This window comes from Python bivittatus, unplaced genomic scaffold (assembly GCF_059951505.1).
Source record: "Python bivittatus isolate LINGU-HERP-01145 unplaced genomic scaffold, Pbiv_v1 ctg000310_np1212, whole genome shotgun sequence".
Taxonomy (NCBI): domain Eukaryota; kingdom Metazoa; phylum Chordata; class Lepidosauria; order Squamata; family Pythonidae; genus Python; species Python bivittatus.
Window position 1 is genome coordinate 13,047,959 of NW_028277054.1, and position 114,884 is coordinate 13,162,842.

The 114,884-nt window shown below is 42.0% G+C and overlaps 3 protein-coding genes and 1 long non-coding RNA gene across 10 annotated transcripts in view; 2 read left to right on the plus strand and 2 right to left on the minus strand.

The window, feature by feature from the left end:
* Positions 1-8,930: 8,930 nt before the first annotated feature.
* On the minus strand, positions 8,931-12,967 carry LOC148216138 (uncharacterized). Of its 2 annotated transcripts, none has more exons than XR_015796021.1 (2): positions 12,443-12,967; positions 8,931-9,908 (listed from the first exon to the last, which is right to left on the minus strand). It is a non-coding gene; the product is annotated as an uncharacterized LOC148216138 (long non-coding RNA). The 2 variants fall into 2 exon arrangements; XR_015796020.1 differs by having other exon boundaries at positions 8,931-9,947.
* Positions 11,164-63,544, plus strand: WASF2 (WASP family member 2). 5 transcript variants are annotated; one of them, XM_025173996.2, is made up of 9 exons: positions 11,164-11,237; positions 36,294-36,447; positions 42,915-43,049; positions 44,383-44,536; positions 47,663-47,780; positions 49,248-49,378; positions 54,464-54,619; positions 55,862-56,367; positions 57,124-63,544. In XM_025173996.2, exons 2-9 carry the CDS (start codon positions 36,318-36,320, stop codon positions 57,279-57,281), a joined length of 1,488 nt encoding a protein of 495 aa, XP_025029764.1. In that variant the 5' UTR covers positions 11,164-11,237; positions 36,294-36,317; the 3' UTR covers positions 57,282-63,544. The 5 variants fall into 5 exon arrangements, with proteins under 5 accessions (XP_025029764.1, XP_087996275.1, XP_025029762.1 ...); XM_088140149.1 differs by lacking the exon at positions 11,164-11,237 and adding an exon at positions 20,414-20,549; XM_025173994.2 differs by lacking the exon at positions 11,164-11,237 and adding an exon at positions 20,734-20,863.
* Positions 63,545-74,609: 11,065 nt separating this feature from the next.
* GPR3 (G protein-coupled receptor 3) lies at positions 74,610-77,102 on the minus strand. Its single transcript, XM_007435519.2, has 2 exons — positions 76,967-77,102; positions 74,610-75,615 (listed from the first exon to the last, which is right to left on the minus strand). The coding sequence occupies exon 2, from the start codon at positions 75,597-75,599 to the stop codon at positions 74,610-74,612; it is 990 nt and encodes a 329-aa protein (XP_007435581.1). The 5' UTR covers positions 75,600-75,615; positions 76,967-77,102.
* Positions 77,103-100,455: 23,353 nt separating this feature from the next.
* CD164L2 (CD164 molecule like 2) overlaps positions 100,456-114,884 on the plus strand; it is a 25,985-nt gene continuing 11,556 nt past the window's right edge. Inside the window, exons 1-4 of one of the 2 annotated variants that reach the window (XM_088140150.1) lie at positions 100,456-100,729; positions 107,339-107,446; positions 109,152-109,229; positions 110,843-110,932. In XM_088140150.1, coding sequence (XP_087996276.1) covers positions 100,642-100,729; positions 107,339-107,446; positions 109,152-109,229; positions 110,843-110,932 — 364 coding nt within the window. In that variant the 5' untranslated portion in view covers positions 100,456-100,641. Of the gene's footprint in view, positions 100,730-103,377; positions 103,604-107,338; positions 107,447-109,151; positions 109,230-110,842; positions 110,933-114,884 lie in introns of those variants that run through there. The other variant, XM_025171359.2, reaches the window with a different exon arrangement.

Genomic DNA, 114,884 nt, shown 5'->3' on the forward strand with positions numbered 1-114,884 from the left:
TTCCTAAGGGGTCAAATAACATGTCAGAATTTTTCTCAGGAAGAATATATATTGGGAGAAATGTTGGATCAGCTCAGTCTGAAGGCTCCTTTGGGGTACAGCTTCTTCTGGACATTGAATGTGGAATTACAATTATGCCACCTGCTTTGAATGGCTTTGCACTCTCTCTTCACTTGTACCATATTTGTAAAAAAATAAAATACTGCAGAACTATTACCATAAGCTGCCCTCGAACTCCAAAATGCAGCCAAATCCAGGTGATCATCATCTACTTTTTGCCACTCAAGGAAGTCAAGGAGAATCCTAACCCTAACCCTAACCCTGTAATAAGTATTTGGCTGCAGCCAGTGTTTTCCAGCCAATGTGGCACGGCGCTCTCTCTCTCTGTCTCTCATCCATTCAATCATGTCTGATTCTTGGAAACTGCCTGGACAAGTCCCTGAAGTTTGCTTGAAGTGGTTTGCCATTGCCTCCTTCCTAGGGCTGAGAGAAAGTGACTGGCCCAACGTCACCCAGCTGGCTTCATGCCTAAGGCGGTACTAGAACTTGCGGTCTCCTGGTTTCTAACCTGGTGCCTTAACCACAACACCAAACTGGTTCTCTCTTTCGTCTTTCTCTTTTTTCTTCTTTCCCTTACCTTCACTGTTTTCCAAATTCTACCCCATACATCACCTTGCAGAGTCCAGATGTTGGGGAGGTACATCTACTATTTTTACTGGCATCCTTTGATGCCTGATACATAGCATCAATTTTTTAAAAATCCTGACCTTAGAAAACCATGGCGAGATGTGGTACTCAAGCCCTGTGCCAACCTTGTTCTCAAAACACTTATATGTACAATTGTACCCTGTAGGTAAGACCCAACAAATGCCTATTCAGAGTGCTAAAATGTAAGCAGCACAAGATGGAGGAATGAGAAAACCTTCTTGAAGAGAATGGCTCAAAAGGAAGCACAAAGATGGCTGCAGAGGTCTTTCAAACTAGCTTTTTCCCTCTCTCTCTCTCTCTTTTAAATCCTTGATTCCCCTGATTTCTCACTTGACGTTTCCTTCCACTTCTGTGGTCAGGAGAGGAAGTTGAATGTCTATCAACCAAGCAGCCTCTTGCTACGCACTCAGTGCACCCTGCCCCTTTCCTGACATGAACCAGGGCAAAGAAAGGAGAACTCTTAGCAATGGGAGAGAAGGTTGTCTGAATAAGAATGGGCTTTTTTTTTTAATCTTAAAAAGCTCCATACAGGTAATGTTGCAGGTCAGGTACAAGTGGAAGAGGCGTAGGTTTTGAAAACAAGCGTGGAGCAGAAATACTGTCAATGGGGGGATGCTTCAAAATGGGACTTATCTGCACTATTATCCTGCCTCATTTGCAGAATTGTATAGGGCAGGGTTTCTCAACCTTGGCACTTTCAGCTGGGGGACTTCAATTCCCAGAATTCCCCAGCCAACAAGGCTGGCTGGGGAATTCTGGGAGTTGAAGTCCACCCAGCTGAAAGTGCCACGGCTGAGTAACCCTGGTATAGGGTTTCCCCATCTTAACGTGGACATTTTCTTAAGGACGGAAAGATGCTACATATAGGGTTTTTTGTTTTAATCTGTCTCGTTGAGAACCTACTACTCGAAAGCACCTTTTCTGAGCCTTTCCTTCTCCAGACCTCCCAAATCCATTTAATTTATCCCCAAATCAAACGTGCCAGGCCAGCGTCAGCCCGGCTGGAGCGAACTCCACCTCCGTCCTGCCGTGAAGAGGGTGACCCCGTTTAAAACATGCCAGAGTGGCCCCATTTGAGAGCGTCCCCTCTTCTTCCTCCCCCTCCTTCCACAGGCGTGGCAAGCCTCTCGGTTTCTGCTCTAATTTAATCAAAGGTAGCCACGGTTGCAAAGCGCAGAATGGCAGGGGGGCAGGTTGGCGAGAAGAGAAAGCTGTGCTTTGGAACTGAAGTCAGGCATGTGGCCATTGAAAGCCAGGGAGGGGTGCATAAGGCCATTAAGGCTGAGGTCTAAAATGATCTGGCTGTGCTGTTCCTGCCGCTGCTGACGTGACTTTGCACTAATTCCCGTCCCCCTTCCCCTCCCTGGAGGAGGTGACTTGACCGCAGCCTCATGGTTCATTTCCAACCAGGACACAAGAGCAGGGGAAGAAGGTTCAGCTCGAGATACATATCATTAAAGTAAACATGTTTTTTCTAACCTGGCTTATAGCTAGAGAGAAAAGTTTTCCTGTGGTTTTTTTTCCCCCTACCAGTTCTCATTCAGTTTCTGAGTGGTGCTCTTAGACATCTTCAGCGGCCAGAGGGGTGTGATGTTCTGTCCGTTGCACCGTCGTCTCTCTGCAACTTCCTCACTTCTCACGTTTCCCTTCAGTCCTTAGGGAAGAAGGCAGCAGAAGGGAAATGCTCCTACAAAGCTTTTTTGGTTTTTTTTTTTTCTTTTGAAGTGTCAGCTGCCAGAGCAGCTTCCAAATGTTAAGGGAAAGATGTGGAAGGGAGAGCACCACGGGTAGGAACCCTCCCCTCTGCCTCCAACAGTAAAATTCAAAAAAATACTTCCGAGAGAAATTTGGAAGAAATTTTCCAGCACCCTGAATATAAGGCGGAAAAACAGAAGCCTCCTGCAGAGAGAGAAAGAGAGAGAGAGAGCGAGGAAGAGGGAATGCACCTTTGAAACTTTGGAATGAGCAGCATCTGGGGGGCGAGGAGGGGCAGAATGACACAAGCAGGGCTGCAGTGTTGTAATGCAAGCCCTGCCCCTTTTTGTCAGGATGCTGTGACATCGCACACACAGGCAAAAGGGTCAGAGCTGACAGCGAGGCTCCACAATGCCGCATTGGTCATTCTGATCCAAGCGGCAAGGTCCTGCAAACACCCATAACGGAAAGCCAATTTCCCACAAATTCAATCTGATGCATTTATCTGTAAGACAGCCAGTTTAGTGTAGTGGTTAATGGGCTGCAAGCCAGGGGACCGTGAGTTCCAGTCCTGCCTGAGGCACGAAGCCAGCTGGATGACCTCGGGCCAGTCCCTCCCTCTCAGCCCTGGGAAGAAGCAGCAGGCAACTGCACGGACTTGTGCAGGCAGTTGCCAGGAGTCAAGACTGGCTTGAACGCTCAGAAACAAACAAACATTTATCTGTAAAACACAGAGCAGGCTAGGGCTGGAGTTTCAGGCAGAAATTGCTTTCTTGGCAAGGCAGAATATGGCAAACGCTCAGCCCTACTGTGAAGGTCAGCCCTTCTGAACTTGGGTTCCCTTCTGAGATATTTATTTATTTATTTATTTTAAATTTATATATGCCGCCCATCTCACTATACAAGTGACCCTAGGCGGGGTACGGGCGGCAAACTGCGGCCCTCAGCCTCTTCCTAGCAGAAAAATGGGTGAATTAAACCGCTGGGCGGTTGATGCTCCCGTTTTAATTTTTCTTTGTTTTTTTAAACTCCAACCCTGCACTATTAAAAAAATCCACATCCCTCAGGTGATGTCTTAGGCACCAGAATATTGGGAAGGGAAAGTACAGTCCACAAATGTTTTGAAAGATAAGCAGAGGAATGGGGTGCTGGGCCTTTCCCTTGCATGTCCATAATGAGTTCTTAGCCTATCTTCAGCTTATTGATTTGGAAATGTAATTTTACTTGTCAAGAGTTTAACAATATGTTAAGCCTGAGCAACATCAATTCTTCTGTGAACTGGGGATAACTCACAGCCCATTTGAATTCCAGAATGTTTATCTTTTTTTTGCAAAAAATCAAGTATTCAACCCTGGGTTTGAGGGGAAAAATAGCTCCTGGATTAGAGAAAGGGGATTTCTGGTGCTAAATTGGCCCTTGATCTGGGCTGCAAAACTCTGAATGGTCCATAGGTGGCAGGAAAGTAGGCGTCTGGGAGATTCTGGTAGGTTCTAAACCACTGTTTACAAGCCCCAATGGATAGGGTCATCCAGTGGCCTAATCCAAAATTAATCACCTTGTTAGCATGATCTGTAAACCTGCCGTGTCTTGTCCCATCTGCCTCTCCTTTTCAAGAGTCAATCGGAAGAATCGGTTTCTAAAAAAGACACCAGGCTAGCAGGGTTTATACGTTACAGCAAAATTAAATAACTCCCAGATTCCTTTAAGAATTCTGAACCAAGATGCCTGGAAAATGGCATTTCATATCGTTATCACCCCACGAACAGGCTCCTGCCGTCCACTATAGCTGGGGCGGCCTTTGAAGATGACTCAGAAATTGCCCTGGTCCAGTTTGCCTGCTAAGGAAGAGCGTAGGCTTAGCGATGCTTCAGTCTTTCCGTTGGCTACTGCTCGGTTTCTGGGCCCAACTCAAAAGGCTGGTCTTAACCTACAAAGCCCTGGATGGCTCAGCTCCTGCGTACCTCCAAGACCATTTCTCCTGACCAGGTTCTACCTATCTGCAGAGCTTACGGAAGATGACCTCGCTGGAGGTATGCAGAAGCAGTTGCCTAGGCAAAAGGGGCTGAAATATTTTTGAAGCCCAGAATGTCCAGATAACCTCTGTAAGTAGATCAGACAGACACCTCCCTAATTTACTGGAGTATAAGAAAAAAGAGGGGGCCACTGCACCATTCCAAGTTGCAAGATTCTGTTATTGTAGCCAGTCTCAATAAAAGTAGTTTTAGCTTTCCTGTGGAGTTGACTTCCTAGTCTGGTCTGCTTAGTGGGGCTCACGCTATCCCCCGTGTTCTTGGTGAGAGGGGATGCGAAGGGTCTCGGCCTTGACGTGACGTTTGCATTTGGTTAGGGTGGAGAACTGCAGTTGCAATGGTTGCAGGGAATGAAATGTATGAAGTACGCTGATAACGGCGGTTAATAATATAATTACCACAATCTGGGCTTTCTGCATTTCGTTTCCCACCGGGGGCTACGCTGTTCATATTTTGCAGAAAAAGACTCCCTGCATTTGATAGGATGGACAGTTTGTTGCTTTCTATAATCAAACCAAAGGATTCGGTGTCTGTGTCTTTACTGTTACATGATGCTCTATGATTTCTCAATCTTGGCAGTGTAACGATGTTTTCAGGGCTGCTTCCTGATGGACTGAAGACACTGGCTGCATATGAATGCCAAAGGCGAGAGAGAGAGAGAGAGATTTTTTGGCAGGTCAGCCGTCTCAGAGCATGAATCTAAAGTATTGAACCTCAGGTTCACGGGATCATGATCCAGAATGAGACTTCACCCTTTTACAAAGACAACCTAAGATTGCAGTCCTGAACAGAATCCCAGGATTGGTCTCTAAGGCATCATCATAACGTTACTGATTTTGGTTACATGAAGCCCGTTTCTTGGGCATAGTCGCTTGGTGTCCTGTGAACGTGGTGCCTTGGCTAATTGCATGGATCCCCAACCCCTTTAGATTCGTTGCTACGTTTATTGGAGACCATGTCGTGGGCACTTTTGCAAAATTGCAGCTTGGGGGGGCATGCCCATTTGCAAAATGGCTGCCACGGGAGACATAACCAGCTGCCAAGCGTCAATTTACCAAAAGGCTGTCGGCCTTCTCTCTTACAACTCGTCCACAGGATGCCCTCTGCTCCCTCTGCTTAACTTTGTCCTCTTTCTGGGGGAGGAGGAGGTGGGGGGGGGACTCTTCCAAACAAAGTAATCTCATGTTTTTATTTTTATTTTATATTTTATTTTATGTTTTTATTTGCTTACAAAGCTTGGGAGGCCCATTGGAGGCCTAAAGACTTTCTTGGAAATAAATACAGCGCTAGAGTTTGCTGCTGCTTCACTTTGTAATGCTGTGTGCTTGCTATCTTTTGTTGTTGTTGTTGTTGTTGTTGTTTTGTTTTAAATTAACACATGTAAAGTCAGGTGGGGCAGGGAGCCTGTGAACACTAAAGGAGGTGTCCAAGGACATACTGGAACCTCTGAAGGGTGCCTCCAGATTTGCTAGCATGCTGAATAAAAGGGCTGGTACATTTTCAGTGGCTTAGAGTAGTGTTTCTCAACCTTGGCAGCTTTAAGACGTGTGGACTTCAACCCCCAGAATTCCCCAGCCAGCAATGCTGGCTGGGGAATTCTGGGAGTTGAAGTCCACACGTCTTAAAGCTGCCAAGGTTGAGAAACACTGGCTTAGAGCCTCATTTCGGCAAATGTGGTAATGAGGGATTTCTGAGGCGGCACAGAAAGAAGCTGTGTGCATGGTCAGTAGGTCACAGGTTCCGCATGCCTGCTGTGCAAAATATTAGATCTCTCTTATGAACTTAAAGAATGAGAATTACCTTCTGCGGTTGCTGTGCCAGTTGATGCCTTTGTTGTCAGTATGCAACAGAGTGTATGACAAGAACACGAACATAACAGCCACTATGTAGGACAGACAGGCAGAAGACCAGCAGAGTGCATCCATGAACACCCACTAGCGGTCAGGAGACATGATGGAAACTCCTTAATGTCACAACGCATGGACAGACTCAACCATAGTTTCAACTGGGAAACTGGGAGCACCCTAGACCAAGTTAAATCCAAAAAACGCTACGGAGTTCCTGGAAGCTTGGCATTCAGACAAGTCAGCCACCAATAGACATGTAGAGATAAACCACATTTACACACCATTCAAAAGAGACAATAAAAAAAGCTAAGAAGGAAACCAAAAGACCAGAACACATCCTCTCCAGCAGCCGACACCCAGATAAGCAGGGATTCACACCAGACAAACAATCAAGCAGAAAACAATACCCTAATTAAGGAAATACCAAGGAGAAAACCACACTTCCACCAACACTGGCAGAGCAAGCTACTGTATATAAACAGGGAGCAAACCCCACACTCACTAGCACTGATGATGTTACCTAGTTGGGTGATGAAATGTCTGCAAGCAAACAACTGAGCTCAGAGAACACCGAGGACTCCTCAATATGCACAATGTCAGTCAATTGTAGAACGGCACATTCTTGTTAAACAATCTCTCTCTCTCACACACACACACACACACAAAACCCAATAGTATTTGCAACCTAGTCTCTAGTTATCATCTTGAGAAACCCCTGAAAAATCATGATGTCCAGGATTTAAAATGACTGAACTGCCCCACTGGGCCCTGAGACTGCCTCTGATCCAACAGACTTTGCACGTGCAAAAACCTGTGCAAACGGTTTACAACGGTAGGAGGAATACAACAGGCATCAATCTACATTTCAAACTGCTTTGATTCTCTGGATAAAAAGGCGGGGAAGGGAAAACAGCAAGCTGTGACTGAATCCTACCAATTTTCAAGACAATATTCATTGCCTTTCTGATTAAATTCATTCTCATTTTCAGAACAAGCAACTTAATGTCATCATGACTGTAGGTCGTCTTGAAGATGCCACTAATCTGTTTGTCTCCCACTCACCAACCCATCATCAAGAGAAAAACACTGAAATCCCAACACTTGTGACTTCATAGGGTTTTTTTCTGCAGCCATTGTTCCAAGTCCTCTTTTCTTCTGTTGTTCTAAATCCAAGGTCTTAGTCCTCCATTTTTCACTTCTGGAATGAAGTGCACATTGTTCTTCCTCAGAATTCTGCCTTGTGTAGGTGAAGATGTTGAGAGGAACACCACCGAGCCATACCTTGGCAGAAACTGAATTTCTCTGTCAGCAAGATAATCACACTTTTCCTATTCTTTTTCCTGAGGGGTGGGCATGCATGATAATATTTTATAAAACAAAATCAGGTACACTGGATATCAAGATAAATCACAGTGGCTATTTTTGCACAACATGCTAAACCACAAACTAGCCAGCTACATTAGAGCTTAGTGTTTTCTGGAAGTGAAATCCTTGCGGTTAGTTGATAATTTAGTGGCTGGGTTCACACGGCATGCTAAAACTGGTTACTGAGTTAATCCGTTTTCTGGGTTTGCGCAATACATTGAACCATTAAACACACTAAGTCATATTCATACACACACATGCTCACGTAACCCCCAAACAAGATTAAAACTAAAATTAACTAAAGTTAATCTTTTGGGTGAATGCAGCTATTAGGTTTATAACTGACCTATATAAAAATGATAGGAGAACGCAGCCCATGTATCATGCAAACCCAGAAAAAATGGACTGATTCAATAAATTATGGTTCAATTAAACATGGGCGTGTGAGGTTGTATCCAACCATACAGGCCAGTTGTTTAATGATGGTTTGGAGCAAACCATCATTGGCTGGGTTCCCACAGCATTCTAAACCATAAATCAGAGTTTATAACCACAGTGGTTGGCTTTACAGAGCATGTTCAAACACAGCCATACCAGATATAAAAGGGCTGAGTACAAGGGCTGAATCCTATCTCTGATTAACCCTCACAAGCTTCACAGGCAGATGCCTACAAGGGAACGCCCGGCCTCATCTGCCAAAGGAGAGCAATTCATACGCCCTTCCAGTTTCTCGTGGGTAGCCCATCCACCCACCAGCATGTCTGAATAGCTTACAAGACAATTTTGATGCGTCCCTTCTCTGCCCTTTGTATGATACTGGTGAAAAGGCAGGGTTTCAGTGAACCAAAAGTAGGTGTAAAGGTCTTGGACAGTGAAATGTTTATAAAAGAGAGCAGGACAGCTGTATGAGCGGGGCTCTATTCCCCCAGCGTGCTTGGCGCAGGCACTCTTTTTAAAAAGAAAAACCGTTCTGGACCAGGAGGAGATATTCTTCATACACCCACTCTTGTCATCCCATGCCAGTTGTTTTCTCCTGCAAGGAACGTTTGGGATACCATCTGGGGCCTGGCAGAAGATATGGAAGGAAGGCAAACCGAGGCCAGGACAAAACTAAAGTTGGTTTTATTGCTGTTTCCTTCGAAACAGAATTAAAATTAAACATAATTAATAAAAAACCCTTCTTCTCCCATCATCTGTATAATAACTCCCTCTTTTGTTCCATTAGGAATTATTCTTTGAGAATGAGATGGGGAGATCGGGGGGGGGGGTGGCCACAGGTCACACATCTTTGTTCTAAGCCACCATGTGTTTGTTTCTTTGGTTTTGCTTTGCCATGTTGCACAAACCTAGTCTCATCCTGGTTTGCTCAACAAACCAGGGTTAGAACAAGTCTTGGCTTAACTTTCAGTGTAAACATATTAGCCTTTGTCTGTGAGAAGCTGCAGGTGACCGAGTGATGGCAGCTGTTGGAAAGCTGTTCCTGTGATTGGCTGTAATGATAAAGCAGTGTCCAGGGGCAACACACATTCACAACGGCAAACCTTGTTTTGTTTTGTTGTGTTGTGCTTCAGATGGAATATGACCCAGTCATCCAAAACATGCTTGAATATCACCTTTCTGGAAAGATTCATTCACAGAACCTTAATTGTGTTGAGGCTGAGCGTTGCTTCAGCCAGATTTGCACATCCCTTTTTTTTTTCAATTCATTTGCACTGAAGAAAGCCACGCTCGGCTGGATTTGCATGCTCATCCACAAGCCGGGATTTACAAGCCACCATGGCTGCATTCACACAACTTGCTGAGCCTCAAGCTTGCATTGTATTTTAGGGGGACGTGTGAAGCTCGTCTTTATGTCCCTTGTATTTTGATGTATGAAGCACAATCGATAATCCCCGGGCACAGCCTGAAGTTCTTCCGCCTGAACAGCACTTCTCTCTGCTCCAGCCGCTCCCTCCCTTAATAGACTTGGTTCACATTTGGGGTGAGAAGCACGGTTGCTTTGTGTCTGTCTTTCCATCCAGATGCTCAAACGCAGAGACCCACTGCAGAAGATAATCAGAGCGCTTTCGGCTTGTGCCCTTTCCAAGCGGCTGGCCGGTGTTGTTTTCCAAAGTCTTTTCTTGACACCTTTATCGCTCATGTGTTCTGCAGTGGCAGGCTCGGCTGGAGTGCGGCACGGCTCTTCAGATCTTGGCTGGTGGCAGAGATCCACCTAATTATAATCATTATCCAGTGGCAGGTAATAACGGGCATCTTTCCCGTGCTAATTTGGAGATGGGAAGGGAATGAGAGAAAGACACTTCTGAAAAACAGAAAGGAAGGAAGAATGCAGAAAGGGAGGGGCATGCTTCTAGCCCTCCCCGGGACTGGAATGTTTCACCTTCGGTATTATATTCCCCCTCCTCCAAGGAAGTTATAAAGAGAGTGGGTTTCTGTTTAATAATCTCGGGATCATCCTGGAACGTAAGATCTGGGTTACGTCCCTTACATCCTTGACAGTATATTGGATTTAATGCAGTGTCTCTCGCTGAGATTTAACTTGCGGGTCTCACCAAACCTTGTTTGCTTCACCATGCTTTTTGGCTAAGCCAAAACCACCCGAGTTCCCATGCCACACTAAGACATACCACCATGGTTGGGTTCACCCAAAAGAGCAAGCCGTGTATGGTGGGTTTAGTTTTACCTTAATGTGTTTATGTAACTCTCCCCTTCTCTTTCCAAAGCTTTATCCCCCCTGCTATAAGCAGATTGGCCTCTTGAACCACACAGTTTACATATACCTGTTTAAAAGCTCCTTTCTCCAACCACTGGGAATTCTTGAATTTCTCTCCCTATACACCTAGAAGGGCCAGATCAGGGAAAACAGAATTGTGTGCCTGAGTTCACAAACCACATCAAGCCATGATTCCTTAACATTTCTTATTTAACGAATTACTGTGGGCTGGGTTTGCAAAACAGCTGGGTGACCTTGGGCCAGTCCCTCCCTCTCAGCCCTGGGAAGAAGAAGACGAAGAAGGCAAGGGCCAACCCCTTCTGAAATTGTTGCCTAAGCCCAAATTTATGGTTTGCAGCTCACAATGGCTGAATTCACAAAACAGGCTAAGCCCAAACCAAATATTTGGGCTTAACAAGGTGTGAAACCAGCCTGGGTGTTTGTCCGAACCAGTGTTTCTCAACCTTGGCGACATGGAGATGTGTGGACTTCAACTCCCAGAATTCTCCAGCCAGCCATGCTGGTCCTAGCAACAGCTGGCAAAAAGCTATCAAGGTGATAGACCTAAAAAACAGACGGGGCTTCCACTGCACCGTGGTGGGGGGATGTTGACTTTTTTTTTAACCACACTTTGCAGACACCCCTGAGCCTAGGGGTCCCCCAAAGCAGCTAGCCTGCAAAAAAAACAAGTTTCAAATCAAAGAATGGGGGCTGTCATCTCTAGCAGAAGAGAAATAAAGAGTTGGGCCAAGGTAGGAGGCTGCCATAATTAGAAACAGCCCATAATTTCCCTGCTGGGCATCGAGAGCATTCCATCTCCCTTATCCAGCTGGCTCACTCGTCTGCACAGCCTTCCTTTTTCGCTTCATGGACTGTCCAGTAAGTACTTTAATAGTAATAATAATAATAAAAAAGTCTGCATTATGTTCTCTGGCATGGATAATGTTGCTCCGAAATCTGTATTTCGGTTTCCGGAATGGTGTTCTTTGGTGTGAATGAGGCATCTGTTTGTTATGTTCCAGGGGCTTGAGAAGGTCTTTCCATTTTTCTCTCAGGGATGTGGGGTGAGCTAGGCTGCTGAAGAGCTAGTTTGCTGTAGCAGTTGTGGGACTGTTGTAGTAGGCACTGGGCTAGGAAGTGGGAGACGGGGAGTTCGAGTCCTGCTTGAGGCGCAAAGCCAGCTGGGTGACCTCAGGCCAGTCCCTCCCTCTCAGCCCTGGGAAGAAGAAGTCAAACACAAGGGCCAACCCCTTCTGAAAATATTGCCTAGAAAACCACAGGGACTTGTCACTGGGAGTCAAGACTGCCTTGAAGGCCCCAAAAAACAAAAAAGAAAACCCATTGAAGGCACCAGAGCAGTGTTTCTCAACCGCGACGACTTGAAGACGTGTGGGCTTCAGCTCCCAGAATTCCCATTGGGGAATCCCCATGGCTGGCTGGGGAATTCTGGGAGTTGTAGTCCACACGTCTTCAAGTCATCGAGGTTGAGAAACACTGCGCCAGAGGGTGCTGCTGTTCTCTGTGACGGGTCTTCCCGTGGCTCTGCAGCCTCCCTGGCCCCTCTTCCTTCCCCATCTGAAAAGCCCTGGGGGAGGAGGCCCTTCTGAAGCTCCCTTGTGCACCCATGGAAGGGGGAGAAGCCAGGGAGGAAACTGTACAAATCGAAAAGCAGGGCACACGCACACACGCACCCAGACCCCCCTCAGCCGTCTTGCCAGGGCGCTTTCGAACCAGCCGTCATCAATGCAGGACCCTGGATTTGCAATAAACGGGAAAAGAAAAAGGGGGGGGGAAACCCACAGCTGTTTATTTTCAAGCCCCCAAGCGCTGCGCATACTGCTGGTGGGGAGGCTTGCTTGTTATTTTTATGTTCCAGCTGCCGTGGCTATGAGATATCTCTCTAGCTGTTCCCTTGCTTGCCGCCAAGGCTGGCCTTAGAACAAATAAATAGCACCCTGGGTGAGCGCCTCTCCTCCCCCTCCGCCAGTGCTGCGGTGTTGCCAACTTGCGTGACTTGTGCAGAATCGCAAACTCAGTCAAAGGAAAGCCGTGTCGGGCTAAGCTTAAGCTAGAAGAAACAATACCCGATTGGTGACCGAGAGCGGAACATCCTTGGCGTCTCCGGATGGCTTGAGCGGTTCGCTGGCAGAACGCTTTGGAACATCAGGCCTGCTGGTGGCCTGCATGCTGCTGGTTGCCCACTCTGGCGGGCACATCAGCAGCCGAGGCGGTGGCATGACAGTTTTCTGGAAGGGAGAGCAGAGGTCTAAAGAGGCCCACGGGCTCCCTTCCTCTCCCTCTCCCCAGGCGTGCTCCTGCAGGGCCAGGTTTTCTGCCCACCTGACTCCGGTGGGGAAGAAGAAGGGAACCAGCTTTGCCTTCAGAGGTACCAGTAGCTTGTGAGCAAAGGTTGCCGTATGTCTCCATGGAGACAAGACAGCAAGGCAGACACTGCGTGTGTAGATCTAAGGTTAAAGCTGATTAGCAAATGTCAGTGGGATCATGTCAGCAGTGTTTCTAGGACTGCCCTCCATCCGCCTTGGCATGGGTCCCTGTCAGAAAGGAAAACTCAGCAGGCTGGAGCTGGCTGAAAGGAAAGAAACTGGAGGCGGGGGGGGGGAGGGAGGGAAAATAGTATCTGTGAAAACGGCTCTTTCTCCTTGCAAAGCTAGCCAGTGAAGACTTGTGTAAGAGGGGCCTCTTCTGCAGAGGTGGTGTCATTGTAGCGTCGTCGTGGTTGGACCAGGACTTTTTGCAAGCCCTGTGATTTGGGCCGAAGGACCGGTTAAAATACCGATGGGCACATTGGCTGATGCCCCGTTTCAGTTTACAATTCAAACGGGTAATTCTGCAAAACGTTGGCACACCGCCTTTTCCCCCCTCCCAAGGGGTTGCGGGTATGTGTGTGTGTGTGAGAGAGAGAGGGAGCAGTGTGCAACGTGCAACCCCACCACCAGAGTACGGGGAACTCGCAATAGAACAAAAGCTGAAATCCAACTTGGGTAAAGAGCCAGAAGGATGGGAATGTCAGTTTCCAAAAGCTTGCCCCGAGAGGGCAGTTGGAGTGCCTATGTAAAACCAGGGGCTTTAGAAGACAGCAGCCCCTTCTTTGCTGATCTCAGCAGCCCCTTCTTTGCTGATCTGAAAGAACATCTCATGAGGAAGATAATTCAGGGAGGAAGCCCCAAATCTCCTGGCCTGTCACCATTTTCATAAATCATACCTTTAGCTGGGGGCCTTTGAAACATCAAAGAGGCGTGAGAGCCCCTGTGGTGTAGTGGTGAAGGTGTGTCACTGCAGGTGGGGAAATCTGGGTTCTAGTCCCCTCCTAACCACAGAAGCTTCCTAGGGGTCTCTGGGCTAGTCCATTTCTCCCAACCCAAGAGTCACGGTTGAGTGGTGGTGAAGATGTTGGGCTGGAAGCAGGGAGACCAAAGTTCTAGCTCTCCCTTAGCTGCAAAAATTCCCTGAGTGACTTTGAGCTGGTCCCTCTCTCTCAGCCCAACCTACCTCATGGGGTTGAGGAAAATAGGGAGTACTATGTAGGCTATCTCGAGCTCCTGAATGAAAGGTGGTGTAATGGTATGTGGGAAAGACCTCAGGAGATGGAGCAAAGAGATGCTGCCTAGGGAACAGTCAGATAAGAGGCGGCATAGCCCACAACTGGATAGTGGGCGGGGCAAGAGGCTCAGAAGGGACCCTCCCTAGTTTCTCAGGCTGTAAAGGAGACCGGGGGGAGGGGAAGAGATGTACTTTCATACTTGCAAGATTCTGTTAATGTAGCCTTACAATAAAGTAGAATTAGCTCATCGGGTCGTGTTTCCTGTCTGGTCTATCTGGGAAGGCTGACAGGCGGGCTATAACTCTAATAAATAAAAGCTTGTTTACATGTTATGTATTAGATCCAGCCCTCTTCCAAAAAGATAGAGTGATTAACATATTTTATCATTTGCAATGTTATCTTATCAATTCTTCTAGGGAGGTGAAGCCAAGAGAAAAAAGGCCAGTCCAAAGTTATCAAAGGAGTTGCATGGACTGAGTGCAGATTTGAATCCTTTCTCTTAGTCTGAGACTAACCCATCCTTCCCTAGTGGCTGTGTTGGCTCGGGATGATGGGCACTGCAGTCTAACACATCTGGAGGGGACCAGGTTGGTTTTACTGCTATATCACAACATCCATTGAAAAACAAAAAAGAGTCAAATCCGACACCATCCGTTATGGAAGTTGGGTGATATTATCTTTTGTGTATCTACTTAGAAAATCAGTGGAACTTGCTCACAGGTAAATGCATGGCTGTATTCTGAGCTGACCTAATTGATTTAATCCAGTGCAACCAAAGTAGATTACTTTTAGCTCCGCAGAGCCCTGCAATTTCACTGCCAAAGTTTGCTTTCAAAAATGGCTGCATTTTTAGCTGATTTCAGCCTGGTTTTGGGGTGCGCTTGGGTGCTTTGAGGCAGGGGAATGGGATCACTTTTCCCCGGGGGGATTCCCATCCCCGTCTCCACTCTTAACACCTGCTCTGCAAAAGCCAAAAACTGAATTATCCCACCTGGAGGTCAGGAGGCTGTACTGCAAGTCAAGCCCTCAAATGTTGTCGTTCCTGCAACGTTCAGTTTGCAAACCTGCTAATTTATTTAGATGTGTGACTTGGCTAAGAATTAGGAGAAGCTCAGGTTGTAGTTGTTATGTCAAGTCACCTATGTCTGTCAAAACAAATTATAATTGGTGACCTTTTGACTCTTGGGGTGGGAAAGCAGGTAATATGCTTTCAAAAAATAGTCACTCCCCTTGTCATAATGCTCAAGCTGTATGAGACAACAAAGGTGTACCCGAGAGGCAATGTGTTGTAGCAATTTGTGTGTTGGGCTTGGGTTGTGCAGACCCACCCAGGTTTAAGTCTCCATTCAATCGTGAAGCTCACTGGGTGGTTTTGGGTTGTCTGTCCCTCAGCTAAATCTACTTCCCAGAGTTGTTGCTGCAGAGAGAGAACCAGAGGAAGGAATTCTTTGTACGCTACCTTAAATTCTTGGAGGAATTATGGCATCATAGAACTATAGACTTGGAAGGGACCATTAAGGTGATCTTATCCAACCCTCTGCAACATGCAGGCAAAGCAAGTAAACCATCCATGAGAGGTGGCTGTCCAGCCTCTTTCTAAAAACCTCCAAAGATGGAGAATCCACACCCCCATAGGTAGCCTGTTCTACTGTTGTACAGAGCTTAGTATCTGGCACAGCTTAGTATCTGGAGGTTGTCCTTATATTTAAAGAAAATCTAGGCAGCTACAAGTTGTACCCAATCTTCCTGATCCTAGTTTCTATGGCTGTGGAAAATAGTTGTGGACTCTCTCCTGCAGCTTTCCTTTATCTACTTGCACATGGCTTTTGTGTCTCCCCTAAGTCTTCTTTTCTTCCGACTGAACATCCAAGTGTCTTCAGCCTGTCCTCATGGGGCATGTCCACAAGTCCCTGGACCATCTTCATTGCCTCCTCTGAATTCTTGCTCCGGTGGCGGATTAAGCTGCCTAATAAATAACACTTGACGTGGAATGCCTAATGTGAGTTTAATGCTTAGGCCCAGTTCCTGCATCTTGCTGCAGCATCACGGCGTGGTCTTTTTCTCTGCTCTTATTCCTCCTCGCTGGCTCTCCCAGGGAGGGCAGCGGGAAAAGTCTGGGGCATCCTGCTCTGCGTTTTGAAGGTTAAGCAGGATCCTCTACCTGGCACCATGGAGGCTATTAGTCAGCAGTTCCCATCTTCTCCACCCAGACAGTGAAAAAATGGGCAAGATCGATGAATTACAATTGAATTAAAATCGTATTAAGCAGCTTAAATAGGATGCATGTGATCCTTCCCCCCCCCGCCCCAAGTCGTTAATAGTTTCAATAGGACAAAAGGGGAAAACGATCAGTTTAGTAGCAGTCTTTAGACAGGGCAGCCTTTAACACGGTCTGTGAACCTAGGACATTTTGGGTTTTGTCCAGTGGCTCAGCACATCTTAGCAGCTTATTTGTATAAATAAATAAAAATTATTATAGAATACTATATAGTACTAATACAAATACTATATAGTACTAATGCACAACTGCAAATATTTGTTTGAGTGTAGTTATGCTACAAGTGCTAACATAACAGTTGTTTCAGGGATATAATGAATTTTTCCATTGTTAAATATCCACGCTGGGGGGAAAAAACCCCAATCTTCTAGTTCAGTGTTTCTCAACCTCGGCAACTTTAAGAGGCGTGGATTTCAATGCCCAGAATTCCCCAGCCAGCATGGCTGGCTGGGGAATTCTGAGCATTGAAGTCCACGCCTCTTAAAGTTGCTGAGGTTGAGAAACACTGTTCTAGTTCAAAGAAAAAAAAGATATTGACTTGGGCCCTGAAAGGACCTAAGGAAAATGACAGAAGGCAAGTTTCATCTACTTGGCAATCTGTAGATGGTCACACTGGGTGGCATCACCTAGCCCACTTTGGCGTGTTTCCAAAAACAAATTGGCCCTGATGAACACTTGGATAGGAGACCACCAGAATATCCGAGAGCTCTAACCTACACTGAGAACCTGGAAAAGCATCTCAGATGAAGGGAATGGTAAAGTGTTTCCACACTGCGGCCAAGAAAGCCCGCCCCACTGTATCCATGAAGCCCACCAGGGTCAAGCTCAACCTGAGAAAGACTTCATCTTTTTTACCCCTGGTCCAAAATTTAGGGAGAGGGTATTCTAGGCAATGTGAAAAGGGAAGGGGTAATGTTGGAAAAGCAAGAGATGTAGGAAACTTTCTTCCTGCAAATATTCTACTGTTTATTTCACTTCGGGGAGACTTCTTTCAGATAACTCTTCACTCCATCTCCAGTACCCAGTTCTCCAGTTAATCAGATTTATTCATTTATTTTATTTATTTTGTAGGCTTGTCCCCGCCCATCTCCCCACAATGGGGGACTCTGGGCGGTTTACATCAAATTAAAACCATAAATACATAATTAAAAGTTATAAAAAAGAACCACACTTGCACAGATAGAAAAAAGATAAAAAATCCAAGAGGCGATGGAGGCCACACCAGGCCACTAAGGGGCTAGCCAGCCCCATTGCTGACAACCTTCCTCCCCGTCCCAGGCCAGATGCTCCTGCTGGAAACCCAACCCTCCGGAAAGGCTTTTCAAAATCTGTTTCAGGTGGCTGCAAACCTGAGAAGGGAAGGACGAACCAATTCAAGCAAAGGGGAGATACTGGGAAATGGAGCTTTGCTAACCTCATGCCTGAACGCTGGACGTACACAATTGCAAGTCTTTGAATGGACATTCATAGCATTTGATGGTGAAATCTGTCAAATACAAAAACAATGTTCCTGAAGCACAAGTGTGTGTAAGGGGTGGATGCAGGGAGGCTTGCTAAGGTGCGGAATACATCACGTGGCTTTTTAATCTCGGCTGAAGTTGATTCAAGCATCTACACCTGCAGTTTGTCTCTCGCAAACACCTGGATTCCAGCTCTTCATCTCCACATGTCTCCTAATTTGGAAGAGAATTGAGAAGTTGGCATGATAAATACTGCCTAAAGAATTCAACCTTCAACTCAAAATTCATGCCAAGGCAACTTGGCAGAGCAGTTATGGGGTTGGACTAAGATCTGGGAGACCCAAATCCAGATCCCCCTGGTTAACTGGACTGGTTCTTCTCTCTCAGTTCAGCCTTCCTCACAGGATTGTTGTGGGTGAGATGAGAACCTCCATTAGGCTTCTTGGAGCTCTCAAGAGAAAAGAGTGCAAGAGAAAGGCAATAATGCAATACAAATAAATCTGCTTATAGATGGAACTGACCATAAGACCAACCCTGCTTCTGTAGATGTTTGTCAATTTCCTCGGTTTTACAAATGGGGGATGCTGTATGGAACCTGCTGCTTGGGATCACGCGCTCTTGAGAAGTCCTATTTGCATTTAGTTAAGGGACCTGCAAGTTTCTGGTCCTTGTGAAGCTGAAAGTATTTTACACAGGTGGGTATTTTAGCAACACTCCTAGGCACAGTGGCTTCTGCATTAAAACCTGAGTCTTTCTGATGAACTCCAGTGCCACCTTGCTATTTACTGCAAGAAACCTGAAATCAGCTGAAAAAGAAAATTCCTAAAACAGATTTAAAAGCTGCAAATTGAACTAGTTATATTTGGTGAATGTCACCGGCTGCCCTACGACCAATTTTTAATCATATCTAAAAAATGGAAGAAAGAGGAAGGTTAGTCTAAAATCTGTTGGGTTAGGAACAAGGCCATAGGCCTAGAAAATCTTTATTCAGTGCTGCATAATTCTGAAGAAAGCCAGAAAGGTATTGTTGGAGGAAGTAAACAAGCAAGGAAATGAAGTTGCCATGAGTGAAAATAAAGCATTGTCAACTGTTCTGAAAGTGTGTCGGTGAGGATACAACCTGTGTCCCCTGGACCATAAATGTAATGTCTCCTCTGAGTTAAGCTTCACTCTTCGTGACTACGTATAATTTTCTCAGCATGATGTGGAAGGGGATGTGCAGCGCTTTGATTTAAGGGCAATACGGTGCTTCAGAGCTTGTGGGGAGGCGCAAATACCACCCGCCTGCAGCTTCTTAAACCAAGCACTTCTTTTCCTGGGATCCCAATGCAACTGCAGAAGGAGGCTGTGCGATCCCAGGGAAAAACACAGCCGCGGAAGGCTCTTGGTGTCCCCGCACGCTCTGAAGCGCCTTTTCACCCAGCCTTGTCGTTTGCCCTTACGATCTTCCAGTCCATTTCCAGGCCTTGCGTGTTCCCTGGTGTCTTCCTTCCAAATAATCACCAGGCCCAGCTCTGCCTAGGTTTCAGATCCAGACTAGGTACCGTACAGCAGTACCACATCCGATTTCTCATTCCAGATCAGAGACCAGGGAGAAAAAAAACCTCGGAGGAGTCCCATTCCCTGTCTTGCTTACCTGCCAGGCTTGGAAGCCGTTCCTTCTCATAAAGGAAAGGCATACCTGAGAAGGGAGTGGGGAGGAAGGGGTTTGGCTCTCAAGAATCCAAGGCCGCCCAGCCCTGCTGGGGCCATGAAGATCGAGATGGCCCTGGGGCGCTCCAAATACTTTACGTTCCCTCCCAGGACGTTGAAATTGCATTTGGCAAGTCTGTGGGGCTTGCTTTGCCTAAACAGGTTTTTGATTAGCCAAGCCAGCCACCAACCTAGCAGCTGCGCTAAGCCTGATTACTTTTAAAACTAGGATAGTGTGTGTGTGTCTTTGTGTGCGCTGGTAGCTTAGTGTGAAGCCAGCCCATTTGGTTAGTTTTTTCAATGGAAGAGAATATGCATAGCTCAGAGTTGGACCGTGGGGTCCTTGGGGCTCTCTGAGCTTGGCTGTTTTCTTGCAAACGTTACCTAGCCGGGTCACGAAACGTTTGCAAGAAAACAGCCAAGCCCAGAGAGCCCCAAGGGCTCCACGGTTAGTTTTTTTCCTAACCAAACCGAGAAAATGAATGAACGTTCATGAACACATGCAAAAAGGGGGAAAGGAAAAAAGGAACCAAGTTTGTCATTCTGTCTTAAAGCAGAACCTCCCCACCCGAGTTAAGACTACAACTCCCAGAACTCCCAGGCGATGCCCCGCGCGTTCGCCCGCCTCACTGGGAATTCTGGGAGTTGTAGTTTGAGCACTAACTTGAGGACGGCTGCTTCTTCGCAACCAGTTATCTCAGCCAGAAATTGTACCGAGAAAGGGAGGTTCGGAAAACCGGAAGAAAAGGACTTGACGCACGTATTACCGCAACAGTCTGTTATTCAGGGAGCCCTCCGTGATCATGCTACTGGGTAACGTGTGAAAAAGCCCAGCCCCTGAACCACCCCGCGCCTCCCTCCCGTCGCCTCGTTTTCCCTCTCCGCTTTTTCTATCTCGAACTCCCCAAACTTTCTCGCTGTGCAGTGACACCCCCCAAACGCCAGGGGACCCACCCTTTCTTTCAACCGCAGGATCATAGAGCAGACCGGTCCAGCGAAGCGGACTAACGGAAGGGAGCGCGAACCAAATGGGGGATATTGAGAACCTGATAAATTTCTGACGAGAAAGGGCGCCTCTAAATGCCTTCTTTTTCTCTTTCAATAACCACGTCCAACGATATCTTCTTTTCGAAGCCTACTGTCACCCCCTCCTGAAGGCGTTCTCCCCACATGAATCCCCCTGCTAGCCTCAGAATATGGTACGACCTATATTGTTTACGTTTTTTCTTTTTTTAAAGAAAGGTTTCGTTGGGTGTGGTCGTTTAAAGAAAAAAGGAAGTTGGCTGGGTACGCAAATCGCGTAAGGTAATATTTGACAGGCAGGGCAGCTCAGCCAATTCAGAGAGAGCGGGAAGGTGCCTGAGAACCAATGAGAAAACGGACCGGCGGAGTAGGTGGGTCTACGATCGGTGAGGGCAAGCTGAGGGGAAAGCTGTGGAATGGCGGACGGCTGGGACGGTTCGCTTCGGTGGTGACGAGCGGAGTGGAAACGGGTCGGAGAAGGCGGCCGTAGGCGAGTAAGCCTCGCTCCGTGGCAGGGAGGGGATGGTGAGAGGGAGAGGACGAGGAGTCACCCTAAATGCTTGTGGGGAGAGGTAGACTGGAAAGGTGATCTATATCGTGGTGGGAGTGGCGGCATTGGGGGGTGACGTGGAGGAGGCGACGGCCGCGGAGGTGAGGGGCGGGGCCTATGCGGGTGGTGCCCTAGACAGGTAAGGGGCGTGGCTTGTCTTACGAATGGCGCCTGGTAGTGGGACAGTACACACTTCGGGCCCGCGGCTTCCGTTTTCTGCTGGCCCACCGAGATCCGCCAAGTGCACAGTAATGGCTGAAGTAAGTCAACGGGCACACAGGAAAAATTCAGGAGCCCAGTGCCCGAGAATTTGTGGTCAAGGCGAGAACCAAAATCAGGAGTCCTTTCGCACTAGAGCTTTCTCCGGGATATTTGTCCCTCTTCTTCCTCCCTGAGTTCTTTTATAAAGGGGGGAGGGGGAGAAGTTTTTAAAATGTTTTAAACTTGTTTTATTTGAATGTTTTGTTACTTTTTAAAATTATAACTTTAAGTCAAAGATGGGTTCGGGTAGTATTAAAGTTGAAGGTTGATACGGGGTCATTTTTGTGGATTATGAAACTTGCAAGTTTGTCCTGTAATATATTTGTTAGCGGTCTGCTGTTCTCAGGGCACCATACAAAGACAACTAATTATCTGATCTTTTTCCTTGTTCATGTTGGATAGGAAATCTGAGAACTACCAGTGAATTCTGGTCTAACTTCTGCTATCTATTTAGAGTTAGTGTTACCCAGTTTTCTGGTTTGGTCCATATGTGTACTGCTCCTATTCTTTATTCTTAATCAGTTTGCTGTTCATACAGGCATGATGCAGATATTGGGTAAAGAATCTAAGTAGATGCATAGGTTTTACTGTTCAAAAGAATCTTTCTTACTAAAGACAGTGGTGTGGCTCTTCAAAAGAACAAAATATTGTTTTGGTCTAAAATGGCTTTTGGATAACTAGATTGTGTGGTCATTGGGAATATTGCTAAGATCATCTTGCAATAAGTTTTTTGTAAATTGTTCTGCTTTATTTTTATTTATTTATTTATTGAATTTGTATGCTGCCCAGCTCCCAACAATTCTTGTCACACTATTTTTCAATCTGGATAAAGAAGTGAAGTTAGTAGTGTAAACCAGGAAGTAAAATACTTAACAGTTGGTGTAGGCAATTGTAGCTTCACAGGGCAGTCCAGTCAAGCTATGTATATATAATGTATGTGGTATCTGGAAACCAATAGGTTCTTCATCCCAGATTACTCAGAAGTTTTACTGTGAATCATTTTGGTATACAGTGGTTGTAGAGTGTTGGAAAAGGATTGGGGATATGAGGGTTCTGTAAGTCTACATGGAAATTTGGGCCAGTGCTATTTCTAGGTTTAATCTTCATCACAAGGTTGATGATACTGTGAGGGAGGGAAACTTTACTCAGAACTCCTTGGGGGAGGATAGGATATTAAAATAATATAAACAACCTATCTAAGGAATGTATCCATTGTAAATATATTTAGGATTGTAGTTTGCAAATATTAAGTAAAAATTTCCCAGTGTAAATTTGTAGAGCCTTTCATTTCTGTTTGATATATGGCATCAACAGTATAAACAGTTATGAGCTGTTTTTTTAAGCATCACTTGGATAAATAGTACAAAACAATAGTGTGTTTCTAAAGTAAATTGCTGTTGTCTGAAAATATATGTCTGAATGTATGCATTGTACTTTCCGTAATAATATTATTTTGATTAGTAAAGTTAGTTCAGATTGGGATGCTTTTAAGTAAGTACATAATCAGTTACAAGGAATAGGGAAAGCCCTTTTTATATGACATTTATTAGTTTTGTGGATAAGATAATAGGGAAGGATATGGGAACATTAACACCAGAAGAAAATCAGGGCATTCCGGCATTTATCTTGGTGAAAAGAAAGGCACTGGAGTGATGTACTCAATGAAACTGAATAAAGTAATAGGAAACAGGAACAGGAGAGGCAATTCTGTGGCTTTAATGGGGTCTTGGAACATACTTCTTGCTGTGAATCATAGGAGATGAAAATGTTGATGCAGGAAAGACAGAATGAAGCAAGAAGGTGGAGTCTCTCTAATCATATATGATGTCCTAATGTACTAGTTGATTAGGGAACCTATGTGATTTAAGAACTAGGAGGCCTTAGGATATTAAAGAAATAACTCTTTCAGTCTTGAGATAGGTGCATCTAATATAAAGAAAAAAATGGCTGAAGATGAAATATATTTCTAAGAGTGTTCTATCACAAATAGAAAAGACTAGTCATAGGATAATTTTCCATTGAGAAAAGGAAATTGGTGTGATAAGCAACAAAGAGAAAGGAGGCCTGTTCTGCTATAAAATAGGTAAACTCCCATTTTGGGACTAAATGGGAAAGTAATAGCTAATCTCAAAATATTGTTTCTTTTAATAATTTGTTGAGTGTAGTAGTTTTTGAACAAGACAGTGGTCTGTAAGCCCACCAAGGCCGCAAATTATATGTTAGTGATAGTATTTTGGATGGGAGTGGGAGGCAAACTGCTCCCACATCCACTCTTAATCCTCCCAACTTTTAAAATGGCATAGAATCATATTAGGAAATGTATTTTGATCCAAATTATGGGGGATAAAGGTGGGAATGGAGGAAATTTATCTTCCAGAGACCTTCTGTTTTCTATTTTCACCTCAACTCTTGCCCCTAAAAAACAAAATAAAAACAGCACACTTTTAGCCCTATTGTTGAACAGCCTCTTAAGGCACTTTAAAATGTCAGGAGCCATCGGCTTTAGTCATGTTAGAATCCATCCAGTGGGTACCCTGGAAAAACTCTGAAGATTTGGGGTCTATTGCTGTAGATTCAGTGGAAAGTAAAGACATGACATGAAGTTGCTTTCATTGATACTGTACATGGAAATGAGTGTCCTTTAATAAGGAAAGGTATCCGTGTTACCTAGATATGCAGATTAGTTTTATACCATGGCTTATCCTAGAGGCACTGGTTAGGAAGATGTTCAGGTGGTAGTTTGGAGAGTTACTTGCGGTGGGAATGCTCAGGATATTTGGAGATGTGCATGTTACAGTGTATCTGGCAACCCCTATGTAGGAATGGAAGTTGGCAGCAAAGTTCCTGTGCCCAGTAGCAAGATGTGGCCCTGTTTGTATGTGCATGTGTATGCATATGCATGTATACTTTTGGGACTTTGGAGAGTGATGTGCATGATCTCTAGATACCTCATGCTTTTATGCTTTTTTCATAGAAAATGCAGTACATATTTTAATATAATTCCTTATATTAGCTAGTTCTCTTGGTGGGCCTATGCAGAAAGCAGGTTGCTGGATCAATAAGAATAAAGGTTAGAAATTATTTTGTAAGTATAAAGATCAGTTGGATAAAAGATGGACCATTACCTTTTTTTTGTGTTTAGACAGTTTTCACTTTTATGGTAGCTGCAAGAGGCATAGAAAAAAGTCAACTCATACAAAAGTAACAGAAAAAGTATTAGGATTTCATTAATATTGGTTGTAAACTAGTAAAAAAAAAAAAAACTAGTCAGTTTTTGTTCATTAGCTGTGGGAATGACTGTCCTATAGTTTGAATTACTAATTTTACTAGTACTTTATGTACCAAATACAAAGTATTGTTAGATGTAAGGTTAATACTTTTTTCTGTATATCCATCTGTCAACATTTTGATGCAAGTAGATTATCTACTTGGATTTGTGGTATACCTGTGTAGTTTTTTTTAATTACAATTTATATGTAGTATTTGATGCTGTGAAATGGCGCTCGTCAATCTGAAAAGTGGACCCTGCAGGAAAAATGCTAGGATGATGATATTTTATTTATTTTATTAAATTTATATGCTGCCCATCTCCTCCAAAGGGTGACTCTTTGTACTGTTATGTACTGTTGTACTCTGAATTCAGGTGGATTTACTTTGGAACGGTTATATATAGAATAGCACTATCAGTCACTGACTTATTTGTTAGACTTGTTTATCTTCAGTCTTCTGCAGTGTCATCTTGTTTATATTTGAATTCCTGTAGGAAAGATGTGAGAAAAAAAGAACATTGCTAAAATTGCTATAGATGTTGAATTATAGTATTATGTATAATTATGTATAATGGGGTGGAGAATTTTCCAAATCTGTGTTGATTCTCTTGGCTTTTATGATATCATTCTACTTTATCCTTTCACATGACATTTCAGATTTGGTTTGGAATCAAATACCTTTGAAATCTTTTTTTCTGAAGGGTTAGTCATTGTAAAGTTCAGGGGTGATCTTTTCCTGTGAAAGGCCACTAATTCATGAGGAAAGTCAGTGAGGAGTTGTAATTTGTGATGGGCAGAGGATACTTGCCAGCTCTGGGAATCTGTAGTTCTGCTCACCACAGCAAGTGCCTCATTGCCTTCTCTTGAATGTAATAGGAGGGCCAGCCTCTCACCAGCCTCAAGCTACATTTGTGGTTCTAAGAATAGCCTGGCTTCCAACTGTGCCAAACCCTTTTCCTCCATCTTTGGAGGAGAAGGCTGTGGCGTTCTGCTTAGATGGCAGTCTGAATGCTTCGATGACCTGACAGCAAAAAAATCCCTTGCTTTCTACCCTAGCTCCAAGTGTGAAGATGGAAAGAAGGATAGGCATCTTCCCTTCAGTTGTCCTGGTCATCTGAAGCCCTCCAAGTGCCTCCAGAGTATAGCAGAATTGCAGAAATAAACCTGTCCCATTTTCTAGCTTCAAACAGAGGGACAGTGTGTACTGTAATAAAGTACAGAGCTTCTTATTGATCAGAAATGTTGGCATGGCTACCAAAAGCAGCCCTATTAAGAGAAAAATCCAGTCTTGAAAAATATTTTTTCTCAAAATCAGCTATAAATCCTGGTTTGTTTTGCTGCTTGCTTGAAAGGCAAGTTTGGAGGTAGAACCTATGAATGCAGGCTGGCATATCCAGCTTTTCTGTATCACAGTGATTGTCTTGCTAATAGCCCATTTAAGCTGGCTATTTTGTGAAATTTATAAAGTCCTGTTCTGATTCCAACATATATATTCTTGTAATAATCATGATTAAGAGTTTGGAAACCATACCCTTGTCCATTCAAGGTGCCATTCTTAATTCAAATGTTTAAGATATTTCTACTGAGAAAAACACCTAAAATAATGAAATCTAAAAGCTATCTGTAAAATATCTTAAAAAGAAATTGGCTGTTGTAGATTTTGTAATGTCAGAGGTTGACTTAATAAGAATGCAGCAATGATTAATTTAAGATACTAAAACTATTCAGGCAAAAATGCACATATATATTATAATGACTTTTCTTAAAGTAATTGGATTATATTTAGTGAGCTATTTACATTTAATAATTAAGAAAAGACTTATCTTCCCAGTATTCCCCAAGTTCAACAAATGGTAAGGTGAGGAAACTGGGTATTAGAATATAATTAATTGTATAAAGCATAAGTTGAAACAGAATGAGCTGTACGTGTTGTCGAAAGGCTGCTTTATTTCAGTAATTTAGAACTGCCATTGAAAGTATAGTGCATAATTTAAAAACTGACTTAAGGAAAAGGGAACTGCTTAAATGGCACAATTTTGGATACATGTCCTGAAGGATGCCAGCAGATAAATCATTCCTAGCTAGATACATTATGAGTGGAGAGGAAAAAAACTCTAAAGAGAAATTATATGTGCAGATCTTTGTGTAAGGAAGTAACTCATGCCTGCATAATCTAGCTCAAAGAAATTATAGAAATTTCCCAGGTAGAGAAAGCAATATGGCAGCCATACACAAATGAAGACAGACAAACCATTTTTAGATATATTTACATACTGGTATCAATTCAGCTTTCAAATATGTATAGCATTAATTGTGAAATGTTGTTGAGCAGGGCAAAAGAATGTATAGTAGCCAGTTTTCAATTTACAAATAGTTTTCAGTCTTGTCATCTGAAAATGTATGTGTTTGCCACAGGCAATTTACAGATGGTCTAATATCCTTGCAATTGTTGTGTTTCTGGAGAGCGTAGGATGGATTTAAAGAAAAGCCAATCTGTGTAGTAGCCCCTAGCTATGGTATAGTTATAATTTATACTTGGCTTGTTTTGGGATTTCTGTCCTCTGTTCATTGTCTTATTTTAAGGCTGAATTAAAGTACAATCCTCAATGATGCTATTTGGAAGTAAGTCTTATTGAGTTCGATGGAGATCACTTCTTGGTAACTGTTTTAGTATAAAGCCATCTACTACTGGTTTCAGCCACACAGTTTGCATTCCTTGGTTGTACCATTGCTTACACATCAGATGAGCAACTGAATCACAGATCTGTTCTGCCAATTAAATTAATCTGTAGTAAGTGGCTTCTATCTCTCTAGTGGAGTAGAATTGGATCAGCTAACAACTCAGACGCTCTTTTTCTATAACACAGACTGAACGTCCAGCCATAATCACTGTATAATCAGAGGTGGTTTCAGTGGAATTATAAAAAATGAAAAATTATACATTGACAGAACATTTTGCCTCTTTATCTGTGTGTTGTAAGATATGGCCTTGCTACTGGTTGTTGTAACTAGTTCTGGGTGCAAAACTGCTAAGATATGGAATAGGTAAGAACAATACTGTTATTCCAAAATCTTTTCCCCAGTTTTCCCCTTTTTCTGGCTATGATCAGCTGGGTGGGTAATAGCATGCTTTAAGTGTAATGATAAACCATGATTTTGTATCATGACTATAAATAGAAAGGTATCTGCACAGGTGTCAGGCTAAAGCATTCCTACTTCTCTTCCATCTGTGTAGATGACAGGAGAAATCAGAATTTCAGTTCAGTTTAACAGATTGGTTTATATAATATGCTTACTCTAACAAAACAGAATTGCTATGTTTACATAACATGCTATCCCTGGATAAATAACTGACATTATGACTTTAAGTAAGGCCTGCTTCACACTGTGTTCCCACAACATGCTGAACCACAAGTTATTCAACTTTATTTTAGCCTAGTCTAACTGATATACTAAGGATTATTTTAAAATAATCATCTAGACAATTGAAAAATAACCCATTAAGACAATCTGGGATATGAAGATGGTCATCTAGCAATTGAACTGAGCCTTAAATTACAATTCCTTGTTTATACCTAATGACAAACAAGTCACCTGTGTCTTCCTGGTTTCAAGGGAGGGACATCTGAAACTTGTACACATTATGGTTAAGCATTATTTACAACTGAGCTCAATGTGTTGGTCATCAAATTGTTGTAGTTTCACTTTGACACTAGTAAGACAGTTTGAGCTATTAATGTAGTTTATAAGTTTTATCATACAGTACTGGTGGAACATAATGCTTCTTGCAAAATGAATAGGCAAATAGTTAGCTTAAAGAGTTCCAAAACCATTCTGTAATGCAAAGGCTGCTGAAAGTGTATCCTCATCAGTAGGTGCCGAAAAATAAGAAATGTAGTACTCGTGTATCTTCATTATTTGATGCCATGTTCTAATAATAATATACTAAAATATAAAATGTTTTTGTAAGCTTGCATTGTAGCTTTGTAGTATGTATAGTTAATGAAAAATACTCACCTGCCATTATCTGCTTTTTGACATGTTGATGTCTAGAAATAAGAAATAGTGGCTATTATGTATTGTGTATTGATCAGGGTTTTATGGAAGGCACCATTAACGTAATAGGACTGGTTCCAATGGAAATACTGTAAGTTAAATGGTTAATGAGAAATAGATTAATATTAGCATATATTCTAAAAGTGGAGGTCTAAACTGGAAAGCTTTGCTGCATTACCTTATCCAGCATCCATTATTTCTTGCATGTAAGAACCAGAGTGCTTTTGGCTACCTGAAAACAGTCCCAATTATTATACCTCTGTTGTGGGGACTGCATTATTTGTATCTGTTTCACATAGGTATAAGAAATCTTCAGGTGCCAGTAACCTTACATGGCAACAAGCCTTCGTTATTACATTTACTATTCTCAATTGATAGCTTTGAGTTCTCACCTTCCTAATGAGTGTATTTATGTGTGCACTTAATTTACTATGATTTTTGCTTGCATATAAACTGACTGTTTTTTATATATATAATTTTTTTTCCTTGCATATAAACAGCTGTCATTGAATGGTTGATCTATAAGTAATGTTAAGTACTATACAGGGTGGAAGAGTTTGTGAACCCATCTTTGATTCCACAGCTTCTGCTGATGTGTCTCAGAAACTTCATATTGTTTACAGTTGTACTTATCTACATTAAAGTATAAATGTTGTGTTTTTATTGTTGAGTTGAATTAGTGAGAGCAATAGAATAAGACATTCTTATATTTTGAAAAATATTAACAAATGTAATCCATAGTTGTATGTAAAATTGCAAGTCTTTATTAGAAATAAATTGATTATGCTGGATAATTGGAAATAGCTTCAAAGAGCCAAACCTGCAGTAACATTTGTCTAAATTTCATGTGTGTATACAAACATTTCCCTAGTGCATTCAGTAATGAGAATATTATTCTATCCTTGGTTCTTTAAAGAGAAGTGCACCCTGTAAAGAGGATATGACAGAGGCTACATATGAGTCAGTTATTATGAACAGGAAATAAGGATTTAAGGCTGACTTATTTATGGAGGATATCTCTAATCAAAGTCTTTCTGGACAATTGTCAGTATATTTTGTTTTTAATATCTATCCATCTGTCTGTCTTGTAGTGGACATTTTAAGTGTTTTACAGTTATCACTTCTACCGTTTTGTAACTCACTTTAGGCTCTTTAAAACAATATATAAAGAAAGAGATCATAATGTGGGGGGGAGGGAGGGAAGAATCAGTTAAAGCCATAGCTTCTCTTTTCCAATTATTGTTTGTCTGCTAGCTACAGCTGGCCTATGAATGACAGAAATCTGTGTTTGAGATAATGGCAAAGAATAAGTGCTTATTACAGGTGGATATGATGTGTCATATAACAATGGTATCTTGGATAATTACTTGTACTATACAGTGCTGTTTGCTGAAGCTCCTCTCTTACGTAGGTTTATAACTCTGGTGCTTTGAGTTTACAGCATCCTTTTTTGGAGGGGGGATGCAGAATTTTCTGCTGAACATTCTTTTTAAAGTTTTCTAATAGCTATCTTTTTTCTCCCTTTTCCTGGCTATTCAGAATTACATGAAACTGTTCTTTCTGGCAGTTTTGCGGAGGAACTATTAAACTGCTGAGAGAACTCACTGTCTTAAGACACCGGAAATAACAGTTTGTCTTGCCTTGGTAAAAGGAAATAAGATTTCTAATTTGGGGGCCTGATAGGAATTTTAAATTTTGACCCATTTGTTCTTTTCTTCCTTTGTTTCTAAATCTTCTAGTGTCTTTGATCCATCACTGGCCGCTCTGAAAAGCCATCCCTAAGAAGCTTGTTCTGTTTGGCTTTGTTATGTGGATCTGTAGATATTTTAACAGGGTCCCTACTCAGGTATTTGCTTGAATGCATGAGGGACTGAAAGTACAGAAGAAGGGATTGTACATTCTGCCCCCACCATTGTTGTCCTCGCATCCTGTTCAAACCACCCCTCCCACCCCTTTCTATTCCCATAATTGCACTCTCCGGCTGTGAGTATATTTTTCAGCATAATCCTGGATCCTGTTTTGGATCTTAAATGTCAGCTCTTTAAAGTAGACCAGGTTGGGAAACAGATACTACAAGAAATACTAGAACTCAGTTTATAACTTATAATAGCAGAATCTTGAAAATCTGACAGTGTTTCTTCTTCCCTTCCTCTTATACCAAAGAGAGTCAAGGCAGGACAGTCTTGAGTTTTTCTCATCCCTTCCTGTTTTCCTAGGCTAAGTTCATGTTTTACCAGTGATTGCCATGTATCTTCTTCAAAGCCATCTTCTTGCTCCTCTGCATCAGATTATTCAGAGCTATAAGTGTGTTTAAATGGCCGCAGAGTCAATTCTCTAGACTTCTTTGCTCAACTTTAGGAGATTTTGGGAAATGGAATATGGCCATCTTGTTTGGTCCCATCCTCTATTCAGTTTTACAGTTTTGTGAAAAAGTATTTCTCCCTTTTGGATTTTCTGAATCTTTACATATCTTTGCCATAGAATATTATTAGACTTTCATGGGAGTCCTGTTTTTTTTAGATTTATTTCATAAGCAAAGTCATCTAATGTCTGGGGTCACACTCCCCCAGTTCAATCAGTTGAATTAAAGGCATATCTAGGACCAGTTGCATAAGCACTTCATTAGCAACCAAAGCTAATTTGGGGTTGCCCTATAAAAAAAATTAACAATAAAAATTCATCACAGAGATTCTAGTGTGCGGCATACCCCACCCAGAAATTTCTGATGACTTCTATAAAGTCATCAGTGCCTTTATGGATGAAGAAGAACAGGTTCACTGTTTTGAAATGGCTACAGTGATGCTTAAAAGTTTGTGAACCCCTTTTGAATTTCCAGTATTTCTCCATAAATATGACCTAGCTTTGGATCATTTTCCTCAATAAATAAATGAACAAATATAATGTTTTTGACTCATTTGTTTAATTGGATTCTGTTTTTCTAGTTTTAGGACTTGTGCGGAGAACAGATAATGTTTTAGGTCATATTTATGTAGAAATATTGAAAATTCTAAAGGATTCACAAACTTTTAAGCACCACTGTAAGTCAAATTCCAACTTAAACCCAACAAACGTGATAGGACCTGAACCAGCGGTGCATCTAGAAAACCCTCAAACATTACCAAGTTGAAGAAACCATGAAGGAACAGACCAACATTTCTACATAGCAATGCAAGAGACTAGTAACAGGAAGCATTTGGTTGCAGTTTTTGTAGCTAAAGATGGTGCACCCAGATAATGACTCTAAGGAGCCAGTTTGCTTTTTGCACATGGCATCTTACATGTTGAATGACTTTAGGAAATCAGTGAAACAAGCACCCAACTTTGGAGTTATTGGCTCAGTAGACTCCATTTATATACCAGTGGAATCTGCATAACCTCTGATAACATTCAGCAGCAAAGATATGCAAATATTTGGAAAGTCCAAAAGGGAACTATATTTTTTAAAACAGAGCTATAATTGCTGACATATTCAAGGAAACATCTAAATAGGGCTCAGAACTTTTTCTTTAACACGTCGGGTAGGCAGAGTAGATTGCTTTCAGAATCATCATAGCGGTGTTTCGGATGTATATCCCAAAAGATACTTGATGTTAAAGTGTGGTGTGTCATTAGTGAAGAACTATTGTGGCAATGCTGATTTGGAGTTTTTTCCACATATTGTCCAAGAGATAGTTTCTCTTGTTTAAAAAATAAGGGAAAAAATCATAGCCTCCATGAGTTTCTACTTCAGTTATGAGATTTGTGTGTCAACTTCTTCAGAAACTTTTTATTTGAAGCTTTTCTTGCTGTTATTTTAGGGGAGGGTGAGGCCCTTGTTGGTTTCCTTCCTTTCAGTGTTCACTGAGGGTTTTCAAGCAGGGGAAAAAGCAACATCCCTGAGTAGTTTAATACCAAAGAATTGTTTACATGAAGTAGTTCTATAAGCATTTTTGTGATCTGTGACAGTGAAAATCATGGTTTGTTCAGGGGTACATGAGTCATTTACTCAACCTCCAGGGTACTTTTATTTGTATTATGCTTTGGGTGCCCCAGAGTCCACTTTTTGATGTTTGGGCCTTTTACAAGCTAGTGTTTGTTTGTACAAGCTGAAATGTAGTATCTGCATACAAATGCTAGCATGTTTTCCAGCCAGATATGCATTGTATGCAAGTGGTGGATCTCTTCAAATGACTGATAAGCAATGTATAAGAACTCTTGGATAGTTCAGACGTTTTTGCTTTAGCTGCTGTTAAGGATTATATCCATATATAACCTGAAGGGTAGCCTGCTGTCACACAGTCTTTTACTGTAGGGTTTGAGGTTAAAATGCATAATCATATAATTGTAGGCGGATAGTCTATATAAGACTTCCCCCAAGCTGGTGTTTTCCAGATGTGTTTGAATTTCACTTCTCATAATCCCCAGCTGACATTACTTTCCAAACTTTGACGATTCTGATTGGGGATTGTGGGAGCTTAAGTGCATTGCATTCAGAGGGTACTAGATTGAGAAAGTACTAGATTGAGAAAGATACTCAAGATACCTCTGATGCTACTTTCCTTACTAATGCCATGGAAAGCAGGTACTGTAATGTTAGAATTCATTAATTCTAACACTTTAAACAGAAAAAAAAATCCCCTCATTTTTCACAGTGTAAAATTGGAGCAGTCTTCCTTCATTTATGAAGGAGTGTGGTTTTCTTCGGTGTTATTTCTATATAACTAGTGGGCTTGTGATACTCTTTGCCCCCACCTGTCCTCTTTGCTACATGCTTATGTTTGCATTTCCATTTCCACTTTTGTATTGCTACCTCTTTTACGTTAGTCTTCCTCTCCATAGACATTTTAACTGTTCTTTCTTGCTTTGTTAAACCAAACTTTTAATGTAAAAATGTGGGGATTGTTTATATCCTAAATAAAGAGAATACAGGGTCAAGTTGGTTTATGAGTATATTCATCTCTCCTGATGAGTGAATTAATTTTTATGTCCAGAAGCAATGTATGGATCTCATGATGCACATCAGTCATATCTACTAAAATGAGTTCATCAGGGGAGCTTTAAGTCGAGCTGGATTACTAATGCTAGGGAGGTGTTGTTTACCTTACCCATTCAAGAAACAACCTTTTAGAACAGCCCTCCTCAGAAGGTACTAGTACATTAGTGATTATGGATCTGTGATTTGAATTTCCTTTGACATGTATAGTGTTTCATAGGGTTCTCATAACCGTTGAAAGTTCGTGCAGATTTGTATTCTTACATAATCTTTTTTAATTAGCTTTGAATTCTAATCTTTGAATGAAGAATGCTATTAGACAATACTTGGGTTTTAAAAATACGTGATTTTTCAATTTTCATTGATCCTTCAATAAGTATAACTAAGAATAATCTCTCTAAGAAAGAACTTAAGTTAGTGTTCAAAATCAAAAGAAAGTAGTAAATCATAAAGCATATTTGGCAATGGATTCTAAATCATGATAAAAGTATATTACAAAAAAAATCCCTAAAAGTGAAACAGGAAGATTTTCTGAATTCAGTTTTTTAACTGATTCAAGAGCACTGAAGATGTTACCTAACTCAGTAATGTAATGTCTGCAAGAATACAATCAAGCTCAGAGAACCCAAGGACTCCACAGTTCAACCCTGAGCTACTTATATTCTCTCCTGTTGGTACTGATTCAAGAATTTTGAATGGGCATATGCCACTTTTGTGAATAGTTCTGGGACTTAATAATTTTTTATATTTTTCAAATGGTGACGTAGGTTTCTTTTGCTGATTCTAAGAATCAGAATTAACAGACTGCCTTTGTGCATCTCTTCAGCATGATATTCCTATTTGCAGCATATTGTGTAACAGTAGTTGACATTTAGCAAACCAGATGTGTGTCATCTGAAGGATGCTAATCCTCCTCTGAAGCTAATCATTGCAGGGAAACCCATGCATTTGAAGCTAACCTTAGGGTTCAGAGCCAGACTTGCGAAGAACATAGTGGATGGCTTTAAATAAATCTTACTTAACCTGTTTCCCAGCTAAAAAGTTTAGTAAAGAACTACACTGCAGAATTAACATGAAGATTGAGTAAAAGATCACTTTGTGTGCTAAAATAAAGAACTAAATCCATCTATTACAAAATCAGAACTAGAAGTTGTCCCTAACAGTTGTGATTATGAGCTTAACATGCAAATTGACCTCTAAAATACCAAGCAAGATGACCTGGTAAGAGGTAGATTAATTTCTTTTAAGATTTCCTGACTGATCTTTGCTCTGGCTGTTAATTTCTTTAGGTTTTTTTCCCCACTGTAACTTCGTGTTACACATTAAACCTTGGATGTTGTTCAGTACCCTCTAGATCTTGAACTCCTCTGCAGTGGTAGGTCAAATTTGGAAATTCAGATTTTTGGCTTGGGAGGTAATTAGCAAAAGCTAAATCAGCTTCGGTCCCTTAACACCCCGATAGAAAAGCATTCAGGAATGACTCCTGGACCTCAGAGATAAGCTGCCAGCTGCCACAGAGACTATAAAAGGGTGGTTCAAAGTCAAGCATAAACAGCTGACTTTAAAAAAAGAAAAAGAGTCTTGGATTGGTGCTGTTGGTGACAGGAAGCCATGTTCCCCAATCTGTCAGCTTCCTGCTTTTTTTCCCCATTCCATCCCACAGCAGATCAGAGCATTTGTCATAAGACAGCTGTCTCCTTTAGCAGAGCTGTTTGCTGTTTAACCTAGGGGTGGGTTCCCTTTTCCTCCTTGAAAATTAGCTAATTAAATGCAGTATATTTTATTTTCACTAGTTGGACAGCTCATAAACACATGGCTGTGTTCTCCAACAGAGTGCAAATTCTTGAAGAGAAATATCAGTGTCTTTTGAAGATGAATGGCTTGAGCATACAGGCATTTTAATACTTTATGATTGCTGAAAATTGGATGGTTAGTTTTATAGTAGGTGGAAAGGTGATGAACATCAAAAGCATATCATGCTTTCTGTATTTTGAAATTTTTATCCCTAGTGGCTGTAAAATATTTATTTAATTCGATTTAGGTGTCTCCCAACTACAAACTGATTTGTTTAATAACATTTATTAATAAATGCTTTCTTTAAATATTAACTGAATTACAGAAGCCTTGATAAAAAAAACTTTGGGGAGGGCAAACAAACATGATTGTTCTTCAGATCCTTTCAGAGTTTGTGTAATAATTTCAAAAGGCATGGTATTTATCTGATAGCGATAGGCCATTGCCTGCTGTACAGTAAAATTACTTTTTTTTTAAATGCAGATGTCTTAGTAGAAAAACCTTCCTTCATGAGGTAATTTATGAAAAATGGTGCCCTCTGGCTAAAAAGCGGTTGTTAGTAAGCTTCCTGGTCAGCTAACAGCACTTCCTGTTTTTTTACGAGAATCCAGCTTGTCTAGCATGACAAATTTTTAATCCTTCCCCCAGCTGAAATGTTTGTGTCAATGTGCATATTTTATGTTGGTCTTTCATAGTTTTTGAAAATATCTAGCAGTAATTGGAAAAAATTCAGATATATAGTTCTGAATAAATGGATGAGGGGCAGGTTACAGCAGCTTTATGACTTTTTGGTTGGTGGGAGTTGGAACTATCAGGCTTTGTTTTCTTTATGGCAACCTTAAAAGTCAGGTTTATTTTCAAAGTTTGTCTCATATAGATTATGACAGAATGCAAACATAAATGTGTTCACTATAGTAATGTTGGTTTGTGAGCAGGAAAATTAATGTATCTCTAATGTTGCTAAGGTCTGTGGCTAAATAATTTTTTTCCTGTTTGGGGATTATTCTTTATCTTTCAGAGTCCTGTTTGAAGCTGGTCCACCATGCCCTTAGTAACAAGAAATATTGAGCCAAGGCACCTGTGCCGCCAGACATTGCCCAGTGCTCGGAATGAGCTGGAATGTGTGACCAACATCACCCTGGCAAATATCATTCGACAGCTGGGCAGCTTGAGTAAGTACCATAACAAACTGCCCTCAAGAGCTATTGGGCTCCCAGTTTTTTCTCAGTGCCTGTTTTTCTTGTGACTTATTTTTTATCCATCTTTCTCAGTATCAAAAGATCTTCCAGGTAATGTTTTTTGAGAAGGATGCACAGGATAGCTGGAGTAAAAAACAGAGATAAAACATGCCCAAGTTATGTTTTTAAAATTATCTGTATCCAGAGCATACTATTAAGCCTTGTTCAGATTCCAGTGTTCAAAATTTTGTCAGAACATAAATGGAACAACTTAATGATTAGAACTGAAACTTACTTCATTGCATACTTGAAATTCCCCAATTGAGTTTACTCTTCATTTTTTAATTTATTTTCTTGCTGAATATGTCTGTAGATGACAAATAATGAGTTGGAAACAGGTAATCCCCAGTTTAAGAACAGGTTCCGTTGCCAAGGTCTGTCCTTAAGTCAAATTTGTATGTAAGCCGGAACAGTATTATTGTATAATACTGTATAAGTAGTATTGTGTAATGAACTTGAACCACTGTGTATTTAACTCGAATCATTGTGTATTTAACTCAAATTTTGCTTCAGTAGGCTCCATTCTTAACTATGAGTCATCCTTAAACCGAGTGTTCTTAACCCGGGGACTACCTGTGGCTGGATAATATCTTTATATAAAAGCTGAGTAAAACATGGGCTGAAGTAATAAAGAAATCAGTCACAGCAATTTTTTGCAACTTAAAGTTACCTTATTCCAGCAGACTTCATTTTTCAAAATGATTTACTGAACATACTTCATTTACTCTTTGAAATAAACAACTAAAGAGTGATTCTGTCCAAGCTGTCAAAAATGTGGTGGAGATTATTAATATTTCTAATTTGCCCAATAACCAGAATTCTCTGAGCCAGTTATACAGTTGCTTAAAACGTGGCGAACAATCAAATAGTAAAATGAATTAATAAATAGAACAGGAATGATTTAATGAAAATCATACAGAACCAAAATCTCAGCATAATATGAGCACTTAAAATCAAATGTTAACTATAAAAATATTTATAGTTTTTATAACTGTATTCCTGTAGAAGAAGAGGAATGTCTTAACCTGATGCTGATAACACTTTGGTGCAGGTGCCTGGTGTGCTATCCTCAACAAAGCTTTTCACAAGCAGGGGTTTCCCTGCCTTATTTCATGGCATGACACCTAGAGGAGAGCCTCTAAAGATGGCTGAGCATCCTAAGGAAACATCAGTTACAGGTAGTCCTCGGGTTGCGACCACTCATTTGATGACTGTTCAAAGATACAGTAGTGTTAAACAAGTGGTACTTATGACTGATCCTCGAAATTCCGGCCGTTGCAGCACCCCCATGGTTACGTGATCACAATTTGGGCACTTGACAACCAACTTGCACTTACGACAGTTGCAGTGTCCTGCAGTCACATGATCATCATTTGCAACCTTCTCTGCTGGCTTCCAACAAGCATAGTCAATGGGGAAGCCAGCAGGGAAGGTCACAACTCACTTCTGTAAGTTGCTTCCACTGCTTTTTTTCCTGAGGAGACCCACTACAGAGTATGAGATCCCAGGAATCTTGTACTCCATAGCACCCGCCCACAGCACCCACCCATGGCCTCCGGGAGCCTACCTGCACTTCGTAGCTCTTGCCTGTGGCACCTGTGCACCTCCCTCATGCTCCTTGTCTGAGACTCCCGCCTTTTCCCACTTAATGACCCCTGTGGTCCTGGGGTTACAATGATAACCAGGACTGTGGTTGTAAAGTGTGATGTCACGCGACCGCATTGCTTGCCAACAGAAATTCTGGTCCTAATTGCCGTCGTAACCTGAGGACTACCTGTATTCTAGCCCAAGGGATTCAGCAGCTGATAAATCACTGGCTCATGATTGCATATTAAAATTAAATAGCTGGTTGGAATTGCTTTAAGTTACATACCTATAGAAGTTTATATATTTCCTGAGTAAGCATGTATGTAACCTGATTGCAATAGCATTTTGGACATACTACTTTATAACAAAGTCAAGCTGCTATACCATCCTTCCCTAACGTGGGTGGGAAGTTAGTTGAAGTCCAGATATCAGAAGATGGATGGATGGGGGAAGGTTGCTTTCTACAAACTAGGAGCATAACTCAAAGCCTTTATTCCTGTAGGTTGTACAGCTTGCTCACAGACTTCTATGCTGGTTTTCTCTATATGCATGCAAGGATATTATGTAAATTCACATATTTGAAGGCTAAGACTGTAATCCTGTGAACATGCATATGAATTTCCTGTTGAATAAAGCAAAACACTTCTGAGTAAACATGCATAAGATTGGGTTGTAAATGCCCCAGTCTTTGTAGAAGAGCTGAAAATTCCAGGCAAATTGCATGTCCATAATGTGAGATGAAAAGAAAATGTCTGTGCTGTTTGTTTGCTATTTATTTATTTGCCATTTCAGTCCAAGCAAGGAAAAGAAATCTAATAATTAGGATTAGGAAATTCATAGAATTAAATTTACAAATTTCATAGGATCAGATGTGCAAAGGAAACCATCCTTGCTTTTTCATACAACTGGGTTAATGCCTTGCATTTTACTGATGTAAAGAAGCAGTGCCAGTTTTGGGAAATGTAGCCTGATCTCATGCAGTGAGCAACATAAGACACCGAGATTCAGCAGCAGTAAAGTATTATTGATTTCAAAGTTTGTGAAAGAAGAATGTCAACGCACATTCACACTCATACCAACATACACACCTGCCTGCAGTTGAGATGGCTGAGCTCAGCCTTGGTTGGAGAAGACAGCTATGTAGCACAAGTGGAGGGTCCAGACAATGGAGTCTTCTAGCAGAGGCCTATACAGCTTATTTTTTAATCTTTTGCCAGCATTGTCCATTGCACGTTCTTTGCACATCACCTCAGCCTTTTGTGGACCTTAAGTTGCAGAGTCAGATGTGACTTACTGCACGGCAGTTAAAGGTTAATGTTCTTATCACTGGTTGCTGTCCTCCAGACCCCTCTCTGGTCTGACCTTGATAAATTGCTTCCGAGGTTCCATGCATAAGTGTGGGAGCTTAGTTTGTACCCAGATACAGATGCCATTCTCCTGTTTCCAAGTGGTGATAAACTTGTTTTCTTTTCACATTCCACTTGCCTATTAGCTTAACTATCACTGGTGCCAGGTTGCTTGCTGTCTCCCAAAGTTCAGGAGAAGGTGAACCAAAGTTGCCTCAGCCATGCTTACAACATATGGATAAACCTGGCATATGGATAAACCTGGCATCATCTAAAAGAGGTGGAGCATATAATCTTGCCATTTAAGGTTATGATTCAAATGCGGAGGTCTACCTACCCCTTTCTGTGTTACTCTGGCTTGTTGTAAACATGCAGGCATGCTGGTACATGCTGCTTAGTCACTCCTGCTGCACCTCTTTTGTCAGCAGGAGCAGCTGAACAAACAAACTGTGAAAGTCCCTTGTTTAACTTCACGTGTGTATCAGGAGCTCACCTTGTTCCTTACAAGCTAGAATGAGAAACCAAATGTCTGGCTGCACAGAAAATTGTACTCAGAAACCAAAATATAAATCAAAACCTGTTTGAAAATTCAGGATTAAACAGAGCAAATAATTCTTTTACATAAAATCTACTTCTGGTTGCTCCAGGCTTTCTTTATTGAGGGTAGGGGCTGCGTTGGTGGGAAATCTTTTGTCTTACTGTTTAAACAACTGGGAGTCAGAAATCCTTGCAGAGCCATTACAGATCACTCAATACATGTGCTCATGCAGACACTAGTTAGGTTCAGCTTGAAAGAGAAATAGGTTTACCATACCTGTTCTACTGTGCAGTCCCAAATAATGACTACGATGAGTCAATGGGCTAATGTAGTATAGGAACTTGCTGCTTATTCCCCTGCTGAAAATCTGTTGTCTTTTCTTGTTTCTCTTCTTTTCCCCACCCTTTTTCGGAGGAACAGCAGTATTTCTGCCTGCAAAGCAAATGTGTACACAAGACAGCTTGACATGTACATAAAATGCTGCTTAAACTCTTGAGGTTTGAAAAGGTTGAAATATATCAGCAGAACAGTCTGGATATTGCTGTAGGATGAAAATTGTGGAAGGAGCCTTTTCTTGAAATCAATGTGCATTTCTGAGGAAACGGGTGGGGAATGAGGCAGATCTGCTGCTTCTCTGGATTATGGTATTTTTATTATTAAAACTTGGGCATGGTTGAAGACAGTCCAAACCTTTAAGACTTGCTCTTCTTGGATTGTTTTGGAAATAGTGCATACTGTATATCCTTGCTGCTGTTAATCCAAAAAAATTATATAGATGTAACACATTTCATCTGAGTTTCTTTTTCTCTTTCCCTGCCCCACACATAGTACAATGTGCAAGCTTTGTGGATTGTGGAACCACTTCATTTGATGTGTGACACTTCATGCAGTTACAGAGTTTAGGACAGTATGGTCAAAGAGCAATGGTTTCCAACATAAAAGGGTTTATCCAAGAAGTTGACAGTTATTCCACCTGTGGATCCCCAGAGACCAGCTAATTCTCTTGGGTGTAGAGACTCTGTAGTAGTGTTTCTCAACCTTGGCAACTTGAAGACGTGTGGACTTCAGCTCCCAGAATTCCACAGCCAGCATGCTGGCTGGGGAATTCTGGGAGCTGAAGTCCACACGTCTTCAAGTTGCCAAGGTTGAGAAACACTGCCAAGGTTGAGAAATACTGGTCTATAGGAATACAAACTGTGGGTCAAATAAAATAGCATATGTTGCATTTAATCAAAGGAGAATTACATTTGTAGAAACAGTAAAGTGCAAATGTGGTATTATGAAGTGTGAAAGAAAATCCTTTTAAGTACTGTATGACAGTGCTTCACATTGCAGCCTACATTTAGGTATTCTTTCTAGATAGGATCATACTCAAAATTTCACAGCAATATATACAATATGCATAAACATAATATGCAAATGTGTTACTATAAATTAACTCACTGCCTTTTTTGTATGGTGAAGTAGTTAAGGCAGGGGTGGGTGGGTGGAGGAAACATGGCTAAAAGAGCTCACACTAATGCTGTTCACTATATCTCACCATATCTTTCTGTCTTTGCAAACCATCTTTGTTTCCCCTAATGCCGCACACTTAGGATCTATACTATTGTCTTTGGGAAAACAAGGAATCGATTGATATAACTGAATAGATACTGAATGATTTCCTTCATTTTCTTGGCATTTCAAAATTGTTGAACACTGCTGTGGGCTTCTTAGGAGTCCATAGGAACTTCAGGTGTTCCATAGGTTTGCCTGTAGACTTTAATTTGTTTTAATTATTTATTTAAAATATTTTTAATATCTTGCTCACCATGAAGTTTCTTTTTCAGACCTTTTGTTTGATTTAGTAGAAACATTAAATCTCCAATTCAACATTGGAAACATTATTTTCAACCTTGAAAGTACCTTGCTTTGTTTTCTGGTGCTGCCACCTCAAGTAATAAATGACTTTGTGTCCAGTGTGAAGGAAAGCAGAGAGATAGGACCTCCTCTGGGTATCATGTAATGAAGTAAGTCTTTTAGAGCTTCCAGAAGACAGTGGGATAGAGCTATATTTTCTTTATCCAGCAGACCATACTAGAAGCTAAAAAAAAGCCACAATATGTGTAATGACCTTCTTAGAGCTTAGGAAGAGAATGGTGGGTTTCAAAATATTACAAGTTTGTAGTATCTGCACATTTCTTCTTTACCAGGAAAACAGGAAGCCACCTCCCCACTGCATCAAGGGGCAATTAGGAGGAGAATCAAGGAATCCCCACTCTAATAAATAAATAGGTGGAAAATAAACATATCCAGCTGCCAAGATTATTGTAACCTAACTTCCTTTTACCCTTTCAGTAAATCTGATTATTAAGATTGTGAGAATCTTGCTTTTTGGTTGTAAGTGACTGCTAGGCTGTGATGCTGCCTCCTGATTGTCTTTCTTACTACTTAATAAGTCCTTACCAATTCTGTATCACTCCCTTTTATTTTTAAAGATGCTCTTGCTAAATTCATGGCAATAGCTATAGCTTGCAGAAGTCAATTGGTACCTCCCGCTCATTGCTATTTCTTTCGGATTTGGTTTTCTTGCCCTTTTAAGTATTGTGTTTTATGCTTTATTGGTCTGGGACTGTAAATAAGCTTAACTTAGGAAGTACCGTATGTATGTTAAATGTTTGTATGAATTTTTTTTTTTTACTAATGTTCTAGTTTTGAAAGAAAATGTACTGCTTTCTATAACTGCATCCTGTGAATAAGAGCAGTAAAAATATTTAACTATGCATATGCTTAAGGTGAAGACTAATTTGAGTTGAGTTCAACATGGTGACTTCTTGGCCACATCTATGTAGGGTTTTTTGGCAATAGTATGAAAGTGATTTTGTTGTTGCTTTTTTTCTGGGAAATTTTTCCAGCATTTCAATCTAACTTCCTCTTTTTTCTTTTTCCAGGTAAGTCTGCAGAGGACATATTCGGAGAGATATTTACACAAGCAAACACATTTGGCTTTCGAGTGAGCTCTTTAGCTGAGAGAGTTGATCGCCTTCAGGTGAAAGTTACTCAGTTGGATCCCAAGGAGGAAGAAGGTATATATAATGTTACATTTTTAGAACATTATGCTAAAGAGCTTCAGCAATAGTCAAAACTTTCTTGAGACTTTGGAGTGAATGTGAAAATCTCCTTGAGTCACCAGATGATTGCCCAGCAGTCTCAGCTGACCATCACGTTTTTCATTGTGCTTGCCCAAGAGATCCTTGTATAAAAGTGGCATCATGCCTTATTTTGTTATGGAGGGAGGAGTCACTTGATAATAATGAGAAGCATGAATGTCTTTTGCTTGCTACTCTGTGTAGAGGAAAGGGCAACCATGTGCAGACTTCATTCAAGAGAAGCACTCCTTGCCTTGAGGTTCTCTGCAGCCCTTTCTTCTGATTAAACCATAGAATTCAGCTTTTTGTGTTCACTATGCAGGTGAACTGCCAACATTTCTGAGAAGGAAAGGGAACACAGGTTTAGAAGAGATTAAGAAACAAACATGCAAGGTATTGTCAGAGTAGCTTTTTGTGAGTCCAGGTAGTCAACTGCATCCAATGGATTGCTGGTAAGAGTGGGAAGGGAAGCGCCTTATTGATCTGAACTTTATTAGACTCTAGATTTCTATAAAGGTATCTTCCTAGCCTTAATTTTCTGAACGGTTGTTTCTTTTTTAATTAAAATGTTTTAAATTTAAAAACAATAAATGTTTTATTGTTTGATTGGTTAAATAATCATACATGTTTTTTAAATTGTCAAATGCTAGTTCTCCATGATTTTTTTTAACCACCTCTGTTTAAAGAGGACTCATTCTCCATGCTTTGCTTTGTTTTTAAAGCATTCTTTTGTTGATAGACTTTAATTAGGGTCAGAGACCAGCGTGTACACATAAAATCCATCAAATTCATAAATACAACAATAGCAGAGGATCCAGGAGGCAACAAGAAATTATCTGTGGGAATATTAATTAAAAAAAAAAGGTTACAAGAACCCAGCCATGTTTGATAATATTTGTTGCCACATTCTCATTGCTGCTAGGCAAAATTTGGCAACACTGTGAGAATTGCCCATAATCTGTGAGAAGAAAAGAGAGATGCCATTCATTATCTTTATGTGGTATTTTGCTTTCAATATAATAACTGATTCCATAGCAGTTTGGCTCCTTTGGCCAGTATTCATTTTTGCTGGCTCTTGGACAGTTCCCTTTCTGACAGTCCTTTCTGACACAGCATCAGAGTTATGAAAAGAGTTTTATTTTGAAAAGCTTTCTTGGAGATGTGGCAAAAGGTTCAGCGCTCATAAGAACAGAGTGCAGTAAGAACAATAATTGGGCAAATATTAACCTGTGTTTGAAACAACTTTCTTTTTCTTTCTTTTTCTTCATAGTGTCCTTGCAAGGTATTAACACCAGGAAAGCCTTCAAGAGCTCCACAACTCAGGACCAAAAGCTGTTTGAAAGAGACTCTGCCCCTGTGCCTGTCCTTGAAACATACAGCACTTGTAACACGCCACCACCTCTTAACATTCTGTCCTCATACAGGTAACATATCCAGTAGAAACATCATGTACCTGCTCTAAACTTCCTTCTCTAAAAATTGTGGAATGGCACCAACTGGCCTGAAAGAGAGCCTGCTGTTTAAATTTGGTTTAAATATTTTGGGTTTTTTGAGGAAAAAAGGAAAAGATGATGGAGAAAAGTGGGTGTGGCAGTAGTTGTCACGATACACATTTATAAAAAGAGGATTTGGAGACAAATATTTGTCTATAAGACTAGAATTTTACAATTTGAAGTCACTTAATGTAATTGGAAAGTGGTTAAGACAAAGAAAAATATAGTATTTTATATACTGTGTAAAAAAACTTACGTATCACTTCAGTGGTGCCTGTATTTGTTTATCATGTAAAAGAACTGCCTTCTTTAACTCTGGTTTTTTGGACAACCCAAAGTCAGCCTTGTAGATTAGCAAAGACAAAATAGCCTGTTTGACTAATTTATAGCTTGTGTTCCCTCCTTTTTTAAGATGCTCTTGGCCTGGGCCTGTTTTCTATTGCCTTACAGCAAGCTATAGTTTCAAATGTTGGTATTCACTGACTCTACTTGCATATCATGCTAAACCAGAAATAAGCCAGCCACAGAATGCCTTAGTAAGGGATTCTCAAACTGGATTGAGGGGGCTTGCAAAATTTTGAAAAGCTAATTAGGCTTCCAAAGACAAAGGGAAATGCTATTGAAATGTGTTCCTGCTTTTCCTGGACAAGCCTGCAGCCAGCTTGCATGGGCAAAACCCTGAACAGTTTGATAGTACATACTCCATAGTGGGCTTATGCAGCCCAAACATAAAACAATCTGGAGCACATTGAGTAATGGCTAAACCCATGTGTCTACCTTCTGTCAAAATCAGTTGCCACTGACAGTCCTTTCATCAATTTATACTTATTCACAAGAAGTAGAATTCAGATTCATTTATCACTTTAAAGGGCTGTTGTCAGGCCTAGCCCAAGGAACTCCTAGAGACAGTGCAGATTCAGTTCAGCTATGTTTATTAGCTACAACCTCTAGCAAGAATCTTCCCAGACTGAAACCCCAGCTCCCAAGCCAGCCAGCCACAACGGTGTGAATTCCTCAGGGAGGTGCCAGTCTCATCCTCTTGTTGCTCCCACGCTCCGGCGAGCTAAGAAAATGTTTATCTCCCTGAGCCTGGCCTTCATAATTCCATTCCATCACAGCTGTTGTATTACAAAGTTTAAAATCCCTTGACCTAATCCCCTTGTACATGATCCTAGTCCTCATGTGGTAAAGTCACAGATTTAGTAAAATTTTAATAGTACATTTTAAAAGTTGTAAAAATTGATTGTTATTCATCCTGATAACTAGTGAAGCTTCTGACCTTAGAAACAGTGTACGCTGAGTATATTGGAGATAAATGAGAGAAGACCACCTCTACCATGTTCTGCTTGAAGAGTTCCAGAGGCAGCTGGGTGGATGTTGCTAGAAATAACATGCTAGATCAATTAGGTGTTTGCTCTAATTTGGCAACACGTTTTGACATTCTCCATCTTTTGATGCAGAGATGTCCAGCTCATAAACTTTCAGACTGAGATCCCCATGGCCCAGATTATGAAGGTTCAGTCCTCTTCCCTCACCATCAGTGACAACGTTGCATATTTCCTTCTCTTTCCCCCAAGTGAAGGACACATTAAAAATAAGGAGCTATCCTCCATTGGAAAGTGAGAAGCTTCTCCAATAACAGATGGCTTTTGATTTCCTGCTGGCATTTGATTCTCTACTTCTCATTGCACTGGCTCCCGTGAAGATCACACTCCTCCACTTTTCTCCTGGTAGCCTTCTCTGACATTACTGAGAAGGTGGTAAGAAACAGCAGTGAGCAATACTTCACCAGCATATAAGTCTTACTTTGAGTCCTTGACATCACCTGGTAGGTCTGAGAAAGGTTGCTGTATGAAGCCCTGCAGAGACATTGCAATGTAGTGAACCAGAACCGTTACTGAGTTAGTGGACGTTTGCTCTGTAAAGTGGCTTCAGTTCCTAAGAGAGACTAGTTTTTCTTTTTTTTTTTTTATTCCACCTTTCTTATTTTTATAAATAACTCAAGGTAGCCAACATACCTAATGCTGCTTCCTTCTCCTATTTTCCCCACAACAACAGCCCTGTGAGGTGGGTTGGGCTGAGAGAGAGGGACTGGCCCAAAGTCCCCCAGCTGGCTTTCTTGCCTAAGGCGGGACTAGAACTCACTGTTTCCTGCTTTCTAGCCGGGTGCCTTAACAACTAGACCAAACTATGGCAGGAGATGATATGACAGTAATCTGCAGACTTTCATTCAGCTCTCCTTGTTTTCATATGCAAGGTGAATGATTGGAAAGTGGTTGGAAAATGGTTCGTTTACTTTGTGGGGTAGCTTTGTGGTTATGGAATAAGAAAATGAAACTTTAATAGCACCGTATAAGCTTCCACTGTGGCAAGGCAAGCATATAATGCTTATATACATGCATATAATTTAATGCTGCTTTCCTACTTTTTGCCATTTATGATGCATAGATTTGCTGGTAGAATTGCTGGAACTAAATGCATAATAATCCTCTGGGAAGTGTGATTGTTGGACCCTCAAACCTGATACTGATAAAACTCTAGGGTAGAATGTGGTGGCAAAACCAGTTTCTCTGCTTACTGTTTGATTCTGGCATACACATTTTGGGATTATGATTATAATGAAAAGCAGGAAAACATTTTGTAAATAAATGTCCGCCTGCAAAGTAGCAAGCGTGTTATAACTGAAAATGAGGTGGAGGTAAGGAATATAAATATTTTCTCAACCCGTATCCATTGATAACCTTTTTGAGTAGGAAAAAGTAATTACAGATAGCTGGAGGCAGCTGTCTTTGGTGAGATGCCCCTACATTGCAGGAGAAGCATATATCTCCATGCTGTATCAAAATGTTGCCTTTTGCATGTTGAAGTCACAGCAGGTTCCCTCACTGGTGCAGAATGGGCTAGAAATTTTCACTTTTTTTTTTTTTTTGGCTTTATCCTAAAGGGAAAACTTTTTATTAGGGGACTGTGGTGTTTGCCTCTATTATCTCCATGTCATATTTGGTTGTCAGGTAAACAAGTAACCATCTCATTCTGTATGTATATCCTCTCTCCTAGGGATGATGGCAAGGAAGCACTTAAATTCTACACAGACCCATCATATTTCTTTGATCTTTGGAAGGAGAAAATGCTGCAGGACACCAAGGATATAATGAAAGAGAAGCGAAAGCATAGGGTGAGATGGGTAGCATCATTTTGCTTACGTTAGTTTGCTTGGTTTACCTTTAAACAAAGAGAGGGAAAATGTAGGAGATTTCCATTGCCTGATTGCAAGCAACCCTTGGTAATGATGGATATGGACAACTAATCACACCAGTGGATTGGTTCTTTTGGTTTAAATGGAAAAGACTTCACTCAATCTCTTTTATGCATTATTTGTGCTTGTGCCATAGTGCCATTGCTTCGGTTACAAGAATAATATGTAAAGCAGAGTGAAGCAATTTTTTTGATGGCCAAAGGCTAAACGTACCACTTTATGGGGAGCTGAAGGCACCTGAGTAGATGGAGCCACATCACTTAATTTAGGAAGAGTTTTGAGGCCTTTCTTTGCTTTTTATCTTTATAACCCTGTTCTAGACTTAGAGTTTTTTTCTGTTTCCTAACTCAGAACAATAGAAAATATGCCATTATTTTCAGCAATAATTATTAGAAGGGCTTAAAACATTGCCCATCCTGAACAATTTTTGTTAAGATACTTGTTATAAAAGCTGTTGAGTGTCCAATATTATCATTCTTTGCACACTTACCTGGCAACTGAACAAAGTTGGATTTCCTTCAGAGTAAACACGCAAGGCATCGGGCTGTAAACTAACTATTCTGAAGAAAATGTGAATTAGGTTACCTGTTACGTACCCCTGGCTATAGATGTTGCAAAAAGACATCTTGTATTTGGAACCTTTGTGCATCTTTCAACTGAAATTAATTGTGAAATCATACTCATAAAAAAGCTTTATCTAGATGGCTTTTTCCCTGTGTTCTGGACTGCATTTTATTTGGGGATGAATAAAAATGATAGAAATTTCATTCTAGCAACACTTGTAGTGAAAAGGCAAGTAGGGTATATGTGAAATTTGCAGTTTCTAAGTAGTTTCTTTCTTTTTTTAACCCCATGATCCCTTTAGCAGCAGTAAGGGTTTGGCTTCCCTTTAAGCTTCCTTACCCAAATATTTCCTTCTCACTTAGTGCCAGCAGCCTACTGTTCTGCAATCAGTTTGTGGAAATTCTGTATCATTAAATTAAGGTTTGATTTAGCAGGTTTGACATCAGGGACTATTATATAGCAATAGCTTGCTTACAGCAAAATTAGCCCTTTTTTTTGTTTGTTTTTTGCATTTGAGGATCTGTTTATAGTAGGCAAGATATCCTCTAATTGGACTTTTGAAGAATATCTTACTGCAACTCTTTTATAAAGATGTGCATCACCTTAGCTGTTCTGTGGGTGCCTATTTACAAAACATATACCCCAAATAAGATACTGATCCCTAAGATCTATTAAATACGTGTGCTATTGGATAGGTGTAGACAGACTTAGTGAGAGAAAGATTTCCTTACTATGTAAGTTTTTATTGCAGATAATCTTTCTTTGCAGATGTCCAGCTTAAAGGAAGAACCTACTATTGCTTCCTATTTATTTATTTTATAGAAAGAAAAGAAAGATAATCCTAATAGAGGAAATGTGAATCCTCGGAAGATAAAAAGCCGAAAAGAAGAATGGGAAAAAATGAAAATGGGTCAAGAGTTTGTCGATTCAAGGGAAAAACATGGACCAGGAGGGTAAGAGATAAACTCTAATACTGTACTGACCTTGGAATTAGTTCTGTGTGCCAACAAGGCTAAAGATTTCTGTTTCCTGAACAGCAGCACTCCTAGGAAGGGACATCATCATCATCATCATCATCATCATCATTTTGGATGATATAATATGTGGGTAGTCTCCTTGCCAAAGGAAGAACAAGTAACCTGATTGAGCTTGCTCTAGTTCATAATCAATAGTTGAAGTAGATTTTTGAATCCTAGCACATTTCTTTAAGGCTATGCTTGGAATTAAAAAAAAATTCTGACATATCAGACTAGTTTTGTGTCATCCTAAGAAAACTGCATGGGTCTGATATGTAAGTCGCCAGAAGTAGTGCTTGACTTGAAGGTGACTTTGCTTTTATAATATTTAATGCAGACGTGCAGGGGTTTGAGACGTGTGAAATAATCACCATGCTCTTTCATTTAGAGCTCACAGAACCCTTTACCTATTGTGTAGGGATCAAATTGAGCAAAGAGGACTTGATATTATATGCACAGTAGTACAAACTTACACATATCTTAACTATGCAACCTTGACAGTCTTGAATGAACAAGTGCTGAATTTGTACACTGGTAATTAGAACCAATATAGGTTGCTACAGTGAAGCTGATTTGGAAATTGTTACTCCTGCTAGTGGCTTTAGATCAGAACTGGACATGTTGTGCAAACTACAAGAAGAGAATTCTGCTTGTCAGCTTGACTTTGGGGTGTTTTCACCTATCAGAAATACAAATTGTATACCTTTACTTGGGCCCAGCAGTTTTGCTGTAAAGGTACCTTGGATGTGATATATTGATATTTAGAATAATTAGCTACATTAGCTGGAAGCACTATATGTAATAGTTTTTTACCCTAAGAAACAAGCATATGAGATAATTCTTATAGTCTCCTGCTACTTAGGAAAACTAGACATGGCCACCTTTTAATTGAAACTATAGATTAAAGGAAACTATCCATTTAAAAAAACAAATTCCACTGTACTTAGGGGGAAATGGCACTGAAATGCTTGTTCCACTTTTTAAAATTTTGGTTTTAAGTATTTGCTAGCCACTCTGGATTTTCTTTGCTTTGCTTTTCTTTGCTCTGCTGTGCTCTTTTTTCTGTTCTCTTCTTTTCTCTTCCCTTTTTTTCTTTTCTTTTTTGTAGTAAAGTGGGGTAACCGTACAGTAAAAACCTGCAGCTGGAGGAATGCCATTTCTGTCTTCACAGCTTAAGAAACCATTTTTGTCAAGGTCATACATACACAATCACATTCAGCTGTTCTTCCCTTTAAAAAAAGCGGGGGGGGGAACAACATGTCTAAAACTGTTTCTAGAATGGCAGCTCATTTGTGTTGCAAAAGAGAAGCCTTTGGCAATATCAGAATAAATGAATGGCTGAGCAGATCTAGGCCATGAACTTTTTCCCCGTGCGCATTCTGAGGTCGTTGGAAGAGAGCTGCCCAGTTACTTTTCCAAGGTCCTCTCTGCATGACAACGTGTGTTTATTTTCCACTCATATTTACTTTTGTAATGAACTGGAAATGTCAGTTAGGAATCTTGAAAGCCTTTTTAATTGTTTTGGCAAACGGATGAAATTTGGATAATTCTGCATATCAATTTTACATCCATCAGTTGCAGCCAGGATCAGCTGGCTTAGGGATGCATAGCAAATTGGTAAAACTGAATGAATGTTAATCTGAATCAGTCATATCACTGCCCATATTTTGGTACTGTTTCTCTAATAAGTATGTATGAGATTTTTCTGAACTGCTCTGATTTGAAGGAGGCCCAAATGACTGCTTTACCGCTTTACAGTATTTTACACTTATCCCTTTCTGTAAGTGCCATTTAGTATGAACGGATGAAAAATCGTCCTTGGATAGGAGAAGATCGCTGGTGTGATCCATCATTTTTCTTTTTAAAAAACCCTGTGCTTTATTTATGTTTTTGTTTGCTTTTCAGACTTATTCTCTACCTGGCAAAAGACAGTTGGCCTGCTGATCTTATCCCTACATAACTTTGTTCTGTTAATAGACTGAAGAGCTTGGTCTCTCATAATGATTGAACACAATAAGTACAATTATGGGATATGCAGAAGGTGTGGCAGAATAAGTCTCTCTTCTCCTCTGATAATCTTTGCTGTACTAATTCACCCTTGGTAGACTGAGCTGAGAAGTTTATTTGATTTCACATAGAACTAGAACATTTTAGAATATCTTCATGCTTAAAGATACTTAATTATATAAAATTTGCATAGAGTTTTAGAAATTGGCTTATATTCCAATACTGTAAGAAGCTTACAACATTAGAGATACATTTAATTTTTTTTTCTTGTATGATTTAAGAAAATCATTTGGAAAATGAGTGGTTTTAAAGCTATTTGGAATTTCCCTTTGTAGCAATGAGCCTTTGAGCTTCTATTCTCTTCTATCACTAGATAATTTTTGTCTGACTTATGTCTCTCTTCTGCTTCCCACTTGATAAAGGACCTATGTATAGGATAAAAAAAGATTTAAATTTACACCTGAATTTTATACTTATGAAAAGCGAAGATCACTTTTGTTTGTTTCATCCCTGCAACATTTGGAGAGTCCTCGGGTGCCATGTAACACTGCTCCTGCATCTTACGGAGCCTGGCTTACATATTTAGAGACTGCTCTCACATTCCATCTAAGACTGAAACCTAGTGAAAGGATAGTTTGGCAGCCATATTCCTTTCTCTATCTTTTTATTTCATTTTTTTAAACAAAAATGTTCCATGTACTTAATCAGCAACAGTGGTCTCTTATGCACTAACTCTTTTAGAACATCCTAGTCCCCAAGGCAAGGGTGGTTCCACTCTTGTGGCTTTCCAAAAACTAGAAAAAAGTTGGGGAGGTTTGGAAGATCATTGGCAATTGTGTGAAATTACTAGCAACATAATGGTTATTACTGTCTCATATTAATTTTATTATGTTTTAGACTTGTACACTGCATGGTGTCTCTTGGGATTGAGGTGGTCAATAAATTTAATAAATTCCTTATTCTTCAGATTTCTGTAGCTTCCAAGATCTTCACACAAGACAAGGCAGTATGGCTATTATTACTGGATTATTTTTAGTTTGTGAAGGAAAGATTTGAGTGAGGCCTGAGAGATATGTAGAATTATGCATAATGTAGAGAAGGTGGGTAGAGAAACATGTTCCTCTCTCTCTCATAAACTGGAACTCAGGGTCATCTAATAAAACTGAATTGGAGGAAATTCAGGGTAGATAATTTGCAAGGCCCGGTTACCCTTGGAAGTTAGTCTTGTAATCCGAAATGATACACTCCAGAAAAGATGGAAGTTATGTGATTCAGAAATTGAGCTGGCAAGATTCACCAGAGAGAACCAGGCAACACTGTTTTGAAAAGTCTTTTTTGGAGTGTATCATTTCACATTGCCAGAGAAGGGCTACATACATACATACATACATACATACATACATACATACATACATACGCACCTCCCAGGGTATGAAGGAAAGCAATGCATCTACATATAAAACTAGCACATTAAGTTGGTAAAACCATATGTCAGTATGTTCATTTTCCATTTAAAGAGATCTTTTAACATACGTTGTGGGGAGGGGAGAGCCTAAATGGTATAGTCTAGGAGGAGCTCTGATTCATATACAGTCTTGACAGTGTTGTGTTGAACATTGTTTCAGTAGTCCACCAACTACAGTAGTTGTTTTAGAATTCATTTATTTACCAAAATTGTATGCAACTGTAATTTCCAAGGACTTCTAGTGGTTGACTAGGATTAAGATTATAGGGCTGCAACAGAGTAGAAAATAGATCTTTCCCTTGTTTTTTAAAAATCTGTCCCTCTCCCAAAGATAGAAACTTTTGTGTGTTGCATTGCAGTGACCCTATTACTTAACAGACCCACCTGCATTAACTGTCTAAATAAATGCTGCTTGATACATTCTTCTGTTTATGATGTAGTAATACTACTACTACTAATAATAATAATTTATTAAATTTTTATGCTGCCTGACTTCCAGTGACTCTTTTTTATTTCATTATGATTTGACTTACCCAGAAATGCCAACCCAAGACTGTTTTTAGGAAATTAAATGAAGAATGTGGATTGGAAAGTAGTGGTAGAACTCTGGCTAACTTATAGTAGTTCTCTGTATTCCTCTCTAAAGAGAATAGAAACGGTATAGAGAAATAATTTCTGCCTTTGTTGGCCATGTACTAATTGCTTATTTATCATTTTTTGTTCCTCATGTGTAAAATAGGAGTACCCAGTATCCATTTCTGTATCCAGTTGTAGAGCAATGTATTAGTCTGTAGTTACATTTTATGTATATCTCAGCATTGTTTGGTGGTCCAATAGATAATCAATTACATGCTCTGAACCCCTGTGCTATGTTTGATAAATCTTAGCATTATAAGGAGAAAATCAAGTTTAGAGTTGCAAAAAGGCCTAATTGTGGGAGGAGAGCCATGTTAGTTTATGGTGGCCAAAAATCAGGAGTGTGGTAGCACCTTTTGTGACTAACAAATTTTATTCAAAGGCATAAGCTTCTGTGAGGTGCAGCTCGCTTCATCAGATGCAGAGAGCAGCTTGACTGATCTAGGATTTATATTAGGGTGAGAAGGGGGAGGGGAGGGGAGGAGGAAGACAGATTGATTAGGGGTAGGGTTAAGTGATAAGGTACTGGTAATCTGTCTGACATGTAACCTGCATAACCAACCTATCTCCCCCCCCCTTTAAATCCTACATCGGTCCAGCCATTCTATGCATCTGATGCCAAGTGAGCTGCAGCCTAAAAAAGGTCTAAGGAAGCAAAGTTACAACCAAGATTTTAGAAGGAGATAAATATATTGATTTCAGAGGCCTGGGTCTAAACATATGAGTAAAGCAACCCCTGTCCCCATAACTGTAATCCATGTTAATAGGTAAGATGCTACAGTATTGATACAAAAGTCTACCCAAGTTACTACTGTTTATGTTTTAAATATGCTATAAGTATTCTACATTTGAGGCCCCTTTGAACTTTTGGAGGGGAGGGATCTTGGCTAACAACTGTACTTTTGTGGTTTTAGGTACCCTCCTAATATGGTGTATCAGAATGGTAGCATTGGCTCCAATGAGAGTGTTGATGCCACCTACTACCCACCTCCTCCACAGCCAGATTCAATTTCATCATCACCTCCTTCATTTACAGATGATAATCTTCCACCGCCACCAGCAGAATTTAGGTAAGTACTGCTGAAGGCTCACTAACCCTCAGAAACAACTCAGACAAGACCATAAAATGCCTGTCCATAACTGAGGTCAGTAGGTGTAACTTGTCAGAGGAAGATTTTCAACCAGTTCTTAAAACACTATGCTAAAACAGGCTGTTGCCCTCCTGTGTTCTTCCTTTCCACTGCAACTCTTGTTATGACTGTTTTATATAGCATTTTTTCCTTTGTAGAAACATTGAATTATTTATAGCGGGGTGGTGGTGATGGTATATCTTACCATAATTACAAATTAAAGAAGAATGGGGAATTAATTAATTCCATACTGGGAAATATTTTAATTAAAAGGGAAAAAAGATTTCTTTTGTAAAAGATAGGTGTGAATGTATATATGTGTTTCATTTCATTACTGTGAGGGCTAAGAATTTTATTGAAATGAAAGTGGGTGTACCTGGGATACTCTTGTGCCTCAACCCTTTTGAAATATGAACACATTTGAAATATGGAGACCATGTTAAATATGGAGACCATGTCATAATGGATAGGGTCAATTACAAAACAGGCTTTTATTAGAAAGCAAGCAAAATACTGGGCTGTTGTTCTCCCCACCCCCACCCCCACCCCCAATTTTATTTTCTAAGAATATGGAGTCTAGAAGCATATTGGAAATACTTGGTGCTTTGCTTGCTGCATGTTAGCTCTTAATTAATTTTAAGAGCTTAGGTGCTGCAAATAAAGCACCAAAACTATCTTTTTTAGATTTTTCAGGATTATTCTTTATCTAAAAAAATAAAATTAGGTAGGGCAAGGAGTTTGACAAGAGCCAGAAAATGAGTAAGTGAGCACTTTGTTAACCAGGTAACAAGCTGGGGACTCAGACTGTAATTTGTTTAGCATTGCATAAGGCCAGAATTCTGAAAAGGTGGGATTACAAGGCACGTGCACTTGTTGACATTGATTTTTTTTTAATTACATGTCAAGGTTATTTGGGGGTAGGTTATGTTCAGATTCTTTTCACATGTGTGCATCAATTGGAATCTTTCCAAAAGCCAGCCCTTGAATTTTAGAAGGAAAATTGATTGTAAATTATAGAATTTAAGTCAATTCTTGCTGGGGGTGGGGTGTCAGAAAATTTGAGAAACAGTTTGCTTTGCCTTACAGTCAAGATACACATTTTCACTAACAGTATTTGATCCTGTTTGAAAAACTAATGAGACGTTCTTTTGCTCTCCATCCTTCCCACTCTCCACTCTACAGCTATCCGCCACATAGTCAGAGTGTTTCTGGAGGGCTGAAGAAATCCATCCTGGTCAGTCCCAGCCATCCTCCACCAGCTCCTCCTATTGGGTCACCACCAGGAACCAGACCTGGCTTTGCACCACCTCCTGCTCCACCACCTCCACCACCAATGGTGGGAGTTCCTCCACCACCTCCACTTGCAGGCTTTCCAGCTCTTGGCATGCCTCCTCCACCATCTCCCCCGTCCTTCCCACCTCATCCTGATTTTGCTGCCCCTCCACCCCCTCCACCTCCAGCAGTAGAATATGCAGTTGCACCATCTCCCCTGCTACCACAGCCAACAAGTGGAGTGCCACCCCCTCCCCCTCCTCCCCCTCCCCCTGGCCCACCTCCTTTATCTTTTGGTGGCATGGATATTCCAGAGGCTTCTATTCCACAACCAGATTTGGTGCCCTCCAAGTCAAAATCCTCATTGCCTGCTGTTAGTGAAGCTAGGAGTGACTTACTTTCTGCTATTCGTCAAGGTAAGCCTCTTCTCATTTTGGATCTCCATATCTGAACTACCTCAAAAGGCCAACCACCACCCCGTAAACACACCCCAATTAGGAGTCATTCTGTGATTGCTAGAATTCTGGACTTTAGCAAGATGTATTGGAAATCACTTAATCTCACACAGGGTATTTTCTTTGAATCTCTGCAGCTGCTATTGTTCATTGAATTGAATCTCTGCAACTGCCAGTGGTGGCTTAACTTTTCTGTTCCATCCAGCAAGTTTAAACAGCAACATTAGCTGAATCCTTTTTACTTGGACTAACTGAAAGATGCAAAATTGCCTGATTCCTGAATTTTGAAGAGAGAATACCCATTGCTGCTTTATATGCTTTACTGTAGTCTGAATTCTTCTGTGTTTGTTATAGTCTTTTTAGTAACCTTCCTGCATCACATTATTAAAGTTATCATTATGCAGCTCCTCTTCTCCTTATGTCTTATACAGTACAACCTTCATTTCTGGCATCTTTCCCACTATTTTTTTGCTTTTTCAAAACATGTAACTTGCTGAAGAATTCTGTGAGACTTGAAAGTTACCTTGCTTGTGATTTTTTCCCCTAATAGTCTTAGTTGCTGCTATTTCCCTTTTCTTAGAGAGGCAAGATAATGTGCTAGCACAGCTATTTAACATAATGCTGAACTAGGAAAATCTGAGTTTGTTACACAAACCCTGGTTAAAACCCAGCCATTCAGAAGGGCACCTGTAACTTCTTTATCTCTTTCCTTGCCAGGATTCCAGCTCCGTAAAGTTGAAGAACAGCGTGAACAAGAGAAGCGAGACGTTGTGGGCAATGATGTGGCAACTATACTCTCACGCCGCATTGCAGTAGAATACAGCGATTCAGAGGATGATTCATCAGAGTTTGATGAAGACGAGTGGTCTGATTAAGCCCTGCGCATCCCCAATATGGGGGGGATAAGATGGAGAGAAATACCCATCACTTCCCAGAATGCCAAACTTTTTTTGTTTTCCTCTTTCATCCAGTAACCAAAGATCAATTTTCCAGGCTTCCAAATAACTGCTTTCCCCCCCTCAATTGATGGGACTTATACATCCTTCTAAGAAAGAAGGGAAATGTACCCTAGATTTCCAGACTCTCAGGTTACTATGAAAAAATATATATTGTTAAAAATTTTCTTTGGTTTAGGACTAAATTTGCAACTCCTGGTGCAATCAAAAAGTGTTGCTTAAGATGACAGCCATATTGTAGAGCAACAAACTTGCAGGTAATACTAATTTCCTTTGCAACAGTATGTGAGGCATTGGAAACACTATAGTAAGCTGGTGATTCACCTTCTTATCCATCAAATAGGATATAATTTTAAATTTCTACTCTCACCAACCTTAACAATAGTTTCTTTATGCTAAATTTGGAATTTATTAATTTAGGTTGAAGTTTAAGAACACTGTACTATGTGCACAACAGTTAGGATCTTCTAAAAATTTATCTCTCCCCCATATGCCTGTTAAATGGTAAAATGAGCCAAGGAACAAGGATCCTTTCTGTTTGACCCATAGTACCAGCTAGTTTTCATCATGATGATGGAATTTGATATTTGCAAAATTAGGAAGAATTTCCTTCCATGTGTCTTGAACACAGAGCTTTAAGCACTGGGTGTGGCCTTGTTTTGCAATCAGAAGACTTGCAGATTCTCAGTTCAGTAGAAGGCCATATATGAATCAAATTTGCTGTAAGTGCTTTTTTGAAAACAATAAAACAAATTGTGCTAAAAGCTGAGATGTGATGAAACCAAGACAGTGGCCCTTCTCTAGACACCACATGGGAGTTTTGAGGTGTCTGTTTATGGACCAACTTGGCCATATGTAATATACGCCTAGACTGCCTTATTATTTTGCTTTAATCCTTCAAAAATTACCATGGAGACATTTTAACATCTTTAGAACCTACAGAGCCTCAACTTCAGTTGCAAAAGTGATTTATTGACAAATTAAGTTTTATTTTAGGTTCTGCACCACCAGCATTAGATATACATACCTCTTTCTAACAGGCATTTTTAAAAATAGATTTTTATGGATTTTCTTAGCCAAGAACTAGTATACAGAATGTCAAAAGGGCAGGCCCCTAAATTTATCCAGGCATCCCACTTACTGGAACAGTACTGTCACTTGAATAATCGGAGTGATGGTTTGAATAGGGAGCATGCCTACCTATTTATTGGTTTGAAAGTCTTTGCCTTGCCATATTTCCAGTTGTCCTTTTCTCACTAGGAAGTGCCTTGTAACAGCTCCTATACCCCAAAGAGTGGCTGTGAAAAGGTTGTTTTCTTTCTCTTATCCTTCCAAAGCTTTATTACATGTCCCTGTTTCATTTCAGAACTTCTGGTGCCATAGCAGAGCTTTTCTTTAGCCAGAGGAAGGACCAAACTTTCAAAAGTAGGCAGAAAGTCTAAACTCTCTTGAGGAAATTCTTTCAGTTTGGTGCTTTTTTTCTGTGGCACTGAACAGCCTTGAGCATCTGATTTGAGTGTGTAAAGCAGTGTTGTCCAAACCTGGCCACTTCAAGATGAGTGGACTTCAACTCCCAGAATTCCCCAGCCAGCCATGCTGGCTGGGGAATTCTGGGAGTTGAAGTCCACTCATCTTAAAGTGGCCAAGTTTGGACAACACTGGTGTAAAGGATAGGCCAATAGGTTGTTTGCTCATGAATTATAAAGCCTTTCAGAACACTCTAAATGGGAGAATACGGCTTTAAGAATGACTCTAAGGCTCCTTAGTAACCCAGAATTAATGCTCAAATATTAAGGGCACTGGCTAGCTTAGAATGAGGTGAACAGAACTTGGCCTGTTTTGTAATTTGCCTGGTAGCTCTTGGTGTCCCATGCGCAGCAAAACCTGTAACTTTGTCTGAGCATAATGCTATGTATCTGTGAAGGGCTTCTTCCTAAAGGAAGCCAAAAGAACATAAAAAGGCCTTCATGTATGCATTCAGAATGATGGTGATTGCCCACACACATTGGTGCCAAGAAAACTACATGGCTATGCCCATGAAATCAGGAGCCTTTTAACTCAAAGGACTTTTTTATTTGTATTTATTTATATTTTTTAAATATAAATATAAATAAAACAAACCAACCCATGAAGGCACTGTGCTTACTATTCTGTATTTAGTGTGGCTGTTTTCCTAGTTATCCCTATAAATGATTTTTCATAGTTTGGCTGTATCAGTTTATAATCAATGTGCTGCATAAGGATAGTGGGCATTCTTAATGCAAAATTTAAACAGGTTTGACCTGAGGTTAACTTCTAAAAGTTTGAAAGCGGTGCTAATTCTTTCTGTATTCCTTGAGAGGTGGGTATCCTGTACAGAGAGAGCAATTTATTTTGTCACCTTTTCACAACCTGATGGCTCTCAGTTATAGCTTTTAAATTTCTTGCCTATATTGGCTAACAGCTGGAGGGGTTGTAGTCGAACACACCCACACATTCTGAGGCTAGAGTTGAGTTCAGATACTAGTTGGTAAAAAGCTTGACGTTAATCCCCCTTAACTTAAATCTCTCTCACTGCTTTTTTGCACTTTTAAGAGGTGTGACAATCTGCTGGAATACAGTAAGCTGTTGCACTCAGCATCATGCTCAGTGGAACTGCTCTGAAAAAAGAGGCTGCTTAACAGAAACCGAGAAAACCAGTGTAACACCAGCTATCAGTCATGCAACAGAATTCTCAGGTGCTGGACAGCGACTGCCTCACTGACTGCTCTGGTTTTAACAGATCTCCCTGATTTAAAACAAATGGAACTGTCTCTTTGAGACATTCGTGTTTGCTGTGAAGCATCAAAGCAGGTTTGATTCCTCTCCAAAAGATGGTTTTAGTCCAATTGTTCTGTTTTTAGAATGGTTTATTAATTGCAGGTGATGTGCAGATTTCATTACCTAAGTTAGTTGGGATTCTTGAGGTTTTTCTTACAGCATCTAAACAGCAGGAACAGCTACTTGGTTAAATGGAAGAGTAGGGTGGGGAGAAAGCACTCCTACCTGAGTGTTCATTCCAGGTTTCACGTTCTTAAGAAATTCCACTAGAACAACAGTGCCACTGCTTGTATTCTGCAGAAAGCCCACCAGTCATTTAGTTTCCTTTTTTTTTTTTTCCTTTTTGTTTCACAGCTTCTCTCTGAGTAAGCTAGTTTTTCAAATTGCTTTGGTTTTTAAAGTTCTCTTTCCCTTTGTTTTAAATTCTGGATTGTACCACTTGGGATACAAGAATGCTGGGTCCAAAACTTTTTCTACAATCTTTGAACATTCACTGTTTTCCTTCTCCATCATAGTTGACCACATAAGGAAGGAGGACCCTTCAAAGTCACAAGGGTTTGTCAAGCAGGCTTTTGGGCGAACAGAGACTTAAAGTATGCCTGTCTCTCGAATCACAGATCTGGGGAGAAGGGTGCTGTGTCCTTCTACCAGGCTGCTCATTATACAGAGACTCTGAGGCCATGCTGTGCTTGATTTCCTTTCTATGTCCTTTTTTTTTTTTTTACCAAGTTCCGAAGTGGGGAGGGAGAGAGTGACTTTTTTTTCATATTGCACCTTTTAACATAATTCATTTTAATTGATTTCAAAAACTAACAATGTTTATTTAGAATAAGTTGATTTCTATAAGTGCCTTATTTCATAAGATATATTTATCTAAGAGTGATTATTTCAAATGTATCATAAGGTCATATCGAAACAAAATATGGAATGTTGAAGAAAGTGTTCTTTTAACAAAAGTTCTCTCAATGGTCGGATTATATAAAAAGAGATATCAATAGATATACCTTAATATCTGCAGGAGGAAATGGTTATGAATGCAGTTGTTAGTCTTGTAAATATAAACTGTAATCAGATCAAGGGCGTTACACATTACCGAATATCGGGCAACAGCCAGCAATGTGATTTTTCTAGGTTTTTGTCAGTGCACACTCACACACCTGCTGGAAATGGGCAACCATTCCATGGTGTGCTGAAAGTCTGCTTTACTGTAGACTCAGAAGTTATGTGAATTGGCTCTTGGAATGAATCCAAAAGACCTAAACTTAAAGCAAAAAGTGCTGTAGTGACCTCAATTATGTCCATGACTGAGGCCAGTGATAATCAGGTTCTTTCTGTACAACCTGATTATCAGGTGCCAAATTCTGTCTGGCATGTCTTGGGTGAAGAGGGAGAAGCATAATGGGCATTGGTACTGTTGCTTCCCTTCCACGCTCTCATGTAGAGTTTGGCTCTCCGTATTCATTTTACTGTCCCTAGTTGCTATTTTTAATCTAAATCTTTTAAAAACTGCTTTTATAATCTCTTTGGTCTTGTCTGTCTTTCCTTGAGGGACTTCTTGTAATGTATATGTGATTAAAACAAAACTTTTTACCATATAAACTTTAAAGAAATGAGAAATCCTTTCTAGCCAATTTGTTATGTTTAGGATTGGATGAATCTCTCACTTTCTGTAATCTTTGGTTATAATCTTGTTACTGCAAATGTCATTCAACAAAACCATCTTTTCATGCACATATCTCCTGGCATATGTACAACTTAAAATTTTGAATACACTTTTTCCCAAATGTGTGCCTTTTGTACACTCTTCCCCCCCCCCCCGTACATTGTTACACAGGTGAGAATTACATTGCAAAATTCAGTGCCATTTGAGGACTGCAGGATAACAAGTGTTCCAGTTTATTTATAAGAGTGGAAAATGTCCTTTTTCTTAGTATCGCCTTGCAATCCTTGGTCCTTGCTATTCCTAAATAAAACCTTCTCCTTTTAAAGTCACTTTTTACCTGCTGCCCCAAAGATCAGAAGTTAGAATAGTGGTGCAGAGGAATATTGTGTGATATTTGGCAGTAGTGTTGGTATCCTTATATTCCACTTTGGAATGGGCACTGGGCAGGTGTAACATCTGTCTGTGTTCTGCATACCTCGGCCAACAAACCTTGTGCTAAGGTTTGACAATCTTGATAAGCCTTCCAGATAGCTCATTTATATGCCAAAGATCCATGTTTTCAGAAAATAACAAAGGTAGATGGAACTGTGCAGGATAAATAGAGTTTAGGGCCTTCTTCTGGGCAGGATACAATGCTCAGTACTCATTTTGTCCCAGAGATACTGAAAGGAAATATCCAACAGCTGCCAGTTTTTCTCACCTGCCCCACAGTTCATCCAGTTTCACAACTTACTGCAAATTCTTTTGCGGACTCCACTGTTTGTGAATTTCGTAGGAAATAATTGCTCAAATATTCTTGCACATTTTCACAGGGATAAATATAAGATCTCATTGATTTTTTTTTCCTGCCAGAAGAAAAATCCAATTTTAGGTCAGTGAAGTTCATTAGGACTGGAGCTAAATGCAGCTTAATATGTAGAAGCCCTAGAAGGCTTGTTTGTGTCACAAAAGTAGGAGTTGAGCATATTCTGGAAATTAATCTACACCTTCAAGTGTAGAAGGTGTTTCCGCCTCAGGCCTATTAGAATTGTTTTCTGCATGTTGTTTCTATTTAGATTGAGTTTCTTCATGCTTCCTTTCCCAATTTTTTGTTCAAAATATCCATAACTGGTAGGCTTTCGATGGGATGTAAGTATGATGGGTATCCAACCCAAACCAGTCATTCGCTGTTTCTATTCTGTCTTTATATGAATGCTATAAGGACATAAAACTTGATTGAACCCATGGCACATCTAGTACAATATCCATTGCCTTGGCATGATCAGCCTTTACGTCTGGACAGGTCACTATCAAAAGCTTTTGTCACATCAAGTGGTAGTAAATAATGCAGTTCTAACACTGAAAGAATTACTAGATTTCCCCAAATTTGCCGTCATTAACATCATGGGGTAACTTATTCTAATGTAATTGGGGGTGGGGAGGAGAAGTGTCCATTTTTGTTTTACCATCATAGTCTTACAAGCGTTTTAATATTTTTTTCATTGCTTCATTTCATTTAAGAGGGTAAAATTTAAAAAACAGTCCTTTGCCCCTTCTCTCTGCTCTTCATGGAGAGAAATGGTTAAAAATATGTGTGTTACCAACTTTGTCAAAAGGAAATAGTGTTGCATTGCTCACAGTAGAAGCAATATCACTTGAAACAGTACCGGTGCCATTAAGCTGGGGCCAAATCTTTTTTTGGTATAATTTGCCAAAGTAGACCCTTGTGTGATTAAAAACACCACCACCACCACCACTCGTGAGTGTGTGGGAAGTTACCATGTGTTTGTTTGTTTTTTCTCTTAAATCTCCCATTGTTTGATGGGGAAGATACTGTGTTCTGCTAGGAGCTCTGCTGTTGACTAAACTAAAATTGATTAAGCCATTAAATGATTTCAGCCTGTTTAAAGAGTGTTTGCATTTCTAATGAGTGAAATAAGGGGGTGGATGCAACATTTAAATACGTTTCCTTAGTCAGTACAATACCATGCAGCATAAATGCATCAGCCCAGCTCTGTGTTAAAAGAATCTGCCTGTAATGTTAAAAGCCTGATTCTCTGTGTGTGTGTGTGTCTACATGTCTACATGCCTACACACACAGATGCTTTAAGGGGGGGAAAAAGCTCTTAATTGCCTGCCTAGGATTAAAGTATACAGCAGCTTGACAGGTCTCTCCTGAAGTGGTGGCTTTAGTAAGTGCAGCATCAATCCTTAAAAAGTCCCACCCCAAAAATTGCAGGTGTCACTTCCAGGAGCTCCAGCCAGCAGGCTCCACGGCTAGGATGTTTCCTACAGCACCACAGGAACCTTCTGAGCATAAAGTAATTATGTCAGTGGAGATTATTTTCGAGCCTCACAGCTGCCTTGTCTATGGCAGAATCGGTGCATGGTGGGGCCGTGCGTCTGCAAACTCGTGACTGGCCATCCCCACAGCAGACATGCGTGTCTTCAGCTTATTTGCCAGGTGTTAAGTTAACAATGAGCCAAAAAAATTCCACACCTACAGTGTATTATGGGTGTACATGCTACCCTTCATAAACAAGGTGGTTTACAAAAAAGCCTCAATATAAAATCAGGTGGCCATAGCCAAAGTGTCCAAGAGATTGTTATTTACGAAAGAGGCTAGAGAGTGATATTCCCTTCAGAAGGCTGCCATATGGTCACAGGCTTGGGTAGGAAGATGGCCAAGATACTTTCTTTGCCTAAAAAAAGTACAGTACAAGAGGCCAGAACGACCACCACCCCCTCAACAGAGGGCAAGGAGAATGGGAAAGTGCAATCAGCACTTGGACAGCTCCCCCGGCTGGCCACCCCAGGGTCGCCTGCCATCTCTGGCGGTCTGAAGAGCAGCAGGTATAGAAGAGACCACCTCCTGTAGCAGATGGAGGCTAGTCTTGAACAGAAACCGACATGGTCAAGGTAAGACCTCTCAAACGGCCATAAGGAAAAGAACTTTCTCCCTCCATCCATCCCTCTGCAGGCTGAAGAAGGAGCATTGGTAGGGATTTGGTCCAAGGGAATAAGAGTGCAGCAGAGGGAATGAGTGGCAGCAAGAAGAAGCTCCTCTCAATTTGGCAGCAGCTCCTCCCACCTCACCAATTGCGGCCATGAATTGTGTTAAATTGCATACGTCTGGTATAAGCCTCAGTTATATGTCTGTTATGTTAAGTCATGTGGTGTGTTTGGTTTTGGCACAATGGCCTATCCATTGTGGTTTCCAAAGTGTAATTTATAGGTTAGCATGTTGGGCAAATAATAGTTGAACAATTGTTCAATATGTCCTATTTAGTGGAATATGTGAATTGAACCTATGTTTTCCCCTACTTGGTGCCTTCAAGAAATACTGGACAGCATCATCCCCCAGCTAGCTGTACTAATGGGACATGAGGGGAGGGAGGCACCAGTTGGAAAACTGTTCTGCAAACTGGAAATTTTAAAATTTCAGATTTGTTGAACTTAGTGTGACATAGTAAGCAGACTGGCTTGCCATTTCTTCCATGTGTCTACTCACTTGAACCAAAAGCGCTGGAGATGAGCAGGGAGAAACGAAATGAACTCACTGGCTGGATGCCATTTTTAACTGGGTCATGATGAGGGTTGGGTCTGTTATGAGAGCATCTAAACCTGGGGTAGACAGCTGCTAAAAGCTTGAGGGCTGCAACTCAGCCTCCCTAGCCTCTGCTGGGCTGAAAGAGGCCACCCAGTGATGATGTCATGTTTGAAATGGTTTGGTTTGGAACGGGAAGCTGCAGAGATGCAAACTGCTAGCATTAACACCTAAACTCCTCCCCACCTAAAGACAGTCCCAAACCATGTTCCAAAAGCAAGCCATTTTGCTGATAGATTGCAGTGGAACAATCTTGGGGGACTTTGAGGCCTTGGACCACTGATTTTCCACCTCTGACCTAAAACCTGTTGAGGTTAGGAAGGGGCAGTTTTAGTCCTAAAGGTTTGTTTTGGGCTAAGGGCTCTCCCAAATCCAAGTGCAACTCTGTTGTGAGAGGAACAAAAGCCTCCACCGAGGAGACCTTTATTTTAATTACTTTAATTAATCATTTTTTAAAAAAAATATTTGTGTTAAGTATGGGGTGGGACATGGAATGGGAGTGTCAGCATCTTGCTGTCCTAGTATGAGAGGAGCCTTTGTGGGTGTGCATCTGCGTCCACAGATCTTTGCCCCTGGATGTGCTTTTACAGGAACACCAGCCTCCAACGAGCTGTTTAATTTCTCCTTGCGAGGTGATATTAACAATACCAAGGCCAAGCAGGAACTGCCTGTCCTCTCTAACACTGATGTCATGCTTTATCTCTCCCATTGCCTTAATTTCCCTTCTGGGATCTGAGGTGAGATGAAATATTGTCAGCTCCAGTCAGTGTTAAAGGAATGCTTTTCCACCTTGTGGTCTTCTGCTGTGTCATCCTGGTTGTTGGCCAGTTGTCTTATTCAGGCACCTTGAGAAAAAGGACCAAACATGCTGCAAGGAAAGATGTGTTTTTGTGGCAGGGAGGTGTTTGGGCCACACTTCCTTGTTTGCTCCCATTTCCAAAAGCAAACTCTCCCTGCTGTTCTAACCCTCCATAATCCTTGCTTCCTGCCACGTGAAGATCTTGTAGGCCTTTTAGGAAAAGCCTGGCTGAGCTTTTTAGAAATGGCTGACATTTTGACAAGGGACTCAGCAGCTGGCTCAGTGGAAACACAAACAGCCTTTGAGCCAAACTGGGCTTTGCTGCTAACCTTCCCTCTACGATCCCCAATCTGTTTGCAAATCAGTACGGGATGCCAGGAGAAGCTTTTGCTGTCTGGTCATTTTGGCTGGGTGGAAGGCTCAGATATTTAGCAAAGGCCAACACCTACATGCCAGAAGAGAGCAAAGAGTTTGTCGGATTAAGTTTTAGTCAGGCCAAGCTGATCCAGCAGTAGAATAATTCAGCAACCCCCAAACTCTTTCCTTTTCTGTTTCTGATCCAAGCATGCATTTTCTCTCTGTCTCTCTGTGTGACAAATTGGGGGCTGGAAGGAAGAACCTTTGGGCTAGCTGAAGTTCCCCTGGCCATCGCCAAACAGAGTTCAATTGGGGGACTATCCATACAGTCATGCTTTAACTGGATCCACCATTTGCTATGGTGTGTAGCATTTGACCACACCAGTGCTCATTTAAACAGATGTATTCTTTCCCTTTCCCTTTTTGCATTGGGGGGGGATGTTAGATTCCCCTCTGCTTTAACTGAAAGAGAAGGAATTAGCAATGCAAAAGGTTCCCGTTCACGAAATGATACATTTCTCTGTTCTTTTGTGTTGGAAAGGACTGTTTGGACCACAATGATGTCTAGTCTCCAATCCAGCCCTGAACACTTTGCTCAGATCTGCAGGACAGGAACTTCTTCCAGCTGGAACAGCTGCATTAAAAGAACAAAAAAAACCCAGGCTTCCAAAGCATAAATGTAGGATGAGGTCACCATTCTGTCTCCTTCCATTAAACGTGGAAAGTTTTGTGTGTGTGTGTGTGTTTTTAATAACTTCGTTAGCGAGATCCTTTCATCTTCTGAATTCACATTGTCTATTGTTTGCTTCTTAGAATGGATATCCATAATGCAATAGAAAGCAAGAATTGCCTATTTTGATTTGTTTCTTTTAATGTGTTTTTTTCCAATATATTGAGCCAGTAGTTTAAGTATAAGATCAGCCTACAAATGAAGACTGTGTATGACAGATTCATGGGAGGGACTCTGTCATTTGCTTAAGAGGACATAGTCAAATAAGGCCCCAAATCTCTTTGTAGTATCTTGGCTTCTTCTGCATCACTGACTTCAGTTTCCTACTGTTCTTCAGTGGGAAGTAAATGAAAGCAGTAGTGAATTTCCAAAACAAGAAAAATTCTACCCAGGAGGGAAGGAAGCAAGGAAGATCTGGCCCCATCCATGTATGTGATAGAGCTGTATCTATTATAACCCTGCCCTCTGCAGCTCTTGTAGTTCAGGAGCCCCTACTATTACATCATTTAGACCAGTGTTTCTCAACCTTGGCAACTTGAAGCCATGTGGACTTCAACTCCCAGAATTCCCCAGCCAGCCATGCTAGCTGGGGAATTCTGGGAGTTGAAGTCCACACGTCTTCAAGCTGCCATGGTTGAAAAACACTGATTTAGACACATACTGAAAGCCCAATTTTTCATTCTGGCTTTCCCTGCGTGAGTCAGGTTTTTATTTCTCTCCCATCCAACTTTATCGTACCTGACTTACAGTAACTATTTGAAGTTGCGGCTTTCTGGTTGTTTACCCGTGTAGTTGTAAACAGCTTTGAGTTAGTTTAAGGAAAGTCTACAGATTAAAAGAACCAGTTATCACTGAGCACTACATATCTCCTTTTGAAATATCACCCAGACTACATTTAGTTGAAGACTAAACAATTCTAAGAAGAGAGTACAGGATTTTGACTTTCCTGCCCACAGGTAGTAACTGGACAGCAGATTCAAGCATAACCCCTGTCCTAGTCTTCCACACTAAGGTGAGATGTATTTTTATTTAAATTACTGTCAGTACTTCTCAATGTGCATAGATTCACACATTAACATATGTCAATGTTATGCAGATCTGTGCTTGCTTTTGGCCTCTTCTGGTTAGTTTATTAGTGGCCAGTATAACAGCAAAATATAAAAATAGTTCCACTAGACATCGAGTAAACCTTATTTCCGCCACATTGCTAGGTTGGTTCCAGATGGTAGCACTGAGGGACTGTCACTCTACCCTCTTCCATTTGTGCTATGAGTCCCTCAGTTCTCTGTGTTTTTTGCACATCTTTCTGAAGCTGCTGAGAGAGGTCATGGAGGGTTTTGGAAGAAAGCACCATCGATATGACACTCAGCTCTCCTTCTTCTTGTCATCTGAATTAGAGGAGGCTGCAAAAACTGCTGCGTCCATGTTTGAATCGGCTGTGTGAGAGCTGGATCCTGATAAGAGAGGGCACAGTGGTATGATGGTGGTTGCATCTGGAAAATTAAGGAATACTGTATCTTGCTTGGGGATAGGATTGCATGGAAAAGTAGGCATACAGTTTAGAAGTACTGCTAGATCCAGCATTATTAGTAGAGATGACTTTGGTGTGGCATGTCTTCAGCCACCGTGGACTGGCCTGCTATTGATAGCCATTTCTGGAAAGGGATAATCTGGCCATGATGTTCCACACTAATAACATCCAAGACAATTGATTCAATCAGCTTATGTTTTATTTTATTTATACACTCATATTTATATAGCTGCCCACCTCACAAAGCGTGACTGGGTGGTGTACAATAAAAATTTTTAAGAACAGTGATATAAAAAACACTCAGCCATTAAAAATATGAATATTATCATTAAAAGGCCAGGAGAGAGCAACAGATATTAACAACAGTGGAGCCACCTCAACAACTCACCGTTCTCTTGGGGCCTCCAGGCCTGATGACATAATCAAGTTTTGAGGGGCTTCCAGAAAATCTGTTTGTATGCAACTTAGAAAAGGGGGGGTGGCTGTGATATAAAAATATGGTAATGAGACAAAAAAAGTGCTTTCTCAGTTCCTGATGGAGAAGGGTTATAATACTTGCAATGTATCCCGGCTCATTTCCATAAATTCTCCTCTACTTTTGTTCCATTTAGATGTTTCCTCTCAGCCTTTTTTTCCTCCTTGGCCAGATCCAATTCTCACTTGAGTTAGCAAAGCATATTTTGTGCTATTGAAGCTGCCCATTTAATGTAATGCTTTGCAGAAATTGCAGTCTCTCAAAAGGATGCTTTCCTTGTAAAAGAGGCTTCTGGTTTTCTGTTTTATTTTTAGAATGCTGGGTAATTTCTTTGAATTTCTCCCTTTGGTGTTTTTGGTCTTTATCGTTTGGAGCTACGGAGGGAGCCATTTCCAGTGAGGTTCTCTATTCCTCATCCCTGACTATCCACACCTGCCAATCTCAAAGTGCCTTATGGAAGATTTCCCTGGTGATGTCTTCCCTTGGATTTAATAAAAATGTAGGAAGCCAGATGATTGCCCGACACGCACCCCTTGACTGCCTTGTCACTAGATAGGTGCAAGAATGCTGTGCTCCGCCAATGAGATGTTGACTAAAATTCTCATTTCTGTTGGAATTTCAAAAGCAAATTCTCTTTCATCAAATTAAATAAGGATTTCTCTGCACAATATTCATTGGGTTGAGGGGTTGTAACAATTTGTTCTAAATTGCATTGTCCTGCTGCAGACCAAAACCTTTATTGACTATATTACCACCTGCATGCCTAATTAAAAGGTGGTCCTACTGTGTTAAATGGGACAATCTCAACCAAAAAACGTGCATAACGGTCTGGGCAACATTTTAGTGATTTTGTTTTTGGTGCCTTTGAGTCAATGTTGACTCCTGGTGACTGCCTGGACTAGTCCCTGAAGTTTTTTTGGCAAGATTTTTTTGCCGCCTCCTTAGGGCTGAGAGAGAATGACTGGCCCAAGGTCACCCAGCTGGCTTTCAATATAGGTGCAGCATTGCCTTCTGAAGCCTTCAGCCCTTCCCTGCAAAGCATTAAATGTGGTTTGTAATGTTAGTGATTAGGGCTGAAGGCTTCCGTAGGCAAGATAATGATGGGACAATCTTCAGGTTCGTTCTTGGGTTTGGGGGAATACAGGAATTTCTTTGTTTTAAACTAGGTGAAGGCCACGTTAAGCTTTGTATTGCAATTTTCATGTGTTTCCTGCCTCAAAACAGTGGGAAACGGAACTTCTGCTTTTCAACACTAATGAGGAGAAGGAGCTCCAATGGCCCTTAAAAGTGAATCAGGAGCCACATAAGCTTTGTTTCTTCAGTCCTCATTGGTAGAATAGCAGTCACAGCACGCATGGTTTTTAATTGGTTATAAGACTTCTATACTGAGTATTCTGGCTACTTCTATTTATTTGGCTTTGCTCTTCATACTTGAAATCTCCTTCATTTTATCTTTCTTATGTTGGCTTTTTTTTTTTTTTAAATAAAAATTCCTTTGTTGCTTTTCCAATCTAAATCAGGCCAAGGACATCAACCTTCCATTCAGATTTCTGAGTGCCTTTGCCTGAGAGACAACAAAGCTATTCTCTGTTCCTTTTTGACAAAGTGGTTAAAAAAATCCTCAAGTATTTTATATAATCAGAACAGAAAAACGAAGGGTTGCTTGTTTCTTCATCCTACACACTCACAAATATGTTTTGATGGAGAAATTGTTGTTGGTCATCTTTGGAATTCAGTCATCTTGGGATGAGGATCTTTGGGAAATTTCTGGACCTGTCCTTTGCCACCTTAAATAGCTTCAGCAAACATTCCCATGGTTTCTAGTTTTCCTTTTAGTAAAGATTGGGGGTGGGAAGAAAAGAAAAAGAGGGAGCTAATTCATACATTGATGAAATCAAAATCTGTTTTTGACTTAGTTTGTGTGTGAACCTATCGTCATAGTTTGCAAGCCATGGTCTATAGCTTTACATGTGGTGTAAATTCCTCTGATTTATGGATTATTCAACAAACCAAGCTTTAATGCAAAGGGTGTCCCCAACTAATGATTGAGAAGCTTCTTGTATCTTATGTAATTGTCTAATTGTGTGCTCTGGCCAACAACTGCAAAAACTATATGATGAATAGTTTGATGCTTAAGAGTAGTAGAATGATTATTTTATTACATTGATATACTGCCTTCCCAAAGTATTCTGGGTACAGAAGCCCACCTGACTGGCAACAGGGAAGCATTTTTTCTACAGCCAATTAGAACTAGCCTTTCAAAACTCTCCACCAACTTTTTGGGGCAGGAAAATAGGATGGACAAGTTCTCATAATGGCCACAGGAGAAAGAGAACTTCTCCAACCATTTCTCAAGGGTAGTATTCCCCTTTCATCATAGCACACAATGGAACAGCCTTCATTTTCTCCTGAAGGTCTTTTCTTGGGGCTTAGTGGAAGGGTGAGAAACCAGGGAAGCTCAGATTGCTGGAGAGAAGATCAAACAACGAACGATGGGCATTTGCACACACCCCTTGGCCTCTTCATTAAAGAACTAATTGTAACATGCCACCTATGAGTATTGTTCTAGAAATCTCCCTTTAAAAAATTCTAAAGCAAGTTCTTGAACACATTGATGGAGAATTGCTCAGGAAATAATGCAGCAGGATTTCTTAACCTGGCATTAATTCTTACCTGTTGTTCCAAAGGCAGCAGTCCAGCTAGCAGAGGGGAAGATGCTGAGCAAGCCAAGTGGCCCACTCTGGCACTTTCTGACCTCTTAGCTTCCCAAGGGAGCTCAAGATGGTGTACATGGCTCCTTTTATCCTTGTCCTCCTCAGTTGATCCTCACCACAGGCCTGGGAGATAAGGATAGGCCCAAGGTCACCACTGATTTTTATTGTACTGTATGTGGGGATTTGAATGTGATGAAGACTCAGGGTTCTCTATTCTTTGACATGTTGCAAAGGCTTTTTTAATGTTAGTAACTATTCTTGGCTTATTTACAAGGCCGTGTTAAGGTGACCCTAGACTCTCGGCTATTTTTGCTGCAACATATTAAAAAGGCAACATCTCTGCGACATTAACAACTTGGTACCCTTGGGTACCTCCTGATTGCTGCTCTCTTTCTTTAAAAATGGGAAGCTGGCAAGAGGCCAGCCTCTAGCCTACTCTCTGTTGATGAAAATGCTTCTAGCCCCTAAATCAGAAGGGCTCTGGTGGCACCTTTTCAGACCAACAGATTTTATTAAAGGCATAAGCGTTTGTGAGCTGTAGCTGAGCTCATAAAAGCTTATGCTTTTAATAAAATGTGTTAGTGTGAAAAGGTGCTACCGGACTCCTGATTTTTGGCTACCATGGACTAACATGGCTTTCCTCCTATAACCTCTAACACCTAGGCATTCTTAGAAAATACCTGTAGAAAGAATGGGTGGTGCAGCCTAGTGTATACAACAGCCTAGGAAAAGAAGAGACCAAGATGGAGATATGGGCACCACCTTGGTTTGTTACAGAGGATGGAGACAGCAAGCTCACCAGCTTTTGATAACCAAAGTTCCCAGGGCAGATTATGAAGCTATATATATATATATAAAAAAAAAGAAAGTGAATTGCCCAAGAATGGGAGGGGAGAGGGAAAACAATGTAATCTCGTGGAGACGTCGTCAATGTAGCAGCCAAGGATCCAAGATTTCTTTCAGTATCTCTTTATTTGTCCCGTTGCGGCCATGCTTCTCTCCCCTAATGTGACACCTTTCAGCTATGTTGGACTACAGCTCATATCACTCCCAGCAAACATGTACATTGGCTGGGGATTATGAGAAGTGTAGTCTAGCCTGCCCACAAGATGCCCCATCAAGGAAAGACTGACTTTCATGCAGTGGACAGAAAATTGACACAGCTTCAAGTATCACAAAATTATCTTTATTTCTTTTCTTTTTTTTTCCCTCTTATGATTGTAAACAAAAGTATACAGTGTTCTCACAGAGCATCCTTGAGTTCCCCTGCAAGACAGCAGTAAAATAATCCTATTTCCAAAGTGCCTGTTACATTCATTTCCTTTCCAGGAGCTGTGCAAAATATGAAAGAAGGAGAGAGGAAAGAATGCCCTTTGGTTGTTTGGGGCTAAAGCCCCCATAATCCTTTGCCATTGGTCAGGCCAGCTGGATGATGGGTGCTGAAGTCAAAAACATATTGAGGGCACCATGCTCTACATCAGTGTTTCTCAACCTTGGCAACTTTAAGATGGGTGGACTTCAACTCCCAGAAACACTGCTCTAGAGATATGAGAGCCTGGCTTTTCAGTGTCAATGGACGTGGTATGAAATCCTTCTCATCCCTGGTCCATCTCCCCACCCCCACCCCCACCCCCACCCCTTTTCCTAGTGCAATTGTTTCAGCCATTTGTCACCTGGGCTCCAACAATATTGGACTAGAACTACTAACTACCTTCATTCTTGGCCTGGACAGTTAGGATAATGAAAACTGTAGTCCAACGTAGAATCTAAAGTTGGGAGCAGCTACACTGCGGCTGTAATCTTGACGTTACTTATTCAGGGTTAGTGCCTTTGAAAGCCTTTAGTTCTGCATTACTCTTGACATTCGCATTGCTTCATATCTAATATTATACATTCTGTTTATTAATACTGTCCTGGATGACCGATGTGAGAAAGACTTGTTCTCTTCATGCGTTCCATCCCCCCCACCCCATAGCACATGATTCTCCTTATGGTTGCATGTATTAGAATTAACACCAGGGGGCAGCAAAATACAGAACTGGGGGGAATCTATTTTGTTTTGAAAACCTGGCATAGCTCTGGGCTATTTCTTTTTTTTTTTTTTTAACCCCCACTGATGGAAGAAGAAATGGAAGGGGGTACAGTGGGATTTGTTTAAATGTAGAAAAATAGTTTTCTAGAGATCTGAGGTAATTAAGGCTATAAAAACTCAAAAGAAAGGTTGAAGGTTTTGAGGCTTCTTGCCGTTTTTCCTTTTTAAGAAAATAATGCACTATCAATATTTCAGACAAAATATTTGTATCAGATCTGACATGTAACCAACACACACACACACATGCGCACACACACAAAAGCAGAAACACCTTTTTTTTCTTTCTTTTAAAAAATGCATGGTTAAAAAAATAAACGATTTCTCTTCTTCCTGAAGTCAAAATAAATAAATAAAAGATAGGACAGCCTTGTCACTTACATTGGTGAGGGGAAGGAAAGGAAATTAGAAGTTCTGCACATTTGAGTTCTCTTCAGCAGCAAGGGACTGGGAAAAAGGAAAAAGGGCTCTTTGAGCAGAGAGAGGGAGCAAGAGATGGAGGATTCAGACGTCGCTGGGAGATCTGGATTGGAAAGGCATTGTGGAAGAGATACACCCACAGCATATAGCCCATAAGACTTTCTGTATTTCCTGGTTCCGGAAGGCATAGATCACTGGATTGATCATGGAATTATAGGTTGCAGGGAGCACAGTCATATAGGTATAGATGGCAGGGTAGGTGTAATCTCCCAGGAGACAGTAAACAGCAAAGGGTAACCAGCAGGAGGCAAAAGTCCCCAGGATGAGAGTCAAAGTGGAGATTCCTTTCCGAGTGGTGACATAGTGCGAGGTGGTCAAGAAGTGTCTCTGGAGGGCAATCTGCTGGGCGTGCCGACAGACAATCTTGCAGATCTGTACGTACAGCTGCAACATGACAGCAAAGACCATGAAGAAGGAAATAGACAGGATGATGAGGTGGTCCTTGTTCAACGGTTTGATGATGCTGCAGGTGGAGTTGTCTTTCAAGCAATTCCAGCCCATCACGGGCAGCAGTCCAAAGCAGATGGAGACCCCCCAAGTGAGGATGAGGATGACGTAGGTCCGGGTGACGGTCCTCTCTGAGTAGTAGGTCAGTGCATTATAGAGAGACAAGTAGCGGTCTATGGTGATGGCCAGAAGGCTGCCCACGCTGGCTGTGAACGAGGTCACCAGAAGGCCCATTGTGAGGAGGCTCACCGTCTGCGACCTGACGCAATAAACAAGCGCAAAGTGAAAGATCAGGCCCAAGCCAGCCAAGAGATCAGCAGTAGCTAAGCTCCCGATCAGCAGGAACATCGGAGTCCGGAAAGCTGGGGTGTAAAAGATGATGGCCACCACAATGGCATTCTCGCAGGAGATGATTGTCCCGGAAACACACAGTACGACGTCCCAAGGATTTAAGGGAAGAGCAGGAGGAGTCTCTGAGAAATAGAAGGATTTGCTGGCGCTCCCATTAGTAGGCACAAACCAGCCTGGCTGGAGCTTGGTGCTGTTTGTGGGCACTTCCTCTTTCATGCTCTCTGCCGGTGATCTGAAACGGCAGGTGAAAAGCCAACTCAGTTCCAACTCAGATTTGAAGTGGAGCAGCAGGTACTTGTAAGCATTTGGGCGGGCGTGTGTGTGTGTGTGTGTGTGTGTGTGTGTGTGGAAGGGAAGGAGTCCCTGAACTGGCACTACGCTTTCTAGTGTTGGAAGTCAAGGTGGAGGCAAACCAGCTACCTTTAAGCCCAGAAGTTGCCTAAAACAATGAAAGGTGACTAATTTTGTAGGCATAGCTTGTCTGTGATGGTTGTGTTCTTGTTATCAATGCCTTCTGGATGGGATATTTCTGGCTTGGGCCTGCCATTGTTTGCCACCTTCCCTGTCTCCTTTTTGGTTCCTCAAACAAACCATCAAGATCAAAGGGAACAATCCAATCTCCCTGTTGTCTCTTGTCAACGTAGGTGACATGTATATATATTTTTTTGTTCCTGGACAGGCCTGCCTGCCTGCCAAGCTTTCTCTCTTGCTCGCCTGACACAGGATGTAACTTAGCTCTTTTCAGTCATGGCATTTAAAGACGTTTACAGGGAAGATGTGGCTCCATACAGCGTGCAACACATCAAAATAACGTTGTACAGCAGGCATCCAACTTCTAAACCTCCTCTGCCTTTCTGCTAAAGAGCTGGTAGTCATTATGAAAAGTCAAGGGAGCAAGCTGAACCATGCTTATGTCCTCCTTTTTTAAAAAACAATTGTTTTTATCCTGCCTGTGTCTGTTAAATCATCATGTGGATGAATGCATTAAAGTGTAGGAATAGATCTATATAAATGGACATCTTTAATTAACTTTCTCCAGCTTGCTGCTCTCTACATGTACGGAACACCATATTTCACCACCAGGTGAAATACCACTAACAGCCACTAACACCACTAACAGCCACCCTGGATGGGAATTAGGGAGCCTGTAGTCTTAGGTACATCAGAAAGGCATCAAATTAGGGGACCCATCCTTCAAGAGTTCAATTCTGGTTTGTTTCCTGAGAAAAGACTTGATGGTGATCTATTGGGTAATGCTTTGGATTTGTGGAGGTTGATCAGTATCAGGCAGAGGGATCTGAAAGGTGTTCCACCATCCAAGTCTCTCTTGGTCTTCTCCAATTATGATGTGTAACGGTGCAATCCTAAATAAAGCCTACTGACTCGCAGCCAACTTAACAAGTTTAGGATTGCACAGCTGAAAATGTCTTTAAAAATAAGCGTCTAGACTTGTGTTATGTTGTCTGCGCGCGTGTGTTAATGGGTCTAGATGGAGAGCTAAGCTCTGGTATCTTGCAAAGGTGCACAGAAGGTTCTCCTGGGCTGTCAGATAACGAAGGCAAGAGGGAGGTGGCGGCACTCACCTTGGAAGAGGGTCCAACTGCACATTCAGCGGGGAGGAAGCCTCGGCTGGGGAGGGGGCGGATAGCAGCGGGGTCGATCCGTGCGTCCGATTGGATGGCTGCAGGTAGAAGGAATCCGCCTCTCTCAATGCAGATGTGGCTGGAGCTATCAGGTGGGCTGCGAAGATGGAGGAGCCCGGTCTAGCTGCAGCGACGGAGTCAGGCTGGCCGACAGTTGGGGAGGGGGGGACGCGCGGAGTTATAGTGAACGAGCCCCCTTTTGAGGGTGACTCATACTTAAGGGCTCTGGCCGGGCGGCTCCTCCCTTCGCTCGGCGTTCGCTCGGGTGACGTCAATGGCGGCGGGAGCCAATCAGGTGACGAAGGAGGACAAGCGCGCGCTGGAGCGCCGGGCGGCATAGTAATCCGGCTCCGGCTGGAGAATTCCATTCATAAAACTGCGAGGGGGGAGGGACCGGCGCAGCTGGGTCGTTTGCGGTGTAGGCGCCTTTGGAGGGCTTCCTCCTCGCTCCGCTCGCGCTTCGCCCACGCGGTCGCCTTTCAGAGCGCTTGGCGGGAGGCGGCGGCTCCCCGTGGACCCCTTAAGTATCCAGGGCTCAGCGGCGGAGGATGCGGAGGATGCGTGTGGAGGTGCGTAGATGGCTTCTGACACGCGGGTCACTGGGCCTGTGTAGGAACTGAGCTCAGCATCTACTGTTACGGTGGCAGAGGAGGAGGAGGAGGAGGAAGAAGCAGCAAAGGTGACTGTGTGGCTGGGGCGGTTCTCCCGGCCACCGCACGCGGAACCTCCTGTCCTCCTTGACCTGAAGTGTTGTCCTCTTAGAGTTGTCTTCCCGCGATCCCAAGACTACTGTCTCCACCACTCCCAAACACATCTAGGTGATCTCTAGAGGGCATTGGGGTTACAGAAAGCGTTCATGATTCTTAGAAGAGGGACAAGCTGCGAGCAAGGGAGCAAACAACAGTAGGAATGTCGAGGGTTTCTGCAGAAGAAACAGGCACATGCCAATGGGTGTTTGTGAACTAGGCATTCACGTGGACATCCCACATAATCCTTTCTCTCACCTGCCTAAACAAATGTCACAGCATCTTATGTGTGTCCCTCAGGCCAGCACATTTAGAGATAAGCCATACTGTGAGCAAGAGGTTCAACAAGCCGTCATCGAATCTTGACCCGCTTTCCTTGGATATGATGCCTGGGAAGTTCAGGCAGTGAGGAAGGTTGCAGAGTGATGGAAACATCTACCATAGAAAGCAAGAAAATCAGTAGTACCCTCCTCGGACTTCAATGGTTAAAAAAAGCTCAAAAATACCACCAAGAGAAAACTGAAGGACATCCTCAAAAACGTCTGCAGAGCATTAGTTAACCCTTCAGAAGCCTGGGCTTCTGGAACCTGTAATAAGTTGGTAGTGGAACAAGCCTCCCTTGGAGAATAGACTACTAGGGATGCTGGTTGATTTGGGGATTAATATCTTTGGCACAGGATATTTTTTTCCACCATTAATTTTTGGATTAATAATGAGCCTACAGTTGGATGGTAGACATTTTTGTTCACTGGCTTCTGTTTGAACTTGCCCTTTGCTGGATATTATGGACTACTGTAATTATTCTGGGATCATTTTTAATGGTAAGGAAGGGTATATAAGAATTTGTATTAAATAAAAGCCATAGGAGAGACAGGGACAATATGAGAGCTACTGGCCATGAAATATTCCACTCCAACTCCTTTCTTTGGCTTCCTGGTTTTAAGAGTGTCGGTGAGATGCCCTATGATGGTCTCTTCTAGTGTGGCGTCAACTGATACTTGCTGAAAGTCAAATCTGTTTTGTTCACTTAGTACCATTTAATATAATGTTATAATTTGGGGGGCAAAATTGGCCTAGGACACTGACTAATTCACTCATCATAGCACTTCATACTGTGGCTACTTGGTTTTGGCTCAGAATGATTGAGATTTATAAACCATGGCTTGTCAGAATGTGTCATTCCAGTCAGTTGTGACTTATTCAATGACTCAGAGTTAAAAACTGTTGGTTTAACCTCCTCTGATGAGCCTGCTCAGCTCTGAACCCTGCCTGTTCCTCTGCAAGGAGATTGTTATCGATGACCCAGTCCTCTAATTTATTAGCTAGATGTTTTGCATAAATGTTAGCTGTAATATTAATTAGACTAATTGGTCTATAGTTCTCTGGGTGGCTATGGTCACCTTTTTTGTATATTGGGATCACTATGCTTGTAATTCCACCCCAGGGAAGTTGGCCAGAGGAATTCATGTTATTAAGGAGTTTAGCCAAAATAGGCTTCCAGCAGACAATATTAGCTTTTAATAAATCACCAGGGATATAGTCTTCTCCAGGGGCTTTGCCTGATGGCAATGCCAGGATCAATATTCAATTTCTTCTAAAGAGACAGGGGGCCATCTCTCTCTGATAATGTTTTGGACAAGTGCTACCTGAGATGATAATCTGATTTTGCCATATGATATGGTGGTTTCTGCTATGAGACAATCCAGCATGACATAGGGAGGACCATAGCTCATCTTTCTCTGCAGCAAGACCCCCATATTTAGATTTTGATGCTAAAAATATTAAATGGTGAGGAGAGGGAGAAATCTTTATATCCAAAAACCTACAGCATCAGAGTAGACAATACCTTACGGGCTGAAAAATAATGTTAACCTGGTTTAAAATAGGTTCCCATGTTCTCGTGCAGTTACTATTCAGATAATATTTATTTATTCAATTTATATAGCTGCGCATCTCACATATATGATTCTAGGCAGCTTACAAAATTAAAACATAAACAATACCAAAACCCCAAAGGTAAATAACCATACTAGCATTAGAAACACTCCAGGCCAGACCACAGCAGTTAATTTAGCTGTTAAGGCAGCTTTAATGTAATTTAGACTTAATGACTAAACAACAACAATGTAATTTGCTTGGTCACTCTAGGTGACTGGGAATTGCATGTCAGTGAGTGCAGGCTTTGGAATATTTTGTCCAAATATTTCGCAAAATATTTGGAGGAAGAAAAGCAGAAGCATTCATGCGTCCTATGTCACCCACTCATACAAGCTAGTACTTTTTTTTTTTCTGCAGACAATTAATTTTTGTGGACCTGTTTCAAGGCTGCATTGGGAAATGCTTTCTTTGGTGATGGTCAGTTCTCTTGTGATTGAGATCCAGAATAGAACAGGTGTTCATAGCCTTGTGCAACTGTTTAGACCATAAAAGATCTCCCATATCCAGGAAAAGCTCTGAAACCATTTCAATTGACAGTTGTATAACCCATTCATTGCATATCTGTTCAGGCATTCAGACTTCATATATGATAGAATGCACGAAGTTCACTATTTTCAGTCGCCAGGGGTCATCTTCCTCCTAAATGGGAGGCAAATGTCTACACAGGAGAGTTTTTATGGTCTGTGGAGGTTCCAGTCCCAACATGACTTAAAGCCTTGGAATATCTGGACCTTACATTGTATAAGATGAAAATTATTCTTGACGTAGAAAATATCCCATTTCTATAAATCCTGTTGCTTCTAAATCATGGAGAGTGAAAAGATTGTATGGAGTTAGTGGGCTCTCCTCCAGTGTTCCTCACTGCATAATTAATTTGAAGATCTGGGTAAGGTTACAGTGAATGGGCTTGATAATTGTCAATTAAAATAATTAATTTTCAGTTCTTTTCCCTGGGGATGGAGATGGGAGTGCTTTCAAACCAGAACATCTTAATTGAACTCATGATGCATCCGTTGGCTCTCTCCTTTTTTTTAAATCAATGACTACCTTGCTAAAACAAGCGAAACTCGTCTCTCTTCTTTTTCTCTGGCTGGTGCTTTCACCAGCAGAATATCAAGTAGAAACAGCCCAAGTTATATAATGGCTTATTTTAAGCTGTATATGTGTACTTGGATCCCACCAGAACAAGCTGTGGAATTAGCAATCTTTGAAATATTTCAGGAGGATGTTATGAATTATTCTGGAGGCCTGATCATCTGGTTCTTGCCCTGAACGAAAACATGGGGTGTACGTTGGATTGCAATGGAAGTATCACTCGCTGCTTTTTTTGGAAGGTCAGCCATAGTGGTTCAGATCTACTGTCTTAATCTCTAAACAGTTTTATTGTGGGACCCTTTAGATGGCCGTTCATTTCCTTTAAAACACAGTGAGCCAGTCCAGCTACTTTTGTAACCCCCGCCATTCATTTGGTGGAGTGGGAGTCTGAACATCCTAAAGCCTGCTTTGATGGTACCACCAAACACATTGGAAAGTTAACCAGCAATAAAGCTATAGCGAAGGGAGCTGTCCGTGGTGCTGAATTGTCCCACGTCGATTCTGGAGTTTGCCTGGTTCTCCCGTGAAGCCATGTGAAATAATTGCCCTAGCTGGCAAATTCCGGAGGTGGAGTTCTGTTTTGCTTTGTTGATTTCTGCCCTATACTCAACCCAAACCCAGCTTTAAGGAGAATGGAGTCACATTTTATCATTTCTGAATTCTGCACTTTTTCTTATTTTGGGGATATTCGGTCATGTGACCTCTGAGACAGTGTGCCATTGTTGTTGTTGTTGTTGTTTTTTATGGCCGGGAATTATGGTGGGTCCCTATCAACCCAGAGCTGAGTGCGTGCAGCTGAATGAAATCTCTTCTCTGAAAATTCACCTTGAATTGAGTGATGCAAAAAATAATGAGCAGGCGTTTTTATAGGATCTGTAGGTTGGGGATTATGGCAGATGAATATCAAAAAGACACCGAGTTGTGAAAAATTGCTCTAAGACCTTTAAGATAGCACTGTGATATTTAGTATGACATGCTTACTTTCGTTCCTTCTGGTTTCCTACTCCTTCTGTACCTTTTTTTATCTTGCTTTTATATACTGTGCTGTTGCTAAATTTAAGGCTGTTCTCCTTCACTGAGAAAGCAGCGTAGCCTAAATTAACCCAGTCTTAGCGTGGGTCTACTCCAAGACTGGCTTCATAATATGAACTAGGCAAGGCTGAAATGGAGATTAAACTCTTAATACCACCACAAAAATAGAAGTAGTGGATATTTAGAGCATATATTTCAAAGAATCGTCTGTTCCCTGGGAGGTGAGATCAATAACAATTGTCAGGAACGATCTCTGGAAAGGGTCTTTGGAGAAATGTTGGCTCAGCTTTATCAGAAACATGGTAGCACTATGTAGGAGTCAATCCAGTGCCTTCAATGGGAGGCCAAGCAGCTCTTCTGATTTCCATGTCTGTGGCTACTGCTTTTCTCTCCCTGTGCAAAAGAACAGAGAGTGTTCCAGCTCAAAGTGTCCTTGACCCTTTCTGCATTGTGCCTTGTCATGCTGTTATTCAGCTCAAGTCACAAGATGCTTGTTTGCCTCAGACTTGTCCACACCTGATGTGTCAGAGCGTTGGTTTCTGTGCAAACTGTATGACCCATGACAAATCACCAGCACTTCATGGAGAACCACTGGTTCTTCAGACTATAATATCATTAATAGTGGAAGGTCAGTGGAAGCTGTTAGTGATGGCTGCATTTGGAATATGCTTGGATTGTTAGGGCAATTTGGGAAGTAGGAGCTACAAGAAAATCAGGGGCTTTTTTTAATTGCAAGGTTTTTAGTTACTGTCTTTGCACAAAAGCACCTCCTCCCTTTATTATTCTTTCCATTAAAAGAAGCTTTCCAGTGATAGCCCCTAGTGCTTGTAGTTCAAAGACATTATGGGGCTTTTCTTGTCTTTTTCGAATGAATGAATGAATGAATGAATGAATGAATGAATGAAAAAGAAAGAAAAAAAGAAAGAAAGAAAGAAAGAAAGAAAGAAAGAAAGAAAGAAAGAAAGAAAGAAAGAAAGAAAGAAAGCAGGTTTACAAATGGAGGATGATGTCTGGCACTAAATAGATTTCTAGGAATGAGGCTGAACACTTGCATGAACACTGAAGTGGGTCACTTCAGTCTGAGTGGCCTTTTCAACTTTGAAGAGGCCTTTATCCTCAACAGATTCTGAGAAATCCTCAATCCTCCCTCCATCTATGACCATAGGTTGGATCTCCTGTTGTAATTCAGGCATGATGCATTCCTCGATATACTCTCCTAGCTCAATCCTCAAGATTATGCCAGGCATTTTAAAATTATTTATATGCAACAAAATCCAATCATGTTGAAATGGGTTCAGGTGGGAGAACTGAAGAAAGACTTTTGAATACCTTTTGGATAAAGTGATGCAGGGAGCTCTCTAGATAGCCACCCCAAGAAAGGAGAAGGAGAGCATTTTTGTGAAGTCAAAATTAGCAAGAAAAAGAATTAGGAAGTATTTAATCATGAAAGTGGAAGTGGTGATAATGGCCAATTAAGGGCCTTCTGGTAGATTGATCCCAGGAGCAAATTCCACACCTTTTTGTGGGGATTTGAATGAAGGATGTTAGTTATATAGAAGGAATATTTATTTATTTATTTATTTATTTATTTATTTATTTATTTATTTTCAAATTTAGTCACTGCCCATCTCACTCAAGGAGTGACTCTGGGTGGTTTACAATGAAGCAAGAATAAATACTAATTAAAATACAATAAAAACAATGCACATAAATAAATAATGGTAGCGTTGTGGAAGTTCTCCTAATTTCAGTCTGTTGGAGTTTATATTCTGTTAAAAGGGACTGAAACCAACAGTAGGTGGCTGAACGTTCTAATCATGTTTCACCACATTAATTAATGAACAATGTACCAGATGCAGTGGTATAATAATGCCAGGGTATTGTCACTAACATATAATGGCAATAATGACATAATGCTATGCTACAGGGAAAATAGGTAGTTTTATCCCATGCATTTGTGTGAATGGACATATAAGAAACATGGAATATGTAAATCCCACTCATTGCAGGCCAAAAAGGCTTGTTCAGGAAGATTTCATTAACACAGCATGTAGAAAAGTAGAAAATGAAGAGTTTGTTTGTTTGTTTGTTTGTTTGTTTATTTATTTATTTATAACTGGCCAGACATTTCACAACAGTGACTCTTGGTGTCCTAGAAAGTTAAAACAAAAATTAAAAGAAGACAACATGTTATAGTTCCCAGAATAACCAATAGTTCCCATGGATGAGACAAAGACACTTGTGGAAAAATACCAGGGGATGTGAGAAAAATGCTGAGGATGGATTGGTTAAGCCTTGTTGGAAGAGATAAAAAAGTAGAGGAACTGTAGACCTTGGGAGCCACCACATAGAATTAGTGTTCCAAGAGGTTGATCTATCTCAATTCTTCCGGATCACAAACCTAGCTAGGCTTTTGAGGAGTTTGAGTTGAGAAGACATGCAGGGGTCTGTGGATGTCCCAAAGAGTGTCTCTTTTAGTTTGGAAAGTCAACAATAAACATCAATTTGCATTTGTTTCTGAGAGTTCTACATAAAAAAGAATAAATGGCACTGGAAGTGTTTGTGTGACAGGTGGAAGCTAGAAGTGGATACAACCTTCTCTCTTTTCTCTCACTCTCCTCCATTATGTAGAGAATTGTTCTTGCACTCAAGCAAATGCTAGTAGAACCTGCTTTTGAAGTTCTGCAGATTAATATAGCAAGGCCGGAACCCAAGGGACGGAGGAGGTGTGCCTGGAAAGTCCAAGAGGCAGTTAGACAGGCCAATGATTGCAGTACCATGGAGAGCTCCCAATAAACAACTTGCTTCTGCAATGGGAGCAAACTAGTTTCACCTTCCCTGACTTGCTTTTTCTACTGGTGTTAGGATTACAAGCCATGAGCAATTTGACTCTCCAAAAGCTTATGCAGACTAGGCTCCATATTGTGGTGTACTTGATGCCATAGATCAGTGTTTCTCAACCTTGGCAACTTGAAGGTGTGTGGACTTCAACCCCAGCACTGGCTGGGTAATTCTGGGAGTTGAAGTCCACACATCTTCAGGTTGCCAAGGTTGAGAAACACTGCCATAGATTGTGGAGCACTTGGGGATGAGGTGCGGGAGAATCAGCCCACTGATGCAACAGGACACGAGGGGAGCAATAGTGGGTCTATCTTTGATTGCATCTGGCGTCTTGGAGGGCTTCAGGTCAAGGAAAACCACTGTTATGCAATTCCATCTACTGCCATGTGACATTAATTAAAGACTTGAGAGAGGCAATTCTTGCTGGCTTTTTCCCTTTTTCCTTTCTTAACAAGTATTTGGCTTCTGAAAATAGTAACAGAAGCTCATACCTGTAATTAAGTGCTTGCTTTATTGAACCAGGCAGCTGATACTAATCACTAGAAATTTCCAGGTGTATGCATTTCCCTTCTCATCTCTTCTCTTCTCTTCTCTTCTCTTCTCTTCTCTTCTCTTCTCTTCTCTTCTCTTCTCTTCTCTTCTCTTCTCTCCCCTCCCCTCCCCTCCCCTTTTCTCCTTCTTCTAAACCAGTCTTTCTCAATCTGGCACCTTTCAAATGTGTTGGGACTAAAACCCCCAGAATTCCAAAGTCTGGGAATTCTCAGCACTGCAATCCCAGCACATCTGGAGAGTGTCAGTCTGGGGAAAACTATTCTAAACTTGCTAACTAAAGGGGGCAAATAACTGAAATAGCACAGTCATTTCTGCTTACTGCAGCTGCCGCTGTGCCCTGTTCTCCCTTGGGTCAATTTGACAGGGCATGAGGGATTGCCCCTGTCCTTTTAGGCTTTCTAACATGACACATGCACATGGCTGGTGCAGTAACATCCTTCTATCGACGTTGAAAAGAACTACTTTGTATGCCCCCCCCCCCCGCCAGGGTAGACTTTCCTTCTTTCTGTGCAGAAAGAAGAGATCATGGGGGATTTCCACAGCTCACCTTGATTTTACACAAAGAACATTTAATTCTTGCTATTTGGGTCAGGCAGAAGAAAATGTTTGTTGCTGTAGGAGGATTGATGGCAGGGAGGGGGCGGGAATGGAAACTCATCAGCTTGTGGGTGTGTGGAATGCATCACATTGACCTTGGGATTCTTTTGGCAGCGCTTCTTTCTGAATAAAAAGTGTGCCTCCCTTGCTCACAGTCAAGGTGTAGAGGAGGGGGAGACTGATAGTTGGTCTTTAGAGTCATTGTGGAAATAAGACCTGTCCACTGGGAGTTTGAGGTGAGCAAGCTGCTGTCCAGGCATACACACAAGTCAGGGAGTAAACTCTAAAGGAAATACTTGTAGCTTATGACCAGGCAGCCAGTATGCTGAATTATGAATCAAAGTGTGTAGGATGCACCACTTTGGTGACTCAGTGCACTGCAGAAAGAATCTCTTCATGTTCCTGAGAATACAATCCCTTTTGAACACCATCAGTTTCTGATTTGTTTGCTGCATTGCTTGCATGAACCACCCATACAGTCCATGTTCCTCCTTCCAACAGATTGGGGAAGTGAAGAAAAACAAGGAAGCTTGAATGGTACGTTCAGTTGCAACAGAGGCTGAGCATTCTTCCCCTTCTCCTGAACTGCATTTTTGCAAGCACATGCCAGTGAGACCATTTGTGTGATTGCAACGATTTCTTTCATTTCAAAAAGTGCTCCCAGCATGAAGCTAAGATTATCCTTTAGGTGGTTGAAAAGACTGTTCTACCCACTTGCGACAGAATCATTCCGTGCAGATAATGCAAGTTCTTATTGTTATGTTTTAATACAGCTCGGATAATTCTTATAACCCCTTTGTTTCAAAACCATACCAACCCCCCAAATTAGTTTCTTGCTTAGTTTCATCATCCAGTTCAGCAACAGCTCTGGCTTCCTCAAGGGGCAGCCAGTTAACAAAGATTGATTTCCTGAGCAACCAAAATGGCTACTATGTCTATCCTCCACAGAAGAAAAATGATTGGTTAATCTTTCAAAAGAATCTGAGACTGAGACACTTCTTGGACTGCACATTTTAAAGTGCAATTAGCTGTTCTTTCCCATGATGGCAAATAATAATAGTAATAATAATAATAATAATAATTATTATTATTATTATTATTATTATTATTATTAACAACAATGGGACTTCCATGAATGTATGGGATTAGTGTTCACTGAGTCCACCCACATTCCAAGATCACAATTTTTGTGCTTGCTTTGTGAGTATATAGAAGTGTTTGGATGGCTGTTTTTGGAACAGATCAACTTATGGGGAACGTCGGTGTCTGCTTGCCTGTCTACATATCATGTTTGTAATTATACTGTTGGGAAGGTTAAGCAAACTGGTAACCTGTTGCTTGATGTTTGCATTATTTTTGTTTTTAATATTTGCATTTTTCTTTATAGGTGTTTTGGTGTCATTCGGATTTGGTTTGATTCTGGACATTTGTGCCAAATTGTTTGCTGACTTGGCAGGGGGAAATACTTGGTTTATTGAAAAGCCACTCTGTCTTGAAGCTTGTGTGTGGTTTCATAGCAACAGAGTGAAATAGCTGTGAAGGTCAATTGGTGTGCGGCAGAGAGGGGTGAAGAGGGAGCAAAAAAAAATAACTCCAGGAATTAATGTCAGTTTCATGTTGATAATTTTAATTTGAATCCAAGTGAAAAAAAAATCCAACACATTCCAAACTGAGGATCCAGGAGCTGTAAAGGATTCCTGTTTTGCTTAGCCATCAGCTTTGTCTAAATGTATAGAAATTAACAAGAGGCTTAAGAAGGAAAAACAGAACCCATGATCCAGTATTGCAACACACCATCTTGCTCTTCAGAATTTCAGCTTCCTTCTGATTTTCTGCCTCACCTTGTCACTGAAAAGTCAGCACCTCCACCATTTCACTGGGATGCTTTATCCTCACTGGATAGCTTCTTCAGATCTTCCTCCTTTGAGGGAGAAATCATTCTTTAGCAAATCTTGGTGTTTTCCCATAACTTCCATTTAATGCATGGATAAGAGTGTTTGGGCTCTACAAGGATTGGGACTCACAATATGAGCTGCCCAGTTCAAGGGATTGTCCCAGTTCCTAGGAAATAGTCTTACAACCAAATAATCTTTTGACCTTAAAGTGACATGAGGGTTTTTATTTCCATGTGGCTTTTTCCTAACGTTGGAGTGCAATTATGTACTGCCCACTTTCCTAAGTGCCGGCAAGCTGTGATACTGGCTTACTTAGAGTAAGTGCTGGAGAGCCAGCCTGAACACTCTTGTGGTTTAGTAGTTAAGGTGCCAGACTTAGGCTTGGAACGCAGAGCAAACTGGGTGACTTCTGGCCACTCGCTTACTCCCAGCCCAACCTGTTCCACAGGGCTCTTGTTATTGTAGGGATAAAATGAAGAAAGATCTTGAAGGAAGCCACCTTGAGCTTCTGGAGGAAAGGTGGACTATAAATGCAATGAACACATGAGTGAGATTTTTTGTGATCACATTTCTTTCCCAAATCTAGCCTGGCAGCACACCTAAGAGAAGCTAGCATGAACTCTCCAAGAAGGCAGTATATCTCCTATATTATATCAGATTTCTCATGAAAAGCAAAGCTAGGCCCAAGGAACAGCAGGTCATAGCTATTTATTTATTTATTATTCCAAGTTATATAGCCACCCACCTTATATATATGACTCTATAGGTTATAGCTATCTCTATCTCATTTTCTGTTTTGGTTTCCCTAAATTCTCTCTCTCTCTCTCTCATTCACCCACCCACCCACCATTATGTTTACCAGCTGCTGGACCACTTCCCCCAAATTTCAATGTCATCTTCTCCTAACTTTGGTGCAAGTTTCTTTTCAAAGCTCCATTCCATCTGGAGACTGAAAGAAGGAGGGCATGGTTAGAAGGTCCTAACCAGAAGGTAACCAGGAAGATCCAGTTTCCAGTGAATGATTCTGTGGTCATTCTTTCCCAGCCCAACCCACCTTTCAGGCAGTTGTTGTGAGGATAAAAGGAGGGGCTGATCTCTAACAAAACACCTGGGAGCTTCTTAGAGGAAAAGCAAGCTGGGACCTGCTTGTTGATTCTTGTGTAACCATAGCAATATCATCCCTGCTGAAGAGCTGTTGGCAGGCAGCTGATACCCAAGGACTTAGCCAAACTAGGCCAATGAAGATGCTTGGCCAGGGAGTGCTTCTAAGAGGAATGGAAAACTCAAGGGAATGGAATGAAGTTATTTGAAAGAGGTTAGGGCTACCTGGCTGGAACCCACTCCATACTACAAAGTTTTGTCTTAACATCTCTTTTGTCCTGGTCAGACTTTCTATAATTTTGGGAAACTCAGCCCAAATCAAGGGAATGCCCTGCTCTACATGATCCCCAACTCCAAAGATGTAGACATGGATGCGCACGGACAGGTGTACTCATAGAGGCAGATTTCCCCCTGAATAAACTGCTTCCTTTCTTAAGGAAGTTTTCATTGTCCTCTTAATAAGGGGAATAAAAATGAAAGCTGTTCCCATGATTATTAATATTCCAGGCTCTTACGCAGAGAAGCTGCAAAGCAATCATGCTGAGAGCCTTGCAAGCAGGGAGGAAGAAAGGATGATGTGCACTCTAAGCGCATTGAACCACTATGCTTCCTGCTCTGTTCGTGCATTTCCAGTTGGGATGGTGGCAATGGGAATGAATTTTACTGTAAACTCTGGGCGTTGCAGCCACCATGGACTTTTTAATCTTAAAACGTCTCTGCCCAAAGAAAGTCGTATAGCATCTCCACCGCCCCCATCCCACATCCTAGTGTGTCCCCCCCCCCCCCACTTTTCTGCCAGGCCCTCTCCTGGGCCTGACAGAAACTTGGCAGGTGAAGAGTTTCTACTGCTACATCTTCAAAGCTACGTCAATCAAATCTCTGCCTATTATACCAAATCCATAGAGGCAGCTGACCAAATAAACGTATTGCCTCTGTGGATTTTGGATTTTTTTCTCCCCTCATGTGCAACGCAATATTGCTTTCTGTGGCTGTTGTACAATTGTTCATGTTTGTGTTGGATTTCACAGGGACCCTGTCCTGCCCTCCTGGAGTTTTACAAACCTGTTATCGCTGCTTTCTTCCTAAGGAGTGTTTTGTCCAAGAAATTATACAGGATAAAGCAGGATGCCTGTTATCCTCACTGGCCCAAGATTAGGAATCACAGAGGAAGCTGCCTCAGCCAGAAAAAAACACTCTTCCATCTACCCTACTACTGTGTAAAGAACCTCGTACAATCTTGGTCTCTAGAAGGATCAGTCTACTGCTATTTATTTACTGAGTTTCTACCCATTCTTCTGCTACCAACCAGAGGGTTAAAAACAGAACAAATGGATGAACCATATAGTCATCCTAATGCAATAGTTACAAACCCCAATAATAATAACACTCCTATCATCCCCAGCCAGGGGACGATGGAGATTGTCTTGCAGCATATCTAAGGTATGCGAAATGGGGAAGGGATAGGTCACTCTGTTCTGTGCATCATGTTTCACAAGGTCTCTTTTGATAGAGATCACCACCACCCCCCGCAAAAAAAATCTCTCATTCATTTGGAGGTTTCGGGCATCTTCTGACTGCAAAGCATGTGCTCTGTCGCTGAGTGATTGTTTCTGTCCCGAGTGAATGGAAGAAGGGGAGCAGATGCTGCGTGGTTGGCAACTGGTTCCTACAAGGCATGTATGTGACAACATGCAGATACGCTCAGTCTCCATCTGTGAGCGGGATCAGCTGGGCTATGTGGACTTCCTCCTGCATTCGCCTGTCTCTACACCCGAGTAGGAAACGGCAGGTGGGAAGCATCTCCTTCTAGAGAGGACAGGCCTTCTGGGAGGGTCGTAACCCTCAAGGATGACCTGCTCTTCACATACAAAAGCACAGAGAGCTGCAACGGTTGAGAAATGTGTTTGTAAGACTTACATCACTGCCCATATTGTAACCCCAACCCTGGGCAGCTCACAAGACGATAAAAACAGCAAACGAAAACGAAACCAAAGCCCAAAACCTCCAAACAATCACAGTCATCACTTTCCTGAAAAGTGTCCCTTGGCCTTTTCTTTCCTTGCTCAATTTTGGTCCTGACTTTTGATAAGAAAAAAAAGAGAGAGGGAGAGAGAGAGGGAAGATGTACTGAGGCTCCAATTCTGCATAAAATGCTCCTCTTACAGCAGCTGTCTCAGATCTGTGGCAGCAGACTGCAGGGAAGCGCCTCCATCAAAACATGCCCAGAGGCTCTCTCTATTTGCACAAGGGATCAGAGATGAGTCCTAGCCTTTAAATTGGTCCCACCCTTTTTAAGCAGGCTCCTGACAACTATTCACTTCCCCCATTCCATCCCTCACAGTTGATCAGACACAAAGCAGGTCCCTGGCATCTCATTCTCAGAGGCTGAAGCTGGCACCGGCTTGAATTAAGATTCTACACACCACTTTCCTTTTTCTCTCCTCTGATGGGCTGTCACAGTAGAGTTAGCAATTGGGGAAACATCATGTGTTGCTGCTGCAGTCGCTTTTTCCTCTCCAGGGGAAGAGCGTCACCAGGCAAGGGTAGAAGGCGCCTGTCATAGCATCCCCCACCCCTCATGCTTCTCTAACTTACAGCAATAGCAACCATTCATTAAACACTGCTGCTGCTGCTGCTGCTGCTGCTGCTGCTGCTGCTGCTAGGAAGAGCTTCACCAATCAAACCTAGAGGACTCGTTCCACCTTGGCTAACCTGCTGGTGGAAAACATGGCCAGAAAAACATGAAAGATCATGGTCAGAAGATTCCAAGAATGCCCCTTCTTTCTCAGAGGGGTGTTAGCCATCTGCAGAAGCAGATTTGTATTCTAGAGACAGGACATCTGCGTAGCCCTCTAGAATTCTGCTCAATGAAAGGACTAGGAGGAAGTCCCAATGTAGCAATCCTTCGTTAGCAACATCTGAAGAAATTTGTCATCTCCAAAAGGGGAGTTGGCTCAACTCACCATTCAGATGCTGAACAGACCTAAAACTAGGTTCACAGCATGATCAACCATAAATCTGGGTTAACAGATCACAATGGTTTGGGTATAGTATGCTATACCTAAACAAAGAAATCATACTGTGGCTTAAGGCAATGGCCTGGTTCAATTCAATTCAATTCAATTCAATTCAATTCAATTCATTTATTGTTTGGGCCACAGATCGTAACAAATAAGGTAAAACCTGCACAAAAGTGGCCATACATTGATAAAATACATTAAAATATACAAAAATCAGTAAAAACATTAAAACTGTGTTATTACAACCGGTAAGATATTAGAAAACATTAGGAACATTTCATAAAATATTCTTTCTGTTTAGCAGCAGCCTGTGCAAAGCTTGCTAATTTCCATAGCAGTAATGGCCTGCTTATACAACTTGCAAAGAGAATGATTGGATCCAATAATACAACCCTAGTCTAGTATGTTATGAGAATCCAACCTAAAGAGTGTTTTTAGCTCTGTCAGCTATGAAGTTTTTTTCCTCAATGGCAGTGAAAAATGATACTACCTCCTGACCACCCTGATTTGTGTAGGAGCTGGGTATTAAATTGAATAGTTAACAATTCAATAGATGGTTTTAGCTTCAAAACAACACCAGGTGGAGCTCAACTGTTTTTTTTTTTTAAGTGAACGCAAACAAAAATCCTATTTCAAAGTAACAATTCATCTTAATCTTTTCTCCAGCCCCTAGTTCTATTTACCAAACTCATCATGCAATACATAAGACTAAAAACTACATGCTGCCTTAATTATTTTATTTGGAAACTCTAGATTCCCCCTCTCCCTGCCCCCAGTGGCAATTTATTTGATAATATGGGCACAGTCACAGAGGAAGCTGAATTGGTCATTGATGTCAAATGAATCCTTGGTGGGACCCACCAGAACTGACCCATGGTTTTTGTAAGAGTACAGGATAGAGTAATATGGAGTTCTGTAAGTAGCTTGGATCCAAACTGAGTATTGTAGGTCTTTATACATCACTGCAGCCCCTGCAAGTAAAAACATTGCAGTTTTCTTGGCAAGGTTTTTCAGAAGTGGTTTGCCATTGCTTCCTTCCTAGGGCTGAGAAAGAGTGACTGGCCCAAGGTCAACCAGCTGGCTTTGTGCCTCAGGCAGGACTGGAACTCATGGTCTCACAGTTTCTAGCCTGATGCCTTAACCACTACACCAAACTGGCTCTCACAGTGCAAATATAACCACCCTAAATTAGAAGAGAGACAGACAATTTTCCCCTAGACATGTACTATCTTGGAGAAAGAACTTAGAAATGCAGCTCCTTCTCCTTTTTAACTGAATGAGGTTATACATGTGCTTTTTTGCTTCACACTCCCATCTCATGTGCACCACACTTACTACCATGTTCATGCCAGATGGACAATACATCTTTACAGATGTTCATTATATTTCTTCAGCCTTTCTTTAAAACTAAGCCAGCCTCCTAGGCAAAGGAAGTGCTTAGTCCCAAGCAAAATACCTTGTGGCTAAGACAGTTGTGTTCTTCATAACTGAAGCAAGGCTTTGTCTTAAACCACCCTTCCCCCATGACCTTTAAATTATCTAGCTGTTCCACTGCCTCAGTGGCGCTCAGAGCTGTGGGTTGCCTTTTCTAGCATGGACTGACAGGAGCAAAGTCAAAGGGAGTGTCTGCAGCACCTTGGAGAGCTCCCAGACACGGCAAAGGGGGCTGTCGGAAGGGACCAGGACTCTATTGCCCGGTTGGCAGGGAGCCTCTGGAAAGCTGTAGCACCTCCAACAATTGTCAAGTGTCTCACACGGTGTCACTGCAGCTTGTGTACGTCAGTTCATGGGCTCCTGTGTGTATCAAAACACAATCCAACTGAGTCCTTTGATCCCCAAGTAGATCCGGAGATGTATTAGCACAGTGTTTCTCAACCTTGGCAACTTTAAGATGCGTGGACTTCAACTCCCAGAATTCTCCAACCAGTCATGATGATTGCGTCACTCAAGGAAGAAGACACAATACATGTGCTAACCTATCCTCCTCTTTTATTTTCCCTGTTCCCCACTCCCTTATCCATTTGTACTCTTACACATTTTTGTAGGGCTTCAGTCAATCACAGTGTGGTTTTCTTGCACTATTAAATACAGTGTGTTTCAAAGTTGTGGCAGCAGTTTCACTTATAGGATATTGCTTGGGGAAAGTGTATGCCAGGTACATAAGCAGGGAACATCAGCAAGGGTTTCCCATGGATTTTATGAAACCAGCTAGAAGGCATTGTGAAACTGACTAGACTGGGTTCTCTGGTAAGAGCAGGGGATGAATCTGACCAGGATTTATACCCTTTCTGTGTTATGCTTCTTCCACTCAAATGCAGCTTGTCAGTTGGAAGCCAGAAAGCACCAGGCTCTCAGAGCCAATCCTAGGACAATACAGAAGAAACCTGGATATTTCTTATTTGCATTGCTGGTTTCCTAAGCAAAAATATAGTCCTGACACTGGAACAGACTGAACAGCTGCAGCCTATTGGATCCGCTCATCCTGCCTTTGGCTGCCCAGCCATAGCCCAAACTCTCCACTTGAGAGCAATCCATTACTCAGAGACTGTTACCATAGCAACTGGACTTCTGAATGGAGAAAGAACACTTTTGAAAATCCACCCTGAATTGATGCCCGAGAGTCACCTCTCGCCCCTGTTTGGGTAAAGGGATGGAGTTTTCTCTGGATACTTTTCTCCCCGATTCTTGGAAAAACAGAAGCATCTTTTAACAATAGCATTTTTATACTTAAACCAAAATGGATAAGAGCCTTATTCCTTCCCCTTTATCCCCCAAAGGATGTTATTAGAGAAGGCTATCTTATTAGGTCAGCTTTGAAGGAAGCCGTAGCTCAGCAGCTGAGGACCTGCACTGCACGCTGGTCACGGGTTCAATCCCTAGTATCTCCAGATGAATTCTTTTGAAACCTTGGGTAGCATCTGATGAGAAGGGCCTCTGTTTGCTAAGATCTGGCAAAGGGACTGCTGGTCGGGAGAGATAATCTTTGCATCAGTTGGGGGAAGGATGGACAGCAGTGGTAGGACAGACTAATACTATTGCTGTCCATCCTTCCCTCAACAGTCACACCGTGATTGACTGAAGCCCTACCGAAATGTGTAAGAGTACAAATGGATAAGGGGTGGGGAAGAAGGAAAACAAATCAGGAGGATAGGTTAGCCCATGTATTGTGTCTTCTTCCTTGGGTGACACAATCATCATCCTGATGGAAAATAACCCTCAAGTAGAGTCACACCTCCTCCCCCATAATCCTTCATAGCAGCTGATCAATGAAATGCATAAGCTGGTGTTTCTCAGTCTTTATATCAGTAGCCCACAGCAGGTGGCAGCACCAACCAACTTTGGCTGATGTGCTGAAAAGCCATCCTGAAAGAGTGTTGGCGTCTTGGAGCTAGGAATCTAATTCATGTAATCACATGATGACGAAGCTATCCATTCAATCGTATGCGATTCTCGGCGATTCTATGGACCAGCTCTCTCCACATTTTCTGATCTTGTACAGCTTCTTTCAGTTGTTTTATGCTCTGGTTGGTGTTGGCTTTGATGGTGTCTAGCCACCTTGTTTTTTGGTAGCCTTGTTTCCTTTTACTGCTGACCATTCCAAGTGTAACTGCCTTTTCCAGTGAGTTTGATCACATGACATGGCCGAAATAAGTAAGGCAGAATTTTGTGATTTTGCCTTCCAGTGATGTCTGGTTTTATATGCTCCAGAACTTGCTTTTTTGTCACCTTTGCTGTCCAAGGAATGCACAGGAGCCTTCTCCAACATCACAGTTTGAACGAGTCGATTTTCCTCCTGTCTAGTTTTTTCGTGGTCCAACTTTTGCAACCGTAGGTAACTATGGGAAACACGATGGCGTGGACTAATCTGCATTTAGTTGCCAGGCTTGCTTTTCCATATTCAATTCATGTTCATCATTGCTGTGCAACCTAGTGCGATTCGACACTTTATTTCTGGACTGCATTCACTGCTTTGATCAATCTGCGATCCTAGGAAAGTGAATCCTTGCACGCATTTGTTCTCTTCACTGTCAGTTGCTATTTTTACATTTCCATTCCTCGCAGTGGTCATGAGCTCTGTCTTTTTGATGTTCAAGAGGCCAAATTTCTCACTTTCTTCTTTAATCCTTTTGATCAGATGTTTCAGGCCTTCTTTGGTTTCTTAGAGAAGAGTTGTGTGGTCAGCATATCGAAGATTGTTGATGTTCCTTCTTCCAATCTTTATTCTGATTGTTGATTCTTCAAGTTCCAGCTTCCTCACGATCACTTCAGCATACAGGTTGAATAAGAAAGGTGAAAGAATGCAACCTTGCCACACTCCTTTCTCTATCTTGAACCAACCAGTATCTCCATATGGTGTTTGCACCGGGGCTTCCTGATTTGTGTACAGTGACTGCACCAACTTGACCAGATGCGTTGACAACCCCAGATCTTCTAGGGCTCTCCACAGCTTGCTTGTCATGATCGACACAATCAAAGGCTTTCTTGTAGTGAATAAAGCAGATATAGATGTTCTTTTGATATTCTTGAGATTTTCCCATGATCCAGCGTAGATTTGCAATATGGTTGTATTTATTTATTTATTTATTTATTTATTTATTTATTTATTAAATTTTTATCCCGCCCATCTCCCCCCCAATGGGGGACTCTGGGTGGCTCACAACTCATTAAAAACAATAAATAAATATTCAATTAAAAGCCTATATACGCAATTATAAAAAATAAAGGAAAAAGTCCAGGAGGCCAATGGTTCAAGGCAGCAACACCAGGCCTCTAAGGGGCTAGCCAACCCCACACTTGATGACTTCCCTCCTCACCCCAGGCCAGATGGCAGAGCCAGGTCTTCAGATCCCTCTGTAAAGTGAGGGGGCCAATCTCACCTCCAGGGGCAAGATGTTCCAAAGGGAGGGGGCTACTGCAGAGAAGCCCCGCCTTCTGGAACCCGCTAGTTGGAGCTTTTTTGCCGAGGGGGTCTGGAGCATGCCCTCTCTGTGTGATCGAGTGGGATGGGTTTAAATAGTGGGGAAGAAGTGGTCCCTCAGGTAACATGGTCCTGTGACATGTAGGGCTTTAAAGGTGATAACCAACATCTTGAATTGGACCCGGAAACAAACTGGTACCCAATGCAGCTCACGGAGCAATGGTGTTATGTGGGTCCTTCTTTGGGCTCCAAAAATAGCTTGTGCAGCTGCATTCAGCACCAGCTGAAGTTTCCAGATACTCTTCAAGGGTAGCCCCATGTAGAGCGCATTGCAGTAGTCTATCTGGGAGATAACAAGGGCATGAGTGACCGTTCAAAGGGCATCCCGATCTGGGAAAAGGTGTAACTGGTGCACAACCCAAAGTTGTGCAAAGGCCCTCCTGGGCACGGCTGCCACCTGCTCTTTGAGCAGGAGCCGTGAGTCCAGGAGGACCCCCAGATTACGCACCGGGTCTGTCTGGGGCAGTGCTACCCCATCCAGCACCAAAGATGACAAAGTCCCGGATACAGAGGAGCCATTAACCCACAGCCACTCCGTCTTGCCAGGGTTCAGCTGAAGCTTGTTCCCCATCCAGACCCTGGTTATGATTATGAGTGCCATGACCTCTTCTGAAGCCAGCTTGAATAGCTGGTAATTCCCTTTCGATGGTCAGTGCCAGACATTGTTGTATGATCTTAAGGAGAATCTTGCTAGCATGAGGGATGAACACAACTGCACTAGCGAGACAGTTGTGGAATGTGGCACTGGATTGTTGCCCATAATCCTACACTGATGGTACCGTTGCTCCTCCTGTTTTATTGGTCCATGCCTGGAGGTTCTGAACTTGGAGAAAACAACTCCTTCTGCAAGCTGCAATTAGCTGAACCAGATACATACATAGGTGTTACTTAGCCCGTAACTTGTGCATTGGGATATAGTTCTACCATTCTGAGTCTTTGGTGGAAAATAATTCAGCACTTTCACACCAGAATTTCTCTTTCAGTTCCTTTGTTCAAGTTGGCCACCTCTTGAATAGTTACAAATGACCTGGTGCTATCCTCAATTGTTCTCCTGTAAGTTTTTTTTAAAAATGTATATATAAAATCATAAGTGTTTTTTTAAAAAACTGGTACTCATCTGATGCTCATTTAGGTGGCAGCGTCTGAGTTTGGCTGACCTTAAAAAGCAAAGCAGAATTATACCTAGTTGCTACTTGCCGACCAAGAAACCCAACAGCTGCTGGCAAGTCTGGCAAGTAAAAAAAAAAGAAAGAAAGAAAAATCAATTTCTGGAAAAAGACAGTGGGAAACCACTGGTAATATTGCCAAGAAAGCCAAGTGGATGTGCTACCACTTTACCTTATTCTTTTGGTGGAGCAGTCTAGTTAAATATTGGAAGGACATTTCTGGTCATTAAATCAAATCAACATTTATTATGGTCATGGAACAGCACAGTGGTTATTCTTTCCCAGAGCAATTTTACCTTTTATGGGCTTATAGGTCTTTTCAAGCACGTATTTAGAGCCATCTTAGGCATTTATATGAACTGATAGCCTGCCACCTCCTTTTCTCATTTCTTCTTTTCCTTCTTCCTCAATGTTAAGATCGCCCTTATTTACTCTAACCCAGTCCAGACCATGCTGGGTTGCTTACAGCGTGGTCTATTTAGCCTGAGGCATTTTCCATGGTCTTTTATATGCTTTCCCCCATCCCCAGACTGCATTCAGAGGAGCAGCACCATGGCCTTCCATTCAAAAGCATTATGAACCATTCTAGCTTTCCTTATTTTTGTGATAAGAAACAAAAACAGAAATAATGTGGCAGCTTTTAGCCAACTTGGTTGATCTCAAAGGAGGGGAGGGGAGGGGAGGGGAGAGAGAACCCTAAGCAAGATTGGACCTGGTTAGGCACACCATCAGGGAGTTCCAGAGTTGTGGGGTAGATTAAAAATAAAAAAACAGAAATAAAGCCCTTTCCAGAACAAGGCAGTGGCAAACCACTCCTAGTCCTAGAGCTTGATTCAGAGATTTTTTAATCTGGGAAAACTCAGAAGACTTGCAAATGGAAGATGCTGCCCAGATTCCTTATAACATTCCCTTGCCTGAGCCAGTCCAATAAAAGCATTATAACTTTAGATCATAGTTCTGTCCTACGCAGAGGTCTAAGTGCAGTCAAGCCCCATTGCTGATTTTGTTGAAAATATGCCAGAATTGCTGATGTAAGTTGTCCCTCCGAAACACTTTGGAATCAATTAATTCACTTGCTAATTAACCAGTTACTGTAAAACCTGCCAAGCGTATGATTCTTTGCTCCCCTCCCTAAATGGAACGGAACCTCTGCACTCTCTTAATTTGGATTATTCTCTAAGTATGCCAGATTGAAATGTGGTCTTTATCTCCAGGGGGTTGGCAGGGAATGTGTGGGGGCTAATCCAAAAATGCGAAGATACACATTGGGAAGATGCTGTCTGAAAAGGTATGTGTGTGCATGTATGTGTTGCGGGAGGTAGAGGCGCTGTTGTGTAACTGAGGCTGCTATAATTTTGTCTGGCCTGTCCTCATTTCTCACCTTCCCCAAGGGGGTGCCCTGCATACTGATAACCAGGTATGGGAAGTTATCTGGGAACTGTAGCTCCCACACAAGCTTTGTTCAACTTTCCTACATAAGAGGGTGACAAGCTTTGTGGTCTATTGGTAAGATTGCTGCAAATGTACCAAAATAGGTCCAAATCTTTTTTTTTTTTTTTTGAGAAATCAGTTCTATAAAACTCTGTTGGATTGGTGTTTAAATCGGTATGGAATCTAGCTACAGCCGTGACATTTTCTGGATAACTGACTGGATAATAAATCATAATATTTCCCCTCATGCCTCCTCTTTATTCCAAAAGTCCACTTAGGAAGAAAAAATAATAAAGCACAGGTACGTTGTTATGCAATCAAGTAAGATTTGGGTCTAGACCTCCAAAGTCAGGTTTCTTGAAATACCAGTTTCATCTTCCCCAACCTGGTGCTCTCCAGATGAGTTTAGACCAGTGTTTCTCAACCTTGGCCACTTTAAGATGTGTGGACTTCAACTCCCAGAATTCCCCAGCCAGCATGCTATAACAGGCTATAACTCTAGATCCCAGATCTGGTAGGTCTCCGGGTTTTCAAAGGCTGGAAGCAGCAGCAGCAGCAGCAGCGGGATGGTCAGAGCCAAACCTGGTGGGGAAAAGTCCAAGATTGCTTTTAGCAGCGATCCCCCATGCCAAGACAGGAGCGCTAGCCCGGCTGATTCTCTTGGGCAGCGAGAGTCTAAATCCGTGTTTCTCAACCTTGGCAACTTTAAGGCGTGTGGACTTCAACTCCCATAGCTGGCTGGGGAATTCTGGGAGTTGAAGTCCTCACGTCTTAAAGTTGCCAAGGTTGAGAAACACTGGTCTGAATGGACCTCACTGCCCCACTACGAGTCAGGCCAAGCTGTCTGAGGATTGTGCGAGTTGTCAACCCACAGGTTAAACTCCGAAGCGGGCGTTCAAGCTAAACTCCGCTCCGAGCGCCAGCAAAAACGCCAAACGAGAGCCCCCCGACGATGCCACGCGTCGCCCCGCCCCTCTCCGAGGGCGGGGCAAGGACCAGGGGCGGAGCCACCTGCCCCGCCCATCCGGCGCACCTGTCTGCCCCACCCCCAGCTCCTTTCCGCCGCGCGCGCGTGTGCTCGCCCGCCGCCGCCGCCGCCGCCGCCGCCGGCGCTTCCCCTTCCCGAAGGCTTTTTCAGGCGCGCCTCGTTTCCAAAGTGACGGAAAAAGCACTGCTCGAGCTGCCGCCGCCGCCTTCGCTTGCCCCACGGAGGAGCTCCAGCCATGCCCGCCGCGGCCCACCTCGGGGAGCTCCGGGCGGCGCTGCTCTGCGCCCTGCTGTGCGCGCGCGGCTTGCTCCCGAGCCAGGCAGGTGGGTGAGATCGCGGGAGGCTCTTGGGCGGAGGTCCGCTGCCCTCCGCCGGTCGTCGCTTCGCTTCTCTCGGGGCGGGGACGCGGGCGCAAAGTTTTGGCGACCTCCGGCCTCGAGGTGGATTTGCCACGGAGGCAGGGAACTAAGCGGGGAGGGGGTGCAAGTCCCCCCCTTCCCCCAACACGCTCCGCCTTGAGCCTGTCCGGCCCCCGTCTGGAGCCATCCAGAGGGGCTGGACTACAGCGGCCATCATCCCTGCCCGCCCGATCAGGAAAAGTTGTTGAAGGCTTTGCCAGAGCATAAAATAGGTCAACTCCCTTCCGAGAAAGAGCATCAAGTTCTGTTCAGGCGCTCCATGCTCCACGGAGGAAGTTGCTTTCTGGCTGAAATAAAAAGTACAATTTGTGGTGGGTCCTAATAGTCACCATAATGTTATGGGATCCTTCCTCCAACATTTCCTCTCCCCCCCCCATTATTTTTCACAACAACCCAGCGTGGGGGTGAGAGTAAGTGTAAAAGCGGCTGATCTGAAATCTCTGAATAGCTGCATTCATACAACCCGATCTGTTGAACACCCCATAGTTGTATTTGCACCGCATCCTGGTTTATTTAAACTTTTTTCCTGACTTGGTATATTGTGCAAAGAAAGCTTGTTTGCGCAAACCCAGATAATAACTTAATTTCGTAGTTAGGCTCAGTGTGATGTGTGAACACAGCCAGTAGCTTTATTGGCCTCTCTGGGTTTGAACCCAGGTCTCCTTGGTCAAAATCCGATGCTCCTCCTAGATCACTCATTCCTCTGATTCACACATATATGTTGAACTCTTGATAGCCACCATGTCCAGTGACAAGCATTGTAAATAGGGCATTTGGAGTTCAGCTGTTTACCTTGCAATAATGCAGGACTTTAGGGGAAGTTAAGCCTTGCACCTAGCATGTTACAACTACTTGTGATGTTGAAAAGACCCACATTTGGGGGAGGAAAGAGCTTGGCCCCACAGGCCGGGATTCCTTTCTACTTTGTTTTTGTCATTTGGCCAAAATAGCTGTGATCCGACTATAGTTCTGATTAATTCGAGGAAAGGTGATTGGTATTGCAAATCTATTCTGTAGATGTGAAAGCCTGTAATGATTTCATTTCTGCGAGCTGTGCATCTTGCTGTTTCTGAGCATACTGATCCGAAAACCTAAATCCACCCCAAATCCAGAGGTTTCATTACAGACACCAGATATTATTGATGTAACTGAAGAAGTCCAGTATAATCACTATGTGTTTGGAATTTGTTCCAGATTTATTCCAAATACTGGGAATCTGTGCTTTGATAGTACCTTCCAAAAAAGTCAGTGTGTCAGTTTACATGTGAAATGTTTCTACCACAGAACCCATGCGTGGTCAGCAAACTTATTCCACGCCAGTGATTTCTGTAGAGGGTGAGCAGCACATTAATTCTTTCTCTCCTTCACTTGTTAGTGTGCATAATGCCAATCTGTCTTGGTGTTCAGTTTTGAGTATTTAAGGAAAGTGGTTTAGAAATGCAGATGGAGCCATACTGTGCTTTTCGCCTACTCTGTTTTTTTTTTTTTTTAAAACAACCTGAAAAGATACCAGCCCATTCATTAAGAGCAGTCTGAAGTTTGTGGTTCATGCATGTGGTACAAACCTGTTGTTCAAAAACTGAACAGGCTCTTGTGTTCTGTGGCTGGATGTTATGGCGTTATGCGCTTTGATTTGTGCCTTAACAGGTTGTGTGAGCTCATCTAAACTGGAGTTTATTTGGTGAAGAAGTCAGTAGCCCAGGGATGTGTACCATTTTCATGGCTGGTGGACACATTTAACATTTTGGGGGTGGCTCGAGAGATCCTGAAACTAAGGCAGCAATGCAGAGTGCGTCTCACAGCTAGCAGTGTTCACAGATCATGATTAACTAGGGTACTGAATTAACCCATTTGGGGGAGTTGCGCAATGCATTGACCTATCAGCTAATTCAGTGGGCTGGGTTCCCATAACATGCTAAATATAAACAAAAAAATGAGGTTAACCCTAACCAAGCTTAGCACGTTGTGCAAATGAGGTCACATTGGGAACAGGGTAGTAAGCCAGAGGCTGGCAGCAGTCGGGGTCTTTGCAAGCCTGGATCTTTTCACTCAGGATTGTCCAGGTACTAATTTAGGGCCTGCGCTGTGTTAATGAAGTTATCTGAGGATGCAAATGGGTGATGCCCGCAGTGTAATCTGAATCCGTGGAAATAGGAGAAGAAAGCAAGGATGATTTCCTTCTGAAGCCGTTCCAAGTGCTTTATAAGCAAGAACGGAAAGTGTTGTGCAGACTCTTTTAAACACCTGGTCTCCTGTGATTGGCTCTCCCTGGGGGCAGCAGTGGGTGGATTTTGTGCTGGTGTGACCTGTTTGGTTCTGTTTTTTCACAGTGTCCTGAAGTCTGCCAATCAGAGTTAGACACAAAATGAGGCCTTGAGGGCAGAGTCAAGTGTCTACTGTTAATTATCCATTGTAAAGCCCCCCCCCGGAATACATGCCTAAGTGCACGCGTGTGACCTGGAGATCAGGGATTTTAACAACAGATTTGCAGTGCAATGCTCAATACCCTGGTATCCTTTTGGGAAGAAGGATGGTATTTGCTGGACGCACTGCAAGATCGGGGTGGGGGGCAAATATGAAAGAAGACTGAACTTCTGCTCCAGTTATCCGGGATGTCATAAGGGAAGCGTCAGCTTGGATCATGATTGTCTTGCAGGGTGGTGAGAAGATGCATGTCTGAGTGCCTATCACAGATCTCCTGGCCTCTTTTGTGTTCTGCTTTCGGCCCTGCTCAAAATATATTATGGACTGGAGTGGGTGACTTTGCAACCCAGGAAGGTACCTTGTAATAAGCTGGATCTGCTTATGGATGGTAGCTAGTCTGCAGGATTTCAGGTCAAGGTTTTTCTCAGCCAAACCTAGAAAGGTTGAGTTTTGAACCCAGGACCTCTGGGTGTACCATAGATGCCCCCTCACTGAATTGCAGTCTTTCCTTTTAAGCCAGTGTTTCTCAACCTTAGCAACTTTAAGATGAGTGGGCTTCAACTCCCAGAGTTCCAGTCCACTCATCTTAAAGTTGCTAAGGTTGAGAAACACTGCTAAGCTCTGGTCTTCCTCTGGGACCAGAGTTGTTGGAAGTCTGGTGGCATATACATTTGATAAATAATAATAATGGGACTGCATGCCATATAACTCTCCTTGGAGCCATGCTTGCAGATAATTCTGGCAGGCACACTTACTCAGGAGTAAGTTTCACTCTTTGGAAGAAGTTACACTCCTGTGCACGAAGATGCTGATTTTGAGGTCGTGGGCCCTTCCAGATGCTGAAAGAATCTGTAATGCAGCAGATGGGAAAGTGGGCAGCTTTGCTTCGTGTCCCTCACTGAGAGTTGCTGACGGCAGGGATGAGGGCTATTGTTAAATGTGTGAACAGGACTTTGTGGGTTGGCTGGAACAGATGGGAGGAGATCTTGAAGCAGGCAGTGTTTTCCCCCTCTCCCTCTGTCCAATGCAGCATGCCAGGATTTGAAGGCATTGGGTGAAGCATCCGATTTCTCTGTGCTTGTGCAGTGACAAAAATAGCTTGGCTCATTTAACCACACACACACGCGCACGCACACAACCCCCAAACCTGCTAAAAATTTGGAGAACCAAGTCCTGTTTTCTTACTGGTTCTTGTGTAAATCACTCACTGCTAGTTAAAGTGCTATAACCAGAATACTGTATCCATGGCAATAGGGCCCATCAACCTTCCACCATAGAAAGATAATTGGTTAACTTTTGAGAGAGAGAGAGAGAGAGAGAGAGAATGTGTGTGTGTGTGTGTGTGTGTGTCAATAGAAAAGACTCCCATGCTAAGTTGCACACTTTCTCCTCCTGATTGATAAGCTAGTTGCAAGAGGCTGGATTTTGCTGCTGCCAGTTGCCTCCCACTCTCAACCTGGTTCCAGAGTTGCTGTCCTGCTAGGTTGGGCCCTCTTTGGGTTTGAGTAAATATGCATGGGATCCTGCTACTATCCAGGCCAGTGTTCTCTTCCCCCAGTGGCCAAAAGGTATCTATCAGCAGCCAGTGGGAATGAAACACTCTTCCAGTTGTGTTCCCACCAATATTCCAGAAGTTAGAATGTCTATAAACCATGGAGAGCATTATCCTGTAGGTTTTAAATCCCTTTTTAAACTGTTGAGTTGGTGTGTTGCTACACCTTGGGATGTTGTATGGTTATATGATTAAACTACAAGTAGTCCTCGACTTATGACCATGATTAGGACCAGAACTTCTGTTGCTAAGCAGCGCGGTTGTTAAGCCAGTCATGCCCAATTTTACAACCTTTTTTGCCATGGTTGTTAAGCAAATCTGGCTTCCCCCATTGATTTTGCCTGTTGGAAGCCCCCTGGGAAGGTTGCAAATGGCAATCATGTGACCCTGGGATGCTGCAACCATTGTAAATATATGCCAGTTGCCAAGTGCCCAAATTTTGATCATGTGACCATGAGGACACTGCAATGTGACCATGGTCCTGCATGTGACCATGAGGACACTTACGACCGTCCTCACACTGCAATGTTAATAAGTGTGAGGACGGTCGTAAGTCACTTCTTTCAGCATTGTTGTGATTTGAATAGTCATTAAATGAATGGTCAAAGTCGAAAACTACCTGTATTGAAGTTAACAATGAATGAGCACTATGAGGAAGTGTTTTCTTTTGCCTCATTTAAACCACCATTTTTAAAATTTATTTATTTTTTATGTGCATGTTAAATTATGGCATACTAGGATGGTTTGGAGTAGATACAAAAACTCTTGAATTTGTGTAGCTTTGTCAAATCCCATGTTGAGTATTATCCCAGTTTTGGGCACCACAATTGAAAAAGGATGCAGACAATGAACTATAGCAGTGTTTCTCAATCTTGGCAACTTTAAGATGTGTGGACTCCAACTCCCAGAATTCTCCAACCACCACAAATTCTGGGAGTTGGTGTCCACATAACTTAAAGTTGCCAAGCTTGAAAAACAATGAGCTATAGAAAAGGGCAACAAGAATAATCAATGGTATGGAAACCAAGGCTTATAAGGACAGATTGAAGGAATTGGTATGTTTATCTTAAAAAGACTGGGAGGATGTTACAGAGACAAAGGCTGAAATCTGTTCTTTGTCATCTCAAAGTACAGGGCACTGAATAATAGTCTTTTAAGTTACCAGATTCTGAACTACGCTTGATTTAAGTCAATGTTTTCCAATCTTTGCAACTTGAAGATGTGTGGACTTCAACTCCCAGAATTCTCCAGCCAGCATGAATTTTGGGAGTTGAAGTCCACACATCTTCAAGTTGCCAAGGTTGAGAAACACTGTGTTCCATAGTTATCTTGTTGTGAGATGGGCAGATACATAAATCGTAATGATAAATAAATAACATTGGTATTTTTTGCATGTTTCCAGTGGGGGAACTATGTTCACCTTTTATGCCAAAAACAACACAGAATCTTGTGGTGTTTTAAAGTCTAACACTTATTATTGTACAAGCTTTTGTAGATCACAGTCTATTCCATCCAGTGCATCGACTGTAGTTTGAGAGAACAATATTGTTTTCTCCATGGGATACAGAAACTAAACATGCACGTGTGCGTGTGACACCTGCCCGCAGGCTTACAATCTAGTACAGTGTTTCTCACCCTTGGCAACTTCAAGATACGTGGACTTCAACTCCCAGAATTCCCCAGCCAGCATGCTGGCTGGGGAATTCTGGAAGTTGAAGTCCACGTATCTTAAAGTTGCTAAAGTTGAGAAACACTGATCTAGTAGATACAAAGAAGCCCGAGGAAAAAATATTGAGAAGAATAGAAAACAAGAAGATCAAACTATCTCTTCCTAAAAGTCACAGAAATATAGTCTTGGCTCACACGTCATGCTGACCATTTTGTTTATTATGATTTGTTCCAATCAGAAATCGTAATTAACCAAATTCACATGACATATAATATCGTTTTCCAAAAAAAGGAAGCATGAACTGGATTCTCGCGTCAGCCTAAGCCAAAAGCAAACAACAGAAACTAAGTTTGGGCTCCGCTCAGCGTGTGCATCCGACCATAATCATTCTCACCATGTTTAGAATAGTTGCGTGGATTTTCTTGGCCTGCTAAGTTAAATTCTCTAAAGTTTAACCAATAGCGTCACAGTCTCTTTGCAGCAAACATAAAATGTGTTTGGTGTTGCCAGTCGTTTTTCCAGCGGTGAAGACTTCATCCTGTCCAGGATGATGACCTCAACACCTTGACAACGTAGGAGACTATATTAAGTTGATCTGAGTTCGTTTTGAACCTCCAGTGTTAAGGATACATGAAGAAAAGAGACAGTTCTGAAAGTAACATGGCAACTATTGTATATAGAGTGCAAATTGAATATCTGAAAATTTGAGGGCGGGGGGCAAAAGGGACCTGGTTATACTTACTGGTATGAGCTTTTGAATAACCCTAAAACTCAGCAGTTTTCTGTCACTCCAACCCAACCTTTTCAGGATCCACATCTATAGTCTGGTGGGAAAACAACCTCTCTACACCATTTGCTTTTTTTACAGGGGAATGCAAAGATCTGGAGTCATGTAACCAGTGCACTGAAGGTTCTCCTTCCCAGAATATTACAAACTGCATTTGGAAATACTGTCAGGAGTCTCACGAGAAGCCAGGTGAGTGAGGAAGAAATGCTTGCCAAATATCCTGTCCCCAGCACTACTGCAAGGATCTTGTTTTGTGCAGGGATGGGCTACCTACTGGCAGACTACAGTTCCCAGCAGGCTAGCCTTCGTGGCCACGGATGACAGATGCTGAACGTTGTAATTCGTCTACAAGATCCATTCTCAGACGTGGCCAGCGCTCTGAAAACCCTTCTATTCGGTGGCCATGTCTGAGCCAGGTGATCTCAAGTTCTGAATGTCTTTTGGTTTGCACCTGGCTTGTTGCCGTGGCGACAGTCCCGAGAGGAGAGGAATAGCCGGGAGCTGTAAAGGAACAGCTTTTGCTGCCTGCTGATCTTGAAACAAATTCCTGGTGCTCATTGCTTCCCATGACAGTTGCCGGCCAGCGTGATTTAGAAACTGCAAGAGAGTTTGCCTGTAGAGGCAGGGCAAGCTACGCTAACTCATTTTCTCGTCATCCACCTCCAGACCCCTCTGGATGTCTAACAATCAGCGAGCCAAGCAAAGGTTAGGCAAAATATCCAGGATGGGGGTAGCTCAGCTCCAGCTGCTGTTGCATTTCCTGGTTTATTAAGAAATGCAACGGCCATTTTTTTAGAACGTTTTTAAATGGTTTGTGGATGAAGACAAGGTCGAACCATGTCCATATTGGTTGCTTAGAAAACTACGAGGATCGATCTATGAAGGAGAGTTTTGTTGTTCTGTCTTAAGTTGAGTCTGAGAACTTTACGGTTCTGCCTTAAGTTGCTTTGTGTAGTAGCTCTTAGCTTAACCCTGTAGAGCCGGTCAGTGTTTGCATCCTGCTGTTGCTGACAAAGGCCCGTGTCTGAATAATTTGGCATAGCAGTGAACATTTAAACTGAGACCAAGAGGCAAAAGGAGACATTTCCTCCTCCTAAAATGGCTTTTCTTATAAGACACCACAACCCAACAGACGAAAACAACAGCCCCGAATTCCAGGCTTTGGCATCCCATTGATCCAGAGAAGAAGGCACTTGGTGCTTCTTTGTTTTGTGGAAACAAACCTAACCCCGGGAACGGAGCAGGCTTCTTCTGCCGTGTCCATTTGTGTGCCTTTTGAAAAAGGGTCAGCCAAACAGAGCAGGAGGCATTTCTTCTCTTTTCTGGAGATCACTGTTTCAGTGCAGTTCTGGTGACCGAAGTAGCTGATAGCATTCTTCTGCTTAAGACAAAACAGTTTTAAGGCTCACTTAAAATAAAGCACAAGAGTAAAGGAGCAACCGTTTCTTTTACGTAGGAGAAAAGCCTGTTGGTCTTTCCCCAATTTATATGGCTGCTGCTCGTCAGGTGGTCACAAGCAGGAGATGGAAACATAGGCCCTTCCCAACATTTTTCCTTTGCAACTGGTATTTGGAGGCATTCGCCCCCCCAGTGGATGGTGCGTGAACCCAGCCATTGTGGCTTGTTCTGCAGACCACAATTAAAACATTCCATAGCTTACTGCAGTGTTTCTCAACCTTGGGAACTTTTAAGATTCCCCATGGCGGGCTGGAGAATTCTGGGAGTTGAAGTCCACGCATCTTAAAGTTCCCAAGGTTGAGAAACACTGGCTTATTGTAGTGTGTGAACCCAGCCAATCTGGTTCTGTATCCCCATATAAGGAGGAAGAAGAAGAAGAAAAAAAGCTAAAGCTTGTTATTGTGCCCTGCTTCAAAATGACTTCCTTCATTTGTAGGTATGGGGAGCTGTGTGAAAAATGGAGAAGCGTTGGAAGAGAAATGCTCATTTTTCAACACCACTGTCAGCTGTGAAGGTAATCCTTCGGGGAGGATTTGTTAGAAGGCCTTGCAAAACCTTCTGTCTGTGCTATAAGTTAACTGATTTGCGGAGACCAGACAGTAGGCAACGTCCAGAATACAAATTCATGGAAGGAAAGAGTATGGATAGCTCTTATTCCATGTTGGTTGCATGTTCCTTCCTGAATCAGAAGCGGCAAGCTTTGTCAGTCTCTGGACTGCAACAGTTGGACCAGGATGATGGATACTAGGCCTCTGGTCAGCTCTCGTATGGTTAATTTCAGGTTTACCATATAATAAACCAAATGCACATAGAAAGTCTGAGCATATAATCCTTTTGCCTACTGCAGTCGCAGAAATCAGATGTGAATTCTAGTGTAAAAGTTGTAGTGACTAGAATGACCCGAGGACAGAAACCTTCTGTTGGGGTGCATCACAGATCTGCATGTCCCCCACTCCACAAAAAAGTTTTGGCTGTACCCCAGAACCTCTGTAGAAATTCTCGCCAAATTGCCATTTTTAACGTGATTAAGTATTTAATTGGATGTGGTGTGATTTAAACCCAGTTTATTTTTTTCCCCTGGCTCAGCTGATTTCTTTGCCCTGGCCCCTCTTCTTCTGGCTGACTGTAAAAAGGCCAGAAAAAAAAAAGTTGTGCATCCGTGTCTGAGGCCGGTTAGTTCAACCCCCTGCTTAATCCCAGAAACACAGAGCTTCGATGATTGGTTTGAGATTGGTTTTTCTCTTTCAAGAAATTTCTAATGGTACTACTGGAATTATTTTCCAATAACAGAATATGGAACAGAGACCCACATCTTTGCCTTCCTTCTTGATAGCTCTTCCATGTTTAGAGGTTTTGCCCCTTTGCTTTTGTCATCCTGTTTTATTAAGAGAGTATAATGGAATCGGATCATAAGAACATCTCTGTTGGATCAGGGCAAGGCCCACCTTAGTCCACTGTTTGGTTTCACATACAGTAGTGGCTTACAAGAGTTTATTTCATTGTTCAATTTATATGGTTCCCCCCTTGCCAGGCAATGCTGGGGTGCTCACAAGAAGGAGATTGAGACATAACTCCTTCCCACCATTTTTCTTCTGCAACTGGTATTTGAAGCCATGTGGCCCCCGACTGGGAGATAACCCTAAGTCTTCAAACCTTTGTGAATTTACCCTAACCCCTTTAAAACCATCCAAGTTAGTGACCATCACTGCTTCTTATGGCAAATAATTTCATAAGTTAGCTGTGCTCTGTGAAGAAGAGTTTTCTTCTGTCCTCAGTCTCCACCAGTCAGTTCCATTGGATGGCCCCTTCTCCTAGTCTTTGGAGACAGGGTGAAAAACTTCTCCTTGTCTACTTCCTCCATGCCATGCATGATCTTGTAGACCTCGGTTATGTTCTCCTGTTCTCCAAGCTGAAGACGCTATAAGGAAGATATTTGAGACCCCTAGTCATCTGAGTTGTTCTCTTCTGTACTTCTTCCATCTCTGTCATACCCTTTTTCAAAGATGGGTACCAGAACTGTATTTCCATGGTGCAATTGTAACCATTTTTTTTTTTAATTTAAAGGACTCAGCCTTTTTTTTTCTTGCTATACAGTGGAGTTTTTTTTTAACTGATCCTTTTTTATAGAACTAAAACTAACTACCACAGAGCATCCACACCCAACCACAAAGGAGCCTCCACAACCATCTTCGAAGGAGCCAAAGATCCCCACACTTGGTAAGTCATCTATGTAAATTTGTTTATATTAGGAGAGGAACAACTGGGCTGCAGCCATTCACATGGAAAATGCCAAGTGGCTTCTGAGCTCTTACAGATGTCCCTAATCAGGATCTTTTTGGCAAATGCTTCAATTTTCAACTATTCTTCATTGCTCCTCCTTTCAGACAGGTTGAGTGGCAGTGGTATATCCCACAAACTTCTCCCAATTACAGGAAGAGAGTAAAGGCTTTAATCTCACCCTGATGATTCCTTCATTGATTCCCTTAGGAGCCCCAAAGAAACTAAAGATCCAGCACTCAGAGGTGCTTTAAGCTACAGTGATATGGGAGTGAGCATCCATTACCAGGACAACAGAAATCTAGCTTGCTGTCTCGTCTGTCTCTGTGGGGACCAAGAAACACCTAAAAATGGCCTTTTATTGAGTCAGACCAAGAATCCACCTAATTCAGCATTAACTACTCCACCATTTCTTCACCTGGTGCCCTCCACATGAGTTGAAGATCTTGAACATTTAACTCCCCTAATCTGGAAGCACTTAGTGGGGAAAGGAGGTCATTTCTTCCTCAAGAGAGATTTGTTCACCTGCATTCACAAACAAATGCATGCCCACGCATAGGGGACTTGTGGAAAATGTAGGCCAAAACATTTGGAAACGTGCAGATTGGGGAGTGCTGTACTTAGTAGGTTTTAAAGGCATCCCAAATGTTCCTGCTAAATGTTTTCATCTTCCACGCCTTTCAAACCGAGCAGCAAAAAACACAGGCCTTGATGCTGCTAAAAGCCTCATGGAGTGCAGTTGAAGCGCTACTGGAATTGAGCAAATTTGTGAGCACAGTCCTGCCCTGACACTGTGCCCTCCAGATGTACTAAATTACTGCTTTCATCATTTCTAGTGAGCAAGTCCAGTGGATTTATTGGAAGGGGATAGGAGTCTGGAACAGCAGCTCCAAGTCTTCTGAAAGACAGAAAATTGGAGAAAGACTGTTTTTAGGATTTTGCATTAACTGGGGATGTTCCAGGGATTCCATCCTTGAAAATTCAAATACAAGCTGGCTTGATCTCTTGGGCTAATGTATAAGTCAGACTCTAGTTATCCATTGGATTTCACGTTTCTCTAAATGATGGAACAGAGTTCTCAACTCAGATGATCCACAGTCATTTAAAAAGATGTATGAGAAAATGCTAGGTTTGGAAATGTCACCTTTAAGGTGGGATGTGTGGAAAGGGACATACTTAAAGGCAGTTCCTATGGATGGAAAAATATGAAATAAAATGAAGCAAACATGTAATTGAAACCCATTTGGATCAGTCTTCCACCCCTTCTACTAAATGCATTTTGCCTGATTTAGAGATCACAGCAAGCAACGTTGTTAGATTAACAGAGGAGTTGGAAGAGTCCTTAAAGGACACCAGATTCATCTGCCTGACTTTAAGACATGTGGACTTCAGCTCCCAGAATTCCCCAGCCAGCATGCTGGCTGGGGAATTCTGGGAGCTGAAGTCCACACCTCTTAAAGTTGCCAAGGTTGAGAAACACTGAACTAGGAGATCTGCTTCGTTGATATCCCAGGGAGGGGTGAGTGAGTCCCAACCACCATAGCTACCTGTGTCCTAACTGCTGCCAAGATGGAATAGAGAGGCAGACATCCTGCATAGTGTGCTATTCATGACATCATCCATAATAGATGATGTCATTGGCTCTTTGCCACCATGTCATCTCTACATGCTGCAACCCTAGATAACAACAGGTAGCCATAACCACTTCCCCATCCCTGGTTTTTCACTCTTCTGCCTGCTCAGGGTGAAGCTGGGTCCACTCTCAAACAGTTGTTGTTAATGATGATGATGATGACTCTCAGCAACTCTTGATACTTTCTCAAACTTCTTTCTAGCTTTTTTTTTTTTGTAACAGAAAAAGGAACAAAACACAAAGATAATTAGTGCAAATACATACAGTTTCAAAGAGGAAAAAACACATAAAAAGCGCTTTTAAAAAGTGAAAAAATACAACAGAAAAAAGGAAAGAAACAAAGAATAATATGTTGTTATCGCAGTTCACCATTACAATTCTATATGTACTTATCTAATAGAAATCTTATTCGAGTACCTATGTATTTATTTCTAGGGAACTCCTGTATACGAAATACAGTAGATTAAAAAAGAATGATAGTTACAGAAGGGTATTAGAAATAGATACTTCTTTCTCACTTTAGTTAAAATCTGGAGGTGAGAGGGAGTTGGGAGCAGAGAAGCTGTCAGGCCCAGCCCAAGGACGATGACGAAACAGTCCAGTCGAGTACGGTTCCTTTATTTGCTTACACCTGATAGACAGAATCTCGCCAAACTCAATCTGTACTACAGCAACTAGTGGATATACCCTGGGAGATTCTAGGGAGTGGCTCTCCTGGATCTCTTACTCTTCTCACGCTCCCCCTGCGGACTGTGTTGCCTCTTGCCTCCTCCCCCCTCCTTCCCGATAGCCTTGATCTCCCCCATCACTCTCCTCCTCGTAGATACATTCCCCCGCAGAAGCCCCCAACCTGTTCCCCACCTTACAAACGATGCCTTGGAGAATTATCCAACGGGGCCTTTGAAAACACGTAGGCTTGTAATGGCGTAAAGCGTGCAAGGATTGTACTTTTTTTTCCACTGCCAGCTGCAGGTAGAAATAAGAGATTTCATAAAAGATCCCTTTCCGTTCTTGGAGGGGCTTGGTGAGCAATAACTGCACCTGCCCTGCTGGGATGGGAAAGCTTAACAAGGCAGGCCGGAGGAAATGGCGGTTTAATCAAGAAGCGAGCGGGAGATGGGTGGGCATGTGTGAGCGGTGGTGTGTGTTCTCTTGGAGGATGAATCTTCCTGCCGAAATGAAGAGTAGGCAGCAAGAAGCTTTGGGCTAATTAAAGTGAGTAACTCTATCCCAGAGCCTTGTGAATTATTGATCTGACATAGGCTCCCCATAGGCCACTGTGTGCTCACGAAGCTCAGGGCACATGGAACAGCTTTGGTTGGGCTTCCATGCCAGCCTCCCTGGCATGTATTTAATTGCTTCAGTTCTTCCTCTCGGAAGCCCTCGTTCATGCCTTGGCTTTTTCTGCAGCATTTTTATTTTTTGCTGCAGCTCCGGGTGAAGGCGTAGGATGGACATCTTTCTGGAAAAGGCTCATTTCTCTTCCCTGTGTCTTGGAGTTGCAGCTGTTTCAAGTTGACTAATGTGGGGTGGGTGGCCGGAAGGGAAAAAGAGCCTGCAAGGAAAACATCCAAGGTATTTGTTCTTGAAAAGTCAGGCATTGATTTGGCCAGGAAATGCCAGTATTGGCCCCTTTAGCATAATCTAATCTAGGGTTTTTCAACCTTGACAACTTTAAGACATGTGGACTTCAACTCCCAGAATTCCCCAGCCAGCATAGCTAGGAGTTGAAATCCACACGTCTTAAGTTGCCAAGGTTGAGAAACCCTGATCTAATCTCTTCCACCACCAGGAACACTTGAATCACTCCTTAAAGGAGCTGGTTGGCTCTCACTTGTTAACTAACTAAGCAGGGGATTCTTTGCTGAAAACAAATAATGGAGCCAGCAAAAGCAATATTGTGGGTGTCTACCTGCCAAATAAGAATGATTTATTCTGCACTATCAGTGCGTGTGGCAGTTTATGTAGTTTAACGAGTAAAACAAACCTGAGATCCGTAAGCCCCAATGAGCTTACTGCTCTGAATCTTAACAACTGGAAATGCTGGAGGAAAAAGCAGAGGCACCAGGGATGAGTGAGTCTGCCTTTTCCTTTCTTCCATATGGGCCAAATTTAAGTTATACTGGACAAGGGAAAGGGAAGGAAGGACAATGGAATTCGAAGGATGTTTGGAGGCCAACTGTGATGGAATGGTTTGGCAAAGGTTTGGAAGTGTAGATTCAGTCTGGAGAGATTGATGTCAGGTTCAGCTCAAAGAAC

Coding starts and splice junctions, on each gene's coding strand:
- GPR3 (XM_007435519.2), bottom strand. CDS start 75,599: ATGAAAGAGGAAGTGCCCACAAACAGCACCAAGCTCCAGCCAGGCTGG.
- WASF2 (XM_025173996.2), top strand. CDS start 36,318: ATGCCCTTAGTAACAAGAAATATTGAGCCAAGGCACCTGTGCCGCCAG. Junction 44,537..47,662: donor AACATTCTGTCCTCATACAG/GTAACATATCCA, acceptor CCTCTCTCCTAG/GGATGATGGCAAGGAAGCAC. Junction 56,368..57,123: donor ACTTTCTGCTATTCGTCAAG/GTAAGCCTCTTC, acceptor TTTCCTTGCCAG/GATTCCAGCTCCGTAAAGTT.